This window comes from Salmo salar, chromosome 26, assembly GCF_965601325.2.
Source record: "Salmo salar chromosome 26, fSalSal1, whole genome shotgun sequence".
Lineage (NCBI taxonomy): Eukaryota > Metazoa > Chordata > Actinopteri > Salmoniformes > Salmonidae > Salmo > Salmo salar.
In genome coordinates, this window is record NC_138316.1 from 8,787,439 (window position 1) to 8,931,214 (window position 143,776).

At 40.9% G+C, this 143,776-nt stretch overlaps 1 protein-coding gene and 6 long non-coding RNA genes across 20 annotated transcripts in view; all 7 read left to right on the top strand.

Annotated features, from left to right (window-relative positions):
- The window catches only part of LOC106609868 (uncharacterized), a 9,638-nt gene extending 234 nt beyond the window's left edge, over positions 1-9,404 (top strand). The window contains exons 1-4 of one of the 3 annotated variants that reach the window (XR_014382794.1): positions 1-3,803; positions 3,915-6,633; positions 7,037-7,126; positions 7,347-9,404. The exon at positions 1-3,803 is cut by the window's left edge and continues 234 nt beyond it. This is a non-coding gene — a long non-coding RNA (uncharacterized LOC106609868). The remainder of the gene's footprint in view (positions 3,804-3,914; positions 6,634-7,036; positions 7,127-7,346) is intronic. The other 2 variants (XR_014382793.1, XR_014382795.1) reach the window with 2 other exon arrangements.
- A 30,070-nt stretch (positions 9,405-39,474) lies between these two features.
- On the top strand, positions 39,475-65,809 carry LOC123730734 (transposable element Tcb1 transposase). 5 transcript variants are annotated; one of them, XR_014382796.1, is made up of 7 exons: positions 39,475-43,520; positions 49,132-49,293; positions 49,697-49,786; positions 50,007-57,243; positions 62,876-63,037; positions 63,441-63,530; positions 63,751-65,809. XR_014382796.1 is itself a non-coding variant. In XM_045708054.2 (2 exons), exon 2 carries the CDS (start codon positions 60,705-60,707, stop codon positions 61,515-61,517), a length of 813 nt encoding a protein of 270 aa, XP_045564010.2. In that variant the 5' UTR covers positions 53,165-57,243; positions 57,355-60,704; the 3' UTR covers positions 61,518-62,869. The 5 variants fall into 5 exon arrangements, 1 of the variants encoding a protein (XP_045564010.2); XR_014382797.1 differs by having other exon boundaries at positions 50,007-53,434; XR_014382798.1 differs by having other exon boundaries at positions 39,475-39,725.
- Positions 65,810-66,935: 1,126 nt separating this feature from the next.
- Positions 66,936-76,591, top strand: LOC106587080 (uncharacterized). 2 transcript variants are annotated; one of them, XR_014382800.1, is made up of 4 exons: positions 66,936-70,989; positions 73,659-73,820; positions 74,224-74,313; positions 74,534-76,591. It is a non-coding gene; the product is annotated as an uncharacterized LOC106587080 (long non-coding RNA). The 2 variants fall into 2 exon arrangements; XR_001324361.3 differs by having other exon boundaries at positions 66,936-67,179.
- A 1,120-nt stretch (positions 76,592-77,711) lies between these two features.
- Positions 77,712-89,475, top strand: LOC123730735 (uncharacterized). Of its 2 annotated transcripts, none has more exons than XR_006762137.2 (4): positions 77,712-77,962; positions 87,409-87,570; positions 87,974-88,063; positions 88,284-89,475. It is a non-coding gene; the product is annotated as an uncharacterized LOC123730735 (long non-coding RNA). The 2 variants fall into 2 exon arrangements; XR_014382801.1 differs by lacking the exon at positions 77,712-77,962 and adding an exon at positions 77,969-81,775.
- A 4,720-nt stretch (positions 89,476-94,195) lies between these two features.
- On the top strand, positions 94,196-108,498 carry LOC145864210 (uncharacterized). 3 transcript variants are annotated; one of them, XR_014382803.1, is made up of 5 exons: positions 94,196-94,532; positions 99,817-99,954; positions 105,565-105,726; positions 106,130-106,219; positions 106,440-108,498. It is a non-coding gene; the product is annotated as an uncharacterized LOC145864210 (long non-coding RNA). The 3 variants fall into 3 exon arrangements; XR_014382804.1 differs by lacking the exon at positions 99,817-99,954 and having other exon boundaries at positions 94,201-94,532; XR_014382802.1 differs by lacking the exon at positions 94,196-94,532 and having other exon boundaries at positions 94,566-99,954.
- Positions 108,499-109,656: 1,158 nt separating this feature from the next.
- On the top strand, positions 109,657-121,364 carry LOC145864211 (uncharacterized). The gene is made up of 4 exons (XR_014382805.1): positions 109,657-113,683; positions 119,319-119,480; positions 119,865-119,954; positions 120,174-121,364. It is a non-coding gene; the product is annotated as an uncharacterized LOC145864211 (long non-coding RNA).
- A 4,709-nt stretch (positions 121,365-126,073) lies between these two features.
- Positions 126,074-139,722, top strand: LOC106587082 (uncharacterized). 4 transcript variants are annotated; one of them, XR_014382809.1, is made up of 5 exons: positions 126,074-131,919; positions 132,028-132,089; positions 135,295-135,467; positions 135,576-135,707; positions 137,417-139,722. It is a non-coding gene; the product is annotated as an uncharacterized LOC106587082 (long non-coding RNA). The 4 variants fall into 4 exon arrangements; XR_014382807.1 differs by having other exon boundaries at positions 135,295-135,707; XR_014382808.1 differs by lacking the exon at positions 137,417-139,722 and having other exon boundaries at positions 135,576-135,782.
- The last annotated feature ends 4,054 nt before the right edge of the window (positions 139,723-143,776 follow it).

Consider the following 143,776-nt stretch of genomic DNA (forward strand, 5'->3'; position numbering starts at 1 on the left):
ACAGTAATTGCTAACTAACGTTAGCTAGTTGAGCTACTCTATTTATCTGAGCCACTAGTCTATGACAAACAATAGGCAACTCCATGTACAGATAATTCATGTATTTCAATCAATGCGCCCTTGCAAGTGGCATATTTGCCGTCAATATAGACTTCAATACATAGTTAGCGAGCAAGATGATTTGGCTACTTGGTGGTACTCACTATTCGTTTATGTTGTGTGCCAAGTCTCATTGGATCTAACATTACTGCAGTGAGATGCAAGTTAGGATTGTCAGGTAGCCTGAGGCTAGTTTGATAAGCTGTATGGGGGTAATTCAGGACACAAAGCACCCATTAGGTGTTGTGGTGTAATAAACAGTCGTGTTTACATGCAGACATAGGGAAGTAGTGTGGGTGGACTCCCTTGGTCAGTTGGTATAGGCCTAACGTTACACTTGGAATCACCACTATCTAATATTACAGAACGTATTTCCTCAGAATATTCCCATTCTCACTTTGATTTATAGGCTTAAGGAGATAGGCCTGGTCAGCTACTTGGAAATTACTAGGTCTAGCCAAACTATATTTAAGTTGACCCTGGGTGTCCCCCAGATAGCTAGTTTAGTTGGTGTGAGATGGATGTAGATATAAAGCCAGAGGAGGAGGAGGTGGGGATATCCCCAGCTGTCATTTGGTCTGACACTTTTGATGCAGGTTATTCATGTGCCGAAAATAGATATGACACAGCAAAACAACGTCTTATTTGTAATCGGTTAGAAGATACAAAATCAAATGATAGCGAGATTAAAATGAAATCAACAAAAGTCGGTGCGCCACTTCAAACAGCTGTAAATGTGGGTGGTATAGGTGTTGTTCGTGTTCACACAGAACAGGATAGCCCAAGCACCTCTGTAGGGAATTTAATCAAAGAGGAGCCATGTTTTTACATGTCACCCAGTGATATTCAGATTGGAAAAGTATGTACCTTGTCTCGGTCTGTCCTGGTCAGCAACATTAAACAGGCAAATGTGATGTCCTTTGCAGAGAAAGTGGTGAAAAACTGCTACCCCTTGTGTAAAGAAATAGGTGTGGAATTTGATGTGAGATCCAAACCACTATCCAAAACAAAACTTGACTCACAGTTACTGACTAATGGTGTAATGTATGAGGTTCATAAGTTTGCGAAAAATACAAAAAGGAGTTATACGTATACTGTCTATAATATTCTGAAATATAATTTTAATGTATGTTTTCAAAATCAGAAACGCTGTCAAGATGCCTTACGTATTGCATCTAAACTGAATCGAATTGCCAAACGGAAACATGTCGCAAATAAAGACTTTTCAAAAAAAGTGTTTATAATACCGCTTGTGTCTAGACAATACAAGGAAAAAGAACCTACTTCACCTGCAAGATTCTCAAAAAGACAATTGGATTTGAAAAGGATACAAGAGGCAAATGATACAGAGGAGAAGAGGAACTGTCAGAAGATGGTTAGCAAGACCGGTTTGAAAAATCTGGTCGCTGATGCAAGGACTGTATGGTCTCTGCATGATGAAGAGATCATCTCTATCGAAACAGCTGAAACTGTCAAGCTTGGCCAAGATAATGGACCCACTGACTTCTGCTTAAAGGAGTCTGATGTTCACTCTGGGGTCACAGAGCAAACCCCATGCCCAGAGAACTACCAAGTTGACATTTGCAGGAAAATGATCAATGAAATTGTTACGAGTGGTGAAATGCAACAGATGAGATGGATTTTTGTACCTTTTTCAAACTGTTTTGGTGTTGGGACTGGTTCGGAAAAGAAATTTCAACAAATCCTTGCTGAATACAGATCAGACATCCTACCACTGGTAGTTGAGAAACATTGTGGCTTTAGTTCCACTGAAAAGACAATGATGTGCCTTGTAAGTCAGCTCTTCTGTGGCTTACATTTGATTGATGGCTTAGCTCACCAGGCAAAAACAACTCTTCTACTTTGGGAAAATATGATTTTAGGAGATAAAGAAGTAGGAGTCCATAGCTCCCCTAACATTGAGACAACAGAGTTGGAGTCTGGAACAGTGCGTTTGGTGAGTTCTGTGAGTGATGCTGTGCAAGAGCTTGGATGGGCAGAGGACGGTCAGCTTGTTCCGTTCGAAAGCTTTTTGACCAGCAAAAAAGAATTTGAAGAAGTTCCTTTGTCTCTATCCATTGGACACAGAATTGATGGTCTGTTTCATAATTCTGCTGGAGTGTGTAGCATCCATGATGATTTGGTTGAGTTTACCAGTACGTACGGAGCTGAGAGTAGTTTGCTTGCTGCAGTTGTTGCTGATTTGGAGGTTCAACAGTTCAAGGCCGGATGCAGAGCTCTGGGTCTGGTTTCCAAGCTTATCATTGATCCTCTCTGGAGAGCCTTAACTTTGAAGGGAAACGTGTTGGAGATGGAAGAAAGATACCAAACCCTTGTTACCAAACTTAAGGAATGGCAGGAAGATGGGAGAGACCTTGTTAAAGGAAATGCATGCTTGTTTGATGACATTGATGTACCCAAGAACCTTGTGTTTGACAGGCTTACCATGTGGACCGACACAGACTTTTTTGAGTTGACTGTTCAGATTGTTGAGTTGATCCTAGCCAGTTTTCTGAAGGTATGTTCTATGATGCTTCCAGTCGAACCAGAGCTCCTGTCAAAGAAAAATGATCGATTCAGGAAGGATTTGGCAATATTAGATCAATTGCAAAAAGCTAAGTCAAATGCAGTCAGTATTGCCATTGAAGGCATGGACATGTGCAAGAAGAATCACACTTGGGAATGGCTGTCCTTTTTGGATGAACCAAAAATAGTGTCAATGAGGAAAACATTCCAGACAGTGTAGGCAAAGGAAGAAGAAAAGCTCTCTGCCACACCTGCAGAAGAATGGAAATGGTAAAGGAATAGACATGAGACAGGATATGTCTTATTTTTGTATTTATCTATTTACTAATGAACCACAGTGCAGAACCTTTTAATAGCATGGCATCTTTCAAAAAATGCATGGAATGTGCTATTTTTTTCTAGCACCTTAGCTTTTGTGTTTAGACTGGTGAAAGATAAACAGCAATGCAACCTCAGATGAGTTCAGACAAGTAGATACAAGTATAATATAGTTACATTATATACCTATTTTGTGGTATACTGTATTGCCTAAATATGTTCAAACGTGGTGTCAGTAAATGTTGAATGTCGAATAACGCTTATCCATTTTGTACCACATGTGAATGGTTCCACGTGCTTACCTGTTTTTATATTGTTTGAAATCCAATGTAGAGGTTTTTCAGGAAGTGTGCTGTCAGGAAAAGTGTAGAGGCAATAGTTGAATTTGCAGATTCCCTTGGCCTTCTATTCCCTTTTGATGCCTGGTCATGTTTATGAAAAAAAGAACATGATCATTTTGAAAGGAGACCAGTCGTTATTTTAGTGTTATTAGCTGATTTCTGGACCATTTTCCCCCTCACTTTTTGTATGACCATTGAATTGCCTACTTGAATGGTCAACTTAAATAGAAACAAGATGGAGAGCAAGGCTCTGAAAGTTGTCAACTTTTCCACTGTCAAAATGAGTCATGCTTTGTTTTAATTGTTTTTAAATACATTTTTAAATCATATTTTCGTTATCCATTTTTGAGAGCCTGTTTTATCTCTATATTTTTGTTGGAGATCAAGATGTTTTCATTAGGACAAATGCACACTGGGCTGCAGTGCTTTTCTATCTGCTGCAGCATTCAACCTTCCACATTACTGTAGACTTCAGGAAGAACATGCTTTTAGATATAAACATCAAATAATTAGCATAAGGTGAGAGCTTCATTCACTTCGAAAACTATTCACTGTTTCAATTAAGTAGCTATTTAGTTTCTTCTGTTTTTTGTTTTGTTTACTATGACAATGCATTCTGTCTTTCTGCAGGCCGAGTTCCAGGTTTGTGATGTCCACCATGAGAGATTCTTATTGAAGTTTAACCAGTGACTGTGTGTACCAGTGTTTCCTCTGGAAATGTTGTTAGCTGTGGGGGAAAACTTAGCAGGGGTGGGGGGGTCCCCCTTTTTTTGTGTGTTCTGGGGACCTCCCTGTAAAACTTAATATGTATAAGTACTCTGAACCTAGGTTCTGGTGACTATTTAAAAGGAAAAAACTCAAAGGGAGAGGGACAAAGAGCATCTACTTTCACATTTAAATGTTCTTACTCGTTTCATTGCAGAGAAGTCCCTCTCACAATTAACGGAAGACACTGGTATAGTCAGTGTGATTGCTGCTATCTGGCTTTGGCAGGGGTAGAGCTGCCCCCACTCATCAAACTGTGAGGCCAGCTTTGTCATTGCTGTCAGCTTGTCCAACCTCTGAAATACATGAAAAACTAAGATATGTACACATTAAACAAGAGCCAACAGAGTGGTAGTTCAACAGGAAAAAGTGTTGGGCAACACTGGCCTGAAATATTCTCATCAAAAGATTGTCACACTCATGCCATACCTTGAATGCTTCAACTAGCACATGTTGCTTGTAAAAGAGGGCCACTCTTGCAGCAAGAACTGCCTGGAGAGGAGGGTCAGGTTAACCTCTCTTGGGTATGTGGGACGTGACCGTCCCACCCGCGGTACACACTATCAACAGCCAGTGAAATAGCAGGGCGGCAAATTCAAAACAACAAAAATCTCATAATTCAAATTTCTCAAACACACAAGTATTATACACCATTTTAAAGATCCTCCTTAATCCAACCACAGTGTCCGATTTCAAAAAGGCTTTACGGCGAAAGCATAAAATTAGATTATGTTAGGACAGCGCCTAAACAAGAAAAACCACACAGCCATTTTCCAAGCAAGGAGAGGCGTCACAAAAACCAGAAATACAGCTAAAATTCATCACTAACCTTTGATGATCTTCATCAGATGACACTCCCAGGACTCAGTGTTACAAAATACATGTATATTTTGTTCGATAAAGTTCATATTTATATCCATAAACCGCATTTTACATTGGCGCGTGATGTTCAGAAAATGTATTCCCACCAAACCTCCGGTGAATGAGCACATCAATTTACAAAAATACTCATCATAAACGTTGATAAAATTTACAACAGTTATTGAAAGAATTATAGATACACTTCTCCTTAATGTAACCGCTGTGTCAGATTTTAAAATAGCTTTACGGCGAAAGCACATTTTTCAGTATTCTGAGTACAGAGCTCAGCCATCAAAGCAAGCTATACAGTTACCCGCCAAGTTCTGGAGTCAATAAACTCAGAATTAGTATTATAAATATTCCCTTACCTTTGCTGATCTTCGTTGGAATGCACTCCCAGGACTCCCACTTCCACAAGAAATGTTATTTTTGTTCGAAAAACTCCATATTTATGTCCAAATACCTCCTTTTGTTCACGCGTTCAGATCACAAATCCAAAGGCATAACGCGTGAGTGTAAAACCAGAGACGAAAAGTCAAATGGTTCCATTACCGTTCGTAGAAACATGTCAAACGATGTTTACAATCAATCCTTTGGGTCTTTTTAACATAAAACTTTGATAATATTCCAACCGGACAATAGCGTATTCATTACAGAGGAAAAAGAAGGAAGGGCGTGCTTGCCTGCCTGCGCAGTAAACAACTCACTGGTCCCAGGCAGTCCACTGATTGACTGAGCTCCTATTCTCTGCCCAGTAACAGTAGACGCATGAAACAAGTTTCTAAAGACTGTTGACAGCCAATGGAAGCCTTAGGAAGTGCAAAATGACCCCACAGACACTGTAGTTTCGATAGGGATTAGATAGAAAAACTACAAGTCACTTCCTGGTTGGATTTCTTTCTCAGGTTTTTGCCTGCCATATGAGTTCTGTTATACTCACAGACATCATTCAAACAGTTTTAGAAACTTCAGAGTTTTATCTATCCAAATCTACTAATAATATGCATATCCTATCTTCCGGGCCCGAGAAGCAGGCAGTTTAATTTGGGCACGTTATTCATCTGAATTTCTGAATACTGCCCCCTACCCTAGAGAAGTTAAAGGTGTTTATTCTGCATTAGGAAATCCTTGTCGACCCACTGTGCTGTCAGACTCAGCATGCTCATGAGGCTAACATCGCTGGTCCAAATGTCATTCGTGAAGCTAATAGCAGTGACGCCCATAGCAAGTAGCTCATGGATGTGCGTTTCAACAATACTGTGTAACTCCGGTAGGGCAACATCTGAAAAATAGCGCCTACTTGGTAGTGTGTACCGGGGCTCGAGGTGCTCGAACCAGTTCGGCAAAAGCCAACATCATCCATGACAGAGAATGTTATTTGAATCTGGGTGTACAACAGCTCTTTTCAGGGTCCAGTTTGTGATCCTCAAAAATGTATTAGTAGTGTCTTTTTTGTTGTGAGTTCCACTTATTTTTTTGTGCTGTCTACTAACTTTCCTGCCGGTTTGAATATTCATGAAACATGATCATCTTTGGCTCTGCTCCTTATGTTTATTCACAGATCCTCTGCTTGAAACAATTACGGGATGTGAAGTCTGATTCTGTTCTCAACTTGTTGACCTGCCCTGAAGATGTTGAACACCACTGTTACACCTTCAGCCATTTATTTTTTTCCTGTCAGTCGATGGGCTGACTGACCTCAAGGCGCAGAAGGTGTTTTAAGGTTTGTCGTCAGACACAAATTATTCAGAGTCTGTTGTGAAAGACAAAGATATCCAGTCATTTCTAATTATTTATAATGTATGACAATAGTAGTTAAACACGACTCGAGAAATTATTGAATTACATATTCCTTGGCGGCAGTCAGCCTAGAGGTTTGAAATGTGAATCAGTTACTGAAGGGTGTCTAGTGTCATTTCCCAGCTGACCTCTGTGTACTAGTGTTGTGCCTTTTAGCTGGGCACATATGGGCCCTAAAATGTTCCATGGGCCCTAAAATGTTCCATGTGTGGTGTGCTGCGGCTGACCTGGTGCCTCTGCACGTGTGTTTTGGGGGGTTGGGAAAGGCTAAAGACAAAGTTCAATTTCTGGAAAAAAGGACAAAGCGTTATCCTGTTGTATTTTAGGTATAGGAGGAGGTCTGGTCATCTAGTCTGGTGCAGTGGGGTGTTCCAGGTCCGCAACACTTGAGGAGAAAACTTCTTAATCATGATAAGGTATGGTAAACTTGTGACTGTACGTGTCATAGTCACTGTGTGGACCTCTATGAATCATTACTTAGCTAGGGACAGTTAGCTGCTTGCACATACAATAAATATTTATACAACTTTCTACAAAATTGGCTTGCCACTGTAAATGCTCAAAAACATGATGGTTCTTATCACACCGAAAGCGCACTTGATGATTAAATTATTTGTGTTGCTCCTTCCTTCACAGGTCCTCTGCTTGCCATACTAGAGGGACATAGTCTGTTTCCATCCTCAACTTGCGGACCTGCCCTGAGGATGTTTTACACCACTGTTGCGCCTTCAGCCATGTTGATTTCCGACTGGTTGTCTTTGGACTACATGCCATGGGCTGACTGACCTGAACCTTTACCAGAACAGAAATACAATGTTCATCAGACTTTCCTCACATTGGACTACTCTCTGATTAGTTATGAGGTCACAGGAAATGGACTCATTACTCATAAATCATTGCAGCTCACTTGACTGCTTCTGACTGTGGGTAGCAGAGCTCTCTGGTGTTTCACTATTTGAAATTAAACAACAAAAATGTAAATGACCATTGTTTTACACTTCCGACATATCGCAGCAGTAAGAAAAGTATTCTACCCGACTCATATAAACAACATCCTTGAGTGTTTCGTTGATGAATGTATCTTTATAAGATTGTATTCCTTTTTTACCTGTAAAAAACCTGTAGACATGCATGATCCTGTAAATATTTTCAAGGAACATAAATCTCACTACTTGGTATTTTTATATGGGGATTGTGAAAAATATATTTGTAATGTACTTTTGTATGTTAATTGTAAATCAAAATAGTTTTCATTGGACTAGTCCATAAGATTTTAGTCAGGATTTGTTTGTCTTCACCAACTGTTCTTAATTATGCAACCTTTTTTGTCCAATTATCTCCACGTAATACAGCCATCTTTTCCATTCTTGGTTATCTGCCTCTGTAGCCTTTATCTAAACTTTCATTTTTTTGTATTACTTTATTATTTTTATTGCTACTGTCTTCACATGGAGATGTTAGTTATGGGTTGATGATTCCAATTTGGCAACAGGTGCTTGGATAGTTGGGATTAAATAAGTATTGTTACGGTAATAAAAAATGTAAATATCGGTCCCACTTTAAACCAAGTACTACATTCACAAATCATCTATAAGTGTTTGTCGTACTCTATGAAGGGTTACATACCCATTGCCACTGTAGAGTGAATTGCCAAATGTGACATAACTCAATATGTATGTTCACACACCATTTGTAGAGTATGACATATGGTTATAGACTATTTGTGAAGTATTTATGTAGTGTTTATGAAGCCTTTATGAATGCTATTTAATGCCTTTATAAGTTGTACTCAAAATTATAAATACTAGTATTATTAATAGACTTATATTTGTTTGGGGTGTTAAGTGAGCTAGCAAGTGTATTATGGCATTTAGGTGTTATGGATAATAGCTCTGGAGGAGAGGTCGAGCCAAAACAAAGTAAACACTGTTGCCTCCAGTACGATAGGTGGCGATATTGCACTGTTTATCTTGACTGCAAAACAAAGAAGCAGATGCAAATGTCCAATCTGGAGTATCATGGGTCATGCACTGCATACGTGGAGTGTCTGAAAGTGGGCGTGTCAACAGAAGTGGGTGTATGGAAAGCGAATCAGCTAATTGGGCAGATTTGTTGCCACTTGACCATTTTGTGTGTGGGCTGCACGACAAGTAGATTGTTGAAAACCGTAGCATTTTAGCTAACCTTAATACCGTCATTCTCCTAACCTGCCACGTTAATGATCCAAACCTGCTACGCATTTTAGCTAAGCCTAACACCTTTCCTAACCTTAACCTCATTCTACTAACATGCCACGTTAATTATCCTAACCTGCTACCTTCTTCTTTGGGATTTGGTTGGCGGATCGCATCCAACTTCGTAGTAAATCCTCGCAATCCCAAGTACTCCTCTGCCGCTGCCACCACAACCAGTATTTTCTGTGACTTTCGATCCATTTCTGCAGTACAATTGAGAACCATGGCTATAAATGCGAAAAAGCCAACCTTACTGAAGCACATGTTCTTCCCATCACTCTTTCTCGGTCTCTGCCTACTCACAGGAATCCTCTCAGGATCCCTCACCCTGTACCCATCTTCCACTACCAATCTTCACTGCTTTGGCATACAACACTTTCTGTACTACTCTAGGCCATCATTGTAAATAAGAATTGGTTCTTAACTGACTTGCCTAGTTAAATAAAGGTTAAATACATAACCCTGGCAACCTCAATCTGCCTTTCTCTCACTAGACACCTCCGATCTCCAGCCCCATGGGCACCCCCACAACTAACATGCATAACTTGTCCCACCGATACCACACATTCCATCGTCTTATGCCCTCCTGCACACTTCTCACATCTAGGCATCTCCCTCCTACACACTGCTGCAACATGCCCATAAACTTGACACCTAAAACACTGTAGTATTTTCAGGAAACAAAAGCTCTCACGGGATAACTGACACTTCCTACCCTGACCTTATCTGGCAAAGACTCTTCATAAAAAGCATGACAGACAAAGTCTTCTGTTTCCCCACACTCTCCATCGGATCTACATCTCACCAAACTGTGTGTCACAGACACCAGGAATCTTATGTTTCAACTGCTCCTCCTTAACACTTAAGTGTCGACCCCGTTATCACTCCTTTCATCGGCGCCCTTCTCTGGAGAGCAAAGCATGTCCCAATTCTTGTCCCTCATCGCGTAATCCGGATTACCCGCTCCCTCTGGGTGGAGGAAACACAATAAATCTACATGAGTCCACTCCTAGTTACCTTCACCAACTCAACAGTTCCCAACCTATCCTCCCCCACAGTTTGACACCACATATGTTTCAGCCAAAATGAAATGATCCATTGGCTCTACAAATCTGACTCCCACTGGGCCAAAATCATCCTTATCATTCTCGGGACGAGGCCTGAATTCTCATTGAAGAAATATTTGATCATCATACAGTTCTCTTTTGCCCAAATTATAATCTATAACAAACAAAATGGACTGCGTTTTGTAGACTTGACCATTTGCCAAAGTAAAAAAAAAAGCGTTTAGAAGGACTGCCAGGGCGAATTGAGTTATTGCACATCAAGGCAGGCCTTCCCTTACGGAAAAATTCAAATACATTATAGAACGGCGCAAATAGGATCTCACTATCTCGTGCTTCACTCTGCCCACCTCCTTGTTCTATGATTATTTTGATCCAATTGGAAACGACAGGCTATATATTGGGTTAATTTTCAAAAAAGATTTGCTCCAAATATGCAGTAACCCGTTATTTGAATCTGAACCGAGAAAGATGAACCCGGAAACATAACGCCCGAGCGGAGTTTCCACATCCGGTTTTCAGCGGAAAATGAAGCTAGTTTACGCGGAACCACAGCATGTGTACTTTTTTTGTGACTAAGATTTCGCTAAGTGTCTAGAATGATTTTCCAATGCCTCGACACGCAGCGTCGAACTCAAAGCATTCCGTTTACATTTTCGGAATAAGCTAACCAGTTACCCACCTGGAAGTACTTTGCCGTAGCACCAACTTTTTTTTTCTAATTCCAAACTGTCGTATGGAAGGTTTAGGGGGACCTGCAAAATCAAGGTAGCTACAGTAATTGCTAACTAACGTTAGCTAGTTGAGCTACTCTATTTATCTGAGCCACTAGTCTATGACAAACAATAGGCAACTCCATGTACAGATAATTCATGTATTTCAATCAATGCGCCCTTGCAAGTGGCATATTTGCCGTCAATATAGACTTCAATACATAGTTAGCGAGCAAGATGATTTGGCTACTTGGTGGTACTCACTATTCGTTTATGTTGTGTGCCAAGTCTCATTGGATCTAACATTACTGCAGTGAGATGCAAGTTAGGATTGTCAGGTAGCCTGAGGCTAGTTTGATAAGCTGTATGGGGGTAATTCAGGACACAAAGCACCCATTAGGTGTTGTGGTGTAATAAACAGTCGTGTTTACATGCAGACATAGGGAAGTAGTGTGGGTGGACTCCCTTGGTCAGTTGGTATAGGCCTAACGTTACACTTGGAATCACCACTATCTAATATTGCAGAACGTATTTCCTCAGAATATTCCCATTCTCACTTTGATTTATAGGCTTAAGGAGATAGGCCTGGTCAGCTACTTGGAAATTACTAGGTCTAGCCAAACTATATTTAAGTTGACCCTGGGTGTCACCCAGATAGCTAGTTTAGTTGGTGTGAGATGGATGTAGATATAAAGCCAGAGGAGGAGGAGGTGGGGATATCCCCAGCTGTCATTTGGTCTGACACTTTTGATGCAGGTTATTCATGTGCCGAAAATAGATATGACACAGCAAAACAACGTCTTATTTGTAATCGGTTAGAAGATACAAAATCAAATGATAGCGAGATTAAAATGAAATCAACAAAAGTTGGTGCGCCACTTCAAACAGCTGTAAATGTGGGTGGTATAGGTGTTGTTCGTGTTCACACAGAACAGGATAGCCCAAGCACCTCTGTAGGGAATTTAATCAAAGAGGAGCCATGTTTTTACATGTCACCCAGTGATATTCAGATTGGAAAAGTATGTACCTTGTCTCGGTCTGTCCTGGTCAGCAACATTAAACAGGCAAATGTGATGTCCTTTGCAGAGAAAGTGGTGAAAAACTGCTACCCCTTGTGTAAAGAAATAGGTGTGGAATTTGATGTGAGATCCAAACCACTATCCAAAACAAAACTTGACTCACAGTTACTGACTAATGGTGTAATGTATGAGGTTCATAAGTTTGCAAAAAATACAAAAAGGAGTTATACGTATACTGTCTATAATATTCTGAAATATAATTTTAATGTATGTTTTCAAAATCAGAAACGCTGTCAAGATGCCTTACGTATTGCATCTAAACTGAATAGAATTGCCAAACGGAAACATGTCGCAAATAAAGACTTTTCAAAAAAAGTGTTTATAATACCGCTTGTGCCTAGACAATACAAGGAAAAAGAACCTACTTCACCTGCAAGATTCTCAAAAAGACAATTGGATTTGAAAAGGATACAAGAGGCAAATGATACAGAGGAGAAGAGGAACTGTCAGAAGATGGTTAGCAAGACCGGTTTGAAAAATCTGGTCGCTGATGCAAGGACTGTATGGTCTCTGCATGATGAAGAGATCATCTCTATCGAAACAGCTGAAACTGTCAAGCTTGGCCAAGATAATGGACCCACTGACTTCTGCTTAAAGGAGTCTGATGTTCACTCTGGGGTCACAGAGCAAACCCCATGCCCAGAGAACTACCAAGTTGACATTTGCAGGAAAATGATCAATGAAATTGTTACGAGTGGTGAAATGCAACAGATGAGATGGATTTTTGTACCTTTTTCAAACTGTTTTGGTGTTGGGACTGGTTCGGAAAAGAAATTTCAACAAATCCTTGCTGAATACAGATCAGACATCCTACCACTGGTAGTTGAGAAACATTGTGGCTTTAGTTCCACTGAAAAGACAATGATGTGCCTTGTAAGTCAGCTCTTCTGTGGCTTACATTTGATTGATGGCTTAGCTCACCAGGCAAAAACAACTCTTCTACTTTGGGAAAATATGATTTTAGGAGATAAAGAAGTAGGAGTCCATAGCTCCCCTAACATTGGGACAACAGAGTTGGAGTCTGGAACAGTGCGTTTGGTGAGTTCTGTGAGTGATGCTGTGCAAGAGCTTGGATGGGCAGAGGACGGTCAGCTTGTTCCGTTCGAAAGCTTTTTGACCAGCAAAAAAGAATTTGAAGAAGTTCCTTTGTCTCTATCCATTGGACACAGAATTGATGGTCTGTTTCATAATTCTGCTGGAGTGTGTAGCATCCATGATGATTTGGTTGAGTTTACCAGTACGTACGGAGCTGAGAGTAGTTTGCTTGCTGCAGTTGTTGCTGATTTGGAGGTTCAACAGTTCAAGGCCGGATGCAGAGCTCTGGGTCTGGTTTCCAAGCTTATCATTGATCCTCTCTGGAGAGCCTTAACTTTGAAGGGAAACGTGTTGGAGATGGAAGAAAGATACCAAACCCTTGTTACCAAACTTAAGGAATGGCAGGAAGATGGGAGAGACCTTGTTAAAGGAAATGCATGCTTGTTTGATGACATTGATGTACCCAAGAACCTTGTGTTTGACAGGGTTACCATGTGGACCGACACAGACTTTTTTGAGTTGACTGTTCAGATTGTTGAGTTGATCCTAGCCAGTTTTCTGAAGGTATGTTCTATGATGCTTCCAGTCGAACCAGAGCTCCTGTCAAAGAAAAATGATCGATTCAGGAAGGATTTGGCAATATTAGATCAATTGCAAAAAGCTAAGTCAAATGCAGTCAGTATTGCCATTGAAGGCATGGACATGTGCAAGAAGAATCACACTTGGGAATGGCTGTCCTTTTTGGATGAACCAAAAATAGTGTCAATGAGGAAAACATTCCAGACAGTGTAGGCAAAGGAAGAAGAAAAGCTCTCTGCCACACCTGCAGAAGAATGGAAATGGTAAAGGAATAGACATGAAAGACAGGATATGTATTTTTTAATTTTAATTTATCTATTTACTAATGAACCACAGTACAGAACCTTTTAATAGCATGGCATCTTTCAAAAAATGCATGGAATGTGCTATTTTTTCTAGCACCTTAGCTTTTGTGTTTAGACTGGTGAAAGATAAACAGCAATGCAACCTCAGATGAGTTCAGACAAGTAGATACAAGTATAATATAGTTACATTATATACCTATTTTGTGGTATACTGTATTGCCTAAATATGTTCAAACGTGGTGTCAGTAAATGTTGAATGTCGAATAACGCTTATCCATTTGGTACCACATGTGAATGGTTCCACGTGCTTACCTGTTTTTATATTGTTTGAAATCCAATGTAGAGGTTTTTCAGGAAGTGTGCTGTCAGGAAAAGTGTAGAGGCAATAGTTGAATTTGCAGATTCCCTTGGCCTTCTATTCCCTTTTGATGCCTGGTCATGTTTATGAAAAAAAGAACATGATCATTTTGAAAGGAGACCAGTCGTTTTTTTTGTGTTATTAGCTGATTTCTGGACCATTTTCCCCCTCACTTTTTGTATGACCATTGAATTGCCTACTTGAATGGTCAACTTAAATAGAAACAAGATGGAGAGCAAGGCTCTGAAAGTTGTCAACTTTTCCACTGTCAAAATGAGTCATGCTTTGTTTTAATTGTTTTTAAATACATTTTTAAATCATATTTTCGTTATCCATTTTTGAGAGCCTGTTTTATCTCTATATTTTTGTTGGAGATCAAGATGTTTTCATTAGGACAAATGCACACTGGACTGCAGTGCTTTTGTATCTGCTGCAGCATTCAACCTTCCACATTACTGTAGACTTCAGGAAGAACATGCTTTTAGATATAAACATCAAATAATTAGCATAAGGTGAGAGCTTCATTCACTTCGAAAACTATTCACTGTTTCAATTAAGTAGCTATTTAGTTTCTTCTGTTTTTTGTTTTGTTTACTATGACAATGCATTCTGTCTTTCTGCAGGCCGAGTTCCAGGTTTGTGATGTCCACCATGAGAGATTCTTATTGAAGTTTAACCAGTGACTGTGTGTACCAGTGTTTCCTCTGGAAATGTTGTTAGCTGTGGGGGAAAACTTAGCAGGGGTGGGGGGGTCCCCCTTTTTTTGTGTGTTCTGGGGACCTCCCTGTAAAACTTAATATGTATAAGTACTCTGAACCTAGGTTCTGGTGACTTTTTAAAAGGAAAAAACTCAAAGGGAGAGGGACAAAGAGCATCTACTTTCACATTTAAATGTTCTTACTCGTTTCATTGCAGAGAAGTCCCTCTCACAATTAACGGAAGACACTGGTATAGTCAGTGTGATTGCTGCTATCTGGCTTTGGCAGGGGTAGAGCTGCCCCCACTCATCAAACTGTGAGGCCAGCTTTGTCATTGCTGTCAGCTTGTCCAACCTCTGAAATACATGAAAAACTAAGATATGTACACATTAAACAAGAGCCAACAGAGTGGTAGTTCAACAGGAAAAAGTGTTGGGCAACACTGGCCTGAAATATTCTCATCAAAAGATTGTCACACTCATGCCATACCTTGAATGCTTCAACTAGCACATGTTGCTTGTAAAAGAGGGCCACTCTTGCAGCAAGAACTGCCTGGAGAGGAGGGTCAGGTTAACCTCTCTTGGGTATGTGGGACGTGACCGTCCCACCCGCGGTACACACTATCAACAGCCAGTGAAATAGCAGGGCGGCAAATTCAAAACAACAAAAATCTCATAATTCAAATTTCTCAAACACACAAGTATTATACACCATTTTAAAGATCCTCCTTAATCCGACCACAGTGTCCGATTTCAAAAAGGCTTTACGGCGAAAGCATAAAATTAGATTATGTTAGGACAGCGCCTAAACAAGAAAAACCACACAGCCATTTTCCAAGCAAGGAGAGGCGTCACAAAAACCAGAAATACAGCTAAAATTCATCACTAACCTTTGATGATCTTCATCAGATGACACTCCCAGGACTCAGTGTTACAAAATACATGTATATTTTGTTCGATAAAGTTCATATTTATATCCATAAACCGCATTTTACATTGGCGCGTGATGTTCAGAAAATGTATTCCCACCAAACCTCCGGTGAATGAGCACATCAATTTACAAAAATACTCATCATAAACGTTGATAAAATTTACAACAGTTATTGAAAGAATTATAGATATACTTCTCCTTAATGTAACCGCTGTGTCAGATTTTAAAATAGCTTTACGGCGAAAGCACATTTTTCAGTATTCTGAGTACAGAGCTCAGCCATCAAAGCAAGCTATACAGTTACCCGCCAAGTTCTGGAGTCAATAAACTCAGAATTAGTATTATAAATATTCCCTTACCTTTGCTGATCTTCGTTGGAATGCACTCCCAGGACTCCCACTTCCACAAGAAATGTTATTTTTGTTCGAAAAACTCCATATTTATGTCCAAATACCTCCTTTTGTTCACGCGTTCAGATCACAAATCCAAAGGCATAACGCGTGAGTGTAAAACCAGAGACGAAAAGTCAAATGGTTCCATTACCGTTCGTAGAAACATGTCAAACGATGTTTACAATCAATCCTTTGGGTCTTTTTAACATAAAACGTTGATAATATTCCAACCGGACAATAGCGTTTTCATTACAGAGGAAAAAGAAGGAAGGGCGTGCTTGCCTGCCTGCGCAGTAAACAACTCACTGGTCCCAGGCAGTCCACTGATTGACTGAGCTCCTATTCTCTGCCCAGTAACAGTAGACGCATGAAACAAGTTTCTAAAGACTGTTGACAGCCAATGGAAGCCTTAGGAAGTGCAAAATGACCCCACAGACACTGTAGTTTCGATAGGGATTAGATAGAAAAACTACAAGTCACTTCCTGGTTGGATTTCTTTCTCAGGTTTTTGCCTGCCATATGAGTTCTGTTATACTCACAGACATCATTCAACCAGTTTTAGAAACTTCAGGGTTTTATCTATCCAAATCTACTAATAATATGCATATCCTATCTTCCGGGCCCGAGAAGCAGGCAGTTTAATTTGGGCACGTTATTCATCTGAATTTCTGAATACTGCCCCCTACCCTAGAGAAGTTAAAGGTGTTTATTCTGCATTACGAAATCCTTGTCGACCCACTGTGCTGTCAGACTCAGCATGCTCATGAGGCTAACATCGCTGGTCCAAATGTCATTCGTGAAGCTAATAGCAGTGACGCCCATAGCAAGTAGCTCATGGATGTGCGTTTCAACAATACTGTGTAACTCCGGTAGGGCAACATCTGAAAAATAGCGCCTACTTGGTAGTGTGTACCGGGGCTCGAGGTGCTCGAACCAGTTCGGCAAAAGCCAACATCATCCATGACAGAGAACGGTTGATGGTCAAGGGCAATAAATTCCATTATCTTGGCGTGAATGGATTTCGCCTTTAAGTTGTCTCGCTGGAATTTTCTTAGTCTTTCAAATGACTGCTTGACTTGAACATGTTTAGTTGTTGGAAGTGTGCGCTTAGTTTTGTTATGCTTTTGTTCTAAGTAGGGGGGTGATGCACTTTCCAATGAGTAATTAGATCTGGTATTGAAAGATTTCACTTTCTCCCCTCCTCGGGAAATAATAGCAGCACAAATGTTGCATATGGCCTTTTTGTTATCTTCCTTTAAAACTTCAAAATAGATCCACACAGCTGACGTTGTGGGCTTGGTTAGGAATGCTGTGTTGCATGTGTAGTGCTGTATTTTTCGTGGCGTCATTACGTCATCTACATACGTTATATAGGTACAGTGGGGGGGAAAAGTATTTGATCCCCTGCTGATTTTGTACGTTTGCCCACTGACAAAGAAAGGATCAGTCTATAATTTTAATGGTAGTTTTATTTGAACAGTGAGAGACAGAATAACAACAAAAATATCCAGAAAAACACATGTCAAAAATGTTATAAATTGATTTTCATTTTAATGAGGGAATTAAGTATTTGACCCCCTCTCAATCAGAAAGATTTCTGGCTCCAAGGTGTCTTTTATACAGGTAACAAGCTGAGATTAGGAGCACACTCTTAAAGGGAGTGCTCCTAACCGCAGCTTGTTAACTGTAAAAAAAGACACCTGTCCACAGAAGCAATCAATCAATCAGATTCCAAACTCTCCACCATGGCCAAGACCAAAGAGCTCTCCAAGGATGTCAGGGACAAGATTGTAGACCTACACAAGGCTGGAATGGGCTACAAGACCATCGCCAAGCAGCTTGGTGAGAAGGTGACAACATTTGGTGTGATTATTCGCAAATGGAAGAAACACAAAAGAACTGTCAATATCCCTCGGCCTGGGGCTCCATGCAAGATCTCACCTCGTGGAGTTGCAATGATCATGAGAACGGTGAGGAATCAGCCCAGAACTACACGGGAGGATCTTGTCAATGATCTCAAGGCAGCTGGGACCATAGTCACCAACAAAACAATTGGTAACACACTACGCCGTGAAGGACTGAAATCCTGCAGCGCCCGCAAGGTCCCCCTGCTCAAGAAAGCACATATACATGCCCGTCCGAAGTTTGCCAATGAACATCTGAATGATTCAGAGGACAACTGGGTGAAAGTGTTGTGGTCAGATGAGACCAATATGGAGCTCTTTGACATCAACTCAACTCGCTGTGTTTGGAGGAGGAGGAATGCTGCCTCTGACCCCAAGAACACCATCTCCACCGTCAAACATGGAGTTGGAAACATTATGCTTTGGGGGTGTTTTTCTGCTAAGGGGACAGGACAACTTCACCGCATCAAAAGGACGATGGACGGGGCCATGTACCGTCAAATCTTGGGTGAGAACCTCCTTCCCTCAGCCAGGGCATTGAAAATGGGTCGTGGATGGGTATTCCAGCATGACAATGACCCAAAACATACGGCCAAGGCAACAAAGGAGTGGCTCAAGAAGAAGCACATTAAGGTCCTGGAGTGGCCAAGCCAGTCTCCAGACCTTAATCCCATAGAAAATCTGTGGAGGGAGCTGAAGGTTCGAGTTGCCAAACGTCAACCTCGAAACCTTAATGACTTGGAGAAGATCTGCAAAGAGGAGTGGGACAAAATCCCTCCTGAGATGTGTGCAAACCTGGTGGCCAACTACAAGAAACGTCTGACCTCTGTGATTGCCAACAAGGGTTTTGCCACCAAGTACTAAGTCATGTTTTGCAGAGGGGTCAAATACTTATTTCCCTCATTAAATGCAAATCATTTTATAACATTTTTGACATGCGCTTGTCTGGATTTTTTTCTTATTCTGTCTCTCACTGTTCAAATAAACCTACTATTAAAATTATAGACTGATCATTTCTTTGTAAGTGGGCAAACGTACACAATCAGCAGTGGATCAAATACTTTTTCCCCCCACTGTACCCACGTCAGCTTTGACATCAATTTTGCACATTGGCGTTAAACTAGACATCGGGCCGATGTTGGCATTTGTAGCTAATATCGGCCAATTCCGATATGCTTACCGATATACCGTGCATCCCTAGAAATAATAGAAAAGTGAAACATGTAATAATAGATACACAATGAGTAACGATAGCATGGCTATATACAAGGGGTACCAGTACCAAGTTGATGTGCAGGGATATGAGGTAATTGAGGTATATACTGTATGTACATATAACTAGGAATAAAGTGACCGATAGTAAACAGTAGCAGCAGCGTATGTGATGAGTTAAAAAAAAGTAAGTTCAGGTAGCTATTTGGTTAACTATTTAACGAACTATTTAGCTTATGGCTTGGGGGTAGAAGCTGTTCAGGGTCCTGTTGGTTTCAGAATTAGTGCATCAGTACCGCTTGCCGTGCGGTAGCAGAGAGAACAGTCTATGACTTGGGTGGTTGGAATCTTTCTCTGACACCACCTGGTATAGAGGTCCTGGTATGGAGCTCGGGCCTAGTGATGTACTGGGCTGTCTGCAGTACCCTAGTGCCTTGCAGTGCCGTACCAAGCAGTGATGAAGCCAGTCATGCTGTTCTCAATGATCAGGCAAGACTGCATGTAGTATTTTTACCTCTACAGTGTAGAGTCAACCATGTGGTGATATGAAACATTCCACATTGTTCCTCTGATTTATGTATCACTGGTGGGGAGACAGTTTCTGGATCAAAATATATGCAAGTAATGCTGTGACTTGGGATTTGATATCTTTTTACAATGATTAACACTGTCACTAGGCCGGGATGAAGTGGATATTCATATCCTCTCATGACTGGAGGTCAATGAGGTTATTCATTTTATTTTATTAATTTGCTTGATCTAATCATTTCATACATATGTATTCACAGGTGATGCGTGTGCTTCTCTTTCAACTTGATGCATGTTATTTGAATCTGGGTGTACAACAGCTCTTTTCAGGGTCCAGTTTGTGATCCTCAAAAATGTATTAGTAGTGTCTTTTTTGTTGTGAGTTCCACTTATTTTTTTGTACTGTCTACTAACTTTCCTGCCGGTTTGAATATTCATGAAACATGATCATCTTTGGCTCTGCTCCTTATGTTTATTCACAGATCCTCTGCTTGAAACAATTACGGGATGTGAAGTCTGATTCTGTTCTCAACTTGTTGACCTGCCCTGAGGATGTTGAACACCACTGTTACACCTTCAGCCATTTATTTTTTTCCTGTCAGTCGATGGGCTGACTGACCTCAAGGCGCAGAAGGTGTTTTAAGGTTTGTCGTCAGACACCAAATTATTCAGTCTGTTGTGAAAGACAAAGATATCCAGTCATTTCTAATTATTTATAATGTATGACAATAGTAGTTAAACACGACTCGAGAAATTATTGAATTACATATTCCTTGGCGGCAGTCAGCCTAGAGGTTTGAAATGTGAATCAGTTACTGAAGGGTGTCTAGTGTCATTTCCCAGCTGACCTCTGTGTACTAGTGTTGTGCCTTTTAGCTGGGCACATATGGGCCCTAAAATGTTCCATGGGCCCTAAAATGTTCCATGTGTGGTGTGCTGCGGCTGACCTGGTGCCTCTGCACGTGTGTTTTGGGGGGTTGGGAAAGGCTAAAGACAAAGTTCAATTTCTGGAAAAAAGGACAAAGCATTATCCTGTTGTATTTTAGGTATAGGAGGAGGTCTGGTCATCTAGTCTGGTGCAGTGGGGTGTTCCAGGTCCGCAACACTTGAGGAGAAAACTTCTTAATCATGATAAGGTATGGTAAACTTGTGACTGTACGTGTCATAGTCACTGTGTGGACCTCTATGAATCATTACTTAGCTAGGGACAGTTAGCTGCTTGCACATACAATAAATATTTATACAACTTTCTACAAAATTGGCTTGCCACTGTAAATGCTCAAAAACATGATGGTTCTTATCACACCGAAAGCGCACTTGATGATTAAATTATTTGTGTTGCTCCTTCCTTCACAGGTCCTCTGCTTGCCATACTAGAGGGACATAGTCTGTTTCCATCCTCAACTTGCGGACCTGCCCTGAGGATGTTTTACACCACTGTTGCGCCTTCAGCCATGTTGATTTACGACTGGTTGTCTTTGGACTACATGCGATGGGCTGACTGACCTGAACCTTTACCAGAACAGAAATACAATGTTCATCAGACTTTCCTCACATTGGATTACTCTCTGATTAGTTATGAGGTCACAGGAAATGGACTCATTACTCATAAATCATTGCAGCTCACTTGACTGCTTCTGACTGTGGGTAGCAGAGCTCTCTGGTGTTTCACTATTTGAAATTAAACAACAAAAATGTAAATGACCATTGTTTTACACTTCCGACATATCGCAGCAGTAAGAGTAGTATTCTACCCGACTCATATAAACAATATCCTTGAGTGTTTCGTTGATGAATGTATCTTTATAAGATTGTATTCCTTTTTTACCTGTAAAAAACCTGTAGACATGCATGACCCTGTAAATATTTTCAAGGAACATAAATCTCACTACTTGGTATTTTTATATGGGGATTGTGAGAAATATATTTGTAATGTACTTTTGTATGTTAATGGTAAATCAAAATAGTTTTAATTGGACTAGTCCATAAGATTTTTGTTAGGATTTGTTTGTCTTCACCAACTGTTCTTAATTATGCAACCTTTTTTGTCCAATTATCTCCACGTAATACAGCCATCTTTTCCATTCTTGGTTATCTGCCTCTGTAGCCTTTATCTAAACTTTCATTTTTTTGTATTACTTTATTATTTTTTATTGCTACTGTCTTCACATGGAGATGTTAGTTATGGGTTGATGATTCCAATTTGGCAACAGGTGCTTGGATAGTTGGGATTAAATAAGTATTGTTACGGTAATAAAAAATGTAAATATCGGTCCCACTTTAAACCAAGTACAAGTACTACATTCACAAATCATCTATAAGTGTTTGTCGTACTCTATGAAGGGTTACATACCCATTGCCACTGTAGAGTGAATTGCCAAATGTGACATAACTCAATATGTATGTTCACACACCATTTGTAGAGTATGACATATGGTTATCGACTATTTGTGAAGTATTTATGTAGTGTTTATGAAGCCTTTATGAATGCCATTTAATGCCTTTATAAGTTGTACTCAAAATTATAAATACTAGTATTATTAATAGACTTATATTTGTTTGGGGTGTTAAGTGAGCTAGCAAGTGTATTATGGCATTTAGGTGTTATGGATAATAGCTCTGGAGGAGAGGTCGAGCCAAAACAAAGTAAACACTGTTGCCTCCAGTACGATAGGTGGCGATATTGCACTGTTTATCTTGACTGCAAAACAAAGAAGCAGATGCAAATGTCCAATCTGGAGTATCATGGGTCATGCACTGCATACGTGGAGTGTCTGAAAGTGGGCGTGTCAACAGAAGTGGGTGTATGGAAAGCGAATCAGCTAATTGGGCAGATTTGTTGCCACTTGACCATTTTGTGTGTGGGCTGCACGACAAGTAGATTGTTGAAAACCGTAGCATTTTAGCTAACCTTAATACCGTCATTCTCCTAACCTGCCACGTTAATGATCCAAACCTGCTACGCATTTTAGCTAAGCCTAACACCTTTCCTAACCTTAACCTCATTCTACTAACATGCCACGTTAATTATCCTAACCTGCTACCTTCTTCTTTGGGATTTGGTTGGCGGATCGCATCCAACTTCGTAGTAAATCCTCGCAATCCCAAGTACTCCTCTGCCGCTGCCACCACAACCAGTATTTTCTGTGACTTTCGATCCATTTCTGCAGTACAATTGAGAACCATGGCTATAAATGCGAAAAAGCCAACCTTACTGAAGCACATGTTCTTCCCATCACTCTTTCTCGGTCTCTGCCTACTCACAGGAATCCTCTCAGGATCCCTCACCCTGTACCCATCTTCCACTACCAATCTTCACTGCTTTGGCATACAACACTTTCTGTACTACTCTAGGCCATCATTGTAAATAAGAATTGGTTCTTAACTGACTTGCCTAGTTAAATAAAGGTTAAATACATAACCCTGGCAACCTCAATCTGCCTTTCTCTCACTAGACACCTCCGATCTCCAGCCCCATGGGCACCCCCACAACTAACATGCATAACTTGTCCCACCGATACCACACATTCCATCGTCTTATGCCCTCCTGCACACTTCTCACATCTAGGCATCTCCCTCCTACACACTGCTGCAACATGCCCATAAACTTGACACCTAAAACACTGTAGTATTTTCAGGAAACAAAAGCTCTCACGGGATAACTGACACTTCCTACCCTGACCTTATCTGGCAAAGACTCTTCATAAAAAGCATGACAGACAAAGTCTTCTGTTTCCCCACACTCTCCATCGGATCTACATCTCACCAAACTGTGTGTCACAGACACCAGGAATCTTATGTTTCAACTGCTCCTCCTTAACACTTAAGTGTCGACCCCGTTATCACTCCTTTCATCGGCGCCCTTCTCTGGAGAGCAAAGCATGTCCCAATTCTTGTCCCTCATCGCGTAATCCGGATTACCCGCTCCCTCTGGGTGGAGGAAACACAATAAATCTACATGAGTCCACTCCTAGTTACCTTCACCAACTCAACAGTTCCCAACCTATCCTCCCCCACAGTTTGACACCACATATGTTTCAGCCAAAATGAAATGATCCATTGGCTCTACAAATCTGACTCCCACTGGGCCAAAATCATCCTTATCATTCTCGGGACGAGGCCTGAATTCTCATTGAAGAAATATTTGATCATCATACAGTTCTCTTTTGCCCAAATTATAATCTATAACAAACAAAATGGACTGCGTTTTGTAGACTTGACCATTTGCCAAAGTAAAAAAAAAAGCGTTTAGAAGGACTGCCAGGGCGAATTGAGTTATTGCACATCAAGGCAGGCCTTCCCTTACGGAAAAATTCAAATACATTATAGAACGGCGCAAATAGGATCTCACTATCTCGTGCTTCACTCTGCCCACCTCCTTGTTCTATGATTATTTTGATCCAATTGGAAACGACAGGCTATATATTGGGTTAATTTTCAAAAAAGATTTGCTCCAAATATGCAGTAACCCGTTATTTGAATCTGAACCGAGAAAGATGAACCCGGAAACATAACGCCCGAGCGGAGTTTCCACATCCGGTTTTCAGCGGAAAATGAAGCTAGTTTACGCGGAACCACAGCATGTGTACTTTTTTTGTGACTAAGATTTCGCTAAGTGTCTAGAATGATTTTCCAATGCCTCGACACGCAGCGTCGAACTCAAAGCATTCCGTTTACATTTTCGGAATAAGCTAACCAGTTACCCACCTGGAAGTACTTTGCCGTAGCACCAACTTTTTTTTTCTAATTCCAAACTGTCGTATGGAAGGTTTAGGGGGACCTGCAAAATCAAGGTAGCTACAGTAATTGCTAACTAACGTTAGCTAGTTGAGCTACTCTATTTATCTGAGCCACTAGTCTATGACAAACAATAGGCAACTCCATGTACAGATAATTCATGTATTTCAATCAATGCGCCCTTGCAAGTGGCATATTTGCCGTCAATATAGACTTCAATACATAGTTAGCGAGCAAGATGATTTGGCTACTTGGTGGTACTCACTATTCGTTTATGTTGTGTGCCAAGTCTCATTGGATCTAACATTACTGCAGTGAGATGCAAGTTAGGATTGTCAGGTAGCCTGAGGCTAGTTTGATAAGCTGTATGGGGGTAATTCAGGACACAAAGCACCCATTAGGTGTTGTGGTGTAATAAACAGTCGTGTTTACATGCAGACATAGGGAAGTAGTGTGGGTGGACTCCCTTGGTCAGTTGGTATAGGCCTAACGTTACACTTGGAATCACCACTATCTAATATTGCAGAACGTATTTCCTCAGAATATTCCCATTCTCACTTTGATTTATAGGCTTAAGGAGATAGGCCTGGTCAGCTACTTGGAAATTACTAGGTCTAGCCAAACTATATTTAAGTTGACCCTGGGTGTCACCCAGATAGCTAGTTTAGTTGGTGTGAGATGGATGTAGATATAAAGCCAGAGGAGGAGGAGGTGGGGATATCCCCAGCTGTCATTTGGTCTGACACTTTTGATGCAGGTTATTCATGTGCCGAAAATAGATATGACACAGCAAAACAACGTCTTATTTGTAATCGGTTAGAAGATACAAAATCAAATGATAGCGAGATTAAAATGAAATCAACAAAAGTTGGTGCGCCACTTCAAACAGCTGTAAATGTGGGTGGTATAGGTGTTGTTCGTGTTCACACAGAACAGGATAGCCCAAGCACCTCTGTAGGGAATTTAATCAAAGAGGAGCCATGTTTTTACATGTCACCCAGTGATATTCAGATTGGAAAAGTATGTACCTTGTCTCGGTCTGTCCTGGTCAGCAACATTAAACAGGCAAATGTGATGTCCTTTGCAGAGAAAGTGGTGAAAAACTGCTACCCCTTGTGTAAAGAAATAGGTGTGGAATTTGATGTGAGATCCAAACCACTATCCAAAACAAAACTTGACTCACAGTTACTGACTAATGGTGTAATGTATGAGGTTCATAAGTTTGCAAAAAATACAAAAAGGAGTTATACGTATACTGTCTATAATATTCTGAAATATAATTTTAATGTATGTTTTCAAAATCAGAAACGCTGTCAAGATGCCTTACGTATTGCATCTAAACTGAATAGAATTGCCAAACGGAAACATGTCGCAAATAAAGACTTTTCAAAAAAAGTGTTTATAATACCGCTTGTGCCTAGACAATACAAGGAAAAAGAACCTACTTCACCTGCAAGATTCTCAAAAAGACAATTGGATTTGAAAAGGATACAAGAGGCAAATGATACAGAGGAGAAGAGGAACTGTCAGAAGATGGTTAGCAAGACCGGTTTGAAAAATCTGGTCGCTGATGCAAGGACTGTATGGTCTCTGCATGATGAAGAGATCATCTCTATCGAAACAGCTGAAACTGTCAAGCTTGGCCAAGATAATGGACCCACTGACTTCTGCTTAAAGGAGTCTGATGTTCACTCTGGGGTCACAGAGCAAACCCCATGCCCAGAGAACTACCAAGTTGACATTTGCAGGAAAATGATCAATGAAATTGTTACGAGTGGTGAAATGCAACAGATGAGATGGATTTTTGTACCTTTTTCAAACTGTTTTGGTGTTGGGACTGGTTCGGAAAAGAAATTTCAACAAATCCTTGCTGAATACAGATCAGACATCCTACCACTGGTAGTTGAGAAACATTGTGGCTTTAGTTCCACTGAAAAGACAATGATGTGCCTTGTAAGTCAGCTCTTCTGTGGCTTACATTTGATTGATGGCTTAGCTCACCAGGCAAAAACAACTCTTCTACTTTGGGAAAATATGATTTTAGGAGATAAAGAAGTAGGAGTCCATAGCTCCCCTAACATTGGGACAACAGAGTTGGAGTCTGGAACAGTGCGTTTGGTGAGTTCTGTGAGTGATGCTGTGCAAGAGCTTGGATGGGCAGAGGACGGTCAGCTTGTTCCGTTCGAAAGCTTTTTGACCAGCAAAAAAGAATTTGAAGAAGTTCCTTTGTCTCTATCCATTGGACACAGAATTGATGGTCTGTTTCATAATTCTGCTGGAGTGTGTAGCATCCATGATGATTTGGTTGAGTTTACCAGTACGTACGGAGCTGAGAGTAGTTTGCTTGCTGCAGTTGTTGCTGATTTGGAGGTTCAACAGTTCAAGGCCGGATGCAGAGCTCTGGGTCTGGTTTCCAAGCTTATCATTGATCCTCTCTGGAGAGCCTTAACTTTGAAGGGAAACGTGTTGGAGATGGAAGAAAGATACCAAACCCTTGTTACCAAACTTAAGGAATGGCAGGAAGATGGGAGAGACCTTGTTAAAGGAAATGCATGCTTGTTTGATGACATTGATGTACCCAAGAACCTTGTGTTTGACAGGGTTACCATGTGGACCGACACAGACTTTTTTGAGTTGACTGTTCAGATTGTTGAGTTGATCCTAGCCAGTTTTCTGAAGGTATGTTCTATGATGCTTCCAGTCGAACCAGAGCTCCTGTCAAAGAAAAATGATCGATTCAGGAAGGATTTGGCAATATTAGATCAATTGCAAAAAGCTAAGTCAAATGCAGTCAGTATTGCCATTGAAGGCATGGACATGTGCAAGAAGAATCACACTTGGGAATGGCTGTCCTTTTTGGATGAACCAAAAATAGTGTCAATGAGGAAAACATTCCAGACAGTGTAGACAAAGGAAGAAGAAAAGCTCTCTGCCACACCTGCAGAAGAATGGAAATGGTAAAGGAATAGACATGAGACAGGATATGTATTTTTTAATTTTAATTTATCTATTTACTAATGAACCACAGTACAGAACCTTACCTGTTAGGGCTAGGGGGCAGCATTGACACGGCTGGATAAAAAACATACCCGATTTAATCTGGTTACCACTCCTACTCAGTAACTAGAATATGCATATACTTATTACATATGGATAGAAAACACCCTAAATTTTCTAAAACTGTTTGAATGGTGTCTGTGAGTATAACAGAACTCAAATGGCAGGTCAAAACCTGAGAGATTCCTTTACAGGAAGTGGCCTGTCTGACCATTTCTGGAACTTCTTTGCCATCTCTATCATTTACTAAGGATCTCTGCTCTAACGTGACACTTCCCACGTCGTCCATAGGCTCTCATAGCCCGGGAAAAAAGAGAATGTCGTCATTCCAGCCCCAGGCTGAAACACATTATCGCCTTTCTCAAGTGGCCCATCAAGAGACACTAGCTTATGCGCGTGACCCCGACCGCCCCCGCCTTTGGGATTTTTTCCTCTGTTTGCCGAAAAGGAGATTCCCTGTCGGAATTTTACCGCTTTTCTACGAGAAAAATGACGTAAAAATTGATTTTAAACAGCGGTTGACATGCTTCGACGTACGGCAATTGAATACTTTGAATTTTATTGTCAGGAATTGCGCCAAGCGCGCGACACTTCTTTACTATTTCGGATAGTGTCTGGAACGCACGAACAAAACGCCGCTATTCGGATATAACGATGGATTATTTTGGACCAAACCAACATTTGTTATTGAAGTAGACGTCCTGGGTGTGCATTCTGACGAAGACAACAAAAGGTAATGACATTTTTATAATAGTAAATATGATTATGGTGAGTGCTAAACTTGCCGGGTGTCTAAATAGCGAGCCCGTGATGCCTGGGCTATATACTTAGAATATTGCAAAATGTGCTTTCACCAAAAAGCTATTTTAAAATCGGACATATCGAGTGCATAGAGGAGGTCTGTATCTATAATTCTTAAAATAATTGTTATGCTTTTTGTGAACGTTTATCGTGAGTAATTTAGTAAAATGTTAGCTAATTCCCCGTAAGTTTGCGGGGGGTATGCTAGTTCTGAACGTCACATGCTAATGTAAAAAGCTGTTTTTTGATATAAATATGAACTTGATTGAACAAAACATGCATGTATTGTATAACATAATGTCCTAGGGTTGTCATCTGATGAAGATCATCAAAGGTGAGTGCTGCATTTAGCTGTCTTCTGGGTTTTGGTGACATTATATGCTGGCTTGAAAAATGGGTGTCTGATTATTTCTGGCTTGGTACTCTGCTGACATAATCTAATGTTTTGCTTTCGTTGTAAAGCCTTTTTGAAATCGGACAGTGTGGTTAGATTAACGAGAGTCTTATCTTTAAATGGCTGTAAAATAGTCATATGTTTGAGAAATTGAAGTAATAGGATTTTGAAGATTTTGAAAATCGCGCCACAGGCTGGCAGTGGATGTTACGTAGGTGGGACGAATTCGTCCCGCCGGTCACATAGAGGTTAATAGCATGGCATCTTTCAAAAAATGCATGGAATGTGCTATTTTTTTCTAGCACCTTAGCTTTTGTGTTTAGACTGGTGAAAGATAAACAGCAATGCAACCTCAGATGAGTTCAGACAAGTAGATACAAGTATAATATAGTTACATTATATACCTATTTTGTGGTATACTGTATTGCCTAAATATGTTCAAACGTGGTGTCAGTAAATGTTGAATGTCGAATAACGCTTATCCATTTTGTACCACATGTGAATGGTTCCACGTGCTTACCTGTTTTTATATTGTTTGAAATCCAATGTAGAGGTTTTTCAGGAAGTGTGCTGTCAGGAAAAGTGTAGAGGCAATAGTTGAATTTGCAGATTCCCTTGGCCTTCTATTCCCTTTTGATGCCTGGTCATGTTTATGAAAAAAAGAACATGATCATTTTGAAAGGAGACCAGTCGTTTTTTTTGTGTTATTAGCTGATTTCTGGACCATTTTCCCCCTCACTTTTTGTATGACCATTGAATTGCCTACTTGAATGGTCAACTTAAATAGAAACAAGATGGAGAGCAAGGCTCTGAAAGTTGTCAACTTTTCCACTGTCAAAATGAGTCATGCTTTGTTTTAATTGTTTTTAAATACATTTTTAAATCATATTTTCGTTATCCATTTTTGAGAGCCTGTTTTATCTCTATATTTTTGTTGGAGATCAAGATGTTTTCATTAGGACAAATGCACACTGGACTGCAGTGCTTTTGTATCTGCTGCAGCATTCAACCTTCCACATTACTGTAGACTTCAGGAAGAACATGCTTTTAGATATAAACATCAAATAATTAGCATAAGGTGAGAGCTTCATTCACTTCGAAAACTATTCACTGTTTCAATTAAGTAGCTATTTAGTTTCTTCTGTTTTTTGTTTTGTTTACTATGACAATGCATTCTGTCTTTCTGCAGGCCGAGTTCCAGGTTTGTGATGTCCACCATGAGAGATTCTTATTGAAGTTTAACCAGTGACTGTGTGTACCAGTGTTTCCTCTGGAAATGTTGTTAGCTGTGGGGGAAAACTTAGCAGGGGTGGGGGGGTCCCCCTTTTTTTGTGTGTTCTGGGGACCTCCCTGTAAAACTTAATATGTATAAGTACTCTGAACCTAGGTTCTGGTGACTTTTTAAAAGGAAAAAACTCAAAGGGAGAGGGACAAAGAGCATCTACTTTCACATTTAAATGTTCTTACTCGTTTCATTGCAGAGAAGTCCCTCTCACAATTAACGGAAGACACTGGTATAGTCAGTGTGATTGCTGCTATCTGGCTTTGGCAGGGGTAGAGCTGCCCCCACTCATCAAACTGTGAGGCCAGCTTTGTCATTGCTGTCAGCTTGTCCAACCTCTGAAATACATGAAAAACTAAGATATGTACACATTAAACAAGAGCCAACAGAGTGGTAGTTCAACAGGAAAAAGTGTTGGGCAACACTGGCCTGAAATATTCTCATCAAAAGATTGTCACACTCATGCCATACCTTGAATGCTTCAACTAGCACATGTTGCTTGTAAAAGAGGGCCACTCTTGCAGCAAGAACTGCCTGGAGAGGAGGGTCAGGTTAACCTCTCTTGGGTATGTGGGACGTGACCGTCCCACCCGCGGTACACACTATCAACAGCCAGTGAAATAGCAGGGCGGCAAATTCAAAACAACAAAAATCTCATAATTCAAATTTCTCAAACACACAAGTATTATACACCATTTTAAAGATCCTCCTTAATCCGACCACAGTGTCCGATTTCAAAAAGGCTTTACGGCGAAAGCATAAAATTTGATTATGTTAGGACAGCGCCTAAACAAGAAAAACCACACAGCCATTTTCCAAGCAAGGAGAGGCGTCACAAAAACCAGAAATACAGCTAAAATTCATCACTAACCTTTGATGATCTTCATCAGATGACACTCCCAGGACTCAGTGTTACAAAATACATGTATATTTTGTTCGATAAAGTTCATATTTATATCCATAAACCGCATTTTACATTGGCGCGTGATGTTCAGAAAATGTATTCCCACCAAACCTCCGGTGAATGAGCACATCAATTTACAAAAATACTCATCATAAACGTTGATAAAATTTACAACAGTTATTGAAAGAATTATAGATATACTTCTCCTTAATGTAACCGCTGTGTCAGATTTTAAAATAGCTTTACGGCGAAAGCACATTTTTCAGTATTCTGAGTACAGAGCTCAGCCATCAAAGCAAGCTATACAGTTACCCGCCAAGTTCTGGAGTCAATAAACTCAGAATTAGTATTATAAATATTCCCTTACCTTTGCTGATCTTCGTTGGAATGCACTCCCAGGACTCCCACTTCCACAAGAAATGTTATTTTTGTTCGAAAAACTCCATATTTATGTCCAAATACCTCCTTTTGTTCACGCGTTCAGATCACAAATCCAAAGGCATAACGCGTGAGTGTAAAACCAGAGACGAAAAGTCAAATGGTTCCATTACCGTTCGTAGAAACATGTCAAACGATGTTTACAATCAATCCTTTGGGTCTTTTTAACATAAAACGTTGATAATATTCCAACCGGACAATAGCGTTTTCATTACAGAGGAAAAAGAAGGAAGGGCGTGCTTGCCTGCCTGCGCAGTAAACAACTCACTGGTCCCAGGCAGTCCACTGATTGACTGAGCTCCTATTCTCTGCCCAGTAACAGTAGACGCATGAAACAAGTTTCTAAAGACTGTTGACAGCCAATGGAAGCCTTAGGAAGTGCAAAATGACCCCACAGACACTGTAGTTTCGATAGGGATTAGATAGAAAAACTACAAGTCACTTCCTGGTTGGATTTCTTTCTCAGGTTTTTGCCTGCCATATGAGTTCTGTTATACTCACAGACATCATTCAACCAGTTTTAGAAACTTCAGGGTTTTATCTATCCAAATCTACTAATAATATGCATATCCTATCTTCCGGGCCCGAGAAGCAGGCAGTTTAATTTGGGCACGTTATTCATCTGAATTTCTGAATACTGCCCCCTACCCTAGAGAAGTTAAAGGTGTTTATTCTGCATTACGAAATCCTTGTCGACCCACTGTGCTGTCAGACTCAGCATGCTCATGAGGCTAACATCGCTGGTCCAAATGTCATTCGTGAAGCTAATAGCAGTGACGCCCATAGCAAGTAGCTCATGGATGTGCGTTTCAACAATACTGTGTAACTCCGGTAGGGCAACATCTGAAAAATAGCGCCTACTTGGTAGTGTGTACCGGGGCTCGAGGTGCTCGAACCAGTTCGGCAAAAGCCAACATCATCCATGACAGAGAACGGTTGATGGTCAAGGGCAATAAATTCCATTATCTTGGCGTGAATGGATTTCGCCTTTAAGTTGTCTCGCTGGAATTTTCTTAGTCTTTCAAATGACTGCTTGACTTGAACATGTTTAGTTGTTGGAAGTGTGCGCTTAGTTTTGTTATGCTTTTGTTCTAAGTAGGGGGGTGATGCACTTTCCAATGAGTAATTAGATCTGGTATTGAAAGATTTCACTTTCTCCCCTCCTCGGGAAATAATAGCAGCACAAATGTTGCATATGGCCTTTTTGTTATCTTCCTTTAAAACTTCAAAATAGATCCACACAGCTGACGTTGTGGGCTTGGTTAGGAATGCTGTGTTGCATGTGTAGTGCTGTATTTTTCGTGGCGTCATTACGTCATCTACATACGTTATATAGGTACAGTGGGGGGGAAAAGTATTTGATCCCCTGCTGATTTTGTACGTTTGCCCACTGACAAAGAAAGGATCAGTCTATAATTTTAATGGTAGTTTTATTTGAACAGTGAGAGACAGAATAACAACAAAAATATCCAGAAAAACACATGTCAAAAATGTTATAAATTGATTTTCATTTTAATGAGGGAATTAAGTATTTGACCCCCTCTCAATCAGAAAGATTTCTGGCTCCAAGGTGTCTTTTATACAGGTAACAAGCTGAGATTAGGAGCACACTCTTAAAGGGAGTGCTCCTAACCGCAGCTTGTTAACTGTAAAAAAAGACACCTGTCCACAGAAGCAATCAATCAATCAGATTCCAAACTCTCCACCATGGCCAAGACCAAAGAGCTCTCCAAGGATGTCAGGGACAAGATTGTAGACCTACACAAGGCTGGAATGGGCTACAAGACCATCGCCAAGCAGCTTGGTGAGAAGGTGACAACATTTGGTGTGATTATTCGCAAATGGAAGAAACACAAAAGAACTGTCAATATCCCTCGGCCTGGGGCTCCATGCAAGATCTCACCTCGTGGAGTTGCAATGATCATGAGAACGGTGAGGAATCAGCCCAGAACTACACGGGAGGATCTTGTCAATGATCTCAAGGCAGCTGGGACCATAGTCACCAACAAAACAATTGGTAACACACTACGCCGTGAAGGACTGAAATCCTGCAGCGCCCGCAAGGTCCCCCTGCTCAAGAAAGCACATATACATGCCCGTCCGAAGTTTGCCAATGAACATCTGAATGATTCAGAGGACAACTGGGTGAAAGTGTTGTGGTCAGATGAGACCAATATGGAGCTCTTTGACATCAACTCAACTCGCTGTGTTTGGAGGAGGAGGAATGCTGCCTCTGACCCCAAGAACACCATCTCCACCGTCAAACATGGAGTTGGAAACATTATGCTTTGGGGGTGTTTTTCTGCTAAGGGGACAGGACAACTTCACCGCATCAAAAGGACGATGGACGGGGCCATGTACCGTCAAATCTTGGGTGAGAACCTCCTTCCCTCAGCCAGGGCATTGAAAATGGGTCGTGGATGGGTATTCCAGCATGACAATGACCCAAAACATACGGCCAAGGCAACAAAGGAGTGGCTCAAGAAGAAGCACATTAAGGTCCTGGAGTGGCCAAGCCAGTCTCCAGACCTTAATCCCATAGAAAATCTGTGGAGGGAGCTGAAGGTTCGAGTTGCCAAACGTCAACCTCGAAACCTTAATGACTTGGAGAAGATCTGCAAAGAGGAGTGGGACAAAATCCCTCCTGAGATGTGTGCAAACCTGGTGGCCAACTACAAGAAACGTCTGACCTCTGTGATTGCCAACAAGGGTTTTGCCACCAAGTACTAAGTCATGTTTTGCAGAGGGGTCAAATACTTATTTCCCTCATTAAATGCAAATCATTTTATAACATTTTTGACATGCGCTTGTCTGGATTTTTTTCTTATTCTGTCTCTCACTGTTCAAATAAACCTACTATTAAAATTATAGACTGATCATTTCTTTGTAAGTGGGCAAACGTACACAATCAGCAGTGGATCAAATACTTTTTCCCCCCACTGTACCCACGTCAGCTTTGACATCAATTTTGCACATTGGCGTTAAACTAGACATCGGGCCGATGTTGGCATTTGTAGCTAATATCGGCCAATTCCGATATGCTTACCGATATACCGTGCATCCCTAGAAATAATAGAAAAGTGAAACATGTAATAATAGATACACAATGAGTAACGATAGCATGGCTATATACAAGGGGTACCAGTACCAAGTTGATGTGCAGGGATATGAGGTAATTGAGGTATATACTGTATGTACATATAACTAGGAATAAAGTGACCGATAGTAAACAGTAGCAGCAGCGTATGTGATGAGTTAAAAAAAAGTAAGTTCAGGTAGCTATTTGGTTAACTATTTAACGAACTATTTAGCTTATGGCTTGGGGGTAGAAGCTGTTCAGGGTCCTGTTGGTTTCAGAATTAGTGCATCAGTACCGCTTGCCGTGCGGTAGCAGAGAGAACAGTCTATGACTTGGGTGGTTGGAATCTTTCTCTGACACCACCTGGTATAGAGGTCCTGGTATGGAGCTCGGGCCTAGTGATGTACTGGGCTGTCTGCAGTACCCTAGTGCCTTGCAGTGCCGTACCAAGCAGTGATGAAGCCAGTCATGCTGTTCTCAATGATCAGGCAAGACTGCATGTAGTATTTTTACCTCTACAGTGTAGAGTCAACCATGTGGTGATATGAAACATTCCACATTGTTCCTCTGATTTATGTATCACTGGTGGGGAGACAGTTTCTGGATCAAAATATATGCAAGTAATGCTGTGACTTGGGATTTGATATCTTTTTACAATGATTAACACTGTCACTAGGCCGGGATGAAGTGGATATTCATATCCTCTCATGACTGGAGGTCAATGAGGTTATTCATTTTATTTTATTAATTTGCTTGATCTAATCATTTCATACATATGTATTCACAGGTGATGCGTGTGCTTCTCTTTCAACTTGATGCATGTTATTTGAATCTGGGTGTACAACAGCTCTTTTCAGGGTCCAGTTTGTGATCCTCAAAAATGTATTAGTAGTGTCTTTTTTGTTGTGAGTTCCACTTATTTTTTTGTACTGTCTACTAACTTTCCTGCCGGTTTGAATATTCATGAAACATGATCATCTTTGGCTCTGCTCCTTATGTTTATTCACAGATCCTCTGCTTGAAACAATTACGGGATGTGAAGTCTGATTCTGTTCTCAACTTGTTGACCTGCCCTGAGGATGTTGAACACCACTGTTACACCTTCAGCCATTTATTTTTTTCCTGTCAGTCGATGGGCTGACTGACCTCAAGGCGCAGAAGGTGTTTTAAGGTTTGTCGTCAGACACAAATTATTCAGAGTCTGTTGTGAAAGACAAAGATATCCAGTCATTTCTAATTATTTATAATGTATGACAATAGTAGTTAAACACGACTCGAGAAATTATTGAATTACATATTCCTTGGCGGCAGTCAGCCTAGAGGTTTGAAATGTGAATCAGTTACTGAAGGGTGTCTAGTGTCATTTCCCAGCTGACCTCTGTGTACTAGTGTTGTGCCTTTTAGCTGGGCACATATGGGCCCTAAAATGTTCCATGTGTGGTGTGCTGCGGCTGACCTGGTGCCTCTGCACGTGTGTTTTGGGGGGTTGGGAAAGGCTAAAGACAAAGTTCAATTTCTGGAAAAAAGGACAAAGCATTATCCTGTTGTATTTTAGGTATAGGAGGATGGTCTGGTCATCTAGTCTGGTGCAGTGGGGTGTTCCAGGTCCGCAACACTTGAGGAGAAAACTTCTTAATCATGATAAGGTATGGTAAACTTGTGACTGTACGTGTCATAGTCACTGTGTGGACCTCTATGAATCATTACTTAGCTAGGGACAGTTAGCTGCTTGCACATACAATAAATATTTATACAACTTTCTACAAATTAGCTTGCCACTGTAAATGCTCAAAAACATGATGGTTCTTATCACACCGAAAGCGCACTTGATGATTAAATTATTTGTGTTGCTCCTTCCTTCACAGGTCCTCTGCTTGCCATACTAGAGGGACATAGTCTGTTTCTATCCTCAACTTGCGGACCTGCCCTGAGGATGTTATACACCACTGTTGCGCCTTCAGCCATGTTGATTTCCGACTGGTTGTCTTTGGACTACATGCCATGGGCTGACTGACCTGAACCTTTACCAGAACAGAAATACAATGTTCATCAGACTTTCCTCACATTGGACTACTCTCTGATTAGTTATGAGGTCACAGGAAATGGACTCATTACTCATAAATCATTGCAGCTCACTTGACTGCTTCTGACTGTGGGTAGCAGAGCTCTCTGGTGTTTCACTATTTGAAATTAAACAACAAAAATGTAAATGACCATTGTTTTACACTTCCGACATATCGCAGCAGTAAGAGTAGTATTCTACCCGACTCATATAAACAATATCCTTGAGTGTTTCGTTGATGAATGTATCTTTATAAGATTGTATTACTTTTTTACCTGTAAAAAACCTGTAGACATGCATGACCCTGTAAATATTTTCAAGGAACATAAATCTCACTACTTGGTATTTTTATATGGGGATTGTGAGAAATATATTTGTAATGTACTTTTGTATGTTAATGGTAAATCCAAATAGTTTTAATTGGACTAGTCCATAAGATTTTTGTTAGGATTTGTTTGTCTTCACCAACTGTTCTTAATTATGCAACCTTTTTTGTCCAATTATCTCCACGTAATACAGCCATCTTTTCCATTCTTGGTTATCTGCCTCTGTAGCCTTTATCTAAACTTTCATTTTTTTGTATTACTTTATTTTTTATTGCTACTGTCTTCACATGGAGATGTTAGTTATGGGTTGATGATTCCAATTTGGCAACAGGTGCTTGGATAGTTGGGATTAAATAAGTATTGTTACGGTAATAAAAAATGTAAATATCGGTCCCACTTTAAACCAAGTACTACATTCACAAATCATCTATAAGTGTTTGTCGTACTCTATGAAGGGTTACATACCCATTGCCACTGTAGAGTGAATTGCCAAATGTGACATAACTCAATATGTATGTTCACACACCATTTGTAGAGTATGACATATGGTTATAGACTATTTGTGAAGTATTTATGTAGTGTTTATGAAGCCTTTATGAATGCTATTTAATGCCTTTATAAGTTGTACTCAAAATTATAAATACTAGTATTATTAATAGACTTATATTTGTTTGGGGTGTTAAGTGAGCTAGCAAGTGTATTATGGCATTTAGGTGTTATGGATAATAGCTCTGGAGGAGAGGTCGAGCCAAAACAAAGTAAACACTGTTGCCTCCAGTACGATAGGTGGCGATATTGCACTGTTTATCTTGACTGCAAAACAAAGAAGCAGATGCAAATGTCCAATCTGGAGTATCATGGGTCATGCACTGCATACGTGGAGTGTCTGAAAGTGGGCGTGTCAACAGAAGTGGGTGTATGGAAAGCGAATCAGCTAATTGGGCAGATTTGTTGCCACTTGACCATTTTGTGTGTGGGCTGCACGACAAGTAGATTGTTGAAAACCGTAGCATTTTAGCTAACCTTAATACCGTCATTCTCCTAACCTGCCACGTTAATTATCCAAACCTGCTACGCATTTTAGCTAAGCCTAACACCTTTCCTAACCTTAACCTCATTCTACTAACATGCCACGTTAATTATCCTAACCTGCTACCTTCTTCTTTGGGATTTGGTTGGCGGATCGCATCCAACTTCGTAGTAAATCCTCGCAATCCCAAGTACTCCTCTGCCGCTGCCACCACAACCAGTATTTTCTGTGACTTTCGATCCATTTCTGCAGTACAATTGAGAACCATGGCTATAAATGCGAAAAAGCCAACCTTACTGAAGCACATGTTCTTCCCATCACTCTTTCTCGGTCTCTGCCTACTCACAGGAATCCTCTCAGGATCCCTCACCCTGTACCCATCTTCCACTACCAATCTTCACTGCTTTGGCATACAACACTTTCTGTACTACTCTAGGCCATCATTGTAAATAAGAATTGGTTCTTAACTGACTTGCCTAGTTAAATAAAGGTTAAATACATAACCCTGGCAACCTCAATCTGCCTTTCTCTCACTAGACACCTCCGATCTCCAGCCCCATGGGCACCCCCACAACTAACATGCATAACTTGTCCCACCGATACCACACATTCCATCGTCTTATGCCCTCCTGCACACTTCTCACATCTAGGCATCTCCCTCCTACACACTGCTGCAACATGCCCATAAACTTGACACCTAAAACACTGTAGTATTTTCAGGAAACAAAAGCTCTCACGGGATAACTGACACTTCCTACCCTGACCTTATCTGGCAAAGACTCTTCATAAAAAGCATGACAGACAAAGTCTTCTGTTTCCCCACACTCTCCATCGGATCTACATCTCACCAAACTGTGTGTCACAGACACCAGGAATCTTATGTTTCAACTGCTCCTCCTTAACACTTAGTGTCGACCCCGTTATCACTCCTTTCATCGGCGCCCTTCTCTGGAGAGCAAAGCATGTCCCAATTCTTGTCCCTCATCGCGTAATCCGGATTACCCGCTCCCTCTGGGTGGAGGAAACACAATAAATCTACATGAGTCCACTCCTAGTTACCTTCACCAACTCAACAGTTCCCAACCTATCCTCCCCCACAGTTTGACACCACATATGTTTCAGCCAAAATGAAATGATCCATTGGCTCTACAAATCTGACTCCCACTGGGCCAAAATCATCCTTATCATTCTCGGGACGAGGCCTGAATTCTCATTGAAGAAATATTTGATCATCATACAGTTCTCTTTTGCCCAAATTATAATCTATAACAAACAAAATGGACTGCGTTTTGTAGACTTGACCATTTGCCAAAGTAAAAAAAAAAGCGTTTAGAAGGACTGCCAGGGCGAATTGAGTTATTGCACATCAAGGCAGGCCTTCCCTTACGGAAAAATTCAAATACATTATAGAACGGCGCAAATAGGATCTCACTATCTCGTGCTTCACTCTGCCCACCTCCTTGTTCTATGATTATTTTGATCCAATTGGAAACGACAGGCTATATATTGGGTTAATTTTCAAAAAAGATTTGCTCCAAATATGCAGTAACCCGTTATTTGAATCTGAACCGAGAAAGATGAACCCGGAAACATAACGCCCGAGCGGAGTTTCCACATCCGGTTTTCAGCGGAAAATGAAGCTAGTTTACGCGGAACCACAGCATGTGTACTTTTTTTGTGACTAAGATTTCGCTAAGTGTCTAGAATGATTTTCCAATGCCTCGACACGCAGCGTCGAACTCAAAGCATTCCGTTTACATTTTCGGAATAAGCTAACCAGTTACCCACCTGGAAGTACTTTGCCGTAGCACCAACTTTTTTTTTCTAATTCCAAACTGTCGTATGGAAGGTTTAGGGGGACCTGCAAAATCAAGGTAGCTACAGTAATTGCTAACTAACGTTAGCTAGTTGAGCTACTCTATTTATCTGAGCCACTAGTCTATGACAAACAATAGGCAACTCCATGTACAGATAATTCATGTATTTCAATCAATGCGCCCTTGCAAGTGGCATATTTGCCGTCAATATAGACTTCAATACATAGTTAGCGAGCAAGATGATTTGGCTACTTGGTGGTACTCACTATTCGTTTATGTTGTGTGCCAAGTCTCATTGGATCTAACATTACTGCAGTGAGATGCAAGTTAGGATTGTCAGGTAGCCTGAGGCTAGTTTGATAAGCTGTATGGGGGTAATTCAGGACACAAAGCACCCATTAGGTATTGTGGTGTAATAACAGTCGTGTTTACATGCAGACATAGGGAAGTAGTGTGGGTGGACTCCCTTGGTCAGTTGGTATAGGCCTAACGTTACACTTGGAATCACCACTATCTAATATTACAGAACGTATTTCCTCAGAATATTCCCATTCTCACTTTGATTTATAGGCTTAAGGAGATAGGCCTGGTCAGCTACTTGGAAATTACTAGGTCTAGCCAAACTATATTTAAGTTGACCCTGGGTGTCACCCAGATAGCTAGTTTAGTTGGTGTGAGATGGATGTAGATATAAAGCCAGAGGAGGAGGAGGTCATTTGGTCTGACACTTTTGATGCAGGTTATTCATGTGCCGAAAATAGATATGACACAGCAAAACAACGTCTTATTTGTAATCGGTTAGAAGATACAAAATCAAATGATAGCGAGATTAAAATGAAATCAACAAAAGTTGGTGCGCCACTTCAAACAGCTGTAAATGTGGGTGGTATAGGTGTTGTTCGTGTTCACACAGAACAGGATAGCCCAAGCACCTCTGTAGGGAATTTAATCAAAGAGGAGCCATGTTTTTACATGTCACCCAGTGATATTCAGATTGGAAAAGTATGTACCTTGTCTCGGTCTGTCCTGGTCAGCAACATTAAACAGGCAAATGTGATGTCCTTTGCAGAGAAAGTGGTGAAAAACTGCTACCCCTTGTGTAAAGAAATAGGTGTGGAATTTGATGTGAGATCCAAACCACTATCCAAAACAAAACTTGACTCACAGTTACTGACTAATGGTGTAATGTATGAGGTTCATAAGTTTGCAAAAAATACAAAAAGGAGTTATACGTATACTGTCTATAATATTCTGAAATATAATTTTAATGTATGTTTTCAAAATCAGAAACGCTGTCAAGATGCCTTACGTATTGCATCTAAACTGAATAGAATTGCCAAACGGAAACATGTCGCAAATAAAGACTTTTCAAAAAAAGTGTTTATAATACCGCTTGTGCCTAGACAATACAAGGAAAAAGAACCTACTTCACCTGCAAGATTCTCAAAAAGACAATTGGATTTGAAAAGGATACAAGAGGCAAATGATACAGAGGAGAAGAGGAACTGTCAGAAGATGGTTAGCAAGACCGGTTTGAAAAATCTGGTCGCTGATGCAAGGACTGTATGGTCTCTGCATGATGAAGAGATCATCTCTATCGAAACAGCTGAAACTGTCAAGCTTGGCCAAGATAATGGACCCACTGACTTCTGCTTAAAGGAGTCTGATGTTCACTCTGGGGTCACAGAGCAAACCCCATGCCCAGAGAACTACCAAGTTGACATTTGCAGGAAAATGATCAATGAAATTGTTACGAGTGGTGAAATGCAACAGATGAGATGGATTTTTGTACCTTTTTCAAACTGTTTTGGTGTTGGGACTGGTTCGGAAAAGAAATTTCAACAAATCCTTGCTGAATACAGATCAGACATCCTACCACTGGTAGTTGAGAAACATTGTGGCTTTAGTTCCACTGAAAAGACAATGATGTGCCTTGTAAGTCAGCTCTTCTGTGGCTTACATTTGATTGATGGCTTAGCTCACCAGGCAAAAACAACTCTTCTACTTTGGGAAAATATGATTTTAGGAGATAAAGAAGTAGGAGTCCATAGCTCCCCTAACATTGGGACAACAGAGTTGGAGTCTGGAACAGTGCGTTTGGTGAGTTCTGTGAGTGATGCTGTGCAAGAGCTTGGATGGGCAGAGGACGGTCAGCTTGTTCCGTTCGAAAGCTTTTTGACCAGCAAAAAAGAATTTGAAGAAGTTCCTTTGTCTCTATCCATTGGACACAGAATTGATGGTCTGTTTCATAATTCTGCTGGAGTGTGTAGCATCCATGATGATTTGGTTGAGTTTACCAGTACGTACGGAGCTGAGAGTAGTTTGCTTGCTGCAGTTGTTGCTGATTTGGAGGTTCAACAGTTCAAGGCCGGATACAGAGCTCTGGGTCTGGTTTCCAAGCTTATCATTGATCCTCTCTGGAGAGCCTTAACTTTGAAGGGAAACGTGTTGGAGATGGAAGAAAGATACCAAACCCTTGTTACCAAATTTAAGGAATGGCAGGAAGATGGGAGAGACCTTGTTAAAGGAAATGCATGCTTGTTTGATGACATTGATGTACCCAAGAACCTTGTGTTTGACAGGCTTACCATGTGGACCGACACAGACTTTTTTGAGTTGACTGTTCAGATTGTTGAGTTGATCCTAGCCAGTTTTCTGAAGGTATGTTCTATGATGCTTCCAGTCGAACCAGAGCTCCTGTCAAAGAAAAATGATCGATTCAGGAAGGATTTGGCAATATTAGATCAATTGCAAAAAGCTAAGTCAAATGCAGTCAGTATTGCCATTGAAGGCATGGACATGTGCAAGAAGAATCACACTTGGGAATGGCTGTCCTTTTTGGATGAACCAAAAATAGTGTCAATGAGGAAAACATTCCAGACAGTGTAGGCAAAGGAAGAAGAAAAGCTCTCTGCCACACCTGCAGAAGAATGGAAATGGTAAAGGAATAGACATGAAAGACAGGATATGTATTTTTTAATTTTAATTTATCTATTTACTAATGAACCACAGTGCAGAACCTTTTAATAGCATGGCATCTTTCAAAAAATGCATGGAATGTGCTATTTTTTTCTAGCACCTTAGCTTTTGTGTTCAGACTGGTGAAAGATAAACAGCAATGCAACCTCAGATGAGTTCAGACAAGTAGATACAAGTATAATATAGTTACATTATATACCTATTTTGTGGTATACTGTATAGCCTAAATATGTTCAAACGTGGTGTCAGTAAATGTTGAATGTCGAATAACGCTTATCCATTTGGTACCACATGTGAATGGTTCCACGTGCTTACCTGTTTTTATATTGTTTGAAATCCAATGTAGAGGTTTTTCAGGAAGTGTGCTGTCAGGAAAAGTGTAGAGGCAATAGTTGAATTTGCAGATTCCCTTGGCCTTCTATTCCCTTTTGATGCCTGGTCATGTTTATGAAAAAAAGAACATGATCATTTTGAAAGGAGACCAGTCGTTATTTTAGTGTTATTAGCTGATTTCTGGACCATTTTCCCCCTCACTTTTTGTATGACCATTGAATTGCCTACTTGAATGGTCAACTTAAATAGAAACAAGATGGAGAGCAAGGCTCTGAAAGTTGTCAACTTTTCCACTGTCAAAATGAGTCATGCTTTGTTTTAATTGTTTTTAAATACATTTTTAAATCATATTTTCGTTATCCATTTTTGAGAGCCTGTTTTATCTCTATATTTTTGTTGGAGATCAAGATGTTTTCATTAGGACAAATGCACACTGGACTGCAGTGCTTTTGTATCTGCTGCAGCATTCAACCTTCCACATTACTGTAGACTTCAGGAAGAACATGCTTTTAGATATAAACATCAAATAATTAGCATAAGGTGAGAGCTTCATTCACTTCGAAAACTATTCACTGTTTCAATTAAGTAGCTATTTAGTTTCTTCTGTTTTTTGTTTTGTTTACTATGACAATGCATTCTGTCTTTCTGCAGGCCGAGTTCCAGGTTTGTGATGTCCACCATGAGAGATTCTTATTGAAGTTTAACCAGTGACTGTGTGTACCAGTGTTTCCTCTGGAAATGTTGTTAGCTGTGGGGGAAAACTTAGCAGGGGTGGGGGGGTCCCCCTTTTTTTGTGTGTTCTGGGGACCTCCCTGTAAAACTTAATATGTATAAGTACTCTGAACCTAGGTTCTGGTGACTTTTTAAAAGGAAAAAACTCAAAGGGAGAGGGACAAAGAGCATCTACTTTCACATTTAAATGTTCTTACTCGTTTCATTGCAGAGAAGTCCCTCTCACAATTAACGGAAGACACTGGTATAGTCAGTGTGATTGCTGCTATCTGGCTTTGGCAGGGGTAGAGCTGCCCCCACTCATCAAACTGTGAGGCCAGCTTTGTCATTGCTGTCAGCTTGTCCAACCTCTGAAATACATGAAAAACTAAGATATGTACACATTAAACAAGAGCCAACAGAGTGGTAGTTCAACAGGAAAAAGTGTTGGGCAACACTGGCCTGAAATATTCTCATCAAAAGATTGTCACACTCATGCCATACCTTGAATGCTTCAACTAGCACATGTTGCTTGTAAAAGAGGGCCACTCTTGCAGCAAGAACTGCCTGGAGAGGAGGGTCAGGTTAACCTCTCTTGGGTATGTGGGACGTGACCGTCCCACCCGCGGTACACACTATCAACAGCCAGTGAAATAGCAGGGCGGCAAATTCAAAACAACAAAAATCTCATAATTCAAATTTCTCAAACACACAAGTATTATACACCATTTTAAAGATCCTCCTTAATCCAACCACAGTGTCCGATTTCAAAAAGGCTTTACGGCGAAAGCATAAAATTAGATTATGTTAGGACAGCGCCTAAACAAGAAAAACCACACAGCCATTTTCCAAGCAAGGAGAGGCGTCACAAAAACCAGAAATACAGCTAAAATTCATCACTAACCTTTGATGATCTTCATCAGATGACACTCCCAGGACTCAGTGTTACAAAATACATGTATATTTTGTTCGATAAAGTTCATATTTATATCCATAAACCGCATTTTACATTGACGCGTGATGTTCAGAAAATGTATTCCCACCAAACCTCCGGTGAATGAGCACATCAATTTACAAAAATACTCATCATAAACGTTGATAAAATTTACAACAGTTATTGAAAGAATTATAGATATACTTCTCCTTAATGTAACCGCTGTGTCAGATTTTAAAATAGCTTTACGGCGAAAGCACATTTTTCAGTATTCTGAGTACAGAGCTCAGCCATCAAAGCAAGCTATACAGTTACCCGCCAAGTTCTGGAGTCAATAAACTCAGAATTAGTATTATAAATATTCCCTTACCTTTGCTGATCTTCGTTGGAATGCACTCCCAGGACTCCCACTTCCACAAGAAATGTTATTTTTGTTCGAAAAACTCCATATTTATGTCCAAATACCTCCTTTTGTTCACGCGTTCAGATCACAAATCCAAAGGCATAACGCGTGAGTGTAAAACCAGAGACGAAAAGTCAAATGGTTCCATTACCGTTCGTAGAAACATGTCAAACGATGTTTACAATCAATCCTTTGGGTCTTTTTAACATAAAACGTTGATAATATTCCAACCGGACAATAGCGTATTCATTACAGAGGAAAAAGAAGGAAGGGCGTGCTTGCCTGCCTGCGCAGTAAACAACTCACTGGTCCCAGGCAGTCCACTGATTGACTGAGCTCCTATTCTCTGCCCAGTAACAGTAGACGCATGAAACAAGTTTCTAAAGACTGTTGACAGCCAATGGAAGCCTTAGGAAGTGCAAAATGACCCCACAGACACTGTAGTTTCGATAGGGATTAGATAGGAAAAACTACAAGTCACTTCCTGGTTGGATTTCTTTCTCAGGTTTTTGCCTGCCATATGAGTTCTGTTATACTCACAGACATCATTCAAACAGTTTTAGAAACTTCAGAGTTTTATCTATCCAAATCTACTAATAATATGCATATCCTATCTTCCGGGCTCGAGAAGCAGGCAGTTTAATTTGGGCACGTTATTCATCTGAATTTCTGAATACTGCCCCCTACCCTAGAGAAGTTAAAGGTGTTTATTCTGCATTACGACATCCTTGTCGACCCACTGTGCTGTCAGACTCAGCATGCTCATGAGGCTAACATCGCTGGTCCAAATGTCATTCGTGAAGCTAATAGCAGTGACGCCCATAGCAAGTAGCTCATGGATGTGCGTTTCAACAATACTGTGTAACTCCGGTAGGGCAACATCTGAAAAATAGCGCCTACTTGGTAGTGTGTACCGGGGCTCGAGGTGCTCGAACCAGTTCGGCAAAAGCCAACATCATCCATGACAGAGAACGGTTGATGGTCAAGGGCAATGAATTCCATTATCTTGGCGTGAATGGATTTCGCCTTTAAGTTGTCTCGCTGGAATTTTCTTAGTCTTTCAAATGACTGCTTGACTTGAACATGTTTAGTTGTTGGAAGTGTGCGCTTAGTTTTGTTATGCTTTTGTTCTAAGTAGGGGGGTGATGCACTTTCCAATGAGTAATTAGATCTGGTATTGAAAGATTTCACTTTCTCCCCTCCTCGGGAAATAATAGCAGCACAAATGTTGCATATGGCCTTTTTGTTATCTTCCTTTAAAACTTCAAAATAGATCCACACAGCTGACGTTGTGGGCTTGGTTAGGAATGCTGTGTTGCATGTGTAGTGCTGTATTTTTCGTGGCGTCATTACGTCATCTACATACGTTATATAGGTACAGTGGGGGGAAAAAGTATTTGATCCCCTGCTGATTTTGTACGTTTGCCCACTGACAAAGAAAGGATCAGTCTATAATTTTAATGGTAGTTTTATTTGAACAGTGAGAGACAGAATAACAACAAAAATATCCAGAAAAACACATGTCAAAAATGTTATGAATTGATTTTCATTTTAATGAGGGAATTAAGTATTTGACCCCCTCTCAATCAGAAAGATTTCTGGCTCCAAGGTGTCTTTTATACAGGTAACAAGCTGAGATTAGGAGCACACTCTTAAAGGGAGTGCTCCTAACCGCAGCTTGTTAACTGTAAAAAAGACACCTGTCCACAGAAGCAATCAATCAATCAGATTCCAAACTCTCCACCATGGCCAAGACCAAAGAGCTCTCCAAGGATGTCAGGGACAAGATTGTAGACCTACACAAGGCTGGAATGGGCTACAAGACCATCGCCAAGCAGCTTGGTGAGAAGGTGACAACATTTGGTGTGATTATTCGCAAATGGAAGAAACACAAAAGAACTGTCAATATCCCTCGGCCTGGGGCTCCATGCAAGATCTCACCTCGTGGAGTTGCAATGATCATGAGAACGGTGAGGAATCAGCCCAGAACTACACGGGAGGATCTTGTCAATGATCTCAAGGCAGCTGGGACCATAGTCACCAACAAAACAATTGGTAACACACTACGCCGTGAAGGACTGAAATCCTGCAGCGCCCGCAAGGTCCCCCTGCTCAAGAAAGCACATATACATGCCCGTCCGAAGTTTGCCAATGAACATCTGAATGATTCAGAGGACAACTGGGTGAAAGTGTTGTGGTCAGATGAGACCAATGTGGAGCTCTTTGACATCAACTCAACTCGCTGTGTTTGGAGGAGGAGGAATGCTGCCTCTGACCCCAAGAACACCATCTCCACCGTCAAACATGGAGGTGGAAACATTATGCTTTGGGGGTGTTTTTCTGCTAAGGGGACAGGACAACTTCACCGCATCAAAAGGACGATGGACGGGGCCATGTACCGTCAAATCTTGGGTGAGAACCTCCTTCCCTCAGCCAGGGCATTGAAAATGGGTCGTGGATGGGTATTCCAGCATGACAGTGACCCAAAACATACGGCCAAGGCAACAAAGGAGTGGCTCAAGAAGAAGCACATTAAGGTCCTGGAGTGGCCAAGCCAGTCTCCAGACCTTAATCCCATAGAAAATCTGTGGAGGGAGCTGAAGGTTCGAGTTGCCAAACGTCAACCTCAACCTTAATGACTTGGAGAAGATCTGCAAAGAGGAGTGGGACAAAATCCCTCCTGAGATGTGTGCAAACCTGGTGGCCAACTACAAGAAACGTCTGACCTCTGTGATTGCCAACAAGGGTTTTGCCACCAAGTACTAAGTCATGTTTTGCAGAGGGGTCAAATACTTATTTCCCTCATTAAATGCAAATCATTTTATAACATTTTTGACATGCGCTTGTCTGGATTTTTTTCTTATTCTGTCTCTCACTGTTCAAATAAACCTACTATTAAAATTATAGACTGATAATTTCTTTGTAAGTGGGCAAACGTACACAATCAGCAGTGGATCAAATACTTTTTCTCCCCACTGTACCCACGTCAGCTTTGACATCAATTTTGCACATTGGCGTTAAACTAGACATCGGGCCGATGTTGGCATTTGTAGCTAATATCGGCCAATTCCGATATGCTTACCGATATACCGTGCATCCCTAGAAATAATAGAAAAGTGAAACATGTAATAATAGATACACAATGAGTAACGATAGCATGGCTATATACAAGGGGTACCAGTACCAAGTTGATGTGCAGGGATATGAGGTAATTGAGGTATATACTGTATGTACATATAACTAGGAATAAAGTGACCGATTAGTAAACAGTAGCAGCAGCGTATGTGATGAGTTAAAAAAAAGTAAGTTCAGGTAGCTATTTGGTTAACTATTTAACGAACTATTTAGCTTATGGCTTGGGGGTAGAAGCTGTTCAGGGTCCTGTTGGTTTCAGAATTAGTGCATCAGTACCGCTTGCCGTGCGGTAGCAGAGAGAACAGTCTATGACTTGGGTGGTTGGAATCTTTCTCTGACACCACCTGGTATAGAGGTCCTGGTATGGAGCTCGGGCCTAGTGATGTACTGGGCTGTCTGCAGTACCCTAGTGCCTTGCAGTGCCGTACCAAGCAGTGATGAAGCCAGTCATGCTGTTCTCAATGTTCAGTCAAGACTGCATGTAGTATTTTTACCTCTACAGTGTAGAGTCAACCATGTGGTGATATGAAACATTCCACATTGTTCCTCTGATTTATGTATCACTGGTGGGGAGACAGTTTCTGGATCAAAATATATGCAAGTAATGCTGTGACTTGGGATTTGATATCTTTTTACAATGATTAACACTGTCACTAGGCCGGGATGAAGTGGATATTCATATCCTCTCATGACTGGAGGTCAATGAGGTTATTCATTTTATTTTATTAATTTGCTTGATCTAATCATTTCATACATGTGTATTCTCTTTCAACTTGATGCATGTTATTTGAATCTGGGTGTACAACAGCTCTTTTCAGGGTCCAGTTTGTGATCCTCAAAAATGTATTAGTAGTCTTTTTTGTTGTGAGTTCCACTTATTTTTTTGTACTGTCTACTAACTTTCCTGCCGGTTTGAATATTCATGAAACATGATCATCTTTGGCTCTGCTCCTTATGTTTATTCACAGATCCTCTGCTTGAAACAATTACGGGATGTGAAGTCTGATTCTGTTCTCAACTTGTTGACCTGCCCTGAGGATGTTGAACACCACTGTTACACCTTCAGCCATTTATTTTTTTCCTGTCAGTCGATGGGCTGACTGACCTCAAGGCGCAGAAGGTGTTTTAAGGTTTGTCGTCAGACACAAATTATTCAGAGTCTGTTGTGAAAGACAAAGATATCCAGTCATTTCTAATTATTTATAATGTATGACAATAGTAGTTAAACACGACTCGAGAAATTATTGAATTACATATTCCTTGGCGGCAGTCAGCCTAGAGGTTTGAAATGTGAATCAGTTACTGAAGGGTGTCTAGTGTCATTTCCCAGCTGACCTCTGTGTACTAGTGTTGTGCCTTTTAGCTGGGCACATATGGGCCCTAAAATGTTCCATGGGCCCTAAAATGTTCCATGTGTGGTGTGCTGCGGCTGACCTGGTGCCTCTGCACATGTGTTTTGGGGGGTTGGGAAAGGCTAAAGACAAAGTTCAATTTCTGGAAAAAAGGACAAAGCATTATCCTGTTGTATTTTAGGTATAGGAGGAGGTCTGGTCATCTAGTCTGGTGCAGTGGGGTGTTCCAGGTCCGCAACACTTGAGGAGAAAACTTCTTAATCATGATAAGGTATGGTAAACTTGTGACTGTACGTGTCATAGTCACTGTGTGGACCTCTATGAATCATTACTTAGCTAGGGACAGTTAGCTGCTTGCACATACAATAAATATTTATACAACTTTCTACAAAATTGGCTTGCCACTGTAAATGCTCAAAAACATGATGGTTCTTATCACACCGAAAGCGCACTTGATGATTAAATTATTTGTGTTGCTCCTTCCTTCACAGGTCCTCTGCTTGCCATACTAGAGGGACATAGTCTGTTTCCATCCTCAACTTGCGGACCTGCCCTGAGGATGTTTTACACCACTGTTGCGCCTTCAGCCATGTTGATTTCCGACTGGTTGTCTTTGGACTACATGCCATGGGCTGACTGACCTGAACCTTTACCAGAACAGAAATACAATGTTCATCAGACTTTCCTCACATTGGACTACTCTCTGATTAGTTATGAGGTCACAGGAAATGGACTCATTACTCATAAATCATTGCAGCTCACTTGACTGCTTCTGACTGTGGGTAGCAGAGCTCTCTGGTGTTTCACCATTTGAAATTAAACAACAAAAATGTAAATGACCATTGTTTTACACTTCCGACATATCGCAGCAGTAAGAGTAGTATTCTACCCGACTCATATAAACAACATCCTTGAGTGTTTCGTTGATGAATGTATCTTTATAAGATTGTATTCCTTTTTTACCTGTAAAAAACCTGTAGACATGCATGATCCTGTAAATATTTTCAAGGAACATAAATCTCACTACTTGGTATTTTTATATGGGGATTGTGAAAAATATATTTGTAATGTACTTTTGTATGTTAATTGTAAATCAAAATAGTTTTCATTGGACTAGTCCATAAGATTTTAGTCAGGATTTGTTTGTCTTCACCAACTGTTCTTAATTATGCAACCTTTTTTGTCCAATTATCTCCACGTAATACAGCCATCTTTTCCATTCTTGGTTATCTGCCTCTGTAGCCTTTATCTAAACTTTCATTTTTTTGTATTACTTTATTATTTTTATTGCTACTGTCTTCACATGGAGATGTTAGTTATGGGTTGATGATTCCAATTTGGCAACAGGTGCTTGGATAGTTGGGATTAAATAAGTATTGTTACGGTAATAAAAAATGTAAATATCGGTCCCACTTTAAACCAAGTACTACATTCACAAATCATCTATAAGTGTTTGTCGTACTCTATGAAGGGTTACATACCCATTGCCACTGTAGAGTGAATTGCCAAATGTGACATAACTCAATATGTATGTTCACACACCATTTGTAGAGTATGACATATGGTTATAGACTATTTGTGAAGTATTTATGTAGTGTTTATGAAGCCTTTATGAATGCTATTTAATGCCTTTATAAGTTGTACTCAAAATTATAAATACTAGTATTATTAATAGACTTATATTTGTTTGGGGTGTTAAGTGAGCTAGCAAGTGTATTATGGCATTTAGGTGTTATGGATAATAGCTCTGGAGGAGAGGTCGAGCCAAAACAAAGTAAACACTGTTGCCTCCAGTACGATAGGTGGCGATATTGCACTGTTTATCTTGACTGCAAAACAAAGAAGCAGATGCAAATGTCCAATCTGGAGTATCATGGGTCATGCACTGCATACGTGGAGTGTCTGAAAGTGGGCGTGTCAACAGAAGTGGGTGTATGGAAAGCGAATCAGCTAATTGGGCAGATTTGTTGCCACTTGACCATTTTGTGTGTGGGCTGCACGACAAGTAGATTGTTGAAAACCGTAGCATTTTAGCTAACCTTAATACCGTCATTCTCCTAACCTGCCACGTTAATGATCCAAACCTGCTACGCATTTTAGCTAAGCCTAACACCTTTCCTAACCTTAACCTCATTCTACTAACATGCCACGTTAATTATCCTAACCTGCTACCTTCTTCTTTGGGATTTGGTTGGCGGATCGCATCCAACTTCGTAGTAAATCCTCGCAATCCCAAGTACTCCTCTGCCGCTGCCACCACAACCAGTATTTTCTGTGACTTTCGATCCATTTCTGCAGTACAATTGAGAACCATGGCTATAAATGCGAAAAAGCCAACCTTACTGAAGCACATGTTCTTCCCATCACTCTTTCTCGGTCTCTGCCTACTCACAGGAATCCTCTCAGGATCCCTCACCCTGTACCCATCTTCCACTACCAATCTTCACTGCTTTGGCATACAACACTTTCTGTACTACTCTAGGCCATCATTGTAAATAAGAATTGGTTCTTAACTGACTTGCCTAGTTAAATAAAGGTTAAATACATAACCCTGGCAACCTCAATCTGCCTTTCTCTCACTAGACACCTCCGATCTCCAGCCCCATGGGCACCCCCACAACTAACATGCATAACTTGTCCCACCGATACCACACATTCCATCGTCTTATGCCCTCCTGCACACTTCTCACATCTAGGCATCTCCCTCCTACACACTGCTGCAACATGCCCATAAACTTGACACCTAAAACACTGTAGTATTTTCAGGAAACAAAAGCTCTCACGGGATAACTGACACTTCCTACCCTGACCTTATCTGGCAAAGACTCTTCATAAAAAGCATGACAGACAAAGTCTTCTGTTTCCCCACACTCTCCATCGGATCTACATCTCACCAAACTGTGTGTCACAGACACCAGGAATCTTATGTTTCAACTGCTCCTCCTTAACACTTAGTGTCGACCCCGTTATCACTCCTTTCATCGGCGCCCTTCTCTGGAGAGCAAAGCATGTCCCAATTCTTGTCCCTCATCGCGTAATCCGGATTACCCGCTCCCTCTGGGTGGAGGAAACACAATAAATCTACATGAGTCCACTCCTAGTTACCTTCACCAACTCAACAGTTCCCAACCTATCCTCCCCCACAGTTTGACACCACATATGTTTCAGCCAAAATGAAATGATCCATTGGCTCTACAAATCTGACTCCCACTGGGCCAAAATCATCCTTATCATTCTCGGGACGAGGCCTGAATTCTCATTGAAGAAATATTTGATCATCATACAGTTCTCTTTTGCCCAAATTATAATCTATAACAAACAAAATGGACTGCGTTTTGTAGACTTGACCATTTGCCAAAGTAAAAAAAAAAGCGTTTAGAAGGACTGCCAGGGCGAATTGAGTTATTGCACATCAAGGCAGGCCTTCCCTTACGGAAAAATTCAAATAAATTATAGAACGCGCAAATAGGATCTCACTATCTCGTGCTTCACTCTGCCCACCTCCTTGTTCTATGATTATTTTGATCCAATTGGAAACGACAGGCTATATATTGGGTTAATTTTCAAAAAAGATTTGTTCCAAATATGCAGTAACCCGTTATTTGAATCTGAACCGAGAAAGATGAACCCGGAAACATAACGCCCGAGCGGAGTTTCCACATCCGGTTTTCAGCGGAAAATGAAGCTAGTTTACGCGGAACCACAGCATGTGTACTTTTTTTGTGACTAAGATTTCGCTAAGTGTCTAGAATGATTTTCCAATGCCTCGACACGCAGCGTCGAACTCAAAGCATTCCGTTTACATTTTCGGAATAAGCTAACCAGTTACCCACCTGGAAGTACTTTGCCGTAGGACCAACTTTTTTTTTCTAATTCCAAACTGTCGTATGGAAGGTTTAGGGGGACCTGCAAAATCAAGGTAGCTACAGTAATTGCTAACTAACGTTAGCTAGTTGAGCTACTCTATTTATCTGAGCCACTAGTCTATGACAAACAATAGGCAACTCCATGTACAGATAATTCATGTATTTCAATCAATGCGCCCTTGCAAGTGGCATATTTGCCGTCAATATAGACTTCAATACATAGTTAGCTAGCAAGATGATTTGGCTACTTGGTGGTACTCACTATTCGTTTATGTTGTGTGCCAAGTCTCATTGGATCTAACATTACTGCAGTGAGATGCAAGTTAGGATTGTCAGGTAGCCTGAGGCTAGTTTGATAAGCTGTATGGGGGTAATTCAGGACACAAAGCACCCATTAGGTGTTGTGGTGTAATAAACAGTCGTGTTTACATGCAGACATAGGGAAGTAGTGTGGGTGGACTCCCTTGGTCAGTTGGTATAGGCCTAACGTTACACTTGGAATCACCACTATCTAATATTACAGAACGTATTTCCTCAGAATATTCCCATTCTCACTTTGATTTATAGGCTTAAGGAGATAGCCCTGGTCAGCTACTTGGAAATTACTAGGTCTAGCCAAACTATATTTAAGTTGACCCTGGGTGTCACCCAGATAGCTAGTTTAGTTGGTGTGAGATGGATGTAGATATAAAGCCAGAGGAGGAGGAGGTGGGGATATCTCCAGCTGTCATTTGGTCTGACACTTTTGATGCAGGTTATTCATGTGCCGAAAATAGATATGACACAGCAAAACAACGTCTTATTTGTAATCGGTTAGAAGATACAAAATCAAATGATAGCGAGATTAAAATGAAATCAACAAAAGTTGGTGCGCCACTTCAAACAGCTGTAAATGTGGGTGGTATAGGTGTTGTTCGTGTTCACACAGAACAGGATAGCCCAAGCACCTCTGTAGGGAATTTAATCAAAGAGGAGCCATGTTTTTACATGTCACCCAGTGATATTCAGATTGGAAAAGTATGTACCTTGTCTCGGTCTGTCCTGGTCAGCAACATTAAACAGGCAAATGTGATGTCCTTTGCAGAGAAAGTGGTGAAAAACTGCTACCCCTTGTGTAAAGAAATAGGTGTGGAATTTGATGTGAGATCCAAACCACTATCCAAAACAAAACTTGACTCACAGTTACTGACTAATGGTGTAATGTATGAGGTTCATAAGTTTGCAAAAAATACAAAAAGGAGTTATACGTATACTGTCTATAATATTCTGAAATATAATTTTAATGTATGTTTTCAAAATCAGAAACGCTGTCAAGATGCCTTACGTATTGCATCTAAACTGAATAGAATTGCCAAACGGAAACATGTCGCAAATAAAGACTTTTCAAAAAAAGTGTTTATAATACCGCTTGTGTCTAGACAATACAAGGAAAAAGAACCTACTTCACCTGCAAGATTCTCAAAAAGACAATTGGATTTGAAAAGGATACAAGAGGCAAATGATACAGAGGAGAAGAGGAACTGTCAGAAGATGGTTAGCAAGACCGGTTTGAAAAATCTGGTCGCTGATGCAAGGACTGTATGGTCTCTGCATGATGAAGAGATCATCTCTATCGAAACAGCTGAAACTGTCAAGCTTGGCCAAGATAATGGACCCACTGACTTCTGCTTAAAGGAGTCTGATGTTCACTCTGGGGTCACAGAGCAAACCCCATGCCCAGAGAACTACCAAGTTGACATTTGCAGGAAAATGATCAATGAAATTGTTACGAGTGGTGAAATGCAACAGATGAGATGGATTTTTGTACCTTTTTCAAACTGTTTTGGTGTTGGGACTGGTTCGGAAAAGAAATTTCAACAAATCCTTGCTGAATACAGATCAGACATCCTACCACTGGTAGTTGAGAAACATTGTGGCTTTAGTTCCACTGAAAAGACAATGATGTGCCTTGTAAGTCAGCTCTTCTGTGGCTTACATTTGATTGATGGCTTAGCTCACCAGGCAAAAACAACTCTTCTACTTTGGGAAAATATGATTTTAGGAGATAAAGAAGTAGGAGTCCATAGCTCCCCTAACATTGGGACAACAGAGTTGGAGTCTGGAACAGTGCGTTTGGTGAGTTCTGTGAGTGATGCTGTGCAAGAGCTTGGATGGGCAGAGGACGGTCAGCTTGTTCCGTTCGAAAGCTTTTTGACCAGCAAAAAAGAATTTGAAGAAGTTCCTTTGTCTCTATCCATTGGACACAGAATTGATGGTCTATTTCATAATTCTGCTGGAGAGTGTAGCATCCATGATGATTTGGTTGAGTTTACCAGTACGTACGGAGCTGAGAGTAGTTTGCTTGCTGCAGTTGTTGCTGATTTGGAGGTTCAACAGTTCAAGGCCGGATGCAGAGCTCTGGGTCTGGTTTCCAAGCTTATCATTGATCCTCTCTGGAGAGCCTTAACTTTGAAGGGAAACGTGTTGGAGATGGAAGAAAGATACCAAACCCTTGTTACCAAACTTAAGGAATGGCAGGAAGATGGGAGAGACCTTGTTAAAGGAAATGCATGCTTGTTTGATGACATTGATGTACCCAAGAACCTTGTGTTTGACAGGCTTACCATGTGGACCGACACAGACTTTTTTGAGTTGACTGTTCAGATTGTTGAGTTGATCCTAGCCAGTTTTCTGAAGGTATGTTCTATGATGCTTCCAGTCGAACCAGAGCTCCTGTCAAAGAAAAATGATCGATTCAGGAAGGATTTGGCAATATTAGATCAATTGCAAAAAGCTAAGTCAAATGCAGTCAGTATTGCCATTGAAGGCATGGACATGTGCAAGAAGAATCACACTTGGGAATGGCTGTCCTTTTTGGATGAACCAAAAATGGTGTCAATGAGGAAAACATTCCAGACAGTGTAGGCAAAGGAAGAAGAAAAGCTCTCTGCCACACCTGCAGAAGAATGGAAATGGTAAAGGAATAGACATGAAAGACAGGATATGTATTTTTTAATTTATCTATTTACTAATGAACCACAGTGCAGAACCTTTTAATAGCATGGCATCTTTCAAAAAATGCATGGAATGTGCTATTTTTTTCTAGCACCTTAGCTTTTGTGTTTAGACTGGTGAAAGATAAACAGCAATGCAACCTCAGATGAGTTCAGACAAGTAGATACAAGTATAATATAGTTACATTATATACCTATTTTGTGGTATACTGTATAGCCTAAATATGTTCAAACGTGGTGTCAGTAAATGTTGAATGTCGAATAACGCTTATCCATTTGGTACCACATGTGAATGGTTCCACGTTCTTACCTGTTTTTATATTGTTTGAAATCCAATGTAGAGGTTTTTCAGGAAGTGTGCTGTCAGGAAAAGTGTAGAGGCAATAGTTGAATTTGCAGATTCCCTTGGCCTTCTATTCCCTTTTGATGCCTGGTCATGTTTATGAAAAAAAGAACATGATCATTTTGAAATGAGACCAGTCGTTATTTTAGTGTTATTAGCTGATTTCTGGACCATTTTTCCCCCTCACTTTTTGTATGACCATTGAATTGCCTACTTGAATGGTCAACTTAAATAGAAACAAGATGGAGAGCAAGGCTCTGAAAGTTGTCAACTTTTCCACTGTCAAAATGAGTCATGCTTTGTTTTAATTGTTTTTAAATACATTTTTAAATCATATTTTCGTTATCCATTTTTGAGAGCCTGTTTTATCTCTATATTTTTGTTGGAGATCAAGATGTTTTCATTAGGACAAATGCACACTGGACTGCAGTGCTTTTGTATCTGCTGCAGCATTCAACCTTCCACATTACTGTAGACTTCAGGAAGAACATGCTTTTAGATATAAACATCAAATAATTAGCATAAGGTGAGAGCTTCATTCACTTCGAAAACTATTCACTGTTTCAATTAAGTAGCTATTTAGTTTCTTCTGTTTTTTGTTTTGTTTACTATGACAATGCATTCTGTCTTTCTGCAGGCCGAGTTCCAGGTTTGTGATGTCCACCATGAGAGATTCTTATTGAAGTTTAACCAGTGACTGTGTGTACCAGTGTTTCCTCTGGAAATGTTGTTAGCTGTGGGGGAAAACTTAGCAGGGGTGGGGGGGTCCCCCTTTTTTTGTGTGTTCTGGGGACCTCCCTGTAAAACTTAATATGTATAAGTACTCTGAACCTAGGTTCTGGTGACTTTTTAAAAGGAAAAAACTCAAAGGGAGAGGGACAAAGAGCATCTACTTTCACATTTAAATGTTCTTACTCGTTTCATTGCAGAGAAGTCCCTCTCACAATTAACGGAAGACACTGGTATAGTCAGTGTGATTGCTGCTATCTGGCTTTGGCAGGGGTAGAGCTGCCCCCACTCATCAAACTGTGAGGCCAGCTTTGTCATTGCTGTCAGCTTGTCCAACCTCTGAAATACATGAAAAACTAAGATATGTACACATTAAACAAGAGCCAACAGAGTGGTAGTTCAACAGGAAAAAGTGTTGGGCAACACTGGCCTGAAATATTCTCATCAAAAGATTGTCACACTCATGCCATACCTTGAATGCTTCAACTAGCACATGTTGCTTGTAAAAGAGGGCCACTCTTGCAGCAAGAACTGCCTGGAGAGGAGGGTCAGGTTAACCTCTCTTGGGTATGTGGGACGTGACCGTCCCACCCGCGGTACACACTATCAACAGCCAGTGAAATAGCAGGGCGGCAAATTCAAAACAACAAAAATCTCATAATTCAAATTTCTCAAACACACAAGTATTATACACCATTTTAAAGATCCTCCTTAATCCAACCACAGTGTCCGATTTCAAAAAGGCTTTACGGCGAAAGCATAAAATTAGATTATGTTAGGACAGCGCCTAAACAAGAAAAACCACACAGCCATTTTCCAAGCAAGGAGAGGCGTCACAAAAACCAGAAATACAGCTAAAATTCATCACTAACCTTTGATGATCTTCATCAGATGACACTCCCAGGACTCAGTGTTACAAAATACATGTATATTTTGTTCGATAAAGTTCATATTTATATCCATAAACCGCATTTTACATTGGCGCGTGATGTTCAGAAAATGTATTCCCACCAAACCTCCGGTGAATGAGCACATCAATTTACAAAAATACTCATCATAAACGTTGATAAAATTTACAACAGTTATTGAAAGAATTATAGATATACTTCTCCTTAATGTAACCGCTGTGTCAGATTGTAAAGTAGCTTTACGGCGAAAGCACATTTTTCAGTATTCTGAGTACAGAGCTCAGCCATCAAAGCAAGCTATACAGTTACCCGCCAAGTTCTGGAGTCAATAAACTCAGAATTAGTATTATAAATATTCCCTTACCTTTGCTGATCTTCGTTGGAATGCACTCCCAGGACTCCCACTTCCACAAGAAATGTTATTTTTGTTCGAAAAACTCCATATTTATGTCCAAATACCTCCTTTTGTTCACGCGTTCAGATCACAAATCCAAAGGCATAACGCGTGAGTGTAAAACCAGAGACGAAAAGTCAAATGGTTCCATTACCGTTCGTAGAAACATGTCAAACGATGTTTACAATCAATCCTTTGGGTCTTTTTAACATAAAACTTTGATAATATTCCAACCGGACAATAGCGTATTCATTACAGAGGAAAAAGAAGGAAGGGCGTGCTTGCCTGCCTGCGCAGTAAACAACTCACTGGTCCCAGGCAGTCCACTGATTGACTGAGCTCCTATTCTCTGCCCAGTAACAGTAGACGCATGAAACAAGTTTCTAAAGACTGTTGACAGCCAATGGAAGCCTTAGGAAGTGCAAAATGACCCCACAGACACTGTAGTTTCGATAGGGATTAGATAGGAAAAACTACAAGTCACTTCCTGGTTGGATTTCTTTCTCAGGTTTTTGCCTGCCATATGAGTTCTGTTATACTCACAGACATCATTCAAACAGTTTTAGAAACTTCAGAGTTTTATCTATCCAAATCTACTAATAATATGCATATCCTATCTTCCGGGCTCGAGAAGCAGGCAGTTTAATTTGGGCACGTTATTCATCTGAATTTCTGAATACTGCCCCCTACCCTAGAGAAGTTAAAGGTGTTTATTCTGCATTACAAAATCCTTGTCGACCCACTGTGCTGTCAGACTCAGCATGCTCATGAGGCTAACATCGCTGGTCCAAATGTCATTCGTGAAGCTAATAGCAGTGACGCCCATAGCAAGTAGCTCATGGATGTGCGTTTCAACAATACTGTGTAACTCCGGTAGGGCAACATCTGAAAAATAGCGCCTACTTGGTAGTGTGTACCGGGGCTCGAGGTGCTCGAACCAGTTCGGCAAAAGCCAACATCATCCATGACAGAGAACGGTTGATGGTCAAGGGCAATGAATTCCATTATCTTGGCGTGAATGGATTTCGCCTTTAAGTTGTCTCGCTGGAATTTTCTTAGTCTTTCAAATGACTGCTTGACTTGAACATGTTTAGTTGTTGGAAGTGTGCGCTTAGTTTTGTTATGCTTTTGTTCTAAGTAGGGGGGTGATGCACTTTCCAATGAGTAATTAGATCTGGTATTGAAAGATTTCACTTTCTCCCCTCCTCGGGAAATAATAGCAGCACAAATGTTGCATATGGCCTTTTTGTTATCTTCCTTTACAACTTCAAAATAGATCCACACAGCTGACGTTGTGGGCTTGGTTAGGAATGCTGTGTTGCATGTGTAGTGCTGTATTTTTCGTGGCATCATTACGTCATCTACATACGTTATATAGGTACAGTGGGGGGAAAAAGTATTTGATCCCCTGCTGATTTTGTACGTTTGCCCACTGACAAAGAAAGGATCAGTCTATAATTTTAATGGTAGTTTTATTTGAACAGTGAGAGACAGAATAACAACAAAAATATCCAGAAAAACACATGTCAAAAATGTTATAAATTGATTTTCATTTTAATGAGGGAATTAAGTATTTGACCCCCTCTCAATCAGAAAGATTTCTGGCTCCAAGGTGTCTTTTATACAGGTAACAAGCTGAGATTAGGAGCACACTCTTAAAGGGAGTGCTCCTAACCGCAGCTTGTTAACTGTAAAAAAGACACCTGTCCACAGAAGCAATCAATCAGATTCCAAACTCTCCACCATGGCCAAGACCAAAGAGCTCTCCAAGGATGTCAGGGACAAGATTGTAGACCTACACAAGGCTGGAATGGGCTACAAGACCATCGCCAAGCAGCTTGGTGAGAAGGTGACAACATTTGGTGTGATTTTTTTCGCAAATGGAAGAAACACAAAAGAACTGTCAATATCCCTCGGCCTGGGGCTCCATGCAAGATCTCACCTCGTGGAGTTGCAATGATCATGAGAACGGTGAGGAATCAGCCCAGAACTACACGGGAGGATCTTGTCAATGATCTCAAGGCAGCTGGGACCATAGTCACCAACAAAACAATTGGTAACACACTACGCCGTGAAGGACTGAAATCCTGCAGCGCCCGCAAGGTCCCCCTGCTCAAGAAAGCACATATACATGCCCGTCCGAAGTTTGCCAATGAACATCTGAATGATTCAGAGGACAACTGGGTGAAAGTGTTGTGGTCAGATGAGACCAATATGGAGCTCTTTGACATCAACTCAACTCGCTGTGTTTGGAGGAGGAGGAATGCTGCCTCTGACCCCAAGAACACCATCTCCACCGTCAAACATGGAGGTGGAAACATTATGCTTTGGGGGTGTTTTTCTGCTAAGGGGACAGGACAACTTCACCGCATCAAAAGGACGATGGACGGGGCCATGTACCGTCAAATCTTGGGTGAGAACCTCCTTCCCTCAGCCAGGGCATTGAAAATGGGTCGTGGATGGGTATTCCAGCATGACAATGACCCAAAACATACGGCCAAGGCAACAAAGGAGTGGCTCAAGAAGAAGCACATTAAGGTCCTGGAGTGGCCAAGCCAGTCTCCAGACCTTAATCCCATAGAAAATCTGTGGAGGGAGCTGAAGGTTCGAGTTGCCAAACGTCAACCTCGAAACCTTAATGACTTGGAGAAGATCTGCAAAGAGGAGTGGGACAAAATCCCTCCTGAGATGTGTGCAAACCTGGTGGCCAACTACAAGAAACGTCTGACCTCTGTGATTGCCAACAAGGGTTTTGCCACCAAGTACTAAGTCATGTTTTGCAGAGGGGTCAAATACTTATTTCCCTCATTAAATGCAAATCATTTTATAACATTTTTGACATGCGCTTGTCTGGATTTTTTTCTTATTCTGTCTCTCACTGTTCAAATAAACCTACTATTAAAATTATAGACTGATCATTTCTTTGTAAGTGGGCAAACGTACACAATCAGCAGTGGATCAAATACTTTTTTCCCCCACTGTACCCACGTCAGCTTTGACATCAATTTTGCACATTGGCGTTAAACTAGACATCGGGCCGATGTTGGCATTTGTAGCTAATATCGGCCAATTCCGATATGCTTACCGATATACCGTGCATCCCTAGAAATAATAGAAAAGTGAAACATGTAATAATAGATACACAATGAGTAACGATAGCATGGCTATATACAAGGGGTACCAGTACCAAGTTGATGTGCAGGGATATGAGGTAATTGAGGTATATACTGTATGTACATATAACTAGGAATAAAGTGACCGATAGTAAACAGTAGCAGCAGCGTATGTGATGAGTTAAAAAAAAGTAAGTTCAGGTAGCTATTTGGTTAACTATTTAACGAACTATTTAGCTCATGGCTTGGGGGTAGAAGCTGTTCAGGGTCCTGTTGGTTTCAGAATTAGTGCATCAGTACCGCTTGCCGTGCGGTAACAGAGAGAATAGTCTATGACTTGGGTGGTTGGAATCTTTCTCTGACACCACCTGGTATAGTGGTCCTGGTATGGAGCTCGGGCCTAGTGATGTACTGGGCTGTCTGCAGTACCCTAGTGCCTTGCAGTGCCGTACCAAGCAGTGATGAAGCCAGTCATGCTGTTCTCAATGATCAGTCAAGACTGCATGTAGTATTTTTACCTCTACAGTGTAGAGTCAACCATGTGGTGATATGAAACATTCCACATTGTTCCTCTGATTTATGTATCACTGGTGGGGAGACAGTTTCTGGATCAAAATATATGCAAGTAATGCTGTGACTTGGGATTTGATATCTTTTTACAATGATTAACACTGTCACTAGGCCGGGATGAAGTGGATATTCATATCCTCTCATGACTGGAGGTCAATGAGGTTATTCATTTTATTTTATTAATTTGCTTGATCTAATCATTTCATACATGTGTATTCACAGGTGATGCGTGTGCTTCTCTTTCAACTTGATGCATGTTATTTGAATCTGGGTGTACAACAGCTCTTTTCAGGGTCCAGTTTGTGATCCTCAAAAATGTATTAGTAGTGTCTTTTTTGTTGTGAGTTCCACTTATTTTTTTGTGCTGTCTACTAACTTTCCTGCCGGTTTGAATATTCATGAAACATGATCATCTTTGGCTCTGCTCCTTATGTTTATTCACAGATCCTCTGCTTGAAACAATTACGGGATGTGAAGTCTGATTCTGTTCTCAACTTGTTGACCTGCCCTGAGGATGTTGAACACCACTGTTACACCTTCAGCCATTTATTTTTTTCCTGTCAGTCGATGGGCTGACTGACCTCAAGGCGCAGAAGGTGTTTTAAGGTTTGTCGTCAGACACAAATTATTCAGAGTCTGTTGTGAAAGACAAAGATATCCAGTCATTTCTAATTATTTATAATGTATGACAATAGTAGTTAAACACGACTCGAGAAATTATTGAATTACATATTCCTTGGCGGCAGTCAGCCTAGAGGTTTGAAATGTGAATCAGTTACTGAAGGGTGTCTAGTGTCATTTCCCAGCTGACCTCTGTGTACTAGTGTTGTGCCTTTTAGCTGGGCACATATGGGCCCTAAAATGTTCCATGGGCCCTAAAATGTTCCATGTGTGGTGTGCTGCGGCTGACCTGGTGCCTCTGCACGTGTGTTTTGGGGGGTTGGGAAAGGCTAAAGACAAAGTTCAATTTCTGGAAAAAAGGACAAAGCGTTATCCTGTTGTATTTTAGGTATAGGAGGAGGTCTGGTCATCTAGTCTGGTGCAGTGGGGTGTTCCAGGTCCGCAACACTTGAGGAGAAAACTTCTTAATCATGATAAGGTATGGTAAACTTGTGACTGTACGTGTCATAGTCACTGTGTGGACCTCTATGAATCATTACTTAGCTAGGGACAGTTAGCTGCTTGCACATACAATAAATATTTATACAACTTTCTACAAAATTGGCTTGCCACTGTAAATGCTCAAAAACATGATGGTTCTTATCACACCGAAAGCGCACTTGATGATTAAATTATTTGTGTTGCTCCTTCCTTCACAGGTCCTCTGCTTGCCATACTAGAGGGACATAGTCTGTTTCCATCCTCAACTTGCGGACCTGCCCTGAGGATGTTTTACACCACTGTTGCGCCTTCAGCCATGTTGATTTCCGACTGGTTGTCTTTGGACTACATGCCATGGGCTGACTGACCTGAACCTTTACCAGAACAGAAATACAATGTTCATCAGACTTTCCTCACATTGGACTACTCTCTGATTAGTTATGAGGTCACAGGAAATGGACTCATTACTCATAAATCATTGCAGCTCACTTGACTGCTTCTGACTGTGGGTAGCAGAGCTCTCTGGTGTTTCACTATTTGAAATTAAACAACAAAAATGTAAATGACCATTGTTTTACACTTCCGACATATCGCAGCAGTAAGAAAAGTATTCTACCCGACTCATATAAACAACATCCTTGAGTGTTTCGTTGATGAATGTATCTTTATAAGATTGTATTCCTTTTTTACCTGTAAAAAACCTGTAGACATGCATGATCCTGTAAATATTTTCAAGGAACATAAATCTCACTACTTGGTATTTTTATATGGGGATTGTGAAAAATATATTTGTAATGTACTTTTGTATGTTAATTGTAAATCAAAATAGTTTTCATTGGACTAGTCCATAAGATTTTAGTCAGGATTTGTTTGTCTTCACCACACTGTTCTTAATTATGCAACCTTTTTTGTCCAATTATCTCCACGTAATACAGCCATCTTTTCCATTCTTGGTTATCTGCCTCTGTAGCCTTTATCTAAACTTTCATTTTTTTGTATTACTTTATTATTTTTATTGCTACTGTCTTCACATGGAGATGTTAGTTATGGGTTGATGATTCCAATTTGGCAACAGGTGCTTGGATAGTTGGGATTAAATAAGTATTGTTACGGTAATAAAAAATGTAAATATCGGTCCCACTTTAAACCAAGTACTACATTCACAAATCATCTATAAGTGTTTGTCGTACTCTATGAAGGGTTACATACCCATTGCCACTGTAGAGTGAATTGCCAAATGTGACATAACTCAATATGTATGTTCACACACCATTTGTAGAGTATGACATATGGTTATAGACTATTTGTGAAGTATTTATGTAGTGTTTATGAAGCCTTTATGAATGCTATTTAATGCCTTTATAAGTTGTACTCAAAATTATAAATACTAGTATTATTAATAGACTTATATTTGTTTGGGGTGTTAAGTGAGCTAGCAAGTGTATTATGGCATTTAGGTGTTATGGATAATAGCTCTGGAGGAGAGGTCGAGCCAAAACAAAGTAAACACTGTTGCCTCCAGTACGATAGGTGGCGATATTGCACTGTTTATCTTGACTGCAAAACAAAGAAGCAGATGCAAATGTCCAATCTGGAGTATCATGGGTCATGCACTGCATACGTGGAGTGTCTGAAAGTGGGCGTGTCAACAGAAGTGGGTGTATGGAAAGCGAATCAGCTAATTGGGCAGATTTGTTGCCACTTGACCATTTTGTGTGTGGGCTGCACGACAAGTAGATTGTTGAAAACCGTAGCATTTTAGCTAACCTTAATACCGTCATTCTCCTAACCTGCCACGTTAATGATCCAAACCTGCTACGCATTTTAGCTAAGCCTAACACCTTTCCTAACCTTAACCTCATTCTACTAACATGCCACGTTAATTATCCTAACCTGCTACCTTCTTCTTTGGGATTTGGTTGGCGGATCGCATCCAACTTCGTAGTAAATCCTCGCAATCCCAAGTACTCCTCTGCCGCTGCCACCACAACCAGTATTTTCTGTGACTTTCGATCCATTTCTGCAGTACAATTGAGAACCATGGCTATAAATGCGAAAAAGCCAACCTTACTGAAGCACATGTTCTTCCCATCACTCTTTCTCGGTCTCTGCCTACTCACAGGAATCCTCTCAGGATCCCTCACCCTGTACCCATCTTCCACTACCAATCTTCACTGCTTTGGCATACAACACTTTCTGTACTACTCTAGGCCATCATTGTAAATAAGAATTGGTTCTTAACTGACTTGCCTAGTTAAATAAAGGTTAAATACATAACCCTGGCAACCTCAATCTGCCTTTCTCTCACTAGACACCTCCGATCTCCAGCCCCATGGGCACCCCCACAACTAACATGCATAACTTGTCCCACCGATACCACACATTCCATCGTCTTATGCCCTCCTGCACACTTCTCACATCTAGGCATCTCCCTCCTACACACTGCTGCAACATGCCCATAAACTTGACACCTAAAACACTGTAGTATTTTCAGGAAACAAAAGCTCTCACGGGATAACTGACACTTCCTACCCTGACCTTATCTGGCAAAGACTCTTCATAAAAAGCATGACAGACAAAGTCTTCTGTTTCCCCACACTCTCCATCGGATCTACATCTCACCAAACTGTGTGTCACAGACACCAGGAATCTTATGTTTCAACTGCTCCTCCTTAACACTTAGTGTCGACCCCGTTATCACTCCTTTCATCGGCGCCCTTCTCTGGAGAGCAAAGCATGTCCCAATTCTTGTCCCTCATCGCGTAATCCGGATTACCCGCTCCCTCTGGGTGGAGGAAACACAATAAATCTACATGAGTCCACTCCTAGTTACCTTCACCAACTCAACAGTTCCCAACCTATCCTCCCCCACAGTTTGACACCACATATGTTTCAGCCAAAATGAAATGATCCATTGGCTCTACAAATCTGACTCCCACTGGGCCAAAATCATCCTTATCATTCTCGGGACGAGGCCTGAATTCTCATTGAAGAAATATTTGATCATCATACAGTTCTCTTTTGCCCAAATTATAATCTATAACAAACAAAATGGACTGCGTTTTGTAGACTTGACCATTTGCCAAAGTAAAAAAAAAAGCGTTTAGAAGGACTGCCAGGGCGAATTGAGTTATTGCACATCAAGGCAGGCCTTCCCTTACGGAAAAATTCAAATAAATTATAGAACGCGCAAATAGGATCTCACTATCTCGTGCTTCACTCTGCCCACCTCCTTGTTCTATGATTATTTTGATCCAATTGGAAACGACAGGCTATATATTGGGTTAATTTTCAAAAAAGATTTGCTCCAAATATGCAGTAACCCGTTATTTGAATCTGAACCGAGAAAGATGAACCCGGAAACATAACGCCCGAGCGGAGTTTCCACATCCGGTTTTCAGCGGAAAATGAAGCTAGTTTACGCGGAACCACAGCATGTGTACTTTTTTTGTGACTAAGATTTCGCTAAGTGTCTAGAATGATTTTCCAATGCCTCGACACGCAGCGTCGAACTCAAAGCATTCCGTTTACATTTTCGGAATAAGCTAACCAGTTACCCACCTGGAAGTACTTTGCCGTAGGACCAACTTTTTTTTTCTAATTCCAAACTGTCGTATGGAAGGTTTAGGGGGACCTGCAAAATCAAGGTAGCTACAGTAATTGCTAACTAACGTTAGCTAGCTGAGCTACTCTATTTGATCTGAGCCACTAGTCTTATGACAAACAATAGGCAACTCCATGTACAGATAATTCATGTATTTCAATCAATGCGCCCTTGCAAGTGGCATATTTGCCGTCAATATAGACTTCAATACATAGTTAGCTAGCAAGATGATTTGGCTACTTGGTGGTACTCACTATTCGTTTATGTTGTGTGCCAAGTCTCATTGGATCTAACATTACTGCAGTGAGATGCAAGTTAGGATTGTCAGGTAGCCTGAGGCTAGTTTGATAAGCTGTATGGGGGTAATTCAGGACACAAAGCACCCATTAGGTGTTGTGGTGTAATAAACAGTCGTGTTTACATGCAGACATAGGGAAGTAGTGTGGGTGGACTCCCTTGGTCAGTTGGTATAGGCCTAACGTTACACTTGGAATCACCACTATCTAATATTACAGAACGTATTTCCTCAGAATATTCCCATTCTCACTTTGATTTATAGGCTTAAGGAGATAGGCCTGGTCAGCTACTTGGAAATTACTAGGTCTAGCCAAACTATATTTAAGTTGACCCTGGGTGTCACCCAGATAGCTAGTTTAGTTGGTGTGAGATGGATGTAGATATAAAGCCAGAGGAGGAGGAGGTGGGGATATCCCCAGCTGTCATTTGGTCTGACACTTTTGATGCAGGTTATTCATGTGCCGAAAATAGATATGACACAGCAAAACAACGTCTTATTTGTAATCGGTTAGAAGATACAAAATCAAATGATAGCGAGATTAAAATGAAATCAACAAAAGTTGGTGCGCCACTTCAAACAGCTGTAAATGTGGGTGGTATAGGTGTTGTTCGTGTTCACACAGAACAGGATAGCCCAAGCACCTCTGTAGGGAATTTAATCAAAGAGGAGCCATGTTTTTACATGTCACCCAGTGATATTCAGATTGGAAAAGTATGTACCTTGTCTCGGTCTGTCCTGGTCAGCAACATTAAACAGGCAAATGTGATGTCCTTTGCAGAGAAAGTGGTGAAAAACTGCTACCCCTTGTGTAAAGAAATAGGTGTGGAATTTGATGTGAGATCCAAACCACTATCCAAAACAAAACTTGACTCACAGTTACTGACTAATGGTGTAATGTATGAGGTTCATAAGTTTGCGAAAAATACAAAAAGGAGTTATACGTATACTGTCTATAATATTCTGAAATATAATTTTAATGTATGTTTTCAAAATCAGAAACGCTGTCAAGATGCCTTACGTATTGCATCTAAACTGAATAGAATTGCCAAACGGAAACATGTCGCAAATAAAGACTTTTCAAAAAAAGTGTTTATAATACCGCTTGTGCCTAGACAATACAAGGAAAAAGAACCTACTTCACCTGCAAGATTCTCAAAAAGACAATTGGATTTGAAAAGGATACAAGAGGCAAATGATACAGAGGAGAAGAGGAACTGTCAGAAGATGGTTAGCAAGACCGGTTTGAAAAATCTGGTCGCTGATGCAAGGACTGTATGGTCTCTGCATGATGAAGAGATCATCTCTATCGAAACAGATGAAACTGTCAAGCTTGGCCAAGATAATGGACCCACTGACTTCTGCTTAAAGGAGTCTGATGTTCACTCTGGGGTCACAGAGCAAACCCCATGCCCAGAGAACTACCAAGTTGACATTTGCAGGAAAATGATCAATGAAATTGTTACGAGTGGTGAAATGCAACAGATGAGATGGATTTTTGTACCTTTTTCAAACTGTTTTGGTGTTGGGACTGGTTCGGAAAAGAAATTTCAACAAATCCTTGCTGAATACAGATCAGACATCCTACCACTGGTAGTTGAGAAACATTGTGGCTTTAGTTCCACTGAAAAGACAATGATGTGCCTTGTAAGTCAGCTCTTCTGTGGCTTACATTTGATTGATGGCTTAGCTCACCAGGCAAAAACAACTCTTCTACTTTGGGAAAATATGATTTTAGGAGATAAAGAAGTAGGAGTCCATAGCTCCCCTAACATTGGGACAACAGAGTTGGAGTCTGGAACAGTGCGTTTGGTGAGTTCTGTGAGTGATGCTGTGCAAGAGCTTGGATGGGCAGAGGACGGTCAGCTTGTTCCGTTCGAAAGCTTTTTGACCAGCAAAAAAGAATTTGAAGAAGTTCCTTTGTCTCTATCCATTGGACACAGAATTGATGGTCTGTTTCATAATTCTGCTGGAGTGTGTAGCATCCATGATGATTTGGTTGAGTTTACCAGTACGTACGGAGCTGAGAGTAGTTTGCTTGCTGCAGTTGTTGCTGATTTGGAGGTTCAACAGTTCAAGGCCGGATGCAGAGCTCTGGGTCTGGTTTCCAAGCTTATCATTGATCCTCTCTGGAGAGCCTTAACTTTGAAGGGAAACGTGTTGGAGATGGAAGAAAGATACCAAACCCTTGTTACCAAATTTAAGGAATGGCAGGAAGATGGGAGAGACCTTGTTAAAGGAAATGCATGCTTGTTTGATGACATTGATGTACCCAAGAACCTTGTGTTTGACAGGCTTACCATGTGGACCGACACAGACTTTTTTGAGTTGACTGTTCAGATTGTTGAGTTGATCCTAGCCAGTTTTCTGAAGGTATGTTCTATGATGCTTCCAGTCGAACCAGAGCTCCTGTCAAAGAAAAATGATCGATTCAGGAAGGATTTGGCAATATTAGATCAATTGCAAAAAGCTAAGTCAAATGCAGTCAGTATTGCCATTGAAGGCATGGACATGTGCAAGAAGAATCACACTTGGGAATGGCTGTCCTTTTTGGATGAACCAAAAATAGTGTCAATGAGGAAAACATTCCAGACAGTGTAGGCAAAGGAAGAAGAAAAGCTCTCTGCCACACCTGCAGAAGAATGGAAATGGTAAAGGAATAGACATGAAAGACAGGATATGTATTTTTTTAATTTATCTATTTACTAATGAACCACAGTGCAGAACCTTTTAATAGCATGGCATCTTTCAAAAAATGCATGGAATGTGCTATTTTTTCTAGCACCTTAGCTTTTGTGTTTAGACTGGTGAAAGATAAACAGCAATGCAACCTCAGATGAGTTCAGACAAGTAGATACAAGTATAATATAGTTACATTATATACCTATTTTGTGGTATACTGTATTGCCTAAATATGTTCAAACGTGGTGTCAGTAAATGTTGAATGTCGAATAACGCTTATCCATTTTGTACCACATGTGAATGGTTCCACGTGCTTACCTGTTTTTATATTGTTTGAAATCCAATGTAGAGGTTTTTCAGGAAGTGTGCTGTCAGGAAAAGTGTAGAGGCAATAGTTGAATTTGCAGATTCCCTTGGCCTTCTATTCCCTTTTGATGCCTGGTCATGTTTATGAAAAAAAGAACATGATCATTTTGAAAGGAGACCAGTCGTTATTTTTGTGTTATTAGCGGATTTCTGGACCATTTTCCCCCTCACTTTTTGTATGACCATTGAATTGCCTACTTGAATGGTCAACTTAAATAGAAACAAGATGGAGAGCAAGGCTCTGAAAGTTGTCAACTTTTCCACTGTCAAAATGAGTCATGCTTTGTTTTAATTGTTTTTAAATACATTTTTAAATCATATTTTCGTTATCCATTTTTGAGAGCCTGTTTTATCTCTATATTTTTGTTGGAGATCAAGATGTTTTCATTAGGACAAATGCACACTGGACTGCAGTGCTTTTGTATCTGCTGCAGCATTCAACCTTCCACATTACTGTAGACTTCAGGAAGAACATGCTTTTAGATATAAACATCAAATAATTAGCATAAGGTGAGAGCTTCATTCACTTCGAAAACTATTCACTGTTTCAATTAAGTAGCTATTTAGTTTCTTCTGTTTTTTGTTTTGTTTACTATGACAATGCATTCTGTCTTTCTGCAGGCCGAGTTCCAGGTTTGTGATGTCCACCATGAGAGATTCTTATTGAAGTTTAACCAGTGACTGTGTGTACCAGTGTTTCCTCTGGAAATGTTGTTAGCTGTGGGGGAAAACTTAGCAGGGGTGGGGGGGTCCCCCTTTTTTTGTGTGTTCTGGGGACCTCCCTGTAAAACTTAATATGTATAAGTACTCTGAACCTAGGTTCTGGTGACTTTTTAAAAGGAAAAAACTCAAAGGGAGAGGGACAAAGAGCATCTACTTTCACATTTAAATGTTCTTACTCGTTTCATTGCAGAGAAGTCCCTCTCACAATTAACGGAAGACACTGGTATAGTCAGTGTGATTGCTGCTATCTGGCTTTGGCAGGGGTAGAGCTGCCCCCACTCATCAAACTGTGAGGCCAGCTTTGTCATTGCTGTCAGCTTGTCCAACCTCTGAAATACATGAAAAACTAAGATATGTACACATTAAACAAGAGCCAACAGAGTGGTAGTTCAACAGGAAAAAGTGTTGGGCAACACTGGCCTGAAATATTCTCATCAAAAGATTGTCACACTCATGCCATACCTTGAATGCTTCAACTAGCACATGTTGCTTGTAAAAGAGGGCCACTCTTGCAGCCAGAACTGCCTGGAGAGGAGGGTCAGGTTAACCTCTCTTGGGTATGTGGGACGTGACCGTCCCACCCGCGGTACACACTATCAACAGCCAGTGAAATAGCAGGGCGGCAAATTCAAAACAACAAAAATCTCATAATTCAAATTTCTCAAACACACAAGTATTATACACCATTTTAAAGATCCTCCTTAATCCAACCACAGTGTCCGATTTCAAAAAGGCTTTACGGCGAAAGCATAAAATTAGATTATGTTAGGACAGCGCCTAAACAAGAAAAACCACACAGCCATTTTCCAAGCAAGGAGAGGCGTCACAAAAACCAGAAATACAGCTAAAATTCATCACTAACCTTTGATGATCTTCATCAGATGACACTCCCAGGACTCAGTGTTACAAAATACATGTATATTTTGTTCGATAAAGTTCATATTTATATCCATAAACCGCATTTTACATTGGCGCGTGATGTTCAGAAAATGTATTCCCACCAAACCTCCGGTGAATGAGCACATCAATTTACAAAAATACTCATCATAAACGTTGATAAAATTTACAACAGTTATTGAAAGAATTATAGATATACTTCTCCTTAATGTAACCGCTGTGTCAGATTGTAAAGTAGCTTTACGGCGAAAGCACATTTTTCAGTATTCTGAGTACAGAGCTCAGCCATCAAAGCAAGCTATACAGTTACCCGCCAAGTTCTGGAGTCAATAAACTCAGAATTAGTATTATAAATATTCCCTTACCTTTGCTGATCTTCGTTGGAATGCACTCCCAGGACTCCCACTTCCACAAGAAATGTTATTTTTGTTCGAAAAACTCCATATTTATGTCCAAATACCTCCTTTTGTTCACGCGTTCAGATCACAAATCCAAAGGCATAACGCGTGAGTGTAAAACCAGAGACGAAAAGTCAAATGGTTCCATTACCGTTCGTAGAAACATGTCAAACGATGTTTACAATCAATCCTTTGGGTCTTTTTAACATAAAACTTTGATAATATTCCAACCGGACAATAGCGTATTCATTACAGAGGAAAAAGAAGGAAGGGCGTGCTTGCCTGCCTGCGCAGTAAACAACTCACTGGTCCCAGGCAGTCCACTGATTGACTGAGCTCCTATTCTCTGCCCAGTAACAGTAGACGCATGAAACAAGTTTCTAAAGACTGTTGACAGCCAATGGAAGCCTTAGGAAGTGCAAAATGACCCCACAGACACTGTAGTTTCGATAGGGATTAGATAGGAAAAACTACAAGTCACTTCCTGGTTGGATTTCTTTCTCAGGTTTTTGCCTGCCATATGAGTTCTGTTATACTCACAGACATCATTCAAACAGTTTTAGAAACTTCAGAGTTTTATCTATCCAAATCTACTAATAATATGCATATCCTATCTTCCGGGCCCGAGAAGCAGGCAGTTTAATTTGGGCACGTTATTCATCTGAATTTCTGAATACTGCCCCCTACCCTAGAGAAGTTAAAGGTGTTTATTCTGCATTAGGAAATCCTTGTCGACCCACTGTGCTGTCAGACTCAGCATGCTCATGAGGCTAACATCGCTGGTCCAAATGTCATTCGTGAAGCTAATAGCAGTGACGCCCATAGCAAGTAGCTCATGGATGTGCGTTTCAACAATACTGTGTAACTCCGGTAGGGCAACATCTGAAAAATAGCGCCTACTTGGTAGTGTGTACCGGGGCTCGAGGTGCTCGAACCAGTTCGGCAAAAGCCAACATCATCCATGACAGAGAATGTTATTTGAATCTGGGTGTACAACAGCTCTTTTCAGGGTCCAGTTTGTGATCCTCAAAAATGTATTAGTAGTGTCTTTTTTGTTGTGAGTTCCACTTATTTTTTTGTGCTGTCTACTAACTTTCCTGCCGGTTTGAATATTCATGAAACATGATCATCTTTGGCTCTGCTCCTTATGTTTATTCACAGATCCTCTGCTTGAAACAATTACGGGATGTGAAGTCTGATTCTGTTCTCAACTTGTTGACCTGCCCTGAAGATGTTGAACACCACTGTTACACCTTCAGCCATTTATTTTTTTCCTGTCAGTCGATGGGCTGACTGACCTCAAGGCGCAGAAGGTGTTTTAAGGTTTGTCGTCAGACACAAATTATTCAGAGTCTGTTGTGAAAGACAAAGATATCCAGTCATTTCTAATTATTTATAATGTATGACAATAGTAGTTAAACACGACTCGAGAAATTATTGAATTACATATTCCTTGGCGGCAGTCAGCCTAGAGGTTTGAAATGTGAATCAGTTACTGAAGGGTGTCTAGTGTCATTTCCCAGCTGACCTCTGTGTACTAGTGTTGTGCCTTTTAGCTGGGCACATATGGGCCCTAAAATGTTCCATGGGCCCTAAAATGTTCCATGTGTGGTGTGCTGCGGCTGACCTGGTGCCTCTGCACGTGTGTTTTGGGGGGTTGGGAAAGGCTAAAGACAAAGTTCAATTTCTGGAAAAAAGGACAAAGCGTTATCCTGTTGTATTTTAGGTATAGGAGGAGGTCTGGTCATCTAGTCTGGTGCAGTGGGGTGTTCCAGGTCCGCAACACTTGAGGAGAAAACTTCTTAATCATGATAAGGTATGGTAAACTTGTGACTGTACGTGTCATAGTCAGTGTGTGGACCTCTATGAATCATTACTTAGCTAGGGACAGTTAGCTGCTTGCACATACAATAAATATTTATACAACTTTCTACAAAATTGGCTTGCCACTGTAAATGCTCAAAAACATGATGGTTCTTATCACACCGAAAGCGCACTTGATGATTAAATTATTTGTGTTGCTCCTTCCTTCACAGGTCCTCTGCTTGCCATACTAGAGGGACATAGTCTGTTTCCATCCTCAACTTGCGGACCTGCCCTGAGGATGTTTTACACCACTGTTGCGCCTTCAGCCATGTTGATTTCCGACTGGTTGTCTTTGGACTACATGCCATGGGCTGACTGACCTGAACCTTTACCAGAACAGAAATACAATGTTCATCAGACTTTCCTCACATTGGACTACTCTCTGATTAGTTATGAGGTCACAGGAAATGGACTCATTACTCATAAATCATTGCAGCTCACTTGACTGCTTCTGACTGTGGGTAGCAGAGCTCTCTGGTGTTTCACTATTTGAAATTAAACAACAAAAATGTAAATGACCATTGTTTTACACTTCCGACATATCGCAGCAGTAAGAAAAGTATTCTACCCGACTCATATAAACAACATCCTTGAGTGTTTCGTTGATGAATGTATCTTTATAAGATTGTATTCCTTTTTTACCTGTAAAAAACCTGTAGACATGCATGATCCTGTAAATATTTTCAAGGAACATAAATCTCACTACTTGGTATTTTTATATGGGGATTGTGAAAAATATATTTGTAATGTACTTTTGTATGTTAATTGTAAATCAAAATAGTTTTCATTGGACTAGTCCATAAGATTTTAGTCAGGATTTGTTTGTCTTCACCAACTGTTCTTAATTATGCAACCTTTTTTGTCCAATTATCTCCACGTAATACAGCCATCTTTTCCATTCTTGGTTATCTGCCTCTGTAGCCTTTATCTAAACTTTCATTTTTTTGTATTACTTTATTATTTTTATTGCTACTGTCTTCACATGGAGATGTTAGTTATGGGTTGATGATTCCAATTTGGCAACAGGTGCTTGGATAGTTGGGATTAAATAAGTATTGTTACGGTAATAAAAAATGTAAATATCGGTCCCACTTTAAACCAAGTACTACATTCACAAATCATCTATAAGTGTTTGTCGTACTCTATGAAGGGTTACATACCCATTGCCACTGTAGAGTGAATTGCCAAATGTGACATAACTCAATATGTATGTTCACACACCATTTGTAGAGTATGACATATGGTTCTAGACTATTTGTGAAGTATTTATGTAGTGTTTATGAAGCCTTTATGAATGCTATTTAATGCCTTTATAAGTTGTACTCAAAATTATAAATACTAGTATTATTAATAGACTTATATTTGTTTGGGGTGTTAAGTGAGCTAGCAAGTGTATTATGGCATTTAGGTGTTATGGATAATAGCTCTGGAGGAGAGGTCGAGCCAAAACAAAGTAAACACTGTTGCCTCCAGTACGATAGGTGGCGATATTGCACTGTTTATCTTGACTGCAAAACAAAGAAGCAGATGCAAATGTCCAATCTGGAGTATCATGGGTCATGCACTGCATACGTGGAGTGTCTGAAAGTGGGCGTGTCAACAGAAGTGGGTGTATGGAAAGCGAATCAGCTAATTGGGCAGATTTGTTGCCACTTGACCATTTTGTGTGTGGGCTGCACGACAAGTAGATTGTTGAAAACCGTAGCATTTTAGCTAACCTTAATACCGTCATTCTCCTAACCTGCCACGTTAATGATCCAAACCTGCTACGCATTTTAGCTAAGCCTAACACCTTTCCTAACCTTAACCTCATTCTACTAACATGCCACGTTAATTATCCTAACCTGCTACCTTCTTCTTTGGGATTTGGTTGGCGGATCGCATCCAACTTCGTAGTAAATCCTCGCAATCCCAAGTACTCCTCTGCCGCTGCCACCACAACCAGTATTTTCTGTGACTTTCGATCCATTTCTGCAGTACAATTGAGAACCATGGCTATAAATGCGAAAAAGCCAACCTTACTGAAGCACATGTTCTTCCCATCACTCTTTCTCGGTCTCTGCCTACTCACAGGAATCCTCTCAGGATCCCTCACCCTGTACCCATCTTCCACTACCAATCTTCACTGCTTTGGCATACAACACTTTCTGTACTACTCTAGGCCATCATTGTAAATAAGAATTGGTTCTTAACTGACTTGCCTAGTTAAATAAAGGTTAAATACATAACCCTGGCAACCTCAATCTGCCTTTCTCTCACTAGACACCTCCGATCTCCAGCCCCATGGGCACCCCCACAACTAACATGCATAACTTGTCCCACCGATACCACACATTCCATCGTCTTATGCCCTCCTGCACACTTCTCACATCTAGGCATCTCCCTCCTACACACTGCTGCAACATGCCCATAAACTTGACACCTAAAACACTGTAGTATTTTCAGGAAACAAAAGCTCTCACGGGATAACTGACACTTCCTACCCTGACCTTATCTGGCAAAGACTCTTCATAAAAAGCATGACAGACAAAGTCTTCTGTTTCCCCACACTCTCCATCGGATCTACATCTCACCAAACTGTGTGTCACAGACACCAGGAATCTTATGTTTCAACTGCTCCTCCTTAACACTTAGTGTCGACCCCGTTATCACTCCTTTCATCGGCGCCCTTCTCTGGAGAGCAAAGCATGTCCCAATTCTTGTCCCTCATCGCGTAATCCGGATTACCCGCTCCCTCTGGGTGGAGGAAACACAATAAATCTACATGAGTCCACTCCTAGTTACCTTCACCAACTCAACAGTTCCCAACCTATCCTCCCCCACAGTTTGACACCACATATGTTTCAGCCAAAATGAAATGATCCATTGGCTCTACAAATCTGACTCCCACTGGGCCAAAATCATCCTTATCATTCTCGGGACGAGGCCTGAATTCTCATTGAAGAAATATTTGATCATCATACAGTTCTCTTTTGCCCAAATTATAATCTATAACAAACAAAATGGACTGCGTTTTGTAGACTTGACCATTTGCCAAAGTAAAAAAAAAAGCGTTTAGAAGGACTGCCAGGGCGAATTGAGTTATTGCACATCAAGGCAGGCCTTCCCTTACGGAAAAATTCAAATAAATTATAGAACGGCGCAAATAGGATCTCACTATCTCGTGCTTCACTCTGCCCACCTCCTTGTTCTATGATTATTTTGATCCAATTGGAAACGACAGGCTATATATTGGGTTAATTTTCAAAAAAGATTTGCTCCAAATATGCAGTAACCCGTTATTTGAATCTGAACCGAGAAAGATGAACCCGGAAACATAACGCCCGAGCGGAGTTTCCACATCCGGTTTTCAGCGGAAAATGAAGCTAGTTTACGCGGAACCACAGCATGTGTACTTTTTTTGTGACTAAGATTTCGCTAAGTGTCTAGAATGATTTTCCAATGCCTCGACACGCAGCGTCGAACTCAAAGCATTCCGTTTACATTTTCGGAATAAGCTAACCAGTTACCCACCTGGAAGTACTTTGCCGTAGGACCAACTTTTTTTTTCTAATTCCAAACTGTCGTATGGAAGGTTTAGGGGGACCTGCAAAATCAAGGTAGCTACAGTAATTGCTAACTAACGTTAGCTAGCTGAGCTACTCTATTTGATCTGAGCCACTAGTCTTATGACAAACAATAGGCAACTCCATGTACAGATAATTCATGTATTTCAATCAATGCGCCCTTGCAAGTGGCATATTTGCCGTCAATATAGACTTCAATACATAGTTGGCTAGCAAGATGATTTGGCTACTTGGTGGTACTCACTATTCGTTTATGTTGTGTGCCAAGTCTCATTGGATCTAACATTACTGCAGTGAGATGCAAGTTAGGATTGTCAGGTAGCCTGAGGCTAGTTTTATAAACTGTGTGGGGGTAATTCAGGACACAAAGCACCCATTAGGTGTTGTGGTGTAATAAACATTCATTTTTACATGCAGACATAGGGAAGTAGTGTGGGTGGACTCCCTTGGTCAGTTGGTATAGGCCTGACGTTACACTTGGAATCACCACTATCTAATATTACAGAACGTATTTCCTCAGAATATTCCCATTCTCACTTTGATTTATAGGCTTAAGGAGATAGGCCTGGTCAGCTACTTGGAAATTACTAGGTCTAGCCAAACTATATTTAAGTTGACCCTGGGTGTCACCCAGATAGCTAGTTTAGTTGGTGTGAGATGGATGTAGATATAAAGCCAGAGGAGGAGGAGGTGGGGATATCCCCAGCTGTCATTTGGTCTGACACTTTTGATGCAGGTTATTCATGTGCCGAAAATAGATATGACACAGCAAAACAACGTCTTATTTGTAATCGGTTAGAAGATACAAAATCAAATGATAGCGAGATTAAAATGAAATCAACAAAAGTTGGTGCGCCACTTCAAACAGCTGTAAATGTGGGTGGTATAGGTGTTGTTCGTGTTCACACAGAACAGGATAGCCCAAGCACCTCTGTAGGGAATGTAATCAAAGAGGAGCCATGTTTTTACATGTCACCCAGTGATATTCAGATTGGAAAAGTATGTACCTTGTCTCGGTCTGTCCTGGTCAGCAACATTAAACAGGCAAATGTGATGTCCTTTGCAGAGAAAGTGGTGAAAAACTGCTACCCCTTGTGTAAAGAAATAGGTGTGGAATTTGATGTGAGATCCAAACCACTATCCAAAACAAAACTTGACTCACAGTTACTGACTAATGGTGTAATGTATGAGGTTCATAAGTTTGCAAAAAATACAAAAAGGAGTTATACGTATACTGTCTATAATATTCTGAAATATAATTTTAATGTATGTTTTCAAAATCAGAAACGCTGTCAAAATGCCATACATATTGCATCTAAACTGAAACGAATGGCCAAACGGAACCATGTCGCAAATAAAGACTTTTCAAAAAAAGTGTTTATAATACCGCTTGTGACTAGACAAAACAAGAAAAAAGAAGCTACTCCACCTGCAAGATTCTCAAAAAGACAATTGGATTTGAAAGGGATACAAGAGGCAAATGATACAGAGGAGAAGAGGAACTGTCAGAAGATGGTTAGCAAGACCGGTTTGAAAAATATGATCGCTGATGCAAGGACTGTATGGTCTCTGCATGATGAAGAGATCATCTCTATCGAAACAGCTGAAACTGTCAAGCTTGGCCAAGATAATGGACCCACTGACTTCTGCTTAAAGGAGTCTGATGTTCACTCTGGGGTCACAGAGCAAACCCCATGCCCAGAGAACTACCAAGTTGACATTTGCAGGAAAATGATCAATGAAATTGTTACGAGTGGTGAAATGCAACAGATGAGATGGATTTTTGTACCTTTTTCAAACTGTTTTGGTGTTGGGACTGGTTCGGAAAAGAAATTTCAACAAATCCTTGCTGAATACAGATCAGACATCCTACCACTGGTAGTTGAGAAACATTGTGGCTTTAGTTCCACTGAAAAGACAATGATGTGCCTTGTAAGTCAGCTCTTCTGTGGCTTACATTTGATTGATGGCTTAGCTCACCAGGCAAAAACAACTCTTCTACTTTGGGAAAATATGATTTTAGGAGATAAAGAAGTAGGAGTCCATAGCTCCCCTAACATTGGGACAACAGAGTTGGAGTCTGGAACAGTGCGTTTGGTGAGTTCTGTGAGTGATGCTGTGCAAGAGCTTGGATGGGCAGAGGACGGTCAGCTTGTTCCGTTCGAAAGCTTTTTGACCAGCAAAAAAGAATTTGATGAAGTTCCTTTGTCTCTATCCATTGGACACAGAATTGATGGTCTGTTTCATAATTCTGCTGGAGTGTGTAGCATCCATGATGATTTGGTTGAGTTTACCAGTACGTACGGAGCTGAGAGTAGTTTGCTTGCTGCAGTTGTTGCTGATTTGGAGGTTCAACAGTTCAAGGCCGGATGCAGAGCTCTGGGTCTGGTTTCCAAGCTTATCATTGATCCTCTCTGGAGAGCCTTAACTTTGAAGGGAAACGTGTTGGAGATGGAAGAAAGATACCAAACCCTTGTTACCAAACTCAAGGAATGGCAGGAAGATGGGAGAGACCTTGTTAAAAGAAATGCATGCTTGTTTGATGACATTGATGTACCCAAGAACCTTGTGTTTGACAGGCTTACCATGTGGACCGACACAGACTTTTTTGAGTTGACTGTTCAGATTGTTGAGTTGATCCTAGCCAGTTTTCTGAAGGTATGTTCTATGATGCTTCCAGTCGAACCAGAGCTCCTGTCAAAGAAAAATGATCGATTCAGGAAGGATTTGGCAATATTAGATCAATTGCAAAAAGCTAAGTCAAATGCAGTCAGTATTGCCATTGAAGGCATGGACATGTGCAAGAAGAATCACACTTGGGAATGGCTGTCCTTTTTGGATGAACCAAAAATAGTGTCAATGAGGAAAACATTCCAGACAGTGTAGGCAAAGGAAGAAGAAAAGCTCTCTGCCACACCTGCAGAAGAATGGAAATGGTAAAGGAATAGACATGAGACAGGATATGTATTTTTTAATTTTAATTTATCTATTTACTAATGAACCACAGTACAGAACCTTTTAATAGCATGGCATCTTTCAAAAAATGCATGGAATGTGCTATTTTTTTCTAGCACCTTAGCTTTTGTGTTTAGACTGGTGAAAGATAAACAGCAATGCAACCTCAGATGAGTTCAGACAAGTAGATACAAGTATAATATAGTTACATTATATACCTATTTTGTGGTATACTGTATAGCCTAAATATGTTCAAACGTGGTGTCAGTAAATGTTGAATGTCGAATAACGCTTATCCATTTTGTACCACATGTGAATGGTTCCATGTGCTTACCTGTTTTTATATTGTTTGAAATCCAATGTAGAGGTTTTTCAGGAAGTGTGCTGTCAGGAAAAGTGTAGAGGCAATAGTTGAATTTGCAGATTCCCTTGGCCTTCTATTCCCTTTTGATGCCTGGTCATGTTTATGAAAAAAAGAACATGATCATTTTGAAATGAGACCAGTCGTTATTTTAGTGTTATTAGCTGATTTCTGGACCATTTTCCCCTCACTTTTTGTATGACCATTGAATTGCCTACTTGAATGGTCAACTTAAATAGAAACAAGATGGAGAGCAAGGCTCTGAAAGTTGTCAACTTTTCCACTGTCAAAATGAGTCATGCTTTGTTTTAATTGTTTTTAAATACATTTTTAAATCATATTTTCGTTATCCATTTTTGAGAGCCTGTTTTATCTCTATATTTTTGTTGGAGATCAAGATGTTTTCATTAGGACAAATGCACACTGGACTGCAGTGCTTTTCTATCTGCTGCAGCATTCAACCTTCCACATTACTGTAGACTTCAGGAAGAACATGCTTTTAGATATAAACATCAAATAATTAGCATAAGGTGAGAGCTTCATTCACTTCGAAAACTATTCACTGTTTCAATTAAGTAGCTATTTAGTTTCTTCTGTTTTTTGTTTTGTTTACTATGACAATGCATTCTGTCTTTCTGCAGGCCGAGTTCCAGGTTTGTGATGTCCACCATGAGAGATTCTTATTGAAGTTTAACCAGTGACTGTGTGTACCAGTGTTTCCTCTGGAAATGTTGTTAGCTGTGGGGGAAAACTTAGCAGGGGTGGGGGGGTCCCCCTTTTTTTGTGTGTTCTGGGGACCTCCCTGTAAAACTTAATATGTATAAGTACTCTGAACCTAGGTTCTGGTGACTTTTTAAAAGGAAAAAACTCAAAGGGAGAGGGACAAAGAGCATCTACTTTCACATTTAAATGTTCTTACTCGTTTCATTGCAGAGAAGTCCCTCTCACAATTAACGGAAGACACTGGTATAGTCAGTGTGATTGCTGCTATCTGGCTTTGGCAGGGGTAGAGTTGCCCCCACTCATCAAACTGTGAGGCCAGCTTTGTCATTGCTGTCAGCTTGTCCAACCTCTGAAATACATGAAAAACTAAGATATGTACACATTAAACAAGAGCCAACAGAGTGGTAGTTCAACAGGAAAAAGTGTTGGGCAACACTGGCCTGAAATATTCTCATCAAAAGATTGTCACACTCATGCCATACCTTGAATGCTTCAACTAGCACATGTTGCTTGTAAAAGAGGGCCACTCTTGCAGCAAGAACTGCCTGGAGAGGAGGGTCAGGTTAACCTCTCTTGGGTATGTGGGACGTGACCGTCCCACCCGCGGTACACACTATCAACAGCCAGTGAAATAGCAGGGCGGCAAATTCAAAACAACAAAAATCTCATAATTCAAATTTCTCAAACACACAAGTATTATACACCATTTTAAAGATCCTCCTTAATCCAACCACAGTGTCCGATTTCAAAAAGGCTTTACGGCGAAAGCATAAAATTAGATTATGTTAGGACAGCGCCTAAACAAGAAAAACCACACAGCCATTTTCCAAGCAAGGAGAGGCGTCACAAAAACCAGAAATACAGCTAAAATTCATCACTAACCTTTGATGATCTTCATCAGATGACACTCCCAGGACTCAGTGTTACAAAATACATGTATATTTTGTTCGATAAAGTTCATATTTATATCCATAAACCGCATTTTACATTGGCGCGTGATGTTCAGAAAATGTATTCCCACCAAACCTCCGGTGAATGAGCACATCAATTTACAAAAATACTCATCATAAACGTTGATAAAATTTACAACAGTTATTGAAAGAATTATAGATACACTTCTCCTTAATGTAACCGCTGTGTCAGATTTTAAAATAGCTTTACGGCGAAAGCACATTTTTCAGTATTCTGAGTACAGAGCTCAGCCATCAAAGCAAGCTATACAGTTACCCGCCAAGTTCTGGAGTCAATAAACTCAGAATTAGTATTATAAATATTCCCTTACCTTTGCTGATCTTCGTTGGAATGCACTCCCAGGACTCCCACTTCCACAAGAAATGTTATTTTTGTTCGAAAAACTCCATATTTATGTCCAAATACCTCCTTTTGTTCACGCGTTCAGATCACAAATCCAAAGGCATAACGCGTGAGTGTAAAACCAGAGACGAAAAGTCAAATGGTTCCATTACCGTTCGTAGAAACATGTCAAACGATGTTTACAATCAATCCTTTGGGTCTTTTTAACATAAAACGTTGATAATATTCCAACCGGACAATAGCGTATTCATTACAGAGGAAAAAGAAGGAAGGGCGTGCTTGCCTGCCTGCGCAGTAAACAACTCACTGGTCCCAGGCAGTCCACTGATTGACTGAGCTCCTATTCTCTGCCCAGTAACAGTAGACGCATGAAACAAGTTTCTAAAGACTGTTGACAGCCAATGGAAGCCTTAGGAAGTGCAAAATGACCCCACAGACACTGTAGTTTCGATATGGATTAGATAGAAAAACTACAAGTCACTTCCTGGTTGGATTTCTTTCTCAGGTTTTTGCCTGCCATATGAGTTCTGTTATACTCACAGACATCATTCAAACAGTTTTAGAAACTTCAGAGTTTTATCTATCCAAATCTACTAATAATATGCATATCCTATCTTCCGGGCTCGAGAAGCAGGCAGTTTAATTTGGGCACGTTATTCATCTGAATTTCTGAATACTGCCCCCTACCCTAGAGAAGTTAAAGGTGTTTATTCTGCATTACGAAATCCTTGTCGACCCACTGTGCTGTCAGACTCAGCATGCTCATGAGGCTAACATCGCTGGTCCAAATGTCATTCGTGAAGCTAATAGCAGTGACGCCCATAGCAAGTAGCTCATGGATGTGCGTTTCAACAATACTGTGTAACTCCGGTAGGGCAACATCTGAAAAATAGCGCCTACTTGGTAGTGTGTACCGGGGCTCGAGGTGCTCGAACCAGTTCGGCAAAAGCCAACATCATCCATGACAGAGAACGGTTGATGGTCAAGGGCAATGAATTCCATTATCTTGGCGTGAATGGATTTCGCCTTTAAGTTGTCTCGCTGGAATTTTCTTAGTCTTTCAAATGACTGCTTGACTTGAACATGTTTAGTTGTTGGAAGTGTGCGCTTAGTTTTGTTATGCTTTTGTTCTAAGTAGGGGGGTGATGCACTTTCCAATGAGTAATTAGATCTGGTATTGAAAGATTTCACTTTCTCCCCTCCTCGGGAAATAATAGCAGCACAAATGTTGCATATGGCCTTTTTGTTATCTTCCTTTAAAACTTCAAAATAGATCCACACAGCTGACGTTGTGGGCTTGGTTAGGAATGCTGTGTTGCATGTGTAGTGCTGTATTTTTCGTGGCGTCATTACGTCATCTACATACGTTATATAGGTACAGTGGGGGGAAAAAGTATTTGATCCCCTGCTGATTTTGTACGTTTGCCCACTGACAAAGAAAGGATCAGTCTATAATTTTAATGGTAGTTTTATTTGAACAGTGAGAGACAGAATAACAACAAAAATATCCAGAAAAACACATGTCAAAAATGTTATAAATTGATTTTCATTTTAATGAGGGAATTAAGTATTTGACCCCCTCTCAATCAGAAAGATTTCTGGCTCCAAGGTGTCTTTTATACAGGTAACAAGCTGAGATTAGGAGCACACTCTTAAAGGGAGTGCTCCTAACCGCAGCTTGTTAACTGTAAAAAAGACACCTGTCCACAGAAGCAATCAATCAATCAGATTCCAAACTCTCCACCATGGCCAAGACCAAAGAGCTCTCCAAGGATGTCAGGGACAAGATTGTAGACCTACACAAGGCTGGAATGGGCTACAAGACCATCGCCAAGCAGCTTGGTGAGAAGGTGACAACATTTGGTGTGATTTTTTTCGCAAATGGAAGAAACACAAAAGAACTGTCAATATCCCTCGGCCTGGGGCTCCATGCAAGATCTCACCTCGTGGAGTTGCAATGATCATGAGAACGGTGAGGAATCAGCCCAGAACTACACGGGAGGATCTTGTCAATGATCTCAAGGCAGCTGGGACCATAGTCACCAACAAAACAATTGGTAACACACTACGCCGTGAAGGACTAAATCCTGCAGCGCCCGCAAGGTCCCCCTGCTCAAGAAAGCACATATACATGCCCGTCCGAAGTTTGCCAATGAACATCTGAATGATTCAGAGGACAACTGGGTGAAAGTGTTGTGGTCAGATGAGACCAATATGGAGCTCTTTGACATCAACTCAACTCGCTGTGTTTGGAGGAGGAGGAATGCTGCCTCTGACCCCAAGAACACCATCTCCACCGTCAAACATGGAGGTGGAAACATTATGCTTTGGGGGTGTTTTTCTGCTAAGGGGACAGGACAACTTCACCGCATCAAAAGGACGATGGACGGGGCCATGTACCGTCAAATCTTGGGTGAGAACCTCCTTCCCTCAGCCAGGGCATTGAAAATGGGTCGTGGATGGGTATTCCAGCATGACAATGACCCAAAACATACGGCCAAGGCAACAAAGGAGTGGCTCAAGAAGAAGCACATTAAGGTCCTGGAGTGGCCAAGCCAGTCTCCAGACCTTAATCCCATAGAAAATCTGTGGAGGGAGCTGAAGGTTCGAGTTGCCAAACGTCAACCTCGAAACCTTAATGACTTGGAGAAGATCTGCAAAGAGGAGTGGGACAAAATCCCTCCTGAGATGTGTGCAAACCTGGTGGCCAACTACAAGAAACGTCTGACCTCTGTGATTGCCAACAAGGGTTTTGCCACCAAGTACTAAGTCATGTTTTGCAGAGGGGTCAAATACTTATTTCCCTCATTAAATGCAAATCATTTTATAACATTTTTGACATGCGCTTGTCTGGATTTTTTTCTTATTCTGTCTCTCACTGTTCAAATAAACCTACTATTAAAACTATAGACTGATCATTTCTTTGTAAGTGGGCAAACGTACACAATCAGCAGTGGATCAAATACTTTTTTCCCCCACTGTACCCACGTCAGCTTTGACATCAATTTTGCACATTGGCGTTAAACTAGACATCGGGCCGATGTTGGCATTTGTAGCTAATATCGGCCAATTCCGATATGCTTACCGATATACCGTGCATCCCTAGAAATAATAGAAAAGTGAAACATGTAATAATAGATACACAATGAGTAACGATAGCATGGCTATATACAAGGGGTACCAGTACCAAGTTGATGTGCAGGGATATGAGGTAATTGAGGTATATACTGTATGTACATATAACTAGGAATAAAGTGACCGATAGTAAACAGTAGCAGCAGCGTATGTGATGAGTTAAAAAAAAGTAAGTTCAGGTAGCTATTTGGTTAACTATTTAACGAACTATTTAGCTTATGGCTTGGGGGTAGAAGCTGTTCAGGGTCCTGTTGGTTTCAGAATTAGTGCATCAGTACCGCTTGCCGTGCGGTAGCAGAGAGAACAGTCTATGACTTGGGTGGTTGGAATCTTTCTCTGACACCACCTGGTATAGAGGTCCTGGTATGGAGCTCGGGCCTAGTGATGTACTGGGCTGTCTGCAGTACCCTAGTGCCTTGCAGTGCCGTACCAAGCAGTGATGAAGCCAGTCATGCTGTTCTCAATGATCAGTCAAGACTGCATGTAGTATTTTTACCTCTACAGTGTAGAGTCAACCATGTGGTGATATGAAACATTCCACATTGTTCCTCTGATTTATGTATCACTGGTGGGGAGACAGTTTCTGGATCAAAATATATGCAAGTAATGCTGTGACTTGGGATTTGATATCTTTTTACAATGATTAACACTGTCACTAGGCCGGGATGAAGTGGATATTCATATCCTCTCATTACTGGAGGTCAATGAGGTATTCATTTTATTTTATTAATTTGCTTGATCTAATAATTTCATACATGTGTATTCACAGGTGATGCGTGTGCTTCTCTTTCAACTTGATGCATGTTATTTGAATCTGGGTGTACAACAGCTCTTTTCAGGGTCCAGTTTGTGATCCTCAAAAATGTATTAGTAGTGTCTTTTTTGTTGTGAGTTCCACTTATTTTTTTGTACTGTCTACTAACTTTCCTGCCGGTTTGAATATTCATGAAACATGATCATCTTTGGCTCTGCTCCTTATGTTTATTCACAGATCCTCTGCTTGAAACAATTACGGGATGTGAAGTCTGATTCTGTTCTCAACTTGTTGACCTGCCCTGAGGATGTTGAACACCACTGTTACACCTTCAGCCATTTATTTTTTTCCTGTCAGTCGATGGGCTGACTGACCTCAAGGCGCAGAAGGTGTTTTAAGGTTTGTCGTCAGACACAAATTATTCAGAGTCTGTTGTGAAAGACAAAGATATCCAGTCATTTCTAATTATTTATAATGTATGACAATAGTAGTTAAACACGACTCGAGAAATTATTGAATTACATATTCCTTGGCGGCAGTCAGCCTAGAGGTTTGAAATATGAATCAGTTACTGAAGGGTGTCTAGTGTCATTTCCCAGCTGACCTCTGTGTACTAGTGTTGTGCCTTTTAGCTGGGCACATATGGGCCCTAAAATGTTCCATGGGCCCTAAAATGTTCCATGTGTGGTGTTCTGCGGCTGACCTGGTGCCTCTGCACGTGTGTTTTGGGGGGTTGGGAAAGGCTAAAGACAAAGTTCAATTTCTGGAAAAAAGGACAAAGCATTATCCTGTTGTATTTTAGGTATAGGAGGAGGTCTGGTCATCTAGTCTGGTGCAGTGGGGTGTTCCAGGTCCGCAACACTTGAGGAGAAAACTTCTTAATCATGATAAGGTATGGTAAACTTGTGACTGTACGTGTCATAGTCACTGTGTGGACCTCTATGAATCATTACTTAGCTAGGGACAGTTAGCTGCTTGCACATACAATAAATATTTATACAACTTTCTACAAAATTGGCTTGCCACTGTAAATGCTCAAAAACATGATGGTTCTTATCACACCGAAAGCGCACTTGATGATTAAATTATTTGTGTTGCTCCTTCCTTCACAGGTCCTCTGCTTGCCATACTAGAGGGACATAGTCTGTTTCTATCCTCAACTTGCGGACCTGCCCTGAGGATGTTTTACACCACTGTTGCGCCTTCAGCCATGTTGATTTCCGACTGGTTGTCTTTGGACTACATGCCATGGGCTGACTGACCTGAACCTTTACCAGAACAGAAATACAATGTTCATCAGACTTTCCTCACATTGGATTACTCTCTGATTAGTTATGAGGTCACAGGAAATGGACTCATTACTCATAAATCATTGCAGCTCACTTGACTGCTTCTGACTGTGGGTAGCAGAGCTCTCTGGTGTTTCACTATTTGAAATTAAACAACAAAAATGTAAATGACCATTGTTTTACACTTCCGACATATCGCGGCAGTAAGAGTAGTATTCTACCCGACTCATATAAACAATATCCTTGAGTGTTTCGTTGATGAATGTATCTTTATAAGATTGTATTCCTTTTTTACCTGTAAAAAACCTGTAGACATGCATGACCCTGTAAATATTTTCAAGGAACATAAATCTCACTACTTGGTATTTTTATATGGGGATTGTGAGAAATATATTTGTAATGTACTTTTGTATGTTAATGGTAAATCAAAATAGTTTTAATTGGACTAGTCCATAAGATTTTTGTTAGGATTTGTTTGTCTTCACCAACTGTTCTTAATTATGCAACCTTTTTTGTCCAATTATCTCCACGTAATACAGCCATCTTTTCCATTCTTGGTTATCTGCCTCTGTAGCCTTTATCTAAACTTTCATTTTTTTGTATTACTTTATTCTTTTTTATTGCTACTGTCTTCACATGGAGATGTTAGTTATGGGTTGATGATTCCAATTTGGCAACAGGTGCTTGGATAGTTGGGATTAAATAAGTATTGTTACGGTAATAAAAAATGTAAATATCGGTCCCACTTTAAACCAAGTACAAGTACTACATTCACAAATCATCTATAAGTGTTTGTCGTACTCTATGAAGGGTTACATACCCATTGCCACTGTAGAGTGAATTGCCAAATGTGACATAACTCAATATGTATGTTCACACACCATTTGTAGAGTATGACATATGGTTATAGACTATTTGTGAAGTATTTATGTAGTGTTTATGAAGCCTTTATGAATGCTATTTAATGCCTTTATAAGTTGTACTCAAAATTATAAATACTAGTATTATTAATAGACTTATATTTGTTTGGGGTGTTAAGTGAGCTAGCAAGTGTATTATGGCATTTAGGTGTTATGGATAATAGCTCTGGAGGAGAGGTCGAGCCAAAACAAAGTAAACACTGTTGCCTCCAGTACGATAGGTGGCGATATTGCACTGTTTATCTTGACTGCAAAACAAAGAAGCAGATGCAAATGTCCAATCTGGAGTATCATGGGTCATGCACTGCATACGTGGAGTGTCTGAAAGTGGGCGTGTCAACAGAAGTGGGTGTATGGAAAGCGAATCAGCTAATTGGGCAGATTTGTTGCCACTTGACCATTTTGTGTGTGGGCTGCACGACAAGTAGATTGTTGAAAACCGTAGCATTTTAGCTAACCTTAATACCGTCATTCTCCTAACCTGCCACGTTAATTATCCAAACCTGCTACGCATTTTAGCTAAGCCTAACACCTTTCCTAACCTTAACCTCATTCTACTAACATGCCACGTTAATTATCCTAACCTGCTACCTTCTTCTTTGGGATTTGGTTGGCGGATCGCATCCAACTTCGTAGTAAATCCTCGCAATCCCAAGTACTCCTCTGCCGCTGCCACCACAACCAGTATTTTCTGTGACTTTCGATCCATTTCTGCAGTACAATTGACAACCATGGCTATAAATGCTAAAAGACCACCTTACTGAAGCACATATTCTTCCCATCACTCTTTCTCGGTCTCTGCCTACTCACAGGAATCCTCTCAGGATCCCTCACCCTGTACCCATCTTCCACTACCACTCTCTTCACTGCTTTGGCATACAACACTTTCTGTACTACTCTAGGCCATCATTGTAAATAAGAATTGGTTCTTAACTGATTTGCCTAGTTAACTAAAGGTTAAATACATAACCCTGGCAACCTCAATCTGCCTTTCTCTCACTAGACACCTCCGATCTCCAGCCCCATGGGCACCCCCACAACTAACATGCATAACTTTTTCCACCGATACCACACATTCCATCGTCTTATACCCTCCTGCACACTTCTCACATCTAGGCATCTCCCTCACTGCTGCAACATGCCCATAAACTTGACACCTAAAACACTGTAGTATTTTTGGGAAACAAAAACTTTCACGGGATTTTTATTTATTTCACCTTTATTTAACCAGGTAGGCAAGTTGAGAACAAGTTCTCATTTACAATTGCGACCTGGCCAAGATAAAGCAAAGCAGTTCAACACATACAACAACACAGAGTTACACATGGAGTAAAACAAACATACAGTCAATAATACAGTAGAAAAATAAGTCTATATACAATGTGAGCAAATGAGGTGAGATAAGGGAGGAAAAGTAAATACAATACAGCAAGTAAAACCCTGGAATGGTAGATTTGTAGTGGAAGAAAGTGCAAAGTAGAAATAGAAATAATGGGGTGCAAAGGAGCAAAATAAATAAATACAGTAGGGGAAGAGGTAGTTGTTTGGGCTAACTTATAGATGGGCTATGTACAGGTGCAGTGATCTGTGAGCTGCTCTGACAGCTGGTGCTTAAAGCTAGTGAGGGAGATAAGTGTTTCCAGTTTCAGAGATTTTTGTAGTTCGTTTCAGTCATTGGCAGCGGAGAACTGGAAGGAGAGACAGCCAAAGGAGGAATTGGCTTTGGGGGTGACCAGAGAGATATATCTGCTGGAGCGCGTGCTACAGGTGGGTGCTGCTATGGTGGCCAGAGAGCTGAGATAAGGGGGGACTTTACCTACCAGGGTCTTGTAGATTACCTGGAGCCAGTGTGTTTGGCGACGAGTATGAAGCGAGAGCGTACAGGTCGCATTGGTGGGTAGTATATGGGGCTTTGGTTACAAAACGGATGGCACTGTGATAGACTGCATCCAGTTTATTGAGTAGGGTATTGGAGGCTATTTTGTAAATGACATCGCCGAAGTAGAGGATCGGTAGGATGGTCAGTTTTACGAGGGTATGTTAAGCAGCATGAGTGAAGGATGTTTTGCTGTGAAATAGGAAGCCAATTCTAGATTTAACTTTAGATTGGAGATGTTTGATGTGAGTCTGGAAGGAGAGCTTACAGTCTAACCAGACACCTAGGTATTTGTAGTTGTTCACATATTCTAAGTAAGAACCATCCAGAGTAGTGATGCTGGACGGGCGGGCAGGTGCGGGCAGCGATCGGTTGAAGAGCATGCATTTAGTTTTACTTGTATTTAAGACCAGTTGGAGGCTACGGAAGGAGACTTGTATGGCATTGAAGCTCGTCTGGAGGGTTGTTAACACAGTGTCCAAAGAAGGGCCAGAAGTATACAGAATGGTGTCGTCTGCGTAGAGGTGGATCAGGGAATTACCAGCAGCGAGAGCAACATCATTGATGTATACAGAGAAAAGAGTCGGCCCGAGAATTGAACCCTGTGGCACCCCCATAGACACTGCCAGAGGTCCGGACAACAGGCCCTCGGATTTGACACACTGAACTCTATCAGAGAAGTAGTTGGTGAAACAGGCGATGCAATCGTTTGAGAAACCAAGGCTATTGAGTCTGCCGATGAGGATGTGGTGATTGACAGAGTCGAAAGCCTTGGCCAGGTCAATGAATATTGCAGCACAGTATTGTTTCTTATCGATGGCGGTTATGATATCGTTTAGGACCTTGAGCGTAGCTGAGGTGCACCCATGACCAGCTCTGAAACCAGATTGCATATCGGAGAAGGTGCGGTGGGATTCGAAATGGTCGGTAATTTGTTTGTTGACTTGGCTTTCGAAGACCTTAGAAAGGCAGGGTATGATAGATATAGGTCTGTAGCAGTTTGGGTCAAGAGTGTCCCCTCCTTTGAAGAGGGGGATGACAGCAGCTGCTTTCCAATCTTTTGGAATCTCAGACGACACGAAAGAGGTTGAACAGGCTAGTAATAGGGGTTGCAACAATTTCGGCAGATAATTTTAAAAAGAAAGGGTCCAGATTGTCTAGCCCGACTGATTTGTAGGGGTCCAGATTTTGCAGCTCTTTCAGAACATCAGCTGACTGGATTTGGGAGAAGGAGAAATGGGGAAGGCTTGGGCAGGTAGCTGTGGGGGGTGCAGTGCTATTGACCGCGGTAGGGGTAGCCAGGTGGAAAGCATGACCAACCGTAGAAAAATGCTTATTGAAATTCTCAATTATAGTGGATTTATCGGAGGTGACAGAGTTCCCTATCCTCAGTGCAGTGGGCAGCTGGGAGGAGGTGTTCTTATTCTCCATGGGATAACTGACTCTTCCTACCCTGACCTTATCTGGCAAAGACTCATAAAAAGCATGACAAACAAAGTCTTCTGTTTCCCCACACTCTCCACCGGATCTACATCTCACCTAACTGTATGTGTCACAGACACCGGGAATCTTAAGTTTCAACTGCTCCTCCTTAACACTCGTTGTCGACCCCGTTATCACTCCTTTCATCGGCGCCCTGCTCCGGAGAGCAAAGCAAGTCCCAATTCTTGTCCCTAATTGCGTAATCCGGAGCACCCGCTTGCTCTGGCTGGAGGAAACAATAAATCTACATGAGTCCACTCCTAGTTACCTTCACCAACTCCACAGTTCCCAACCTATCCTCCCCCCACAGCTTGACACCACATATGGATCAGCCAAAATGCAATGATCCATTGTCTCTACAAATCTCACTCCCACTGGGCCAGAATCATCCTTATCATCCTTGGGACGAGCCCCGAACTCGGCAGTCCTCGCCAGGTTCCATCTCTGAAATTCTTGGGCACGTATCCCTCTTTTTGTACTCGACGCCAACCTTCCTCACCATACTGCTTCCCTCTATACTCAACTTATTTGCAGCAGTCATCACTACACATGCCACAGTTAATTCATCTTCACTCTCGTCATGTTCAATTTCCTCATCAAGCTCTTCAAAAAGTTCTGAGATCCTCCATTCTATATTCACTCAAAACATATTCCTTTTTTCTCCTTTTTTTCTTGTCCACCATCATTTCCTTCACCAGATTTTCCAGAAGGCTTGTGCAATCCCACACTCCATATTTATGCATAATATGTTCAACTTTTTTTCTTGTCCACCATTAGACTGCAGTTTCCCATACTGAACTAACTCTTCTTCTTTGGCAGCTGCTATGTTAGTTCTCTTAACCTGCTATGAAAATATTAAACTGACCCCCGATGCACCCTATGGCCGATCTAAGCAATAATGGAGTGCTGATGTTACACCCATCGCTGTTAATTCCCCCCTTCTTTTGCAACACCGACTTTCAGACACACTCCTAGCACAGATAAAACAATGAGCCAGATATTTCACCAGATGTATACTTGTTTAGCACCCGGTTGGCATTTCCACTCACTACCAAAAAGAGTGATGAGAGGAAGCCCAGTAGCCGACAAGTGAGAGAATATGGACAGAGATTGATTTTGGCCTACATTCTGCAAATTTTCTCATTTATGGAATAGTTGGTCTACATACAGTTTTCTGTTTCCCAAATTATAATCTGTAACAAACAGAGTGGACTGCGTTTTGTAGACTTTACCGTTTGCCAAAGTAAAAAAAGCGTTTAGAAGGACTGCTAGGGCGAATTTAGTTATTGCACACGCGCACGTCAGGGTAGGCGTTCCCTAACGGAAAAATGCTAATAAATACTATAACGGTCCAATTGGATCTCACTATCTCGTGCTTGACTCTGCCCACCTCCTTGATTTTTCTAAGATTCATTTTCTCCCATTGGAAACGACTGGCTCTATCTTGAGTTAGTTATCTTTGCATCTTTGCTCCAAGTATGCATTTACCCGTGACTTGAATATGGAGCAAGAAAGACGAACCCGGAATCATAACGCCTGAGCGGAGTTGCCACATCCGGTTTTCAGCGTAAAAGGAAGCTAGGTCACCCGGCACCATAACATGTTTACGTTTCTGTAACTAAGACTAGCTAAGTGTCTCGATTCGCACCGTCGGACTCAGAGCATTCAGTTTACATTTCCGAAATAAGCTAACCAGTTACCCACCTGGAAGATGAAGTACTTTACTGTAGCACCAACTTTTTTTCAAGTTCCAAACTGTCTTATGGAAGGCTAAGGGGGACCTGCAAAATCAAGGTAGCTACAGTAATAGCTAACTAACGTTAGCAAGCTTAGCTAGGCTATTTGATGTGAGCCACTAGTCTATGACAAACAATAGGCTACTCCATGTACTGATAATTCATGTTCTGCAATCAATGTGCCCTTGCAAGTGGCATATTTGCCTTCAATATAGACCTCAGTACATAGCTGGTTAGTTAGATGATTTGGCTACTTGGTGGTACTCCCAATTCGCATATGTTGTGTGCCAAGTCTCATTGGATCTAACGTTACTGCAGTGAGATGCAAGTTAGGCTTCTCAGTTAGCCTGAGGCTAGTTTGATAAGCTGTATGGGGGTAATTCAGGACACAAAGCACCCATTAGGTGTTGTGGTGTAATAAACAGTCGTGTTTACATGCAGACATAGGGAAGTAGAGTGGGTGGACTCCCTTGGTCAGTTGGTGTAGGCCTAACGTTACACTTGGAATCAACTGTAGTTACACCACTATCTAATATTACAGAACCTCAGACTCTCACCATTTTCACTGTTATAAAAAGGACTTTATAAAATCAATTGGATTGATATGCTTCAGGAGATAGGCCTGGTCAGCTACTTGGAAATGACTAGGTCTAGCCTAACTTAATTTAAATTGACCCTGGGTGTCACCCAGATAGCTAGTTTAGTTGGTGTGAGATGGATGTAGATATAAAGCCGGAGGAGGATGAGGTGGAGATATCCCCAGCTGTCATTTTGTCTGACTCTTTTGATGCAAGTTATTCATATGCTGAAAATTTGTATGACACAACAAAACAAAGCCTTATTTGTGCTCTGTTAGAAGATAGAAAATCAAGTGATACGGAGATTAAAATTAATTCAACAACAGTTGGTGTTCCAGCTGTAAATGTGGGTGGTAAAGGTGTTGTTCATGTTCACACAGAACAGGATAGCCCACGCACCTCTGTAGGGAATTTAATCAAAGAGGAGCCATGTTTTTACATATCTCCCAATGATTTTCAGATTGGAAAAGTATGTACCTTTTCTCAGTCGCAGCATCTAGTTGCAGAAAGTGTTTCTTTGGGAGGACAAATCAACCCAACTGCACAGATATTTAGCAGCTTTCAAATACAGCCCCTAAACAATGATCAAGTGCTGACTGATTATGTTAATCTTCCAAGCCAAAGTATTGCCAAACCGTTTCCGATAATTTCACCTGCAATAGCAAGTGACAGTAATTTAACTCCAGTGCTGCAATCATGTCATATGAGGACTCACAGGCCTATTCTTCCAGCCTATTGTAAACCATTTAATTTTACCTCTGCTCAAGAGGAAGACTACGACGTTAAAATAAAAAAAAGAGGGAAGAAAATGGTCAAGGCACAAAAAGGGAGAAAAGATGGAGATATGTGGCGACATCGTGTTAATTACTCAAAACATATTTCACCAAGGTCGTCAGCTGGGAAAAAGTTGAAGGATCCATACTCCAACTGCAAGAAAATTGGCTTGGATTTCAATGTTGGGTCTGGATCCAATCAGAAACTAGATTTGCAGTTGCTGACTAAAGGTGTGATGGTTGAGGTTTCTGATTTTGCTAAAGAAGTTAATAGAGCTCAGCAGCATGTTGTCTGTGACATTCTAGAGTACAACTTTGATCTTGGTTTGCAAAAGCATCAAAGGTATGATTTTGCGACACGTACTATGCACAAATTAAGAGAATTGATGAGAAAACGAAAAACTGTCCTAGGAAAACCTGAATTGGTAATGGAGGTGTTTACCCTTCCTGATCCCAACACGATAAAAGGATCGAAATATGCCCTTTCAACTGCAAAGAATTATGACCGTGTGTCAGAAAATCTTGAAACTGCTGGCACATTTTTAATGGACAAATCTCATCTGGACATCGTATCCAGACTTACTCACCATGTCAAGACAGACAACCTGTTAACTGAGAAAGATGTAACGCAGTGTGCTGGTGGAACGGCGTACAGCCTTGCAAGGGACCAAAACTGGCATCTAATGGCTTCTACAACGTCAAAAACAATGAAGGACCCTTATCCCCTCTGTAAGAAAATAGGATTAGAACTTGATGTGAAATCCAATTTTGGGGCAAAAGAGAAACTTAATTTGGATTTATTGACCAAAGGTATAATGATTGAACTTGGTAATTTTGCCAAAGATGTTTGTGGAACTTACAAGCAAATTGTCATTGATGTCCTAGAGCACAATTTTGATCTTGATTTGCCTATTGAGAAAACCAAGCTGTCTACCTATATTATTACAAAGTTGAGACGAGTTGTTAAGAAAATGACATGCATGGCACATAGAAGGAAACCTCCATATTTAAAGGAAACATTCTCACTGGGGGTTGGCACAAGAAAGAAACCTGCAGTGATTTCCAGTAAAATGCAGGTCATTAACTCAATTGACTCAAATGTGTGGAAATATCAAGGACTGAAAAAAGTTACAGAAAGAAGACGATTAGATTTGAGAAGGAAAAAGGGAGAAAGAGCCACTTGCAAAGTAAGAGAAATGAAGGCAGAGAAATTTCATAGAGGTAGACAAGTAGGCCTAGTTCCTCAGTCTGTGAAGAAACAGACCATTTCCAACGAGACTGAACTCACATTGTCAGCCGGAAAAATGAAGGTCCCGGTCAGCAAAATTAAAAAGGCAAATGTGATGCCCTTTGCAGAGAAAGTGGTGAAAAACTGCTACCCCTTGTGCAAAGAAGTAGGTGTGGAACTTGATGTGAAATCCAAACCACTATCCAAAACAAAACTTGACTCACAGTTACTGACTAATGGCGTAATGTATGAGGTTCATAAGTTTGCAAAAAATACAAAAAAGGCTTATATGTATACTGTCTATGATATACTGGAATATAATTTTGATCTAGATTTGCAAAATCAGAAACGCTGTCAATTTGCCGTACATATTTCATCTAAACTGAAACGAATGGCTAAACGGAAATATGTCACAAATGAAGACTTTTCAAAAGAAGTGTTTATAATACCTCTTGTGACTAGACAATACAAGAAAAAAGAAGCTACTCCACCTGCAAGATTGTCAAAAAGACAATTGGATTTGAAAAGGATACAAGAGGCAAATGATACAGAGGAGAAGAGGAACTGTCAGAAGATGGTTAGCAAGACCGGTTTGAAAAATCTGGTCCCTGATGCAAGGACTGTAGGGTCTCTGCATGATGAAGAGATCATCTCTATCGAAACAGCTGAAACTGTCAAGCTTGGCCAAGATAATGGACCCACTGACTTCTGCTTAAAGGAGTCTGATGTTCACTCTGGGGTCACAGAGCAAACCCCATGCCCAGAGAACTACCAAGTTGACATTTGCTGGAAAATGATCAATGAAATTGTTACGAGTAGTGAAATGCAACAGATGAGATGGATTTTTGTACCTTTTTCAAACTGTTTTGGTGTTGGGACTGGTTCGGAAAAGAAATTTCAACAAATCCTTGCTGAATACAGATCAGACATCCTACCACTGGTAGTTGAGAAACATTGTGGCTTTAGTTCCACTGAAAAGACAATGATGTGCCTTGTAAGTCAGCTCTTCTGTGGCTTACATTTGATTGATGGCTTAGCTCACCAGGCAAAAACAACTCTTCTACTTTGGGAAAATATGATTTTAGGAGATAAAGAAGTAGGAGTCCATAGCTCCCCTAACATTGAGACAACAGAGTTGGAGTCTGGAACAGTGCGTTTGGTGAGTTCTGTGAGTGATGCTGTGCAAGAGCTTGGATGGGCAGAGGACGGTCAGCTTGTTCCGTTCGAAAGCTTTTTGACCAGCAAAAAAGAATTTGATGAAGTTCCTTTGTCTCTATCCATTGGACACAGAATTGATGGTCTGTTTCATAATTCTGCTGGAGTGTGTAGCATCCATGATGATTTGGTTGAGTTTACCAGTACGTACGGAGCTGAGAGTAGTTTGCTTGCTGCAGTTGTTGCTGATTTGGAGGTTCAACAGTTCAAGGCCGGATACAGAGCTCTGGGTCTGGTTTCCAAGCTTATCATTGATCCTCTCTGGAGAGCCTTAACTTTGAAGGGAAACGTGTTGGAGATGGAAGAAAGATACCAAACCCTTGTTACCAAACTCAAGGAATGGCAGGAAGATGGGAGAGACCTTGTTAAAGGAAATGCATGCTTGTTTGATGACATTGAGGTACCCAAGAACCTTGTGTTTGACAGGCTTACCATGTGGACTGACACAGACTTTTTTGAGTTGACTGTTCAGATTGTTGAGTTGATCCTAGCCAGTTTTCTGAAGGTATGTTCTATGATGCTTCCAGTCGAACCAGAGCTCCTGTCAAAGAAAAATGATCGATTCAGGAAGGATTTGGCAATATTAGATCAATTGCAAAAAGCTAAGTCAAATGCAGTCAGTATTGCCATTGAAGGCATGGACATGTGCAAGAAGAATCACACTTGGGAATGGCTGTCCTTTTTGGATGAATCAAAAATAGTGTCAATGAGGAAAACATTCCAGACAGTGTAGACAAAGGAAGAAGAAAAGCTCTCTGCCACACCTGCAGAAGAATGGAAATGGTAAAGGAATAGACATGAAAGACAGGATATGTATTTTTTAATTTATCTATTTACTAATGAACCACAGTGCAGAACCTTTTAATAGCATGGCATCTTTCAAAAAATGCATGGAATGTGCTATTTTTTCTAGCACCTTAGCTTTTGTGTTTAGACTGGTGAAAGATAAACAGCAATGCAACCTCAGATGAGTTCAGACAAGTAGATACAAGTATAATATAGTTACATTATATACCTATTTTGTGGTATACTGTATTGCCTAAATATGTTCAAACGTGGTGTCAGTAAATGTTGAATGTCGAATAACGCTTATCCATTTTGTACCACATGTGAATGGTTCCACGTGCTTACCTGTTTTTATATTGTTTGAAATCCAATGTAGAGGTTTTTCAGGAAGTGTGCTGTCAGGAAAAGTGTAGAGGCAATAGTTGAATTTGCAGATTCCCTTGGCCTTCTATTCCCTTTTGATGCCTGGTCATGTTTATGAAAAAAAGAACATGATCATTTTGAAAGGAGACCAGTCGTTTTTTTTGTGTTATTAGCTGATTTCTGGACCATTTTCCCCCTCACTTTTTGTATGACCATTGAATTGCCTACTTGAATGGTCAACTTAAATAGAAACAAGATGGAGAGCAAGGCTCTGAAAGTTGTCAACTTTTCCACTGTCAAAATGAGTCATGCTTTGTTTTAATTGTTTTTAAATACATTTTTAAATCATATTTTCGTTATCCATTTTTGAGAGCCTGTTTTATCTCTATATTTTTGGAGATCAAGATGTTTTCATTAGGACAAATGCACACTGGACTGCAGTGCTTTTCTATCTGCTGCAGCATTCAACCTTCCACATTACTGTAGACTTCAGGAAGAACATGCTTTTAGATATAAACATCAAATAATTAGCATAAGGTGAGAGCTTCATTCACTTCGAAAACTATTCACTGTTTCAATTAAGTAGCTATTTAGTTTCTTCTGTTTTTTGTTTTGTTTACTATGACAATGCATTCTGTCTTTCTGCAGGCCGAGTTCCAGGTTTGTGATGTCCACCATGAGAGATTCTTATTGAAGTTTAACCAGTGACTGTGTGTACCAGTGTTTCCTCTGGAAATGTTGTTAGCTGTGGGGGAAAACTTAGCAGGGGTGGGGGGGTCCCCCTTTTTTTGTGTGTTCTGGGGACCTCCCTGTAAAACTTAATATGTATAAGTACTCTGAACCTAGGTTCTGGTGACTTTTTAAAAGGAAAAAACTCAAAGGGAGAGGGACAAAGAGCATCTACTTTCACATTTAAATGTTCTTACTCGTTTCATTGCAGAGAAGTCCCTCTCACAATTAACGGAAGACACTGGTATAGTCAGTGTGATTGCTGCTATCTGGCTTTGGCAGGGGTAGAGCTGCCCCCACTCATCAAACTGTGAGGCCAGCTTTGTCATTGCTGTCAGCTTGTCCAACCTCTGAAATACATGAAAAACTAAGATATGTACACATTAAACAAGAGCCAACAGAGTGGTAGTTCAACAGGAAAAAGTGTTGGGCAACACTGGCCTGAAATATTCTCATCAAAAGATTGTCACACTCATGCCATACCTTGAATGCTTCAACTAGCACATGTTGCTTGTAAAAGAGGGCCACTCTTGCAGCAAGAACTGCCTGGAGAGGAGGGTCAGGTTAACCTCTCTTGGGTATGTGGGACGTGACCGTCCCACCCGCGGTACACACTATCAACAGCCAGTGAAATAGCAGGGCGGCAAATTCAAAACAACAAAAATCTCATAATTCAAATTTCTCAAACACACAAGTATTATACACCATTTTAAAGATCCTCCTTAATCCAACCACAGTGTCCGATTTCAAAAAGGCTTTACGGCGAAAGCATAAAATTTGATTATGTTAGGACAGCGCCTAAACAAGAAAAACCACACAGCCATTTTCCAAGCAAGGAGAGGCGTCACAAAAACCAGAAATACAGCTAAAATTCATCACTAACCTTTGATGATCTTCATCAGATGACACTCCCAGGACTCAGTGTTACAAAATACATGTATATTTTGTTCGATAAAGTTCATATTTATATCCATAAACCGCATTTTACATTGACGCGTGATGTTCAGAAAATGTATTCCCACCAAACCTCCGGTGAATGAGCACATCAATTTACAAAAATACTCATCATAAACGTTGATAAAATTTACAACAGTTATTGAAAGAATTATAGATATACTTCTCCTTAATGTAACCGCTGTGTCAGATTTTAAAATAGCTTTACGGCGAAAGCACATTTTTCAGTATTCTGAGTACAGAGCTCAGCCATCAAAGCAAGCTATCCAGTTACCCGCCAAGTTCTGGAGTCAATAAACTCAGAATTAGTATTATAAATATTCCCTTACCTTTGCTGATCTTCGTTGGAATGCACTCCCAGGACTCCCACTTCCACAAGAAATGTTATTTTTGTTCGAAAAACTCCATATTTATGTCCAAATACCTCCTTTTGTTCACGCGTTCAGATCACAAATCCAAAGGCATAACGCGTGAGTGTAAAACCAGAGACGAAAAGTCAAATGGTTCCATTACCGTTCGTAGAAACATGTCAAACGATGTTTACAATCAATCCTTTGGGTCTTTTTAACATAAAACGTTGATAATATTCCAACCGGACAATAGCGTATTCATTACAGAGGAAAAAGAAGGAAGGGCGTGCTTGCCTGCCTGCGCAGTAAACAACTCACTGGTCCCAGGCAGTCCACTGATTGACTGAGCTCCTATTCTCTGCCCAGTAACAGTAGACGCATGAAACAAGTTTCTAAAGACTGTTGACAGCCAATGGAAGCCTTAGGAAGTGCAAAATGACCCCACAGACACTGTAGTTTCGATAGGGATTAGATAGGAAAAACTACAAGTCACTTCCTGGTTGGATTTCTTTCTCAGGTTTTTGCCTGCCATATGAGTTCTGTTATACTCACAGACATCATTCAAACAGTTTTAGAAACTTCAGAGTTTTATCTATCCAAATCTACTAATAATATGCATATCCTATCTTCCGGGCTCGAGAAGCAGGCAGTTTAATTTGGGCACGTTATTCATCTGAATTTCTGAATACTGCCCCCTACCCTAGAGAAGTTAAAGGTGTTTATTCTGCATTACGACATCCTTGTCGACCCACTGTGCTGTCAGACTCAGCATGCTCATGAGGCTAACATCGCTGGTCCAAATGTCATTCGTGAAGCTAATAGCAGTGACGCCCATAGCAAGTAGCTCATGGATGTGCGTTTCAACAATACTGTGTAACTCCGGTAGGGCAACATCTGAAAAATAGCTCCTACTTGGTAGTGTGTACCGGGGCTCGAGGTGCTCGAACCAGTTCGGCAAAAGCCAACATCATCCATGACAGAGAACGGTTGATGGTCAAGGGCAATGAATTCCATTATCTTGGCGTGAATGGATTTCGCCTTTAAGTTGTCTCGCTGGAATTTTCTTAGTCTTTCAAATGACTGCTTGACTTGAACATGTTTAGTTGTTGGAAGTGTGCGCTTAGTTTTGTTATGCTTTTGTTCTAAGTAGGGGGGTGATGCACTTTCCAATGAGTAATTAGATCTGGTATTGAAAGATTTCACTTTCTCCCCTCCTCGGGAAATAATAGCAGCACAAATGTTGCATATGGCCTTTTTGTTATCTTCCTTTAAAACTTCAAAATAGATCCACACAGCTGACGTTGTGGGCTTGGTTAGGAATGCTGTGTTGCATGTGTAGTGCTGTATTTTTCGTGGCGTCATTACGTCATCTACATACGTTATATAGGTACAGTGGGGGGAAAAAGTATTTGATCCCCTGCTGATTTTGTACGTTTGCCCACTGACAAAGAAAGGATCAGTCTATAATTTTAATGGTAGTTTTATTTGAACAGTGAGAGACAGAATAACAACAAAAATATCCAGAAAAACACATGTCAAAAATGTTATGAATTGATTTTCATTTTAATGAGGGAATTAAGTATTTGACCCCCTCTCAATCAGAAAGATTTCTGGCTCCAAGGTGTCTTTTATACAGGTAACAAGCTGAGATTAGGAGCACACTCTTAAAGGGAGTGCTCCTAACCGCAGCTTGTTAACTGTAAAAAAGACACCTGTCCACAGAAGCAATCAATCAATCAGATTCCAAACTCTCCACCATGGCCAAGACCAAAGAGCTCTCCAAGGATGTCAGGGACAAGATTGTAGACCTACACAAGGCTGGAATGGGCTACAAGACCATCGCCAAGCAGCTTGGTGAGAAGGTGACAACATTTGGTGTGATTATTCGCAAATGGAAGAAACACAAAAGAACTGTCAATATCCCTCGGCCTGGGGCTCCATGCAAGATCTCACCTCGTGGAGTTGCAATGATCATGAGAACGGTGAGGAATCAGCCCAGAACTACACGGGAGGATCTTGTCAATGATCTCAAGGCAGCTGGGACCATAGTCACCAACAAAACAATTGGTAACACACTACGCCGTGAAGGACTGAAATCCTGCAGCGCCCGCAAGGTCCCCCTGCTCAAGAAAGCACATATACATGCCCGTCCGAAGTTTGCCAATGAACATCTGAATGATTCAGAGGACAACTGGGTGAAAGTGTTGTGGTCAGATGAGACCAATGTGGAGCTCTTTGACATCAACTCAACTCGCTGTGTTTGGAGGAGGAGGAATGCTGCCTCTGACCCCAAGAACACCATCTCCACCGTCAAACATGGAGGTGGAAACATTATGCTTTGGGGGTGTTTTTCTGCTAAGGGGACAGGACAACTTCACCGCATCAAAAGGACGATGGACGGGGCCATGTACCGTCAAATCTTGGGTGAGAACCTCCTTCCCTCAGCCAGGGCATTGAAAATGGGTCGTGGATGGGTATTCCAGCATGACAGTGACCCAAAACATACGGCCAAGGCAACAAAGGAGTGGCTCAAGAAGAAGCACATTAAGGTCCTGGAGTGGCCAAGCCAGTCTCCAGACCTTAATCCCATAGAAAATCTGTGGAGGGAGCTGAAGGTTCGAGTTGCCAAACGTCAACCTCAACCTTAATGACTTGGAGAAGATCTGCAAAGAGGAGTGGGACAAAATCCCTCCTGAGATGTGTGCAAACCTGGTGGCCAACTACAAGAAACGTCTGACCTCTGTGATTGCCAACAAGGGTTTTGCCACCAAGTACTAAGTCATGTTTTGCAGAGGGGTCAAATACTTATTTCCCTCATTAAATGCAAATCATTTTATAACATTTTTGACATGCGCTTGTCTGGATTTTTTTCTTATTCTGTCTCTCACTGTTCAAATAAACCTACTATTAAAATTATAGACTGATCATTTCTTTGTAAGTGGGCAAACGTACACAATCAGCAGTGGATCAAATACTTTTTCCCCCCACTGTACCCACGTCAGCTTTGACATCAATTTTGCACATTGGCGTTAAACTAGACATCGGGCCGATGTTGGCATTTGTAGCTAATATCGGCCAATTCCGATATGCTTACCGATATACCGTGCATCCCTAGAAATAATAGAAAAGTGAAACATGTAATAATAGATACACAATGAGTAACGATAGCATGGCTATATACAAGGGGTACCAGTACCAAGTTGATGTGCAGGGATATGAGGTAATTGAGGTATATACTGTATGTACATATAACTAGGAATAAAGTGACCGATAGTAAACAGTAGCAGCAGCGTATGTGATGAGTTAAAAAAAAGTAAGTTCAGGTAGCTATTTGGTTAACTATTTAACGAACTATTTAGCTTATGGCTTGGGGGTAGAAGCTGTTCAGGGTCCTGTTGGTTTCAGAATTAGTGCATCAGTACCGCTTGCCGTGCGGTAGCAGAGAGAACAGTCTATGACTTGGGTGGTTGGAATCTTTCTCTGACACCACCTGGTATAGAGGTCCTGGTATGGAGCTCGGGCCTAGTGATGTACTGGGCTGTCTGCAGTACCCTAGTGCCTTGCAGTGCCGTACCAAGCAGTGATGAAGCCAGTCATGCTGTTCTCAATGTTCAGTCAAGACTGCATGTAGTATTTTTACCTCTACAGTGTAGAGTCAACCATGTGGTGATATGAAACATTCCACATTGTTCCTCTGATTTATGTATCACTGGTGGGGAGACAGTTTCTGGATCAAAATATATGCAAGTAATGCTGTGACTTGGGATTTGATATCTTTTTACAATGATTAACACTGTCACTAGGCCGGGATGAAGTGGATATTCATATCCTCTCATGACTGGAGGTCAATGAGCTTATTCATTTTATTTTATTAATTTGCTTGATCTAATCATTTCATACATGTGTATTCTCTTTCAACTTGATGCATGTTATTTGAATCTGGGTGTACAACAGCTCTTTTCAGGGTCCAGTTTGTGATCCTCAAAAATGTATTAGTAGTCTTTTTTGTTGTGAGTTCCACTTATTTTTTTGTACTGTCTACTAACTTTCCTGCCGGTTTGAATATTCATGAAACATGATCATCTTTGGCTCTGCTCCTTATGTTTATTCACAGATCCTCTGCTTGAAACAATTACGGGATGTGAAGTCTGATTCTGTTCTCAACTTGTTGACCTGCCCTGAGGATGTTGAACACCACTGTTACACCTTCAGCCATTTATTTTTTTCCTGTCAGTCGATGGGCTGACTGACCTCAAGGCGCAGAAGGTGTTTTAAGGTTTGTCGTCAGACACAAATTATTCAGAGTCTGTTGTGAAAGACAAAGATATCCAGTCATTTCTAATTATTTATAATGTATGACAATAGTAGTTAAACACGACTCGAGAAATTATTGAATTACATATTCCTTGGCGGCAGTCAGCCTAGAGGTTTGAAATGTGAATCAGTTACTGAAGGGTGTCTAGTGTCATTTCCCAGCTGACCTCTGTGTACTAGTGTTGTGCCTTTTAGCTGGGCACATATGGGCCCTAAAATGTTCCATGGGCCCTAAAATGTTCCATGTGTGGTGTGCTGCGGCTGACCTGGTGCCTCTGCACATGTGTTTTGGGGGGTTGGGAAAGGCTAAAGACAAAGTTCAATTTCTGGAAAAAAGGACAAAGCATTATCCTGTTGTATTTTAGGTATAGGAGGAGGTCTGGTCATCTAGTCTGGTGCAGTGGGGTGTTCCAGGTCCGCAACACTTGAGGAGAAAACTTCTTAATCATGATAAGGTATGGTAAACTTGTGACTGTACGTGTCATAGTCACTGTGTGGACCTCTATGAATCATTACTTAGCTAGGGACAGTTAGCTGCTTGCACATACAATAAATATTTATACAACTTTCTACAAAATTGGCTTGCCACTGTAAATGCTCAAAAACATGATGGTTCTTATCACACCGAAAGCGCACTTGATGATTAAATTATTTGTGTTGCTCCTTCCTTCACAGGTCCTCTGCTTGCCATACTAGAGGGACATAGTCTGTTTCCATCCTCAACTTGCGGACCTGCCCTGAGGATGTTTTACACCACTGTTGCGCCTTCAGCCATGTTGATTTCCGACTGGTTGTCTTTGGACTACATGCCATGGGCTGACTGACCTGAACCTTTACCAGAACAGAAATACAATGTTCATCAGACTTTCCTCACATTGGATTACTCTCTGATTAGTTATGAGGTCACAGGAAATGGACTCATTACTCATAAATCATTGCAGCTCACTTGACTGCTTCTGACTGTGGGTAGCAGAGCTCTCTGGTGTTTCACCATTTGAAATTAAACAACAAAAATGTAAATGACCATTGTTTTACACTTCCGACATATCGCAGCAGTAAGAGTAGTATTCTACCCGACTCATATAAACAATATCCTTGAGTGTTTCGTTGATGAATGTATCTTTATAAGATTGTATTCCTTTTTTACCTGTAAAAAACCTGTAGACATGCATGACCCTGTAAATATTTTCAAGGAACATAAATCTCACTACTTGGTATTTTTATATGGGGATTGTGAGAAATATATTTGTAATGTACTTTTGTATGTTAATGGTAAATCAAAATAGTTTTAATTGGACTAGTCCATAAGATTTTTGTTAGGATTTGTTTGTCTTCACCAACTGTTCTTAATTATGCAACCTTTTTTGTCCAATTATCTCCACGTAATACAGCCATCTTTTCCATTCTTGGTTATCTGCCTCTGTAGCCTTTATCTAAACTTTCATTTTTTTGTATTACTTTATTATTTTTTATTGCTACTGTCTTCACATGGAGATGTTAGTTATGGGTTGATGATTCCAATTTGGCAACAGGTGCTTGGATAGTTGGGATTAAATAAGTATTGTTACGGTAATAAAAAATGTAAATATCGGTCCCACTTTAAACCAAGTACTACATTCACAAATCATCTATAAGTGTTTGTCGTACTCTATGAAGGGTTACATACCCATTGCCACTGTAGAGTGAATTGCCAAATGTGACATAACTCAATATGTATGTTCACACACCATTTGTAGAGTATGACATATGGTTATCGACTATTTGTGAAGTATTTATGTAGTGTTTATGAAGCCTTTATGAATGCTATTTAATGCCTTTATAAGTTGTACTCAAAATTATAAATACTAGTATTATTAATAGACTTATATTTGTTTGGGGTGTTAAGTGAGCTAGCAAGTGTATTATGGCATTTAGGTGTTATGGATAATAGCTCTGGAGGAGAGGTCGAGCCAAAACAAAGTAAACACTGTTGCCTCCAGTACGATAGGTGGCGATATTGCACTGTTTATCTTGACTGCAAAACAAAGAAGCAGATGCAAATGTCCAATCTGGAGTATCATGGGTCATGCACTGCATACGTGGAGTGTCTGAAAGTGGGCGTGTCAACAGAAGTGGGTGTATGGAAAGCGAATCAGCTAATTGGGCAGATTTGTTGCCACTTGACCATTTTGTGTGTGGGCTGCACGACAAGTAGATTGTTGAAAACCGTAGCATTTTAGCTAACCTTAATACCGTCATTCTCCTAACCTGCCACGTTAATTATCCAAACCTGCTACGCATTTTAGCTAAGCCTAACACCTTTCCTAACCTTAACCTCATTCTACTAACATGCCACGTTAATTATCCTAACCTGCTACCTTCTTCTTTGGGATTTGGTTGGCGGATCGCATCCAACTTCGTAGTAAATCCTCGCAATCCCAAGTACTCCTCTGCCGCTGCCACCACAACCAGTATTTTCTGTGACTTTCGATCCATTTCTGCAGTACAATTGAGAACCATGGCTATAAATGCGAAAAAGCCAACCTTACTGAAGCACATGTTCTTCCCATCACTCTTTCTCGGTCTCTGCCTACTCACAGGAATCCTCTCAGGATCCCTCACCCTGTACCCATCTTCCACTACCAATCTTCACTGCTTTGGCATACAACACTTTCTGTACTACTCTAGGCCATCATTGTAAATAAGAATTGGTTCTTAACTGACTTGCCTAGTTAAATAAAGGTTAAATACATAACCCTGGCAACCTCAATCTGCCTTTCTCTCACTAGACACCTCCGATCTCCAGCCCCATGGGCACCCCCACAACTAACATGCATAACTTGTCCCACCGATACCACACATTCCATCGTCTTATGCCCTCCTGCACACTTCTCACATCTAGGCATCTCCCTCCTACACACTGCTGCAACATGCCCATAAACTTGACACCTAAAACACTGTAGTATTTTCAGGAAACAAAAGCTCTCACGGGATAACTGACACTTCCTACCCTGACCTTATCTGGCAAAGACTCTTCATAAAAAGCATGACAGACAAAGTCTTCTGTTTCCCCACACTCTCCATCGGATCTACATCTCACCAAACTGTGTGTCACAGACACCAGGAATCTTATGTTTCAACTGCTCCTCCTTAACACTTAGTGTCGACCCCGTTATCACTCCTTTCATCGGCGCCCTTCTCTGGAGAGCAAAGCATGTCCCAATTCTTGTCCCTCATCGCGTAATCCGGATTACCCGCTCCCTCTGGGTGGAGGAAACACAATAAATCTACATGAGTCCACTCCTAGTTACCTTCACCAACTCAACAGTTCCCAACCTATCCTCCCCCACAGTTTGACACCACATATGTTTCAGCCAAAATGAAATGATCCATTGGCTCTACAAATCTGACTCCCACTGGGCCAAAATCATCCTTATCATTCTCGGGACGAGGCCTGAATTCTCATTGAAGAAATATTTGATCATCATACAGTTCTCTTTTGCCCAAATTATAATCTATAACAAACAAAATGGACTGCGTTTTGTAGACTTGACCATTTGCCAAAGTAAAAAAAAAACCGTTTAGAAGGACTGCCAGGGCGAATTGAGTTATTGCACATCAAGGCAGGCCTTCCCTTACGGAAAAATTCAAATAAATTATAGAACGAGCAAATAGGATCTCACTATCTCGTGCTTGACTCTGCCCAACTCCTTGTTCTATGATTATTTTGATCCAATTGGAAATGACAGGCTCTATATTGGGTTCATTTTCAAAAAGATTTGCTCCAAATATGTAGTTACCCGTTATTTGAATCTGAAGCGAGAAAGATGAACCCGGAAACATAACGCCCGAGCGGAGTTTCCACATCCGGTTTTCAGCGGAAAAGGAAGCTAGTTTACGCGGAACCACAGCATGTGTACTTTTTTTTTTTGGTGACTCAGATTTTAGCTAAGTGTCTATAATGATTTTCCAAAGCCTCGACACGCAGCGTCGAACTCAAAGCATTCAGTTTACATTTTCGGAATAGGCTAACCAGTTACCCACCTGGAAGTACTTTGCCGTAGCACCAACTTTTTTTTTCTAATTCCAAACTGTCGTATGGAAGGTTTAGGGGGACCTGCAAAATCAAGGTAGCTACAGTAATTGCTAACTAACGTTAGCTAGTTGAGCTACTCTATTTATCTGAGCCACTAGTCTATGACAAACAATAGGCAACTCCATGTACAGATAATTCATGTATTTCAATCAATGCGCCCTTGCAAGTGGCATATTTGCCGTCAATATAGACTTCAATACATAGTTAGCGAGCAAGATGATTTGGCTACTTGGTGGTACTCACTATTCGTTTATGTTGTGTGCCAAGTCTCATTGGATCTAACATTACTGCAGTGAGATGCAAGTTAGGATTGTCAGGTAGCCTGAGGCTAGTTTGATAAGCTGTATGGGGGTAATTCAGGACACAAAGCACCCATTAGGTGTTGTGGTGTAATAAACAGTCGTGTTTACATGCAGACATAGGGAAGTAGTGTGGGTGGACTCCCTTGGTCAGTTGGTATAGGCCTAACGTTACACTTGGAATCACCACTATCTAATATTACAGAACGTATTTCCTCAGAATATTCCCATTCTCACTTTGATTTATAGGCTTAAGGAGATAGGCCTGGTCAGCTACTTGGAAATTACTAGGTCTAGCCAAACTATATTTAAGTTGACCCTGGGTGTCACCCAGATAGCTAGTTTAGTTGGTGTGAGATGGATGTAGATATAAAGCCAGAGGAGGAGGAGGAGGTGGGGATATCCCCAGCTGTCATTTGGTCTGACACTTTTGATGCAGGTTATTCATGTGCCGAAAATAGATATGACACAGCAAAACAACGTCTTATTTGTAATCGGTTAGAAGATACAAAATCAAATGATAGCGAGATTAAAATGAAATCAACAAAAGTTGGTGCGCCACTTCAAACAGCTGTAAATGTGGGTGGTATAGGTGTTGTTCGTGTTCACACAGAACAGGATAGCCCAAGCACCTCTGTAGGGAATTTAATCAAAGAGGAGCCATGTTTTTACATGTCACCCAGTGATATTCAGATTGGAAAAGTATGTACCTTGTCTCGGTCTGTCCTGGTCAGCAACATTAAACAGGCAAATGTGATGTCCTTTGCAGAGAAAGTGGTGAAAAACTGCTACCCCTTGTGTAAAGAAATAGGTGTGGAATTTGATGTGAGATCCAAACCACTATCCAAAACAAAACTTGACTCACAGTTACTGACTAATGGTGTAATGTATGAGGTTCATAAGTTTGCAAAAAATACAAAAAGGAGTTATACGTATACTGTCTATAATATTCTGAAATATAATTTTAATGTATGTTTTCAAAATCAGAAACGCTGTCAAGATGCCTTACGTATTGCATCTAAACTGAATAGAATTGCCAAACGGAAACATGTCGCAAATAAAGACTTTTCAAAAAAAGTGTTTATAATACCGCTTGTGTCTAGACAATACAAGGAAAAAGAACCTACTTCACCTGCAAGATTCTCAAAAAGACAATTGGATTTGAAAAGGATACAAGAGGCAAATGATACAGAGGAGAAGAGGAACTGTCAGAAGATGGTTAGCAAGACCGGTTTGAAAAATCTGGTCGCTGATGCAAGGACTGTATGGTCTCTGCATGATGAAGAGATCATCTCTATCGAAACAGCTGAAACTGTCAAGCTTGGCCAAGATAATGGACCCACTGACTTCTGCTTAAAGGAGTCTGATGTTCACTCTGGGGTCACAGAGCAAACCCCATGCCCAGAGAACTACCAAGTTGACATTTGCAGGAAAATGATCAATGAAATTGTTACGAGTGGTGAAATGCAACAGATGAGATGGATTTTTGTACCTTTTTCAAACTGTTTTGGTGTTGGGACTGGTTCGGAAAAGAAATTTCAACAAATCCTTGCTGAATACAGATCAGACATCCTACCACTGGTAGTTGAGAAACATTGTGGCTTTAGTTCCACTGAAAAGACAATGATGTGCCTTGTAAGTCAGCTCTTCTGTGGCTTACATTTGATTGATGGCTTAGCTCACCAGGCAAAAACAACTCTTCTACTTTGGGAAAATATGATTTTAGGAGATAAAGAAGTAGGAGTCCATAGCTCCCCTAACATTGGGACAACAGAGTTGGAGTCTGGAACAGTGCGTTTGGTGAGTTCTGTGAGTGATGCTGTGCAAGAGCTTGGATGGGCAGAGGACGGTCAGCTTGTTCCGTTCGAAAGCTTTTTGACCAGCAAAAAAGAATTTGAAGAAGTTCCTTTGTCTCTATCCATTGGACACAGAATTGATGGTCTGTTTCATAATTCTGCTGGAGTGTGTAGCATCCATGATGATTTGGTTGAGTTTACCAGTACGTACGGAGCTGAGAGTAGTTTGCTTGCTGCAGTTGTTGCTGATTTGGAGGTTCAACAGTTCAAGGCCGGATGCAGAGCTCTGGGTCTGGTTTCCAAGCTTATCATTGATCCTCTCTGGAGAGCCTTAACTTTGAAGGGAAACGTGTTGGAGATGGAAGAAAGATACCAAACCCTTGTTACCAAACTTAAGGAATGGCAGGAAGATGGGAGAGACCTTGTTAAAGGAAATGCATGCTTGTTTGATGACATTGATGTACCCAAGAACCTTGTGTTTGACAGGCTTACCATGTGGACCGACACAGACTTTTTTGAGTTGACTGTTCAGATTGTTGAGTTGATCCTAGCCAGTTTTCTGAAGGTATGTTCTATGATGCTTCCAGTCGAACCAGAGCTCCTGTCAAAGAAAAATGATCGATTCAGGAAGGATTTGGCAATATTAGATCAATTGCAAAAAGCTAAGTCAAATGCAGTCAGTATTGCCATTGAAGGCATGGACATGTGCAAGAAGAATCACACTTGGGAATGGCTGTCCTTTTTGGATGAACCAAAAATAGTGTCAATGAGGAAAACATTCCAGACAGTGTAGACAAAGGAAGAAGAAAAGCTCTCTGCCACACCTGCAGAAGAATGGAAATGGTAAAGGAATAGACATGAAAGACAGGATATGTATTTTTTAATTTATCTATTTACTAATGAACCACAGTGCAGAACCTTTTAATAGCATGGCATCTTTCAAAAAATGCATGGAATGTGCTATTTTTTCTAGCACCTTAGCTTTTGTGTTTAGACTGGTGAAAGATAAACAGCAATGCAACCTCAGATGAGTTCAGACAAGTAGATACAAGTATAATATAGTTACATTATATACCTATTTTGTGGTATACTGTATTGCCTAAATATGTTCAAACGTGGTGTCAGTAAATGTTGAATGTCGAATAACGCTTATCCATTTTGTACCACATGTGAATGGTTCCACGTGCTTACCTGTTTTTATATTGTTTGAAATCCAATGTAGAGGTTTTTCAGGAAGTGTGCTGTCAGGAAAAGTGTAGAGGCAATAGTTGAATTTGCAGATTCCCTTGGCCTTCTATTCCCTTTTGATGCCTGGTCATGTTTATGAAAAAAAGAACATGATCATTTTGAAAGGAGACCAGTCGTTTTTTTTGTGTTATTAGCTGATTTCTGGACCATTTTCCCCCTCACTTTTTGTATGACCATTGAATTGCCTACTTGAATGGTCAACTTAAATAGAAACAAGATGGAGAGCAAGGCTCTGAAAGTTGTCAACTTTTCCACTGTCAAAATGAGTCATGCTTTGTTTTAATTGTTTTTAAATACATTTTTAAATCATATTTTCGTTATCCATTTTTGAGAGCCTGTTTTATCTCTATATTTTTGTTGGAGATCAAGATGTTTTCATTAGGACAAATGCACACTGGACTGCAGTGCTTTTGTATCTGCTGCAGCATTCAACCTTCCACATTACTGTAGACTTCAGGAAGAACATGCTTTTAGATATAAACATCAAATAATTAGCATAAGGTGAGAGCTTCATTCACTTCGAAAACTATTCACTGTTTCAATTAAGTAGCTATTTAGTTTCTTCTGTTTTTTGTTTTGTTTACTATGACAATGCATTCTGTCTTTCTGCAGGCCGAGTTCCAGGTTTGTGATGTCCACCATGAGAGATTCTTATTGAAGTTTAACCAGTGACTGTGTGTACCAGTGTTTCCTCTGGAAATGTTGTTAGCTGTGGGGGAAAACTTAGCAGGGGTGGGGGGGTCCCCCTTTTTTTGTGTGTTCTGGGGACCTCCCTGTAAAACTTAATATGTATAAGTACTCTGAACCTAGGTTCTGGTGACTTTTTAAAAGGAAAAAACTCAAAGGGAGAGGGACAAAGAGCATCTACTTTCACATTTAAATGTTCTTACTCGTTTCATTGCAGAGAAGTCCCTCTCACAATTAACGGAAGACACTGGTATAGTCAGTGTGATTGCTGCTATCTGGCTTTGGCAGGGGTAGAGCTGCCCCCACTCATCAAACTGTGAGGCCAGCTTTGTCATTGCTGTCAGCTTGTCCAACCTCTGAAATACATGAAAAACTAAGATATGTACACATTAAACAAGAGCCAACAGAGTGGTAGTTCAACAGGAAAAAGTGTTGGGCAACACTGGCCTGAAATATTCTCATCAAAAGATTGTCACACTCATGCCATACCTTGAATGCTTCAACTAGCACATGTTGCTTGTAAAAGAGGGCCACTCTTGCAGCAAGAACTGCCTGGAGAGGAGGGTCAGGTTAACCTCTCTTGGGTATGTGGGACGTGACCGTCCCACCCGCGGTACACACTATCAACAGCCAGTGAAATAGCAGGGCGGCAAATTCAAAACAACAAAAATCTCATAATTCAAATTTCTCAAACACACAAGTATTATACACCATTTTAAAGATCCTCCTTAATCCAACCACAGTGTCCGATTTCAAAAAGGCTTTACGGCGAAAGCATAAAATTAGATTATGTTAGGACAGCGCCTAAACAAGAAAAACCACACAGCCATTTTCCAAGCAAGGAGAGGCGTCACAAAAACCAGAAATACAGCTAAAATTCATCACTAACCTTTGATGATCTTCATCAGATGACACTCCCAGGACTCAGTGTTACAAAATACATGTATATTTTGTTCGATAAAGTTCATATTTATATCCATAAACCGCATTTTACATTGGCGCGTGATGTTCAGAAAATGTATTCCCACCAAACCTCCGGTGAATGAGCACATCAATTTACAAAAATACTCATCATAAACGTTGATAAAATTTACAACAGTTATTGAAAGAATTATAGATATACTTCTCCTTAATGTAACCGCTGTGTCAGATTGTAAAGTAGCTTTACGGCGAAAGCACATTTTTCAGTATTCTGAGTACAGAGCTCAGCCATCAAAGCAAGCTATACAGTTACCCGCCAAGTTCTGGAGTCAATAAACTCAGAATTAGTATTATAAATATTCCCTTACCTTTGCTGATCTTCGTTGGAATGCACTCCCAGGACTCCCACTTCCACAAGAAATGCTATTTTTGTTCGAAAAACTCCATATTTATGTCCAAATACCTCCTTTTGTTCACGCGTTCAGATCACAAATCCAAAGGCATAACGCGTGAGTGTAATTCCAGAGACGAAAAGTCAAATGGTTCCATTACCGTTCGTAGAAACATGTCAAACGATGTTTACAATCAATCCTTTGGGTCTTTTTAACATAAAACTTTGATAATATTCCAACCGGACAATAGCGTATTCATTACAGAGGAAAAAGAAGGAAGGGCGTGCTTGCCTGCCTGCGCAGTAAACAACTCACTGGTCCCAGGCAGTCCACTGATTGACTGAGCTCCTATTCTCTGCCCAGTAACAGTAGACGCATGAAACAAGTTTCTAAAGACTGTTGACAGCCAATGGAAGCCTTAGGAAGTGCAAAATGACCCCACAGACACTGTAGTTTCGATAGGGATTAGATAGGAAAAACTACAAGTCACTTCCTGGTTGGATTTCTTTCTCAGGTTTTTGCCTGCCATATGAGTTCTGTTATACTCACAGACATCATTCAAACAGTTTTAGAAACTTCAGAGTTTTATCTATCCAAATCTACTAATAATATGCATATCCTATCTTCCGGGCTCGAGAAGCAGGCAGTTTAATTTGGGCACGTTATTCATCTGAATTTCTGAATACTGCCCCCTACCCTAGAGAAGTTAAAGGTGTTTATTCTGCATTACGAAATCCTTGTCGACCCACTGTGCTGTCAGACTCAGCATGCTCATGAGGCTAACATCGCTGGTCCAAATGTCATTCGTGAAGCTAATAGCAGTGACGCCCATAGCAAGTAGCTCATGGATGTGCGTTTCAACAATACTGTGTAACTCCGGTAGGGCAACATCTGAAAAATAGCGCCTACTTGGTAGTGTGTACCGGGGCTCGAGGTGCTCGAACCAGTTCGGCAAAAGCCAACATCATCCATGACAGAGAACGGTTGATGGTCAAGGGCAATGAATTCCATTATCTTGGCGTGAATGGATTTCGCCTTTAAGTTGTCTCGCTGGAATTTTCTTAGTCTTTCAAATGACTGCTTGACTTGAACATGTTTAGTTGTTGGAAGTGTGCGCTTAGTTTTGTTATGCTTTTGTTCTAAGTAGGGGGGTGATGCACTTTCCAATGAGTAATTAGATCTGGTATTGAAAGATTTCACTTTCTCCCCTCCTCGGGAAATAATAGCAGCACAAATGTTGCATATGGCCTTTTTGTTATCTTCCTTTAAAACTTCAAAATAGATCCACACAGCTGACGTTGTGGGCTTGGTTAGGAATGCTGTGTTGCATGTGTAGTGCTGTATTTTTCGTGGCATCATTACGTCATCTACATACGTTATATAGGTACAGTGGGGGGAAAAAGTATTTGATCCCCTGCTGATTTTGTACGTTTGCCCACTGACAAAGAAAGGATCAGTCTATAATTTTAATGGTAGTTTTATTTGAACAGTGAGAGACAGAATAACAACAAAAATATCCAGAAAAACACATGTCAAAAATGTTATAAATTGATTTTCATTTTAATGAGGGAATTAAGTATTTGACCCCCTCTCAATCAGAAAGATTTCTGGCTCCAAGGTGTCTTTTATACAGGTAACAAGCTGAGATTAGGAGCACACTCTTAAAGGGAGTGCTCCTAACCGCAGCTTGTTAACTGTAAAAAAGACACCTGTCCACAGAAGCAATCAATCAATCAGATTCCAAACTCTCCACCATGGCCAAGACCAAAGAGCTCTCCAAGGATGTCAGGGACAAGATTGTAGACCTACACAAGGCTGGAATGGGCTACAAGACCATCGCCAAGCAGCTTGGTGAGAAGGTGACAACATTTGGTGTGATTTTTTTCGCAAATGGAAGAAACACAAAAGAACTGTCAATATCCCTCGGCCTGGGGCTCCATGCAAGATCTCACCTCGTGGAGTTGCAATGATCATGAGAACGGTGAGGAATCAGCCCAGAACTACACGGGAGGATCTTGTCAATGATCTCAAGGCAGCTGGGACCATAGTCACCAACAAAACAATTGGTAACACACTACGCCGTGAAGGACTAAATCCTGCAGCGCCCGCAAGGTCCCCCTGCTCAAGAAAGCACATATACATGCCCGTCCGAAGTTTGCCAATGAACATCTGAATGATTCAGAGGACAACTGGGTGAAAGTGTTGTGGTCAGATGAGACCAATATGGAGCTCTTTGACATCAACTCAACTCGCTGTGTTTGGAGGAGGAGGAATGCTGCCTCTGACCCCAAGAACACCATCTCCACCGTCAAACATGGAGGTGGAAACATTATGCTTTGGGGGTGTTTTTCTGCTAAGGGGACAGGACAACTTCACCGCATCAAAAGGACGATGGACGGGGCCATGTACCGTCAAATCTTGGGTGAGAACCTCCTTCCCTCAGCCAGGGCATTGAAAATGGGTCGTGGATGGGTATTCCAGCATGACAATGACCCAAAACATACGGCCAAGGCAACAAAGGAGTGGCTCAAGAAGAAGCACATTAAGGTCCTGGAGTGGCCAAGCCAGTCTCCAGACCTTAATCCCATAGAAAATCTGTGGAGGGAGCTGAAGGTTCGAGTTGCCAAACGTCAACCTCGAAACCTTAATGACTTGGAGAAGATCTGCAAAGAGGAGTGGGACAAAATCCCTCCTGAGATGTGTGCAAACCTGGTGGCCAACTACAAGAAACGTCTGACCTCTGTGATTGCCAACAAGGGTTTTGCCACCAAGTACTAAGTCATGTTTTGCAGAGGGGTCAAATACTTATTTCCCTCATTAAATGCAAATCATTTTATAACATTTTTGACATGCGCTTGTCTGGATTTTTTTCTTATTCTGTCTCTCACTGTTCAAATAAACCTACTATTAAAATTATAGACTGATCATTTCTTTGTAAGTGGGCAAACGTACACAATCAGCAGTGGATCAAATACTTTTTTCCCCCACTGTACCCACGTCAGCTTTGACATCAATTTTGCACATTGGCGTTAAACTAGACATCGGGCCGATGTTGGCATTTGTAGCTAATATCGGCCAATTCCGATATGCTTACCGATATACCGTGCATCCCTAGAAATAATAGAAAAGTGAAACATGTAATAATAGATACACAATGAGTAACGATAGCATGGCTATATACAAGGGGTACCAGTACCAAGTTGATGTGCAGGGATATGAGGTAATTGAGGTATATACTGTATGTACATATAACTAGGAATAAAGTGACCGATAGTAAACAGTAGCAGCAGCGTATGTGATGAGTTAAAAAAAAGTAAGTTCAGGTAGCTATTTGGTTAACTATTTAACGAACTATTTAGCTTATGGCTTGGGGGTAGAAGCTGTTCAGGGTCCTGTTGGTTTCAGAATTAGTGCATCAGTACCGCTTGCCGTGCGGTAGCAGAGAGAACAGTCTATGACTTGGGTGGTTGGAATCTTTCTCTGACACCACCTGGTATAGAGGTCCTGGTATGGAGCTCGGGCCTAGTGATGTACTGGGCTGTCTGCAGTACCCTAGTGCCTTGCAGTGCCGTACCAAGCAGTGATGAAGCCAGTCATGCTGTTCTCAATGATCAGTCAAGACTGCATGTAGTATTTTTACCTCTACAGTGTAGAGTCAACCATGTGGTGATATGAAACATTCCACATTGTTCCTCTGATTTATGTATCACTGGTGGGGAGACAGTTTCTGGATCAAAATATATGCAAGTAATGCTGTGACTTGGGATTTGATATCTTTTTACAATGATTAACACTGTCACTAGGCCGGGATGAAGTGGATATTCATATCCTCTCATGACTGGAGGTCAATGAGGTTATTCATTTTATTTTATTAATTTGCTTGATCTAATCATTTCATACATGTGTATTCACAGGTGATGCGTGTGCTTCTCTTTCAACTTGATGCATGTTATTTGAATCTGGGTGTACAACAGCTCTTTTCAGGGTCCAGTTTGTGATCCTCAAAAATGTATTAGTAGTGTCTTTTTTGTTGTGAGTTCCACTTATTTTTTTGTACTGTCTACTAACTTTCCTGCCGGTTTGAATATTCATGAAACATGATCATCTTTGGCTCTGCTCCTTATGTTTATTCACAGATCCTCTGCTTGAAACAATTACGGGATGTGAAGTCTGATTCTGTTCTCAACTTGTTGACCTGCCCTGAGGATGTTGAACACCACTGTTACACCTTCAGCCATTTATTTTTTTCCTGTCAGTCGATGGGCTGACTGACCTCAAGGCGCAGAAGGTGTTTTAAGGTTTGTCGTCAGACACAAATTATTCAGAGTCTGTTGTGAAAGACAAAGATATCCAGTCATTTCTAATTATTTATAATGTATGACAATAGTAGTTAAACACGACTCGAGAAATTATTGAATTACATATTCCTTGGCGGCAGTCAGCCTAGAGGTTTGAAATGTGAATCAGTTACTGAAGGGTGTCTAGTGTCATTTCCCAGCTGACCTCTGTGTACTAGTGTTGTGCCTTTTAGCTGGGCACATATGGGCCCTAAAATGTTCCATGTGTGGTGTGCTGCGGCTGACCTGGTGCCTCTGCACGTGTGTTTTGGGGGGTTGGGAAAGGCTAAAGACAAAGTTCAATTTCTGGAAAAAAGGACAAAGCATTATCCTGTTGTATTTTAGGTATAGGAGGAGGTCTGGTCATCTAGTCTGGTGCAGTGGGGTGTTCCAGGTCCGCAACACTTGAGGAGAAAACTTCTTAATCATGATAAGGTATGGTAAACTTGTGACTGTACGTGTCATAGTCACTGTGTGGACCTCTATGAATCATTACTTAGCTAGGGACAGTTAGCTGCTTGCACATACAATAAATATTTATACAACTTTCTACAAATTAGCTTGCCACTGTAAATGCTCAAAAACATGATGGTTCTTATCACACCGAAAGCGCACTTGATGATTAAATTATTTGTGTTGCTCCTTCCTTCACAGGAACTCTGCTTGCAATACTAGAGGGACATAGTATGTTTCTATCCTCAACTTGCGGACCTGCCCTGAGGATGTTTTACACCACTGTTGCGCCTTCAGCCATGTTGATTTCCGACTGGTTGTCTTTGGACTACATGCCATGGGCTGACTGACCTGAACCTTTACCAGAACAGAAATACAATGTTCATCAGACTTTCCTCACATTGGACTACTCTCTGATTAGTTATGAGGTCACAGGAAATGGACTCATTACTCATAAATCATTTCAGCTCACTTGACTGCTTCTGACTGTGGGTAGCAGAGCTCTCTGGTGTTTCACCATTTGAAATTAAACAACAAAAATGTAATTGACCATTGTTTTACACTTCCGACATATCGCAGCAGTAAGAGTAGTATTCTAACCGACTCATATAAACAACATCCTTGAGTGTTTCGTTGATGAATGTATCTTTATAAGATTGTATTCCTTTTTTACCTGTAAAAAACCTGTAGACATGCATGATCCTGTAAATATTTTCAAGGAACATAAATCTCACTACTTGGTATTTTTATATGGGGATTGTGAAAAATATATTTGTAATGTACTTTTGTATGTTAATTGTAAATCAAAATAGTTTTCATTGGACTAGTCCATAAGATTTTAGTCAGGATTTGTTTGTCTTCACCAACTGTTCTTAATTATGCAACCTTTTTTGTCCAATTATCTCCACGTAATACAGCCATCTTTTCCATTCTTGGTTATCTGCCTCTGTAGCCTTTATCTAAACTTTCATTTTTTTGTATTACTTTATTATTTTTATTGCTACTGTCTTCACATGGAGATGTTAGTTATGGGTTGATGATTCCAATTTGGCAACAGGTGCTTGGATAGTTGGGATTAAATAAGTATTGTTACGGTAATAAAAAATGTAAATATCGGTCCCACTTTAAACCAAGTACAAGTACTACATTCACAAATCATCTATAAGTGTTTGTCGTACTCTATGAAGGGTTACATACCCATTGCCACTGTAGAGTGAATTGCCAAATGTGACATAACTCAATATGTATGTTCACACACCATTTGTAGAGTATGACATATGGTTATCGACTATTTGTGAAGTATTTATGTAGTGTTTATGAAGCCTTTATGAATGCTATTTAATGCCTTTATAAGTTGTACTCAAAATTATAAATACTAGTATTATTAATAGACTTATATTTGTTTGGGGTGTTAAGTGAGCTAGCAAGTGTATTATGGCATTTAGGTGTTATGGATAATAGCTCTGGAGGAGAGGTCGAGCCAAAACAAAGTAAACACTGTTGCCTCCAGTACGATAGGTGGCGATATTGCACTGTTTATCTTGACTGCAAAACAAAGAAGCAGATGCAAATGTCCAATCTGGAGTATCATGGGTCATGCACTGCATACGTGGAGTGTCTGAAAGTGGGCGTGTCAACAGAAGTGGGTGTATGGAAAGCGAATCAGCTAATTGGGCAGATTTGTTGCCACTTGACCATTTTGTGTGTGGGCTGCACGACAAGTAGATTGTTGAAAACCGTAGCATTTTAGCTAACCTTAATACCGTCATTCTCCTAACCTGCCACGTTAATTATCCAAACCTTCTATGCATTTTAGCTAAGCCTAACACCTTTCCTAACCTTAACCTTATTCTACTAACATGCCACGTTAATTATCCTAACCTGCTACCTTCTTCTTTGGGATTTGGTTGGCGGATCGCATCCAACTTCGCAGTAAATCCTCGCAATCCCAAGTACTCCTCTGTGCCAGCACAACCAGTATTTTCTGTGACTTTCGATCCATTTCTGCAGTACAATTGACAACCATGGCTATAAATGCTAAAAGACCACCTTACTGAAGCACATATTCTTCCCATCACTCTTTCTCGGTCTCTGCCTACTCACAGGAATCCTCTCAGGATCCCTCACCCTGTACCCATCTTCCACTACCACTTTCTTCACTGCTTTGGCATACAACACTTTCTGTACTACTCTAGGCCATCATTGTAAATAAGAATTGGTTCTTAACTGATTTGCCTAGTTAACTAAAGGTTAAATACATAACCCTGGCAACCTCAATCTGCCTTTCTCTCACTAGACACCTCCGATCTCCAGCCCCATGGGCACCCCCACAACTGACATGCATAACTTTTTCCACCGATACCACACATTCCATCGTCTTATACCCTCCTGCACACTTCTCACATCTAGGCATCTCCCTCACTGCTGCAACATGCCCATAAACTTGACACCTAAAACACTGTAGTATTTTTGGGAAACAAAAACTTTCACGGGATTTTTATTTATTTCACCTTTATTTAACCAGGTAGGCAAGTTGAGAACAAGTTCTCATTTACAATTGCGACCTGGCCAAGATAAAGCAAAGCAGTTCAACACATACAACAACACAGAGTTACACATGGAGTAAAACAAACATACAGTCAATAATACAGTAGAAAAATAAGTCTATATACAATGTGAGCAAATGAGGTGAGATAAGGGAGGAAAAGTAAATACAATACAGCAAGTAAAACCCTGGAATGGTAGATTTGTAGTGGAAGAAAGTGCAAAGTAGAAATAGAAATAATGGGGTGCAAAGGAGCAAAATAAATAAATACAGTAGGGGAAGAGGTAGTTGTTTGGGCTAACTTATAGATGGGCTATGTACAGGTGCAGTGATCTGTGAGCTGCTCTGACAGCTGGTGCTTAAAGCTAGTGAGGGAGATAAGTGTTTCCAGTTTCAGAGATTTTTGTAGTTCGTTTCAGTCATTGGCAGCGGAGAACTGGAAGGAGAGACAGCCAAAGGAGGAATTGGCTTTGGGGGTGACCAGAGAGATATATCTGCTTGAGCGCGTGCTACAGGTGGGTGCTGCTATGGTGGCCAGAGAGCTGAGATAAGGGGGGACTTTACCTACCAGGGTCTTGTAGATTACCTGGAGCCAGTGTGTTTGGCGACGAGTATGAAGCGAGGGCCAGCCAACGAGAGCGTACAGGTCGCATTGGTGGGTAGTATATGGGGCTTTGGTTACAAAACGGATGGCACTGTGATAGACTGCATCCAGTTTATTGAGTAGGGTATTGGAGGCTATTTGGTAAATGACATCGCCGAAGTAGAGGATCGGTAGGATGGTCAGTTTTTCGAGGGTATGTTAAGCAGCATGAGTGAAGGATGTTTTGCTGTGAAATAGGAAGCCAATTCTAGATTTAACTTTAGATTGGAGATGTTTGATGTGAGTCTGGAAGGAGAGCTTACAGTCTAACCAGACACCTAGGTATTTGTAGTTGTTCACATATTCTAAGTAAGAACCATCCAGAGTAGTGATGCTGGACGGGCGGGCAGGTGCGGGCAGCGATCGGTTGAAGAGCATGCATTTAGTTTTACTTGTATTTAAGACCAGTTGGAGGCTACGGAAGGAGACTTGTATGGCATTGAAGCTCGTCTGGAGGGTTGTTAACACAGTGTCCAAAGAAGGGCCAGAAGTATACAGAATGGTGTCGTCTGCGTAGAGGTGGATCAGGGAATTACCAGCAGCGAGAGCAACATCATTGATGTATACAGTGAAAAGAGTCGGCCCGAGAATTGAACCCTGTGGCACCCCCATAGACACTGCCAGAGGTCCGGACAACAGGCCCTCGGATTTGACACACTGAACTCTATCAGAGAAGTAGTTGGTGAAACAGGCGATGCACTCGTTTGAGAAACCAAGGCTATTGAGTCTGCCGATGAGGATGTGGTGATTGACAGAGTCGAAAGCCTTGGCCAGGTCAATGAATATTGCAGCACAGTATTGTTTCTTATCGATGGCGGTTATGATATCGTTTAGGACCTTGAGCGTAGCTGAGGTGCACCCATGACCAGCTCTGAAACCAGATTGCATATCGGAGAAGGTGCGGTGGGATTCGAAATGGTCGGTAATTTGTTTGTTGACTTGGCTTTCGAAGACCTTAGAAAGGCAGGGTATGATAGATATAGGTCTGTAGCAGTTTGGGTCAAGAGTGTCCCCTCCTTTGAAGAGGGGGATGACAGCAGCTGCTTTCCAATCTTTTGGAATCTCAGACGACACGAAAGAGGTTGAACAGGCTAGTAATAGGGGTTGCAACAATTTCGGCAGATAATTTTAAAAAGAAAGGGTCCAGATTGTCTAGCCCGACTGATTTGTAGGGGTCCAGATTTTGCAGCTCTTTCAGAACATCAGCTGACTGGATTTGGGAGAAGGAGAAATGGGGAAGGCTTGGGCAGGTAGCTGTGGGGGGTGCAGTGCTATTGACCGCGGTAGGGGTAGCCAGGTGGAAAGCATGACCAACCGTAGAAAAATGCTTATTGAAATTCTCAATTATAGTGGATTTATCGGAGGTGACAGAGTTCCCTATCCTCAGTGCAGTGGGCAGCTGGGAGGAGGTGTTCTTATTCTCCATGGGATAACTGACTCTTCCTACCCTGACCTTATCTGGCAAAGACTCATAAAAAGCATGACAAACAAAGTCTTCTGTTTCCCCACACTCTCCACCGGATCTACATCTCACCTAACTGTATGTGTCACAGACACCGGGAATCTTAAGTTTCAACTGCTCCTCCTTAACACTCGTTGTCGACCCCGTTATCACTCCTTTCATCGGCGCCCTGCTCCGGAGAGCAAAGCAAGTCCCAATTCTTGTCCCTAATTGTGTAATCCGGAGCACCCGCTTGCTCTGGCTGGAGGAAACAATAAATCTACATGAGTCCACTCCTAGTTACCTTCACCAACTCCACAGTTCCCAACCTATCCTCCCCCCACAGCTTGACACCACATATGGATCAGCCAAAATGCAATGATCCATTGTCTCTACAAATCTCACTCCCACTGGGCCAGAATCATCCTTATCATCCTTGGGACGAGCCCCGAACTCGGCAGTCCTCGCCAGGTTCCATCTCTGAAATTCTTGGGCACGTATCCCTCTTTTTGTACTCGACGCCAACCTTCCTCACCATACTGCTTCCCTCTATACTCAACTTATTTGTAGCAGTCATCACTACACCTGCCACAGTTAATTCATCTTCACTCTCGTCATGTTCAATTTCCTCATCAAGCTCTTCAAAAAGTTCTGAGATCCTCCATTCTATATTCACTCAAAACATATTCCTTTTTTCTCCTTTTTTTCTTGTCCACCATCATTTCCTTCACCAGATTTTCCAGAAGGCTTGTGCAATCCCACACTCCATATTTATGCATAATATGTTCAACTTTTTTTCTTGTCCACCATTAGACTGCAGTTTCCCATACTGAACTAACTCTTCTTCTTTGGCAGCTGCTATGTTAGTTCTCTTAACCTGCTATGAAAATATTAAACTGACCCCCGATGCACCCTATGGCCGATCTAAGCAATAATGGAGTGCTGATGTTACACCCATCGCTGTTAATTCCCCCCTTCTTTTGCAACACCGACTTTCAGACACACTCCTAGCACAGATAAAACAATGAGCCAGATATTTCACCAGATGTATACTTGTTTAGCACCCGGTTGGCATTTCCACTCACTACCAAAAAGAGTGATGAGAGGAAGCCCAGTAGCCGACAAGTGAGAGAATATGGACAGAGATTGATTTTGGCCTACATTCTGCAAATTTTCTCATTTATGGAATAGTTGGTCTACATACAGTTTTCTGTTTCCCAAATTATAATCTGTAACAAACAGAGTGGACTGCGTTTTGTAGACTTTACCGTTTGCCAAAGTAAAAAAAGCGTTTAGAAGGACTGCTAGGGCGAATTTAGTTATTGCACACGCGCACGTCAGGGTAGGCGTTCCCTAACGGAAAAATGCTAATAAATACTATAACGGTCCAATTGGATCTCACTATCTCGTGCTTGACTCTGCCCACCTCCTTGATTTTTCTAAGATTCATTTTCTCCCATTGGAAACGACTGGCTCTATCTTGAGTTAGTTATCTTTGCATCTTTGCTCCAAGTATGCATTTACCCGTGACTTGAATATGGAGCAAGAAAGACGAACCCGGAATCATAACGCCTGAGCGGAGTTGCCACATCCGGTTTTCAGCGTAAAAGGAAGCTAGGTCACCCGGCACCATAACATGTTTACGTTTCTGTAACTAAGACTAGCTAAGTGTCTCGATTCGCACCGTCGGACTCAGAGCATTCAGTTTACATTTCCGAAATAAGCTAACCAGTTACCCACCTGGAAGATGAAGTACTTTACTGTAGCACCAACTTTTTTTCAAGTTCCAAACTGTCTTATGGAAGGCTAAGGGGGACCTGCAAAATCAAGGTAGCTACAGTAATAGCTAACTAACGTTAGCAAGCTTAGCTAGGCTATTTGATGTGAGCCACTAGTCTATGACAAACAATAGGCTACTCCATGTACTGATAATTCATGTTCTGCAATCAATGTGCCCTTGCAAGTGGCATATTTGCCTTCAATATAGACCTCAGTACATAGCTGGTTAGTTAGATGATTTGGCTACTTGGTGGTACTCACTATTCGCATATGTTATGTGCCAAGTCTCATTGGATCTAACGTTACTGCAGTGAGATGCAAGTTAGGCTTCTCAGTTAGCCTGAGGCTAGTTTGATAAGCTGTATGGGGGTAATTCAGGACACAAAGCACCCATTAGGTGTTGTGGTGTAATAAACAGTCGTGTTTACAAGCAGACATAGGGAAGTAGAGTGGGTGGACTCCCTTGGTCAGTTGGTGTAGGCCTAACGTTACACTTGGAATCAACTGTAGTTACACCACTATCTAATATTACAGAACCTCAGACTCTCACCATTTTCACTGTTATAAAAAGGACTTTATAAAATCAATTGGATTGATATGCTTAAGGAGATAGGCCTGGTCAGCTACTTGGAAATGACTAGGTCTAGCCTAACTTAATTTAAATTGACCCTGGGTGTCACCCAGATAGCTAGTTTAGTTGGTGTGAGATGGATGTAGATATAAAGCCGGAGGAGGATGAGGTGGAGATATCCCCAGCTGTCATTTTGTCTGACTCTTTTGATGCAAGTTATTCATATGCTGAAAATGTGTATGACACAACAAAACAAAGCCTTATTTGTGCTCTGTTAGAAGATAGAAAATCAAGTGATACGGAGATTAAAATTAATTCAACAACAGTTGGTGTTCCAGCTGTAAATGTGGGTGGTAAAGGTGTTGTTCATGTTCACACAGAACAGGATAGCCCAAGCACCTCTGTAGGGAATTTAATCAAAGAGGAGCCATGTTTTTACATATCTCCCAATGATTTTCAGATTGGAAAAGTATGTACCTTTTCTCAGTCGCAGCATCTAGTTGCAGAAAGTGTTTCTTTGGGAGGACAAATCAACCCAACTGCACAGATATTTAGCAGCTTTCAAATACAGCCCCTAAACAATGATCAAGGGCTGACTGATTATGTTAATCTTCCAAGCCAAAGTATTGCCAAACCGTTTCCGATAATTTCACCTGCAATAGCAAGTGACAGTAATTTAACTCCAGTGCTGCAATCATGTCATATGAGGACTCACAGGCCTATTCTTCCAGCCTATTGTAAACCATTTAATTTTACCTCTGCTCAAGAGGAAGACTACGACGTTAAAATAAAAAAAAGAGGGAAGAAAATGGTCAAGGCACAAAAAGGGAGAAAAGATGGAGATATGTGGCGACATCGTGTTAATTACTCAAAACATATTTCACCAAGGTCGTCAGTTGGGAAAAAGTTGAAGGATCCATACTCCAACTGCAAGAAAATTGGCTTGGATTTCAATGTTGGGTCTGGATCCAATCAGAAACTAGATTTGCAGTTGCTGACTAAAGGTGTGATGGTTGAGGTTTCTGATTTTGCTAAAGAAGTTAATAGAGCTCAGCAGCATGTTGTCTGTGACATTCTAGAGTACAACTTTGATCTTGGTTTGCAAAAGCATCAAAGGTATGATTTTGCGACACGTACTATGCACAAATTAAGAGAATTGATGAGAAAACGAAAAACTGTCCTAGGAAAACCTGAATTGGTAATGGAGGTGTTTACCCTTCCTGATCCCAACACGATAAAAGGATCGAAATATGCCCTTTCAACTGCAAAGAATTATGACCGTGTGTCAGAAAATCTTGAAACTGCTGGCACATTTTTAATGGACAAATCTCATCTGGACATCGTATCCAGACTTACTCACCATGTCAAGACAGACAACCTGTTAACTGAGAAAGATGTAACGCAGTGTGCTGGTGGAACGGCGTACAGCCTTGCAAGGGACCAAAACTGGCATCTAATGGCTTCTACAACGTCAAAAACAATGAAGGACCCTTATCCCCTCTGTAAGAAAATAGGATTAGAACTTGATGTGAAATCCAATTTTGGGGCAAAAGAGAAACTTAATTTGGATTTATTGACCAAAGGTATAATGATTGAACTTGGTAATTTTGCCAAAGATGTTTGTGGAACTTACAAGCAAATTGTCATTGATGTCCTAGAGCACAATTTTGATCTTGATTTGCCTATTGAGAAAACCAAGCTGTCTACCTATATTATTACAAAGTTGAGACGAGTTGTTAAGAAAATGACATGCATGGCACATAGAAGGAAACCTCCATATTTAAAGGAAACATTCTCACTGGGGGTTGGCACAAGAAAGAAACCTGCAGTGATTTCCAGTAAAATGCAGGTCATTAACTCAATTGACTCAAATGTGTGGAAATATCAAGGACTGAAAAAAGTTACAGAAAGAAGACGATTAGATTTGAGAAGGAAAAAGGGAGAAAGAGCCACTTGCAAAGTAAGAGAAATGAAGGCAGAGAAATTTCATAGAGGTAGACAAGTAGGCCTAGTTCCTCAGTCTGTGAAGAAACAGACCATTTCCAACGAGACTGAACTCACATTGTCAGCCGGAAAAATGAAGGTCCCGGTCAGCAAAATTAAAAAGGCAAATGTGATGCCCTTTGCAGAGAAAGTGGTGAAAAACTGCTACCCCTTGTGCAAAGAAGTAGGTGTGGAACTTGATGTGAAATCCAAACCACTATCCAAAACAAAACTTGACTCACAGTTACTGACTAATGGCGTAATGTATGAGGTTCATAAGTTTGCAAAAAATACAAAAAAGGCTTATATGTATACTGTCTATGATATACTGGAATATAATTTTGATCTAGATTTGCAAAATCAGAAATGCTGTCAATTTGCCGTACATATTTCATCTAAACTGAAACGAATGGCTAAACGGAAATATGTCACAAATGAAGACTTTTCAAAAGAAGTGTTTATAATACCTCTTGTGACTAGACAATACAAGAAAAAAGAAGCTACTCCACCTGCAAGATTGTCAAAAAGACAATTGGATTTGAAAGGGATACAAGACGCAAATCATACAGAGGAGAAGAACTGTCAGGAGATGGTTAGCAAGACCGGTTTGAAAAATCTGGTCGCTGATGCAAGGACTATAGGGTCTCTGCATGATGAAGAGATCATCTCTATCGAAACAGATGAAACTGTCAAGCTTGGCCAAGATAATGGACCCACTGACTTCTGCTTAAAGGAGTCTGATGTTCACTCTGGGGTCACAGAGCAAACCCCATGCCCAGAGAACTACCAAGTTGACATTTGCTGGAAAATGATCAATGAAATTGTTACGAGTAGTGAAATGCAACAGATGAGATGGATTTTTGTATCCTTTTCAAACTGTTTTGGTGTTGGGACTGGTTCGGAAAAGAAATTTCAACAAATCCTTGCTGAATACAGATCAGACATCCTACCACTGATAGTTGAGAAACATTGTGGCTTTAGTTCCACTGAAAAGACAATGATGTGCCTTGTAAGTCAGCTCTTCTGTGGCTTACATTTGATTGATGGCTTAGCTCACCAGGCAAAAACAACTCTTCTACTTTGGGAAAATATGATTTTAGGAGATAAAGAAGTAGGAGTCCATAGCTCCCCTAACATTGGGACAACAGAGTTGGAGTCTGGAACAGTGCGTTTGGTGAGTTCTGTGAGTGATGCTGTGCAAGAGCTTGGATGGGCAGAGGACGGTCAGCTTGTTCCGTTCGAAAGCTTTTTGACCAGCAAAAAAGAATTTGATGAAGTTCCTTTGTCTCTATCCATTGGACACAGAATTGATGGTCTGTTTCATAATTCTGCTGGAGTGTGTAGCATCCATGATGATTTGGTTGAGTTTACCAGTACGTACGGAGCTGAGAGTAGTTTGCTTGCTGCAGTTGTTGCTGATTTGGAGGTTCAACAGTTCAAGGCCGGATGCAGAGCTCTGGGTCTGGTTTCCAAGCTTATCATTGATCCTCTCTGGAGAGCCTTAACTTTGAAGGGAAACGTGTTGGAGATGGAAGAAAGATACCAAACCCTTGTTACCAAACTCAAGGAATGGCAGGAAGATGGGAGAGACCTTGTTAAAGGAAATGCATGCTTGTTTGATGACATTGAGGTACCCAAGAACCTTGTGTTTGACAGGCTTACCATGTGGACCGACACAGACTTTTTTGAGTTGACTGTTCAGATTGTTGAGTTGATCCTAGCCAGTTTTCTGAAGGTATGTTCTATGATGCTTCCAGTCGAACCAGAGCTCCTGTCAAAGAAAAATGATCGATTCAGGAAGGATTTGGCAATATTAGATCAATTGCAAAAAGCTAAGTCAAATGCAGTCAGTATTGCCATTGAAGGCATGGACATGTGCAAGAAGAATCACACTTGGGAATGGCTGTCCTTTTTGGATGAACCAAAAATGGTGTCAATGAGGAAAACATTCCAGACAGTGTAGGCAAAGGAAGAAGAAAAGCTCTCTGCCACACCTGCAGAAGAATGGAAATGGTAAAGGAATAGACATGAAAGACAGAGTGAATGAGTCTTTTATTTGTTTATTTATTTAGAAATGAACCACAGTAGGACTATAGAGGACAGAACCTTTTTATAACAGGTTTAACTTTGCCCCTGTATCCTGGTGATGACATTGCCTATACAGCTCTTTCAAAAAAAATCCATGAACGTGCTTTTCTTTCTAGCGCCTTAGCTTTTGTGTTCAGACTGGTGAAAGATAAACAGCAATGCAACCTCAGACAATAAGTAGATGCAAGTATAATATAGTTACACTATATACCTATTTTGTGATATATTGTATAGCCTAATGATGTTCAAACGCGGTGTCAGTAAATGTTGAATAACGCTTCTCCATTTGGCACCACCTGTAGTTGGGAATGTGAATGGTTTCACGAGCTTACCTGTTTTTATATTGTTTAAAATCCAATTCAGAGTTTTTTTCCGAAGTGTGCTGTCAGGAAAAGTGTAGAGGCTTAGGCTCAATAGTTGAATTTGCATATTTCCTTGGCCTTCTTTTGATACCTGGTCTTGTCTTTGAAAAGACTAATTGAATGAAAAAAATTATAATTTTGAAAGGAGACCAGTCGTTATTTTAGTGTTATTAGCTTATTTCTGGACCATTTTCCCCTCACTTTTTGTATGACCATTGAATTGCCTACTTGAATGGTCAACTTAAATAGAAACGAGATGGAGAGCAAGGCTCTGAAAGTTGTCAACTTTTCCACTGTCAAAATGAATCATGCTTTATTTTTTTAAATACCTTTTTTTAAATCATATTTTGGTAATCCATTTTTGAGAGCCTGTTTTATCTCTATATTTTTGTTGGAGATCAAGATGTTTTCATTAGGACAAATGCACACTGGACTGCAGTGCTTTTCTATCTGCTGCAGCATTCAACCTTCCACATTACTGTAGACTTCAGGAAGAACATGCTTTTAGATATAAACATCAAATAATTAGCAAAAGGTGAGAGCTTCATTCACTTTGAAAACTATTCACTATTACATTTAAGTAGCTATTTAGTTTATTCAATTGTTGTTTTTTACCATGACAATGCATTCTGTCTTTCTGCAGGCTGAGTTCCAGGTTTGTGATGTCCACCATGAGAGATTCTCATTAAAGTTGAACCAGTGACTGTGAGTACTGTATATTAGAGGTCTTCTCGAATCCTGAAATTTTGATCCAAACCGAATTGAATCTGTGAAATTCCCATCCGACACCGGACAGGACCCGCAATTTGTTTGTGTGAAAATCAAAACCCGATCCGATTCAGGTCCAATAGCAACATATTGCTCATCCCAAATCTCCAGTAGAAATGTCATACATTAGTCTACCTGAACACTTCTCTCTTGCGCAAATACAGCTGTGTCTGTTCGGAGCTCATTAGCGTGGCAAACAGTGAGCTGAAACAATGTTGCATGTTCCCTATAGCGAGTACTTAAGCCAGACAGAGCGAGAGGCAGACAAGCGGAGGAGATAGATTAATGCTATTGACTGAACCAAATGCCATGCATTCATCCTCAAATATAATTTAGGATCTTTTCAGTATTTAATATATTTTCAGACAGATCAGAGGTCTGTAGCCAATGAGTGTGATCTGACCCGGGATCCGAGGGTCAACTACACAATAACGGGTCGGATCCCAGGTAATTGGTTAGGGTATATCCGTGAAGACCTCTGCTGTGCATCCTGCCTCTTTTGGACAAAGCACCCCTTTTCAGATCTGTCTGAAGGTGATGGCCCTTACAAGTCTCCTATGGCAACATAAGCAATGGAGTAATGTCCATAGCTTAGGGCATTATGTCCCTAGCTTTTTGGTTAAGAAAGTTTTTATTAATATTACATTGCTTCTTTGAAAATAAAAGGGTAGGCTTTGTTTCATTAATAGGCTTTGTTTCAAAAATACTGGAATATCTTAGACTGTGGCTTTAGCTTTAACCCTATAGTAAGATAAAATCTTATGAAACTCATTTTGTCCTTTTGTCCTCTAACATAGTGTGCTGAGATGGCTCCTGTGTTCGATTGTAGGCTTTCTTAGTTGTTCTCTTACAGTTAATACAAGTAACATTTTGATGGCGTTTTAATAAGTTTGCTGTTTGCTATATACAAGGGGTACCAGTATTGAGTAGATGTGCAGGAGTATGAGGTAATGAGGTATATACTGTATGTAATTTTTATTTATTTATTTAACCTTTATTTAACTTGGCAAGTCAGTCAAGAACAAATTCTTATTTACAATGACGACACTGGGCCAATTGTGCGCCGCCCTATGGGACAGCCTGGAATCGAACCAGGGTCTGTAATGACGTAATGGGTCCTGTTGGTTCCAGAATTAGTGCATCAGTACCGCTTGCTGCGCGGTAGCGGAGAGAACAGTGTATGACTTGGGTGGCGAGAGTCTTTGACCATTTTTAGGGCCTTTCTTTTACACAGCCTGGTACAGAGGTCCTGGTAGGGAGCTTGGCCCCAGTGATGAACTGGGCCACCTGCACTACCCTAGCGTTTTGCGGTCGGATGCCAAGCAGTACCATACCAAGCGGTGATGCAGCCAGTCAAGATGTTCTCAATGGTGCAGATGTATAACTTTTTTAGGATCTGAGGTCCCATGCCAAATCTTTTCAGCCTCCTGAGTGGGAAGAAGTGTTGTAGTACCCTCTTCACGACTGTGTTGGTGTGTTTGAACCATGATACATCCTTAGTGATGTGGACGCCGAGGAACTTGAAGCTCTCGACCTGCTCAACTACAGCCCTGTCGATGTGAATGGGGGTGTGCTCGGCCCTCCATTTCCTGGAGGCCATGATCATCTACTTTGTCTTGCTGATGTTGAGGTAGAGGTTGTTGTCCTGGCACCACACTGCCAGGTCTCCTCCCTATAGGCTGTCTCATCGTCGCCGGTGAGGCTTACCACCTCTGTGTCGTCGGCAAACTTAATGATGGTGTTGGAGACGTGCGCGGCCATGCAGTAGTGGGTGAACAGGGCGTACAGAAGGGACTAAGCATGCGCCCCTGCGGGGCCCCTATGTTGATGGTCAGCGTGGTAGATGTGTTGTTGCCTTTTCTCACCACTAAGAGACTGAGGTAGGAGACAGACCATTGAGGGAGTGGCCTCCCATCCCGCATATTGTCAATCTAAGGTTATGTTATGTAGACACAGACAATGATTTGACAACTAGCCATAATTCTATCCTCCTGATTCCTGCTTACAAGCGAAAACTAAAGTAGGAAGCACCAGTGACTCGGTCAATAAAACAGTGGTCAGATGAACGGATGCTAAGCTACAGGACTGTTTTGCTGGCACAGCTAGACCTCATGTGGCTGGAGTGTGTCAGCAGTTCCTGCAAGAGGAAGGCATTGGACTCAAATCCTGCAGTGCCAGACATGTCCCCCTGCTTAAGCCAGTACATGTCCAGGCCCGTCTGAAGTTTGCTAGAGAGCATTTGGATGATCCAGAAGAGGATTGGGAGAATGTCATATGGTCAGATGAAACCAAAATATAACTTTTTGGTAAAAACTCAACTCGTCGTGTTTGGAGGACAAAGAATGCTGAGTTGCATCCAAAGAACACCATACCTACTGTGAAGCATGGGGGTGGAAACATCATGCTTTGGGGCTGTTTTTCTGCAAAGGGGCCAGGACGACTGATCCGTGTAAAGGAAAGAATGAATGGGGCCATGTATCGTGAGATTTTGAGTGAAAACCTCCTTCCATCAGCAAGGGCATTGAAGATGAAACGTGGCTGGGTCTTTCAGCATGACAATGATCCCAAACACACCGCCCGGGCAACGAAGGAGTGGCTTCATAAGAAGCATTTCAAGGTCCTGGAGTGGCCTAGCCAGTCTCCAGATCTCAACCCCATAGAGAATCTTTGGAGGGAGTTGAAAGTCCGTGTTGCCCAGCGACAGCCCCAAAACATCACTGCTCTAGAGGAGATCTGCATGGAGGAATGGGCCGAAATACCAGCAACAGTGTGTGAAAACCTTGTGAAGACATACAGAAAACGTTTGACCTGTGTCATTGCCAACAAAGGGTATATAACAAAGTATTGAGATAAACTTTTGTTATTGACCAAATACTTATTTTCCACCATAATTTGCAAATAAATTCATTAAAAAAAAATGTTCTTCTCATTTTGTCTGTCATAGTTGAAGTGTACCTATGATGAAAATTACAGGCCTCTCTCATCTTTGTAAGTGGGAGAACTTGCACAATTGGTGGCTGACTAAATACTTTTTTGCCCCACTGTATATACATACATATATATACATATACTGTGATGTTATCTCTTGGTTTTATCTTCCCAGTTTCAGCAAAACTTTGATGTGTGATGTGTCCCTGTGCAGAGTCTCAGATGGGGAGCTGGACCTCTTGAAGACCAAGCTAGACTGGCAGGCCTGTGGATCTCTTGTTCTGGGCTACTCAGAGGTGCTGCCAGAACTGGACCTTGGCACTATCAATTCACAGACTACCACCTACAGCCCGTCCATACAAACCTGCACATAGGACAAGTGCTGGGGTGAGTATGTTTTAGTTTGTGTGTGTGTGTGTGTGTCCTTCGATTCATTTTGTGCATGTAAGTATTGTCTGATCAGTTATTGACCACTCATTCTCTTCCTCTCTGTAGCCTCAGTCACAAAGTCATCACTGATGCTCTGACTGAAACTAGCCTACACCAACTGGTCTTTGCCAACTGTTCCACTAACCTACCGTATGATGTGCATTGGAGTGCTTGCCTGTGATTGAGAAAGCGTGTGATGTAGGTACAGTGAGGGAAAAAAATATTTGATCCCCTGCTGATTTTGTACGTTTGCCCACTGACAAAGAAATTATCAGTCTATAATTTTTATGGTAGGTTTAGTGAGAGACAGAATAACAACAAAAAAATCCAGAAAAACGCATGTCAAAAATGTTATAAATTGATTTGCATTTTAATGAGAGAAATAAGTATTTGACCCCCTCTCAATCAGAAAGATTTCTGGCTCCCAGGTGTATTTTATACAGGTAACAAGCTGTGATTAGGAGCACACTCTTAAAGGGAGTGCTCCTAATCTCAGCCTGTTACCTGTATAAAAGACACCTGTCCACAGAAGCAATCAATCAGATTCCAAACTCTCCACCATGGCCAAGACCAAAGACCTCTCCAAGGATGTCAGGGACAAGATTGTAGACCTACACAAGGCTGGAATGGGCTACAAGACCATCGCCAAGCAGCTTGGTGAGAAGGTGACAACAGTTGGTGCGATTATTCGCAAATGGAAGAAACACAAAAGAACTGTCAGTCTCCCTCGGCCTGGGGCTCCATGCAAGATCTCACCTCGTGGAGTTGCAATGATCATGAGAACGGTGAGGAATCAGCCCAGAACTACACGGGAGGATCTTGTCAATGATCTCAAGGCAGTTGGGACCATAGTCACCAAGAAAACAATTGGTAACACACTACGCCGTGAAGGACTGAAATCCTGCAGCGCCCGCAAGGTCCCCCTGCTCAAGAAAGCACATATACATGCCCGTCCGAAGTTTGCCAGTGAACATCTGAATGATTCAGAGGACAACTGGGTGAAAGTGTTGTGGTCAGATGAGACCAAAATGGAGCTCTTTGGCATCAACTCAACTCGCCGTGTTTGGAGGAGGAGGAATGCTGCCTATGACCCCAAGAAAACCATCCCCACCGTCAAACATGGAGGTGGAAACATTATGCTTTGGGGGTGTTTTTCTGCTAAGGGGACAGGACAACTTCACCGCATCAAAGGGACGATGGACGAGGCCATGTACCGTCAAATCTTGGGTGAGAACCTCCTTCCCTCAGCCAGGGCATTGAAAATGGGTCGTGGATGGGTATTCCAGCATGAAAATGACCCAAAACACACGGCCAAGGCAACAAAGGAGTGGCTAAAGAAGAAGCACATTAAGGTCCTGGAGTGGCCTAGCCAGTCTCCAGACCTTAATCCCATAGAAAATCTGTGGAGGGAGCTGAAGGTTCGAGTTGCCAAACGTCAGCCTCGAAACCTTAATGACTTGGAGAAGATCTGCAAAGAGAAGTGGGACAAAATCCCTCCTGAGATGTGTGCAAACCTGGTGGCCAACTACAAGAAACGTCTGACCTCTGTGGTTGCCAACAAGGGTTTTGCCACCAAGTACTAAGTGTCATGTTTTGCAGAGGGGTCAAATACTTATTTCCCTCATTAAAATGCAAATCAATTTGTAAAATTTTTGACATGCGTTTTTCTGGATTGTTTTGTTGTTATTCTGTCTCTCACTGTTCAAATAAACCTACCATTAAAATTATAGACTGATCATTTCTTTGTCAGTGGGCAAACGTACAAAATCAGCAGGGGATCAAATACTTTTTTCCCTCATTGTAGGTAGTGAGTGAAGACAGGGAGAGGGGCGGTTTCTTTTATTTCATGTAACTGTTGGAGGAGGGTGATCTGTTCGGTAATGATGAATAATATACTTCCTCTACAGCCTCTTCAACAACAGACTTGTGAACAGAACATCCTTCCTGACACACAAGACAAGAGTTCTGAGGTCTTGTAAAGAGGGATGAGAGGACTGCCAATAGATTAAACTGATTCATTACTTTGATCAGTCCTACTTTCAACACTTCGTACTAAAAATGTACTCTGATTGCCCACTTAAGCTTGCAATGGATTTCAGTGGAGTTAAACATGACACATGCAGTGTCACTGTTTCGTGTGGAAGGGGCTACGAGAAGGGGTCGATTTGGAATTCAGCACTGTCCATGGGTTGACCGTCCTGAACTTTTTTTTCCTTAAATGTTTTGTTTTTGACAGTACAGCTGGAAATGTAAAGATTGAAACATAGTAGGGGCATAGACAGAGGGTGGCCGAGGTGGAGCCCAATCCCTGTTGCCAGGGGGCCCAATCCCTGTTGCCAGGGGGCATATCTGGTACAGAGTCGGGGAGCTTAGACCACTACACTAGACTCCGTCACGACTGACCTGAACTTTTTACCAGAAAATAAATACTATGTTCATCAGACTCTCCTCACTGTAAAACTCAGAATGGTTGTGAGGTCACAGGGAAAAGACTGATCTGAGGGACCACAGACTCACAAAACATTGTAGCTCACTTGACTGGAAAACAGCTCTTTGTGGTGCCTATGTCTGACATGAAGTAAAAATGAAAACACAACAGAAAATTGCTCTCTACTTCCTACCACAATCTTATATATTGCATACTTAGAATATGAATGTGATTATTCATACACTCATATTAGGCTTATTTCTCTTTGGTTGGGGTGTTCAATGGTTAAGTGGACTAGCTACCACTATGGCATTTTGATGTTATGGCGTCAGCTCTGGCTGGCTGAGAAGACAAGTAAAAGGGCTAATAGTTGGCAGGGCAATTTTTGTTTTTCCCAACTTTGTATTACCGTATCAAATAATTTAATTAAGGTAGAAAAATCACTTTATATCGGTGTTATGCCTGTTGTTCAAGCGTGTAACTGCCCTCTCATTCGCTAGAATGGTCCCACCTGATCTCACCTCCTCCCGACTTCCTTCCATCTTTGAATACATGTATTTTCATTGTTAGAGTGGCCACTTGAGTATCTTATCTATATAATTGTCATGACTGCCACTCCTTGGTGAGGATCAAAGGTGCCGGATCAGCTAGGCCAATGGCTGACAGATAGCCAAACTCTCTCTCTCTCCTGGGGGAGTTGGCCCGGTTTTATGATTTAACGACCGGATTGTAAATACCTGGCAGAAACTCTCCCTTTGGCTCTGCAGTATTGAAAGACTGAGTGTTACAGAGAGACTCTTGCTAAAAACTTTAACATCAAAAGATTGGACATTGGAACATTAGTTTTGAAATCCAAACGCTTGGAATGGTTGGTGGGTTTATTATTTTGTGATATCATTAAGGATGGTATAACTAAGTAACATTGTAACTTTAAGAGCTTTCACAATGTATAGATCAGATTTGCACTATGTTGCGATGTGTACTGTTGTGAAGATAAAATGTGATTTTAGCCTTCTAAATGAGAATTGTTTTTCATATAAACTTTTGCTAAGTCAGTAACCACGCCCACGTGAGCACAGACTTCGTGTCAGCATGATGGAACACCCCTTTTTACCTAAGCATAAAAGGACTCGTAACGAAATTTACATTAGACCAAAACAGGCCGGGTTGCTGCCGGTGTGTAAAGTGGTCCTAGCTGTACCCTGAATAATCAACCGTTGAGACCAGTCTACGTGCAGCGTGAGCTGAATACGTTACCAATGGTTAAATCTCTACAGTTGGGTAATTTAAAGTAGTCTATGTAGAACAATTGACCCAGACGGGAAAGAAGAACAATTCCCTATCACCACTGTGTGATACACCTCTGATGGATCCATTCTAACAAACACTCCAGAACAAAAGAAGCCTACAACTACTAAGGAAATTGTGACCTCTGGTGGACCACCAGAGACTTACATCGAACCACCACATTGAACTATCGAGTTCAACAGAGAGACGACAGAGAAAGACATCTACGCGTAAATATGTATTGCATTCCTTTTCTGAATGAGCGGGTGTTAGGGTTCCTAATATCCATATTTACAGTGAGTGTATTTTTCAACTGTATGTACGATAAGTCCACTCTCTTTGTCTCTCCCGCTCCTTATCTTTCCCCACCCCCTTTCCATTGTGTAACAAGCTGTCATATCGGGTTAGTCCACTAGGGACTGTTTCATTGCATTATGTTAGTAATAAATAATCTACACTGTGTGTGTGTATTTCTGTGTGATTATTTAGTGAGTTAGTAAATAAATAAGCCAATTTGTGTATCGCTGAATCATCACTTAGGCTAGGGTTCGTGCAGATTTACGAGGTCAACGACATTCAGAATGAGACTGAAGTAATAATACATGAATAAGTGACTGTTATAGGATATATTCATATCTATAGATTGAGATTAATTCAGGAGATAATAAATTGTTAAATAAGTTTTCCCGTGGTGCCCCAAGTTACTAATGAGTTAATTGTTAATTGTTACATGATTCATTGATTCATTCATTGATTCATTGATTTGATTAAAAACAGTCATCACATTAATGATAGTCATGTCACAACATAATAGATACTCGTTGAGACTACTCAACTTCCCACTTGTTTTTTGTTTTCTTCTGTTGGCTAACATGCTGACTAGACCGGGCATGCGCGTGCCATCGTGCGCATGTTGATTTTGTCCTGACGCGATCAGGACACGCAGGTTGAAATATCAAAACGAACTCTGAACCAACTGTATTAATCTGGGGACAGGTCAAAATGCATGAAACATTCATGGCCATTTAGCTAGCTAGATAATTTGTCCTGGGATATAAACTTTGGGTTGTTATTTTATCTGAAATGCACAAGGCCCTCTACTCCGACAATTAATCCACAGATAAAAGGGTGAACCTAGTTGGTTTCTAGTAATCTCTCCCTTCAGTCTTCTTTGGACTTTATATAGCGGTTGGCAACCAACTTTATGGTGCATTACCACCACCAACTGGACTGGAGTGTGAACCTCAGTTCATCTTTCAATCACCCACATGGGGTATATGCTCCTAAAAACCAATGAGGAGATGGGAGAAGCGGGACTTGCAGCGACTCATGCGTCAAAAAATAGAACCAAGTTCTATTTTAGACCAGACGCTCGTTGAAGCGCGCAAACAGTTTGGATGAAATGAATAACATGTATGTGTACATTTATTTTGCAACGCTCACGCACGTAATGTGAGCGGTGTGGTCAGCATGTAAGCATTCTCAAGTGTCTCGAGACCGAGGAAGCAGTATAATATTTTACGTTTAGAAGGCATCAGATGAATCTTGTCGCAGTCTGAATTTTCTAATTTCAAATTTGAAACTGTTGGAGGCTGAGGGGACTTGCAACATCAAGGTAGTTAACAAAATAACTTGGCTGACACTAGCTAGTTCATATTTTTTATATACAGTACTAGTCAAAAGTTTGGACACATACTCATTCAATGGTTTTTCTTTATTTTTACTATTTTCTACATTGTAGAATAATAGTGAAGACATCAAAACTATGAAATCATGTTTTCACCAAAAAAGTGTAAAACAAATCAAAATATATTTTATATTTGAGATTCTTCAGTAGCCAACCTTTGCCTTGATGACCGCTTTGCACACTTGTCATTCTCTCTACCAGCTTCATGAGGTAGAACCCCTGGAATGCATTTCAATTAACAGGTGTGCCTTGTTAAAAGTTAATTTGTGGAATTTCTTTCCTTAATGCGTTTGAGGCAATCAGTTGTGTTGTGACAAGGTAGGGTTGGTATACAGAAAATAGACTGTTTGGTAAAAGACCAAGTCTATATTATGGCAAGAACAGTTCAAATAAGCAAAGAGAAACGATAGTCCATCATTACTTTAAGACATGAAGGTCAGTCAATCCGGAAAGTTTCAAGAACTTTGAAAGTTTCAAGAACTTTGAAAGTTTCTTCAAGTGCAGTCGCAAAAACCATGAAGCGCCATGATGAAACTGGCTCTCATGAGGACCGCCACAGGAAAAGAAGACCCAGAGTGACTTCTGTTGCAGAGGATAAGTTCATTAGAGTTACCAGCCTCAGAAATTGCAGCCCAAATAAATGCTTCACTGGGTTCAAGTAACACACATTTCAAGATCAACTGTTCAGAGGAGACTGCGTGAATCAGGCTTTCATGGTCGAATTGCTGCAAAGAAACCACTACTAAAGGACACCAATAAGAATGTCATGACTCTCTCCTTGGTGAGGATCAAAAGGACCCATCGGCTAGGCAAATGTTTGAAGATAGCCAGAACCCCCTCTCCTGGGGGAGTTGGGGCGGTTTTATGACTTAACGACCAGTCGTAAACTTTCTCTCTCTTGCCCCTGCAGTATGGAGAAGTTAAAAATCCCTTTGTTACAACAGAGAGAGACTGCCAAAACTTCAAACATCAAACAATGAACATTGGGACAATATATTTCAATATCCAAATGTTGGGAATTATGACAGATGGAATATAGAAAATTAATGTCTATTTTGTGATGTCATTAAAATGATCAGAAAGATGTTATGACGGAAACATTGTAACTTTAAAAGCTTTCACAATGTATATATCAGATTTACATCTAAATGTTGTAAAACTTATGATTAAATATGAAATTATTTGTGAAAAGATAGAAATGTGATTTTAGCCTTCTAAATGAGAATAGTTTTTCTTGCAAAACTTGTGCCAGTCAGTAGCTATGCCCAAGTGAGCTCAGAGTTTGTGTCAACATGATGGAACCGCCTTTCAGGCTGGAGTGCTTTCAAGGACTCGTAACGAAATGTACATTAGACCAAGCAGGCGGACGGTGTATGTCACAAAATGGTTAAAACTACAAGACCAGAAAATGGTAAGACCCTCTGAAACTCTCGACGAGTGAAGAAGTTGAAGACTCGACCAAAACATTCCCAGTCAGCAGTTAGTATGTAAAGTAGTCTAGGACAATTGACCTTGACGAGAGGGAAGGACAAATCTCTCACCATCATAGGTACCTCTGAGGTATCTAGTCTAACGAACAGAGAAGTACAGATCCCTCTGAAAAACGCGCAGTGCACCTCTGATGTATCCATTCTAATGAACACTCCACGACAAAGAAGCCTACAACTAAGGACATTGTCTTCTGGTGGACAACCAGAGACTTACATCGAGCTACTCGTCATAGACAGATAGAGTGGTTTCAACAGAGAAAGGACTACGCGTTTCTGGTCTTGTAGTCTTTGTCTCTCCCGCTCTTTGTCTTTCCTCACCTCTTTCCATTGTGTAACAAGCCGTCATATCGGGTTAGTCCACCAGGGACTTTTCATTGCATTATGTTAGCAATCAATATAACCTATACCATGTGTGTGTGTATTTATGTAATTATGTGTGATTGTTTAGTTAGTAAATAAATAATGAAGCCAATTTGTGTATCGCTGATTCATCACTTAGGCTAGGGTTTGTGCAGATATCCAAGGATTATGCAACACTCAGAATGAGACTGATATGAGGAAATTATTGATTGATGACTGGTATATCAATATATTCTTGAGTTAATTCAGGAAACATAATTATTAATGAATGAATTGTTACACGATTCATTTAATTGAGTAATAAATAAACATAGGAGGTAATTATTCAATGAATAGCAGTCATCACATTAATGATAGTCACATCACAACAAGAAGAAGACTTGCTTGGGCCAAGAAACACGAGCAATGAACATTAGACCGGTGTAAATCTGTCCTTGGTCTGATGAGTTCAAATTAGAGATTTTTGGTTCCAACTGCCATGTCTTTGTGAGATGCAGAGTAGGTGAACGGATTATCTCTGCATGTGTGGTTCCCACTGTGAAGCATGGAGGAGGAGGTGTGGGGGTGCTTTGCTGGTGACACAATTCAAGACACACTTAACCAGCACGACTACCACAGCATTCTGCAGCGATACGCCATCCCATCTGGTTGGCTGTTAGTGGGACGATAGTTTGTTTTTCAACAGGACAATGACCAAACACACCTCCAGGCTGTGTACGGGCTATTTAACCAAGAAGGAGAGTGATGGAGTGCTGCATCAGTTAACCGGGCCCCCATAATCACCCAACCTCAACCCAATTGAGATGGTTTGGGATGAGTTGGACCACAGAGAAGGAAAAGCAGCCAACAAGTGCTCAGCATATGTGGGAACTCCTTCAAGACTGTTGGAAAAGCATTCCAGGTGAAGCTGATTGACAGAATGCCAAGAGTGCGCAAAGCTGTCATCAAGGAAAAGGGTGGCACACAGACACTTGTCACATGAATAGAAATTATAGATAAAATGTATCGGTGCTCA

Coding starts and splice junctions, on each gene's coding strand:
- LOC123730734 (XM_045708054.2), top strand. CDS start 60,705: ATGATCATGAGAACGGTGAGGAATCAGCCCAGAACTACACGGGAGGAT.